Source organism: Cupressus sempervirens, chromosome 9 (genome assembly GCF_028749045.1).
Source record: "Cupressus sempervirens isolate cs-2001-9-10 chromosome 9, ASM2874904v1, whole genome shotgun sequence".
Lineage (NCBI taxonomy): Eukaryota > Viridiplantae > Streptophyta > Pinopsida > Cupressales > Cupressaceae > Cupressus > Cupressus sempervirens.
In genome coordinates this window covers 759,749,480-759,888,333 of record NC_143126.1, presented here as the reverse complement: position 1 = coordinate 759,888,333, position 138,854 = coordinate 759,749,480, and the positions used below count along the sequence as shown (strand labels likewise).

General features: G+C 35.0%; 1 protein-coding gene across 2 annotated transcripts; it reads left to right on the top strand.

The window, feature by feature from the left end:
• The first annotated feature begins 17,774 nt into the window (after window positions 1-17,774).
• LOC149540899 (E3 ubiquitin-protein ligase) lies at window positions 17,775-107,983 on the top strand. Of its 2 annotated transcripts, XM_089801962.1 has the most exons (5): window positions 17,783-18,291; window positions 50,095-50,249; window positions 50,469-50,515; window positions 106,794-106,855; window positions 107,473-107,983. In XM_089801962.1, the coding sequence occupies exons 1-5, from the start codon at window positions 18,170-18,172 to the stop codon at window positions 107,576-107,578; spliced, it is 492 nt and encodes a 163-aa protein (XP_089658088.1). In that variant the 5' UTR covers window positions 17,783-18,169; the 3' UTR covers window positions 107,579-107,983. The 2 variants fall into 2 exon arrangements, with proteins under 2 accessions (XP_089658089.1, XP_089658088.1); XM_089801963.1 differs by lacking the exon at window positions 50,469-50,515 and having other exon boundaries at window positions 17,775-18,291.
• The last annotated feature ends 30,871 nt before the right edge of the window (window positions 107,984-138,854 follow it).

The window sequence follows — 138,854 nt, the reverse complement described above, 5'->3', positions numbered from 1 at the left end:
TGCTACATCATTTTGTTGAGGATTATATGGTATAATATACTCCCTCTTAATCCCAACAAATATACAGAATTCTTTAAATTTTTTGAAGATGTATTCTGCTCCATTATCAGATCTTAAAATTTTGATCTTCTTCCTAGTTTGATTTTCAACTAAGGCTTTGAATTTGGATAGAACCTCAATTGAATCTTTTAATTTAAGAAAAATTATCTAGGTTTTTCTAGAATAATCATCCACAAAGATGATGTAGTAAGAGTATCCTCCTAATGAAGGTATTAACATGGGTCTACTCTTTGCTCTTGGAGAAAATATACTATGCTAGTTTATTCTAAGGGTTTCCATTGGTTTCACAATATTGGAAAGTGAATATAATTTTTCTACTTATGTCCATTTATAAACATATGTTGGTAAATATAGAGTCTCCTGAAAATTCGCCTAGCAATTTCATTTTTAGAATAGGTATATTCCTCTAGTAAACTAGTTGCCTCAAACATATCAAGCCAAATTTGTAGTGTTACATGGGGATGCGTCCTAGTCCCCAACCCCCACATGAGATAGGGATGTCCTTGGGATGGGGATCATACATATCCATTACCAAGGTATCAATGCCTCCATGGAAGATTCCTCACTAAAACTCTCACTAGGAGATCAAGGAAGAGAAATAGCTTAATGTCCACAAGCCTCCAATTTTTTTATAGGGTATACATTTAGATTAATTAGGTAATCTATTCAAAATTGGAAAATATGAACAATTTTTTAATCACCATAATCGATGGCCAAAGTTAAAATTACCTTGAATCATTACCCTGATATTAAACAAGTTGCAAACAAAAATTACCTTGAACCCTTACAACAAAAATGAAAAATACCTTCAACCCTTAACAAGCAAACAGAAGAGGACAAGACCTTACCTTGAAAGTAAGTTCCAAATAGAAGATGATGTGGATAATGCAAATTAATCCATCAACCTTACCTTGATGGAGTTGAAAATCTCTTAATTGGTCATGCTCGAAGCCTCTCGCCTGCACTTTGTCGTGTGATATGAAATCAAGTTTCACCTTTTTAAAAATTTATATCCCCAACAATGTCGAAAGTTCAACACCAATCTTAACTGTCATCAAAATTTTGACATTATCAGGATCAAATTGTTTAAAGAATGAATTTTACAAGCCAAATTGGCCTATCGTTGAAAACTAATGTCAAAAATTAGCCCCAAATGTACTAGTACAAATTAGACCGAGCCATTGAATTTACTAACCCCTAGCCTCTTACTATTTTTGTAATTCAAACATGCATGTTGAACTCTTGAATCTAATTGATCCATCTACATCTTCTACCAGAGACTTCCTACTGGGAAAAAATGTCTTTCACAACAGCATTAGGAACAAATGCTGCAACCTTTGCACCAACCAGATAACATCTAAAAGCTTTGTCTGCTTTTACAAGAGCATACGCTTGCTTCTCATTTATGTCATATTTTAGCTCTGCTCATTTGATTTTACAAGAGCATATGCATGATTCTCATTTATGTCATATTTTAGTTCTACATCTTTTAGAGATTTTCTTTAAAATGTAATTGGTTTGTTCAAAACCTTCCTCATTCTTTTGCAGCAAAACTGTTGCAACAATATGGAAAGAAGAAAAGGAGAAAATATGCATTAGTTTTGTGTAATCACATGTCCTAAGCACTAGGGTATTGTTTATCACATCTTTTATTTATTGAAAAGAAATTGATGGGTCACCTTTCCATTTGATTGCTGCCCCATTTTAAGAATCTTGGATATGGGTCTGCTAATCTAAACAAATTTGATTATAAATATTCTTGAGAAATTTCCAAAGAAAGATTGGATACCTTTGACATTCTTTGGTTTGGGAACTTTATCTATGGTTGCAACCCTTTTTGGATCGATTTTGACTCCATCGTTAGATACTATATGGCCTAGTAGCTTTCCCTTTGTGACTCCAAATGCACATTTCCTTGGATTCAAGGAAACTCCATGTTCTAAAGATTTTAAAAAGATTTTCTCCAAATGTCTGCAATGGTCTTCTTCTTTCTTGGAATAAGCTGTTAGATCAGCTTGGTAAACCAACATGAATTTGTCTGTATATTTAGCAAATGCAACATCCATAACTATTTGGAAAGTGGTCCTTGTGTTGATTAGGCCAAAAGGTACTCTAACATACACATAGGCTCCCCATGGTGTGGTAAAAGTCATCTTGAATTGTTCATCTTCACTAACCAATACATGGTTGTAACTAGAAAATCCATCTATCACAGACATTAACTCAGAGCCAATAAACTACTGCAACATAGCTTCCATGTTGGGCAAACCATAATGATCTTTAAGGGAAGCAATATTGAGATTTCTAAAATCCACACATAGTCCAATTGGATACCCAAGAAGAATGTCTTATGGGCTTAATAATTCCCCTATCCCTAAGCTTCATCAACTCTTCTTGCATCTTTGGAGCTAGTATGGGATTAACGGGCCTCAGTTTCTATTTGAATAGTTTTACATTCTCTTTTAATGGAATAATATGCTTGAATAAGTCTTTCCTATAAGCCTTTAGATCATAATAAAACCATGCAAATACATGTTTATACTTCCTCAATAGATCAACTAAGGATTTTCTTATAGAAGGAGATAGAGTTTTACCTGCATACACCTTTTTGGGAGACTCACTTGTTCCAAGGTTAATTTTGTTAGGATAAAACCACAGATAGAAATAAAAACTACATGCAAATATAACCAATAACAGAAAATAATAGATCACACAGAAATGAATACAAGGCACCGAGATTTAACGTGGTTCACCTAATTCCTGGGCTATGTCCACCAAACTGCAAGTCCAATATTATTACAATCTAGTGATTACAATCCGTAATCCTTTACAGCTCAATACTGCCGCAAGAAGCAATTTCGCATCACAACATAATGAAAATATCTAACCCTAAACCCTTTTATACAAGTATTTTATGCCATTTTAGGGTTACAACATGTCGGCCATATGTCAGCTACAACGTCGGCCATGACCCCAAACCTTAAAGAGTTTATGAAGTATGTACAATACTTTCCTGATCAATCACCACAATCTAACAAATTTATTCTAGATCTTCTAGTTTCTTGTCTTTGACTTCTAAATGGACCCTATCTTGATTGTCAAAAAATCTTTCTAATATTATTATGCCTTTAGGTACTTTATTTGTATTCAACTACAATATTTCTTGACCAAAAATGGTGTCCTTTCCATTTATGTTCTCAACCAAGGCACTACAATCTAATTCCTAACCATGGTTTTTGTCTTCATTCAGAATATCTCTGTCATCTTCAAATACCTGCCAATTCTCTATATTATCAAGAATTGAAGGCCTGTTCTGCACTTCAATCTTTCATACCCCAGTAAAAGATATGTCATCAGGTTTGATGATTACATTAGCTAGAAAATCAGTCATTTTATTGTTAGTCCTATCCATCCAAGTGATTCCAAAAGCATCAAACGCTCAAATCTTATCCCATACAACATTCCTATATTGTTTTAATCTCTTGTTCTTGGATGCACATGTCTGCCTAATCTAAGATACCACTAATTCAAAATCACCAATAACATGCAATTTTTTTAATGCCATGGTTAGCAACCACTTTCAATCCCAATAAAAGTGCATCATATTTTGCTATGTTGTTGGTAAGGGTGAAGTTCAAAGTAAAAGAGTACTTGAATGTGTTATTTTCTAGTGAGATAAAACTACTCTATCCCTTGACCCTTCTTTGGAACTAGCCCCATCAAAATACATTGTCCAAATATTTTGTAAATCTATACACTTTATTGCTTCTTGTGAAATCAGTGGGACTATCTTTTCAATTTCTAGAATGGTAATTTCAACTCTACAAGATTTTACTTATGTATCTAAAAAACATGTAGAATCAATATCAATGTTATATTCAATCATATGAATCACTCTTGGTTCCCTATTAACTTTGATAGCTTTATCATTTATATTAAATGTAGCAAAGGACAAGTCACATTGTAGGCTCCCTCCCATTGCAACACTCCACTTTCTTGAGATAACATTTTGTATTGAGGAGGAATATCAACCATTAAGATATGCATGGTTAAGTCAACATCTAGATAAGCAACTAGCCTATATGTCAATGTGTTGATGGTACCTGTAATAAGGACTTCCCTTGCATCTATGGCTCAACATCTACCCTCTTTAGTATCTAATTTTAGATTGAGGGACTCCATGATTTTAAAAGGCATGAAAATATTAGAAGCTCTTGAATCAATCATGCAACTCTTCAAGGTTTTTTCTATTTATAATCAGGCTAAGGAAGAAAGGGTAAATATTCTCTATATATGCTACCAATGAATTATCCAAATACATCTGGGGTATTTGGGATATGACTCCTTTATTCTCATTTTCTTTTACTACAACTTGTACCTCCTATCCTAATGATGAGTCTTCCTTAATGACTTTATCATTCTCAATCCCTTCTAAACAAGAGAGGGCTTTTCTTCTATGTTCTTCTATCCTAAACATTTCAGATAAAGGAACTTTGATAGTAATTTGTGATAACATAGATATCATATCAACAGGGTCATAAACAAGGGTTTACATGAATTACCTTTAATTACTTGTGTTTGAACAAAAGGATCCTCAATTTTTCTGACAACATTAAGACTTAACCTTTTGTCTTCTATCTTTGTCTTGATTGTATCTACATCTTGAGTTTGCAGCTTCTTCTTGGGTTCTCACTTCTTAGCTTTACTATCCTTAATCTTAACAACTATTTTATCCTCTTCCTTGTTGCTATTGTTTAGTTTGTGGGTTATATCCTCAATGAAGATACTTGATGCCTTCCCAAAAGTATTATTTATTGTTCTACTCATATTATAAGTGCTATGAACTTGGGAAACCATCTCAGCAGTTATTCTGTCAACTTCTTCCTTGGAAGGTTTTCAACCTTTGAAATCATGTTGCATGTCTTGTCATCAAGTTCATCTTCATCATCTGAGAAAATCCGCTGATGGCATAGTTGATACATGTGTCTTTGATTGCTCACATCCTTTTTAGAATCTTCTTAATTAGATTCTTCACAATTGTCACATGAATTAATCATGTTATGAACCACATCATCGTGATTCTTTTCTTCCTCCCCTTTTTTGAGTTGTGTCTGTTGAGATATAGAAAATGATTGGGCAATTGCACAGTAGTTAGGAGAAAAAGGAGATTGAAAAATAATACACCAAGGCATTTCTTCCACCATGTTCATAGAACTCTTCTATTGTGGATCTGGTGTACTTTTGTCATTTGTGCCTTGTATAGGGTTATTAATAGGCTTGTCATCTTTCCACTATGTGTTATATGGATAGTTCTACAATCTGGTTTCCTTATCATAGTTATTATTACACTATGGCTTTTCACCAGTATTAAGCTTATTTGTATTGTTTATTGGAGGTTTCAAATTCTCAAGAAAGTTCAAGACTTGATCCATTTTGTCTTCCTCAGGCTTTTTGGTTATGATGAGTTTATCTCCCTCCTTGTTGTTTTTCATATGATTAAACAACTTGGAATCATCTCTCCTTCCAAATTTTCCATATGCTCTTCTATTATTTTCAATGTTGATAGCTACCTTGAAAGCATCCCTTAATGTCCTGGGATCTTTGTCTCTCAAAATATAAGCCATCTTACTCTCGAAAGCATTGAAATAGGTAGTGAGACGTACATTCTCTCCTAATCTCATGACTTGGAATAACTTATACATTCCCTTTTGGAACCTCACATTAAAATCAAAAGTAGATTCATTCTAATTTTTCTTAATATTGTTAAACTCATTGAGCATAAAATTTGTATTAGTATTATCCCCATACTGCTCCTTGAAAAACTTCTCCAGATCATCCCACAAACCAATGCTATCGTCCAGAAGTCTCCTAAACCAATCTCTGGCATCTTATGTGAGTGAATGTATAAATAACTTCATGACAACATATTCATGCTCAACTTCATAATCATTCAACATATCAGTAGATTTTCTAAGATGTTCCTCACCACTAATGACATTATTTCCAAAGAACTTTGTGACTTTGCCTCTTAACTCATTGGGGATAGGATGAGGGAAATTGAGGATACCTATAAAGGACATCTATTTGTATCTTTCCATATAGATGGGCCTTTTCTAAAATCCTAAGACATTTGAAGAACTAGGTCCAACCCCTTGGGTTTGTATGGGAATTTTGCCTTGTTGGGTTGTAGCTAACTGACCAATAATAGTAGAAGATGAAGTTGGTATTGATTGGGAAAAACCTTGACTATTAATGACAAGTCCACAAGTTGGGATAGAAGGTATAGCCTATGAGTTTTGGTTTTACCAAGTTGTTAAGCTAGAAGTGGATTTAAGGAAATGAATTTTCCTCCTTGTCTTTATTACATTAGCCTCATTTTCAACTTTTTCCCATTCCTTTTCAAGATCTTCCCTCTCCTTTTTTTCTCTTTCCACTCCAAGTCAATCTTAGAAATAATAATGTTCTTAGGGGCAACCCAAGGCTCGTTGATTTGCACACCTACAACCTTCTACTTTCCTTTATCAATATTCTTAGTGGTCAGATCTATCACGTTTTCCTCAATGGTTTTATAAGGTTGGACTTGAGAAATGGCAGGTCCTTCTTTCTCTTATAGAGCACATTCTTGATCTTGGATTTTGGACCTCATTTCTCCCATATCTCCAAATATGTCTGAATATAGAGCAGAAGATTTCTCTTCCAACTTCCTATTTTTCTCTTTAAGTGCTTCCCTTTATATAAGGGTATTCATAGTAATTACCTCTTTTTCTTTCTCCTAACGTATACAATTGGCATCTTCCTCTGTAACTTTCTTCTTAAGTATTTCAATCTCGGATAACAGATCATCAAGATTTGTAGAGGTGGTTTATGAATCTACTGGATCATCTAGATCTATGAGATTTCTTTTGACATATGGAACTTGCCCAAGGTTTGGCCTAATATTTAGGGAGTTCTTATATCCCCATCATTAGTTTAACTCCTTAGACATATTGGGTCTAAAAGTAGTCCTCTACAACCCTCTTTTGTCCCCTCTTCTCCTTTGGGACTATATCAGCTAACTGTAATAAAGCATTAAGACTCTCTTCATTGTCTACAACTATGAGCTTTGTATTCTTGCTCTTCCCTAATTTTTCATTCATTGTGCCATATATCTCTATGAAATTGTTGAAAATTATCGTCAATCTCTACTCGAAACTCTTACAATTTGAGAGAGGGTCATAGCTAGGGTATTCTTCATGGGTTTCACTTAGCATATCTTTATAAATATGTCATTCAATCTTCTTCCTTTTGTATTATTCCAAATCTTCTTTATTTCTAATAATTTCTTTGGGAAGATCAAATTCATGGGCACCCCTGGGGTTCAAGTTCATCTTTCTTATCAATCTAGCATAAAAGCCATCAATACCATTCAACCTTTTTGAACTGACATCCATATTGTATGGCCTTAACATATGAACCAGTTTATCTCTACCTTCCTTCATTATTGCAAATTGATGGAATAAGGTGAGGTCAATGAAGAAAGTTCCTTTTCTTGCATTTTTTGGTAGGAATTTAGTATCTTGCAACATTGCGATCTCCTGATGATTTCCAAGAATCCTATCCTCAAAGGGACATACTTGGGCAACACACTTGATCTTCCTGGGAAACCATACATTCTAATAATTGTTGTGTGCTTGTAGAAGTAAATATCTCCCCACTGATGACACATCTTTGGTTTGACACCACAATCAATTGGTCTCAAATTTGTTTTTAAAGCTTGAGGGAAATTGCTTATATTCTGCAAGATTTCCTTCCTCGATACTAATCCAAACTCATTTTAAAAAAAGAATTACATTTGAACCTTCCCAATCAGAAGACTAGGTGGTAGTCCATAATTAAGCTGGAAATGGTTCACCATCCGTTTCAAAATCTAAATCCATTAATACCGAAAACCATATGAAATTTGAAGATTTCCCTATCTTCAAAACTACCAATGCTTCATTGATATTGTTCTCTAAATACCTTGGAAAATAAAAAATTACCACTTCTCCATTCTTATGGAGTCCAAAACACATCCATAATGTGGCCTTACTGAATTTCCTTTTGTGTGGCAATCTTATAACCTTATATAATGCAGTGTGTGTATTCACAAAGGCATCATTGTAACACTCACAATTTCCTATAGTGCGTGAAATAGCTAAATGTGACAATTTTACACCATCTACCTCCTTGAAAAAGGACATAACTAATTTCTACTATCTATCAGCCCGTACATGATCAAAAGCTTTATCAAGCATTTTCAAGTCAACTTTGTGAGTTACTTCATCAGTTGAATGCAAATTGAAAGCTTTTCTGATGGACTCTACATCAATTTTTAGGAGAACACTCCCATCTAAATCCCTGATCTCATGGGTTATGGGGTCATACCTTTCCACTAGCTCAAGAAGTAGGTCAATGTCTAAGAACATAGTAGGGACTACCAATTTCCCTAAGTCGTGTTGTCATACATTATTGAGTGGACTCCTCGTATTTTCCTAGCCATACCACCATTTGAATATTTGCAAACCCTTGGTGGACATGTGAGTATCGACAATGCTTCCAAACCTATCCTTCAAACTAGGACGAGTTTCATTTCCTAGGGTTTTCCAAAAATTAGTTACCTCTTTACCCTCCTTAGAATATGGCAATTACTCAAGGAAGCCATCTTGCAATCTCTTGTCCTCATACTCAAACTCATTGGAGTACTTTTTAAGAGGCATCTTCTCTATAATTTTTTTGATCACATGACCCAGAGCTTTTCTTTCCTTTTAAATATTTCTTAAACTAGGGCTTTGAATTTTGCAATTGATTATCTATGACTCACCTAGTTCTATTTTACAAAGGAAGGAAAACAAGACAGTCAATTTTTACTTGTGATTTCTTTAAATGTATTTTCTTCAATTTTTTTGCCAACTAATATCTTCAGCAACTTGATCACTCTTCAAATTGAAATCTTTGCATTTGATGTCTGAAATTGAAGAGGCTATCAATTTATGAGGAAGGGCCTTATTTATTACAATATTTATGTCATTAATTTGTGCGGATGCAACATCTACAAAATTTGAATTTGCAAGCTTTTTCGTCATTTTTCTCTAATTTTGAATTTCAACCGTGGATGAAGTCCTACTAGCATATTAGACGATCTTGATCTTTCTTTGACTTTTATTGAAATTCCACATCTCCCCTTGGGCCCAACTTCAAGCCAATGGGAATGAAAACATCATCCACACTAGCAAATGTTGAAAATTCTTCGAAGCAGAGATGAGAAGGACACGAGCCATCATCTCTCTCAATCACCATACAACTGCCCTTTTCTTGATATGATATGTGAACCGTTGATCTTCTAATATTTTGTTGAGTTGATGGATGACCATGACTTGTTCAAGATTAAATCATGGTCACAAAAAATTCCTCATGTGTAAAACATTGTTTAAAAGCTTCCAACGTTGAGTGGGACACGCGGTGCCATCGCATTTTAACTCAAAGCAAAGCCTACAGGCTTGTGAGATAATGTGGCTCATAGATCTATCACACACTAGATTCCTTACTTTCTTTCTTTTTATGGGCCCCTCTAACACTTTGCAAACATGGACCAATTAGTGCTAAAGTCCCATTGATTCATCAGGTCCCACTGCTAGTGTTTGTTAAAGTAGAGCATTAATTTCATTTCATTTATTAAATGTGCTTTACTCCCTTCTTAATATTTCACTTTATGTACCTTTTGCATTCTCATTTAATAATTAATTAGTAATTATTAAATTGGATTTACCTTTCAGGTTACCCTTTTTGGGTTTGGTCTCCTTCTATAAGGATAGATCGTTTGTAATCATCTTTTTCATTTTTGAGAATACAATTTGCATATTTTCAGAGCAAAACCCTTGCCTACTCTTATCTTTTTCTTCTTTAGTGTTTTGCATTGTGGGGGGTGTTTTGCTATATTGTTTTTGTTATTTACTTATGTAAACTAGAACTACATTAAAAAACAATTCAACACCTTCTAAAACAATGGCTGACTAGAATTTCCGACCTCTCATAATTATCACACATGGAAGACCTTGATGACACAACTTCTTCAATCAAAAGGTTTGTGGTCTTGTTTAGATGTAGTGCAACCAATTTTACAAAGGCCTTTTGAGGTCATGCAACACAAGAACAAGATGGACGAGGCAATAGGATTAATTGCTTTATAGGTCTTCGACAATCCATAGTTTCATCTTGATGGATGCAATACCCTTCTAGCTATATGGACCAAGCTTGAAGGCTTGTTTGGTACAGTGAATGAGTTCAGGGCACTTCAGATTGAGGCAGAGCTTACCTCTCTTATACTGAATTCTTTTCCATCCATTGAGGACTTCCTGATGAAATTCAAAGAATTGAGATCTTTATTGCAGGGTTAGGGAAAACAAAGAGGAACACTAAGTGTATCAACCTGATTCTTTCTAAGCTCCATGGAAACTTTTAGATTTTTTCTTCTACCTTCTATTCCACCAAAGATTCTTTAGGTAATAGATTTTCCATGCCATCCTTTGAGGTTTTTTGTGATCATTTGACTCAAGAGCAAGCTAAGCTCTCTCAGTTGGATTCTCTCACAAGCTCTTAGACTCATGCATTGGTAGCTTGACCATCTTCAGGGACAGAGGAGAACACTCAAAAATCTCATTCTACAGAGTCTCATATTGATTCCAACACTCATTGCTCATCAAAGCCACCTCCTTCTAAGGGGGGGTAAATCAAAGGTAGAAAGACCAAAGTGTGCTCATTGTAATAAACCTAATCATGATGAGTCACATTGCTATGAGAAAAAGTTAGATGGCTATGCCAAATAGGTTTCAGATTTGACTCCTCTCCTTAAGAAGAGCAACATCGATATTGCTTCTACTTCCCACAAATCATCTTCATCATCATCATTTTAGTTAGATGGTAAAGATACAAAAAAGGGTCATGCACTATGTGCAACTACTATTCCTCATTCTTCTAGATGGTTATTGTATTCAGGTGCTTCACAACATATGGCATCTTCTTAGGATTTGTTCTCTACTTTTGAGGCTTCTCCTACTCCACACATTTTGATGGGGAACAACACTATTATGATTGTATGTGGGAAATGTTATATTAACATTGATGATGGTACATTGTTGGCATAAAGTTATTTGCCATTAGTGACAACACTTTTCTCACAGTATTAACCGAGTAAAGAAGAACTCAGTGTTAACCGAGTTCGGTCGGTTAACATAAAACTTAGTATTAATCGAGTTCAGTCGGTTAACTAAGAACTCAACATTAACTGAGTTCGGTCGGTTAATTAAGAACTCAATATTAACCGAGTAAAGACGGATGCAGTGTTAACCGAGTTCGGTCGGTTAACATAGGACTCAGTGTTAACCGAGCTCAGTCGGTAAACAAAGAAGTTTGTTCTACCGAGTTTGTTTTGCTATTTGGCCGACTCAGTTAAATTTTGTCTACTTTTATTCAGCTGACCATTGCATGTAATTTTAACTTGGATGGTATATATATGTAATGTATTGTATCATTCTAAATGTAATGTGAAGAATGTGTGCGAAAGCATGTAAGCTGAATTTTGAAGGTTTTCAGCAAAGTCAGCATTGGAGCAGAAATGTTTTATCTGTCATATCAAGGACAATCAGAGCATAGCGGATCTTATCAGCAATCAGTTGTATTCAGATCCACTATTTCATTCTAACAGGTGAATTAGTTTTTATAAATCCTTTAACAGGGTAGACTTAACAGTCTTTGTACTAAATCTCCTAACAGAGTGCATACTTATGAAGTATGTTTCAAATCCTTTAACAAGATGGATATAACAATCCTTTATGCTCCTAACAGGGTAGATCACCAGAAGTGATCATTGTATGCCTTAACCGGCTAACTTCCTACTGCAGTAAAGAAGATTTGTGGGTTTCATCCCCACCCCAGTTTTACTTTCTATTTTGGAAGGTTTCTGGGTCACCAAAATCTCTGTGCTTATGTGTTATGAATGTCTACATACTGCAGATTAGGTGATTAAATATTTTACTGGTTAATATGAATTGATTTAAGATTTTATGTTTACTGATTCACCCCTCCCCTCTCAGTAAACTGTTATATCTTGAATATTTCCAACATACATTTCATGATGTACTTTGTGTTCCATCTTTGTCCTCTAACCTTCTCTCTATTTATCAGAGTGCACACAGTGGGACAAGGAAGACGATTGAGTTTGCATAGGATTAAATGCACATCAGAGATAGTGAGACAGGAAATATTATTGTTATAGGGACTATTGATCATGCTTCCCGCCTATATTCCTTCTCACATTTTGGTCCACTATCGTAATCTCACTCTTCTTTTTTTCTTTCACAAGAGTCTATTGAAGTGAAGTCAGGTTGCTTGAAATTATGTGTTGTTCCTGAGACCAGTGTTGTGACTTCTACACCCCCATCTCCTATTCATATTCCATGTCTTGCACATGATTATTGGTGTAGGAGCACCACCTCAACCTTTGAATTTAATACTTTAAGTCATTTTAGAAATTCATTAAATCATTGTTTAATGATGAAATTATATTATAATAGGTTTATTTGATATTTGTAATAACATGAGTGAATGAGAATACAAGGGACATGGGAAAGTGAATGCTTTGAGCAATTATAAAAGGAGCCAATATAATGCTAAGAGGGATATAGTTTAGAGTTAAAGTTTAGAGGGAAGTAGAGGGAAGTGAATTGGCTCTCTAGTGATGGCAGCTAGAGATCCCACAATGTGATTATATTCTGAATGGAAGAAGTATGTCAGTTTTGTTATGTACTTAATGAAATGAAATGGGTATTTATGTAGATCACAATATTTTAGTTGTTGGGCATCTCATATTGCCATTCTTTATTTGTATAAAGTCATCAATTGGTTTGATTCAAATTCATTATGTTGATGTTCAATAGTTCTTTAATGTCTGATATCAATTTCTTGATATTTGCACAAGATGAAATATCAATTCAGATAGAATCATTGCTATCGATATTGCAAAATCAGATTATTATTTCATTCAAGGATGAGCTAGAAACTAATTTGAGTGTTCTTACTCAATGTAATATTAATTTTTTCTTTCAAAGAAAAGTACTTGGGAGCAAATATAAAATAGATTTATGTCTTAAAGAAATTGGTTCTTGGAACACGTATCTCTCAAATGAACTGTTGGATTCTCCTCAAAACTGGATATGTTTTTCCAATGCTAATTACACCCATCTTCACTGGAGTGATTGAGAAGTTTTAATTTGGTTCACAATTTATGCATCTTTGAGTAAGGGTCTATCCAAAATAGAAGAATGTTAAATTGAATTATGTTTTGAAGGAACTAGTATGGTGTGTCTACAGAAAGATAATTAGAAATGTATTGTTATTATTGGAGTATAGGAAGATTGAGAGCCTCTAATATATGTTCATAAGGAATGATAGATGAATATGCAAAATTGCAATTTGGATCGAGCTTCCTTGCATCATAAATGGTATCAAAGCTCAGAAGATTCTAAGCGTGTAGATGGGATCTACACCAAGCAGTATTGTGGTTTTTGTTTTGGTTCTTGTTATGTAGTTTGTGATTGTAGATTTGGTGTGGTTCACTCTATTGTGAATGGGTGGACTTGAAGGTCTACCAAAGGCCATGAGATGGTCATGTGTGTCGCCAAGCTTCTTGGGGAAAGAGGCTAGAGAAGACTCCCAAGTGAGGGACAAAATTTAGTTTGGAAACAGCAATGGAAGAGTGAACTTTGAATGGGAAAAACACCATTGAAGGCAACAACATAACTCTATGGATGAGAATTAGTTGACAGTGAAGAAGACAAAGTAACAGAGGCATCAATCTAGTAGAGGCAAAGATTTGTTTGTAGATTCTCACCAGCATGTTTCGATGGGACATGGAAACATTTCAAGTTCGATAGTATGGTACAGGAGCACCACCTCCACCTTCAAATTTAATACTTCAAGTCATTTTAAAATTTCATTAGATCATGGTTTAATGATGAAAATGTATAATAATAGGTTTATTTGATATTTGTAATAAAATGACTAAATGAGAATACAAAGGGACATGGGAAAGTGAATGGATTGAGCAATTATAAAAGGGGCCAATGTAATGGCAAGAGGGATATAGATTAGAGTTATATAGCTTAGAGGGAAGTAGAGGGAAGTCGAATTGGCTTTCTAGTGATTGATAACTAGAGAGTCTGCAATGTGATTATATTCTGAAATGGAAGAAGTATGATAACTCTGTTATGTACTTGATGAAATGAAATGGGTATTTATGTAGATCAAAATCTTTTAGTTGTTGGGCATCTCATATTGCCATTCTTTATTTGTATGAAGTCATCGATTGGTTTGATTCAAATTCCTTATGTTGATGTTCAATAGTTCTTTAATGTCTAATATCAATTTCTTGATATTTGCACAAGATGAAATATTAATTCAGATAAAATCATTGCTATCAATGTTACAAAATTAGATTTTTTTTAATTCAAGGATGAGCTGGAAACTAATTTGAGTGCTCTTATTCAAAGTAATGTTAATTTGTGCTTTCAAAGAAAAGTACTTGGGAGTAAATCTAAAATAGATTTATGTCTTAAAGAAATAGGTTCCTCGAAAGTGTTGTTATTATTTTTGGTCGTGTGTATGACAGAAAATGGTCTTGATACGAGACACTATGTCTCAAATGAACTATTGGATTTCCCTCAAAATTGGATACATATTTCCAATGCTAATTACACCCATCTTTACCAGAGCAATTGAGAATTTCTAATCTAGTTCAAGATTTCTCGATCTCTGAGTAAGGGTCTATCCAGAATAGAAGAATGTTAAATTGAATTATGTTTTGAAGGAACTGGTATGGTGTGTCTAGAGAAAGACAATTAGAAATGTATTATTATTGGAGTATAGGAAGATTTAGAGCCTCTATTCTATGTTCATAAAGAATGATAGAAGAATATGCAAAATTGTAGTTTGGATCGAACTTCCTTGCATCAATTACTCTTCAACATTTCCTACTATTGAAACTCTAGTCATCGAGCTACCTACTGCAGTTGTTGAGGATATATTAGAGGACACACATCTCCTCTCAAATGACAGATTCAACACACCTATTATTCCACCTCCATTAGAGATTCCATTTTAGGATTCTCATGCTTTCTCCTTTAAGCATTAGCTAGGAATTCTAGCTGCACCTTACATACATGGGTTTTATCATCCTTCTTCACTGCCTTTGTTTCCTTCAGATTAGAGCCACATTAGTATGTTAATCAACACAAGAGTTTTGCCCTTTTTCTAATTTTGGGGCGGTTGGCGGGGGGGTGGGGGGGCTATGGACTCTCGAGCTTCTATCATGGAGGCTTTCATTATACTTATGGTCTTGAGAGATTCTCTTGAGATGTTTTATTTGTGCATCCTTTTCCTATCTCTTTTTGGAGTAGAGTTTTTCTCACTGGATTTTCTCTATTTCTCTGTTTCATAGAGATTTGATTGTGATTGGGTTTCTCATTAGGCCTTGTTGTCAGGACCCAAGTTTTCTTTCAACATTGTATTGTAGTTTCCTTTCTCTTTTTGCATTGTTGCTCATCTTTTGGGGGGGGGGGGGGGGGGGGGTGTTAGAGTAAAGTGTTACTTTCATTCATTTATTAAATGTGCTTTACTCCCTTCTTAAGATTTTACTTTATGCCCTTGCTACATTCTCATTTAAAAATTAATTAGTAATTATTAAATAACATTTGCCTTTTAGGTTACCCTTTTCGGGTTTCGATCTCCTTCTATAAGGATAGATTGTTTGTAATCATCTATTTCATTAATGAGAATACAATTTGCATATTTTCAGAGCAAAACCCTTGCCTTCTCTTGTCTTTTTCTTCTCTATGACAGGTTTCTACATGCAGGTATTCTTTGGGCTTTGTGGATTTGTATTGCTCAAATCTTTTAGTGTTTCCTTCAGAGTATGCCACACGTCATCTCATATAATCTCAAACTTCCTATGTTAGTCAAGCGAAGCAACACATGCCGTAGATTTTACTTCAAAAGAAAACATCAACCAACAGTTTGGATGAACCACGAGATTAAATGATATTTGTTGATTTAACACATATGCTTAGTCCCCTACTTAAACAGAGTGAGAGATCTTTGCCAGAGATGAGACACGTGGTGCAATCTTGTTTAATCGCTATGATCTCAAGATCCTCTATGAGAGCACGCGAGCCGTCTAATCACCTTTAGCGCTTTGCCATGTAATCAAGAACACATCACTAAAAACTATTAGCAACTACGTGGACCAATCGTAAATCAGGTTCTTGCTAACAACGCCTAGGTCCCACTGAAGATTGGATTTTGTTAGACTCCACGCGTCGTCATCATGCACAATTCCCATAAGAAATGTCAGGACTATGACTGAACGCATGTCGTTGATCTCCTTTGTTATTATTTGAAAACATGGGACCCTTTGTGGCACGTGCCACACTATTGCTTCTTCGCTGTGATCTTGGGTCAAATTAGTGAATGCACGCAGATTGTTGATTTTGCTTTCTTCACTTTATGCTTTGGTCCCACCTTCCTCCACATGCTCACATCCCGTGTGTTCGCTATAGCGAGTAAGAAAGCTGAGATGCAATGACGACTGTCAGATCTTCAATCTTTAAAAGCATAAAAGTGGGCCCAACAAAAAATACTTAGACTGAAGAAAATGTGAGAACAAACAACAAATAAAATAAATGAAAATGTGAGGTCATGACTTAAAGTGATTTATCCTAACTGAAGGGGCGTCACTTAAAAGGAAAAAAGGGGACCCATACAACTAGGAAAAAGGTAACAAAAAAAAGAGAGACCTCTCCCTCCCTCGTTCCATCCCTCTCTCTTTCTCTCTTTCTTGGAAGCTAGAAATGTGTTTGGAGTGAGTCTTGACCATGATTTGGATCATGTGTTTATTCTTGTTCTCTCTCACCTATTGTTTACTAACCTTTAGTGGCCTCTTGCTACTCATTTTGTACGGGTGCACTTACTCCTATATCACCTCACCCTTATCCAAAACACAATATGCTTTTGGACATTATCCTATGTGACGTGGGGGACAATGGTGAACAAACAAAGTGGAGGAACATTGGATTGTTTGGAAGCAAGCCCTTGTGAGGGGATTAGGGCTCAAGGAGGCCAGAGCAAGATGTTGACTCTGAGATTGATAATTGCCTATCTATTATATGGGGATACCTAGTACACTAGGAAGAAAGAAGAATTGTTTATTCAAATCTCTCTCTCTCTCTCACGCGCGCGCGCACACACACACACACACACACAAGCCTATTACTAGTGGATACATGGGTGATTTGAAACTATTACTTTCCATTGAGACCTTTCTTGCAAAAACAACATGATTCCCTATCAACTATACAAATGAATACAAAAAAATAGAGAACTTTTTTATGTAATTAGCTTTCCATCGCTCTTTTATGTATTTATTGCACACAAATGCAAGATTGCTTATTATAATATGATCACCGGTGTACCTAATGCTCTCTATCATTAAGTCACCAATATACCTATTTCTCTCTATCATCTTAATAACAGATCATTGAATGTGATCTAAAACATTGATAAAAAAACTCCTAAAAGCACTCTCTAATTAATAATTATAATATGATAAAATAAAAGACTCGAACCGGAAAAAAAAAAAAAAAAAAAACCAAAAAAACAACATCGATACGACTGAGACGAAGTTCGATGGACAAGTTACCACGTACAACCATGAGCAACCATGGCAGACGAGCCTAAGAAGAGTAGTTATTCACGGAAAATGATAACTTTGATTCGAATCTGGATGATAAGCACTGTGGCCCTTAAAGGTCTGATGACTCCCCGAATCATGTATATATTCATGTCCCCATTGTAACCTGCATCTACGAAAGTTACCCAATCAATATATTAAAAAATTCCCATTAAGTAGTGTCGAAAGAGAGGGTCAATAAATAGCAGGTGGACAAAATGTTTGGAAGGCATTAGGAAGTGTGCATGAAGAGCAGCAGTTGGGATATATGCAGAAGTGGCCAAACAGAAGATTTGCAGTAATCCTGTATTAGGAATGAAGAATAAAACAGAGATTTCCGTTCAGCTGGACACACTTACAGAGGAAGAGCGCAGAGCATTACGCCGCAGCCGCTTTTCATCACTTCCACCAACTCCATCACCCAAAACCCAACCCAGGTAAACACAATTTCCTATTCTTTTAAACTGACAATGAGTTTTGTTTAACTAGTTTAATAAATTATGTTTCCTATTATGTTTGGAGTCTGTCTGGTTTGGACGTTTTGACCAACTGATGTAAGATTTGTGTTCAAAGAGTTTATTTTTGGGCTCCCAATTTTATCTACATTTCCTGTAATCTGTTAAAGAGTTGAATAAGTTGCGTCCCCTGTACAATGTGAATTTTTGGTCTTGACAGTGTTTGTGAGAACAATTGATATCAGTTTTTTCTTCACAGAGTTGATTGTTCTTAGCGAGTTAAGTAAACTGTCTCCTCTCTTAAACATAAACGCCATTGGATTTTAATAATGTGTACAACTAATACGAGTCTTGGTCTTTTTTTTGACTAAGTCGATTTCAGGAAACCAATTTATGTTTTTTTGAATCCGTGGTGGTTTTTTGGGCCAGTTTTGATTCGTTTTCTACGAACTCGGTAAATTGGGTCTTCTGTCAAATTTGGAGCGAGTCATAGTTCTCTTTCAATACGGTTGATTTTAGATGCGTTACGGTGTTCTGATTTAGATAACATTTAACAAATCGATGTACATTTGGTTTGGTGTGGACAAAACCTTCTATGGTCTCCTGGGTGTCTGTGCCCCTTTCCTTTACACTGCGAGCTAAATGAAAATATTAAATCCGGGGACCCAAGTTATTGTGCGTTTTCAGGAAAACATAAATAATAGGAACATTGTGTGCCCTGTGCAAAGATTCTCTATGTTTTACCTAACTATTCTTTTAAGATTCAGAAAATTGAAAACGGGATCACATAGAACAAGGGAAATTCGTACGCGGGGGAGTTTTTTTCCCATTTTATTTTCACTTTACGGAGGAGCATTTGGATTTTCTGGTGTAGTGAGGTAAAGCAAGATGTTAGCGTATTGCATGTTGCTCGATCTGTTACTTAATGCGTTAACCCATATTGTCAACAAATGAAAATTCATCAGTAAACCATATGGTTAATGAAGATGTTTCAAACCCTCAACTGAGAAATGTTGGTTGAGGGCATGAATGTGAATATGAATTGGTCAAATATGCCAAGTGTGTAAATGCACCTTTATAACTAAATTAAATGCTTCTACTACTTCAGGTTCAGTAGCTCACAAAAGGTCTAACAATTTTTTTAAAGTTTTGTACAACTTAGATTTTTAATTTGCTAACAAGTTTAGTAAGAAAGTCTTTATTATCAATCTAGAAATATTCTTTATTTTGTAAATTTTCTTGTGGGTTATTAATCTTTGGTTAGATGCCACAGCCGTGGGGCTCATCTTTCCAAGTTTACTAGGTACTTGTTTCTGTTTCGATCTGTCAACACATGACACACCTTAGCAAGTTGGATTTAGAATGCCACTTTGTTACATCCCCTGGGATTTGAAGCTGGGGCTTGATTATTAAAGTTCTTACACCCTTACCAAACCATCTGCATCATATATACAGTGTTTAAATTTTAATCTGATTTCTCTTTATAGATTCTGTCTAAATTATTTTTTCTCCTAGAGAGACATTAGTTATGCGGAATAAAGTCTTCTCACAGGAAGTCCTCTCACAGGAATATATGTCACTGCATCACAAGTGCTAGTGATTTTAGAATTGGAGAGAGGGTAGATGCTAGGAAACCAACCTAATACTTGTATCCCAAAGTTTGCCTCTGAATTGGAGAAAGCTTTTGGTGTGGGGAGCTGGTCATAAATAACCTTGGTTAGACAATTTTTAACCATGGGGATTATTCACATCAAACAGTGTGAGCTATAGATTATTAGCATGGAACAAAGTCTTACCATAAGTGTTGGGACTTGGGGTGATATTCACCTGCAAAGAGGTCCTTGTAGGAATATCTTGTCTGTTGAGTATATCGCAGTGTAATGTGCCGAGCTTCAAGTTTTACGGTGCAACATGTATGTTGACTTACATGTGATGATGCAGCCGCAGTAGGCTGTGGTGCAACATACATGGTTTGTTTATTGTGGTGGTGCTGTGACAGCAACTGCGAATCATCTAGAAGAACTCACAACTCCATATGAAGATAGAGTTTGCTGGAGGCATGAATAGTCATGTAGGAGCACTTGTGGCAGAGCTGGAATTCATGTGGCGTAATCTGAGAGTAGAATAATGTTTTGGAAGATGGCACATGTAACTGCAAGCAGGCAGAAGTGAAGTTATGTTTGTGTTTGCTATCTCAAGCAAGCAGCTGGTAGTGGTAGTTGTACTGGAAACATGGATGTATGCTGGCAATGTAAAGGATATAACCATTGATTCAGTGCATGACAACAGCTTTATATATGTGGTGATTATCCACGTGGAGACATCATGCTGGGTGATATGCGTGTCATGTTGACGTTATGTTATGGTCAATTATAGTTCCATGTCTCATGGTATTCCATGTGTCTTTTGGATGGTTAGATGGTTGCTAATCTCATGCAAATGCATATATGGATCATTTCCTATGAAGGTGCCAAGGTTAGAAGTATACACAGCAGTATAAGCTGAAAGTTTAGCATTGGATCGAACATCGTCTGCTGTGAAACATTAGAGAAATTGCCAAAGAAGTGTGCAACAGATGGATTGGAACTTTGTGAAAGACTTTGGTATATTGACTTTATGTATATTTTGAATATTATAGGTGTGAATGTCTCTTTGTGGTTGGTTTTCTACCCCAAATATTATCCACATAAATCTTGTCTTGTGTAATCTTGTGGATGCACACTTGTTCTATTTACTTACATATGTTGTTTGATAGATTTTGCATGTGCTGCTGTTATCTGAACACACAATCTCAAATTTTCCCAATCCATCAGTCATCTGCAAAGTTACAAATCCCGAACAATAAGGACATGTATGCATTTGTAACCTTTAAATCAACAGATACCGGAGAGGGAGATTTCAAATCAACATATTCACTCACTACAGTATGAGACATTTAAATCAGTTCAACCATCCCGTGGAAATCTGGATATATGTGTGCTTTTCAAGTGATTCAATCTTGAGTTTCTGGTTGCAGAAATTAAAATGTAATGTTCCCAACTAGGACTTTACTTGATTTACCCTAAAGTTCCAAATTGGGGTTTGGATTTCACTTAGAAATGTCAATTTACTCTCTGTAGTGCCCCCTATTAGGACGCTGCCAATTTCCAATGATTAACATACACAGCCTCCAATGATTAACATACATCACTATGCACCTAAAATTAATTGAATTAAGAACCAATAAATGATTCATAATACATTCGACAGCTAACATGCATACTTTCCTTTTAAATATGTCAACCCTAAGGAGGACAGAGAATACTTGTCATAGGGCACTTCGAAACCACTCTACAAGTAGTTGTCAATCTCTAAGCCTATGTTGTCTATTAGTGTCCAAACACTTAGTCATTCACTAGGCAAGGATGAACGATCATCACCACTACTGAGTCATCTAGTGAAGGCCGAGCATATACAAGGACTTGTTTATGTTGCATTACATGCTGAACAAGTTAGTGATTGCCGAGCACCCCAGTTGAGGCCGAGTGCATATGTACGCCGAGCTATTATAGTAGAGACCAAGTAAATTGAAGAAAGAGTTTTTGTTGAGTAAACAAAGAAGAACATGCATATAGAAGCCGAGTGTCAGTATGAATGTTAGCGATGACCGAGTATTAGCATATTCAGATACCATGCAATTCAGTTTTGTCATATGAGTCTGTGATTGCACAAATAATTATGTAAATCATTTTGGCCTTCTTCCATATGATATTTAATGTTTGTAGAGACAGTTAAGATGGAGATTACGCGTCATTACAGAAGGTAATGATCCCGAGGAATAGAGATCAACCAATCGGAAAATTAGAAATAAACGACAAAAGGAGATGAATTGTACACCATTGATTGAGATCTAGAACTTTCAAAGAACATCTATTTAAGGAGGATTCTAACCCTAGAATCAGTGTGTGAGTGTATATGTGTGAAGAGAAGTCAAGAATGCGCAAGTGAAGACGCAGACATAGAAATAACGGATCAAGAAAGGCTAAGTCTGGAATCAGTACAGACAGAGCAATCAAAGCAGTGAAGGATTGAAAGGAGATATCAGATTGAAAGATCAAATCAGACATTGTACAGAGGAGATCCAAAATCAGCTTGCAGAGCAAACCGAGGGTCAGGTACTGAATCAATTTTGAATTAGGGCAAATCTCTTAACCGAGTGATCCTAACAGGTCTATGTAAATCTCCTAACAAAGTCCTTATTTAATTGTATCCCCCCCCCCAGTATCTTGTTTCCCAATAATCCTTCCAACAGTAGGCTCCCTCAAGGGTTTGGAACACATATTCATACCTCTCTTGTGACTACTCCTTCAAGACTTGAGAATTAGATGGCCTTACCCTATCTTGGGATTCACTCACCTTGTGAAGTATTACTCCAGCCGTTTCCTTGAACCAACCTATCCTTGAAAGGGGCTATACTGAGAGATTAAGGAATAGGCTACGAATATACAAACTTCAATGGATTATGAATAATTAAGTAATCAACTATATAAACTACAATCTTCAAGTTTATCATACCGATCTGATGTTCAACAGTTGCTCCAGTAATATGCCAGCGTAAGAAGTTCAACTCCCAATTTAGATGTTGGGACTTGTGATTCCTTCTTCTTTTGTGATATCTTCCTTATGGTGAATGTCAGATATTGTTTATAATCTGATTCTTCCATGCTTGATTGTAAGAGGTCGATTCTCTTCTTATACCTTGCATATCAATGCAATGCCATCAAGGGACATGTCCTTGTCTATTCATAACAATCCGTTTGAGCCTCTTCATAACATATCTCATAGGTAGTGCTCAAGACAATATTAATTAAGTATTAACACAATGGATAATTAACACAATCACTGCCTACTAGTTCTTAATCGCTGCTTTATCATTAGTCGATTTTAACCAAATTACATATAATTAATCCTTAATTTGTCCTCCTCAAGGTATATCAAATGATTATTGATGTTTGGCATTAGTTACAATGCTTACAATCTTTATCAACGCTGATCGGTTTCATTGTTGATGCCTTAGTGGATTGCTGACTTGTCCATGCTGTTTATATATTGCTTCATACAATTTTGCCATTGTGGGTATCAATGCAGCTTAGTAATCTCTTCCACCATCAATCTCGGAAATAGAACTGCCAGCTGTATGCATATTGAACACTTATCTATTGACTTGGTCAAGTCACATTGTAGTCCCCGATATCAAGGTGCCACAACATTCATTTGATAGCTATTTTGACTACAGGAAGGTAATTCACAGTTTGATTATATGAAGCAGTCTTCACTTCATTCATTTCATTATCCAAATAAGTATATCCACTTCTGCTTACTTCATCACACACTAATCCAGATCTGTTGTAGTTTTAGCAGAATTAGCTAGTCTTTGATGTGCCTTTATTATGCTCTCCTTTAATGGATTTGATGAGTTTGGTTACTCAGCTTCCATCGGTTCACTCAAGGATATTTTCTAGTGAAGTACAAAGGCATTCCATGTACAACATCTAGTGGTAATGATAGAGCATGTGTTTCATGGTCACGATATGAAGAATGTTCTGATACTGTATCCATTGTGCAATAAATGCTTGATGCATGATGGCTTACTCTTCTTCAATGTTATTTACATTACCCATATCAAATACCCGTCACATGCTTATTTCTTTGTGCTATTCTTGGACGCTTTCTATAATTGTTTGCTTGTTTGGATTGGGACATCAAAGTCTTCTGTACTTCTTTTCCATCAGGGTGGGTGCATGACAAAAAAACTATCTTGCATGTAAAAATGGATTAGCGTTGTGATTTGGAATGTTCAAAAGAGAGTTAAAACTGAAAAGTACTGCCTATTTCTCAATGCAGTGCACATCAGTCAAAAGATAAGGCACAGTTTCTAATGTGCAGCACAAGCAATTAAACGCTTAGATTTGGAGACATTTCTCTCTGCTATTTACTGTTCATGACAGTATTTCTGTATACCTTTAACTTGCAAATAAAAGCTTTATTTTACATGGTATGGAAGCAATGTGATTTATTAGTGTCATTATTTCTATCAGAAGCAATTAGTACGGTCTTTTCATATATGTATATAGGATTACATCATGATGATTAGACAAAGTATTGAAGGGAAGCATTCAAGAAATGTTTTTTCTGGCTAATCATACTGGTATATGAGAATGAGAGAGTGGATCCCCTTTACAGTGATCTCATCAACAGAGTTGCTGAAATGTTGTTGGTGATTGAGTAGATTGAAAGATCAGACTACATGTTGAGAATTTTGTATTTGGAAATCACATTGAAAAGCATGCAAGTGTATCCACAGTCTGGAATAATTATGTTTTGTTGAATCCAGATGCTGACAGAATTGCAACACCATGCATGTAAGAAAGAAGGTATAGGAAATACAAAGAAAAATGGTTCCATATATATATAAATGAAGATTTAACTTTTAGAGAAAAAATTGGTGGGTGCCAATTGGATGGGAAAGATGATTACTGTAAACAAATTGATACACATTTAGAGATTGCGGATCAGGTACAGGCAAATTATGTACAGGGCGACATGATGACAAACACTGGAGTTAATTCAAATTTATAGTGTATAATTGAGAAGGAAAATGACAAAATGAGTACAGGGTGATGTGATCACAAACACTAGGGTAAATTCAACTTTGTTTCATATATTCATTTGCTTTTTCTTGCTTGCAGAGGAGGATTTCACTAGAAAAAAAATTGGTTGCTGCTTACTTGGAAGAAAAATGATGATCACTTGAAATAAAATGTTTCATATTCCAAAGTGATTAGTACAGGTAAAGCTCCATCATGACAGGAAGCATGCAATTAGGATGTTCCTTGATACTGTGGATCCAAAGAGAAAGGACATGAGGCTTATTGTTATAACCCAAGTATTAGCTCACAATAGCTTATTAAGGAATTTTTTCAAACGCATAAGGGTTGGTCTATTTATTGCTTGTGTAAGATATGTTTTAGATACTGATAAATTAATATTTGATTCTGTGTAGTCTGATTAATCCTCAGGATCTATAATTAAATGGTGGCATCTAAATTTATAAGAAAGGCTACACTATTTAGAAAGAGGCCCCTCATGTGGTGATAGATGTCATTTTGTAATCAAGTGAAAGAAGACAGCATATTCATTGGGACTCCAACACAAGAGTTCCTTCCCCCTTACAGTTTTATTCTTTGTTTAATCATAATATCTCCTTTTGGGATTTTCTTTAAAACAATAATATTCACTAAGATTATGATATTAATTTTATCCAAGGTTAAAAATTTATGATATATATTCAGGTCAATAGATCCTAGCACAATACCTAATGTTGATCAAGTTGTGAATTCTCCGGAAATACTTAACAAATCTGCTGATTTAGGGGATGACATCACTAACTAAATAGTGACAAAACCAGGGACCCTGTCCCTAGCTTGTCAAGGGCATGAAAGGAACCCATCCTTCCCATCCATAGCCCACCCCATGAGCCTGGAAGGGATTGCCCTTCCGATTTGCAAATACTACCTAGAGTTCAAAACCAGCAATTTAATATATTTGCTAGACTATTGTTGGTCAATATATCTTGATGGATTGACATCGTGATGGATTGACAATGTCAATCTTGATTAATATCATAATACTTGAATGTTTAGTAAATGTTGCTGCTTGGATTGATTTTCTGAATTATATGTATTGCTGAGTGTTTTTCTGAGTTTCTGCTCTGAATTTATTTCTGAGTTCTTTGTGAATTGATCTTCTAAATTGATGTCTTCTACATATGAAATGTCTCCTTTTTATATCTTCCAGTTGGAGGGACTCTCTTGAAACCCATTGCCTTTGCAAGAGTTGCACCTCTTCGAAGCTGAGTGCTGCCATGTAAATATATACTGTTTGGTAATCGCCAACCATAACTTTTCTTAATTAATCCTAGTTCTCTTTTGAAAAATTGCCACCTCAGATGTTTCTTAGTATTCGCTGATAATAATATTCCATTTAATCTTAATTCCCCCCTTCATTTGATTTCTGTTCTCATTAAATATCATCGGATGGTTGTGTTTATATAATTGGCTGCAATCTGATTGGTAAGGGTTTTGATTTCTTGATGGTGGCATGACATTAACTAAAAGCAATGATGTCTAATGAATTCACCAGGCAAGGCCTAGTAACTATATTAATCTAGTGTATGAATAATTCTATGTATAATGATGAGATAAACACGTTCATATGCTAGCTCCCAACATCATTGTTGTTATTAAGAGACACTTGTGATGGTAATATTGATCAGACATTTCTTATTGGAGGATGTGATTAAAAGGTCAGAAATATGGTATAAACATTGCAACGCTATGATTGTTGTTAGCTTTTGCATTTGTGGCATCAACACTTAGAGGAAATATGAATGAAGTGCTTAATGAAAATAGCAAATTCTGGAACAGATGTAGAAATATCACCTTGAAGAAAGTGGATTCCCTCTATGTTTGAGAGAGCAAGCTCCATTTTACGATGAAATTACGTTGAGTGAAAATATTAGTAGAATCTTCTCCTCTTTGATAATGCAACTTGTTTGTAATTTTCCATTGATGTCAATGGAATACAATATTTAGCATGGCGGAATACAATGTTAGTCATGAATTTAGCTTGTCGAATGGAATTTTTTCATACACAGTAAGGCATATTTAGTTACATGATCTTTTTTTATCTCTTTCACATTTTGTGATGCTAGATTTGGACAGTGGATCTGTGTCATCCACATTTCAACTGATCTGGGGAAAACTATGTTTCTGTCAGATATCAGCAGACATATAATTCAAATCATCAACCTATTTTCCCCTTTTTGTGTTATCCTTACACAATGACCACCCTTGGAAAGAGTACAATCCTTCATAAATTCTGCCCTTGAAAGAATCACTTATTTTCTTGATTATTCCAATTCCTTTCTTCTTTTATAAATCCTTCCTTGATTCATTTGCTCCATTCTTTCTTCCTTCCTCTATATCCCCTATCAAATGAACTCTTCTCCCTTTTATATCTCATGTTTGAAGTAGTCACATCTTTTCATTTCATGCTTTTTGATCACACACACAGACACACACCCACCTACCCACCCACCCACACACGCACCCAGATGCCCACACACACACACACACATTCCTTTCATTTTCCCTTTTCTTTTTTGCTTTGGATTTAAAACACTCAAGAATTAAAAAATCCTTTATATAAGGAAGTTGCATCTCTCACATGTGGAGCAAAATAATTCTGTTCAAAGTGTTTCCCACGTCTATTATGGAATTTATTGCTGTTAATTAAGTGTGTCACTTATATTTTTGCAACAAAATGAGCAAACAATTTCAAATATTAAGAAATGTGAATGTCTATTTAGAGATGACATGTTTCTTTGCATGACTGCCCATTGTTTAATGTGTGATAGTACAAGATCGTCTTAGTGCATAAACAAAATCACAAAATTATTAGTTTTTTAGATCCTCTGAGAAAGAAAGTTTGGGCATGTTTTATTGAAGTAGAGATTGGATTAGTGGAGTTGGGTAAATAGGAAAGAAAAGGAAAATGCAAGTACACAATTATATTCTTGGGCTACGTGAATGTGATGAGAGCCAACTGGTTGTGTATGTGGTAGAGATTATATGAAATTCTCTTGTGTGTTCTTTGTTTGTGAAAGCTATGCTCCGGTCTACCCTTGCCCCTTGTTTACTCTGTTCTCTTTCTCACGTTCTTGTAGTAGTTTGTAATGTCCCCACTCCTTGGGACAAATTTACCTATAGGATTTATTAGCAACATAGACTATTAAAATAAAATTCTAATGATTGATAATCAAGAAATGCCATTATTTCTATACATCCTTAAGGAATACTCATTAGGCTTCATAACCCTCTGGGAGGATCCTTTGGGTTCCTAAGGAATGACCCTCGATTATTTGGCCTTCCTTCTTGAAACTACCTTTCAAGTTGGGCTTCATAATAATCTGTGAAGACCCTCTATGTTCCTTGGAACAATCCTCGGTTAGTTAGCCATCATCCTCAAGGTTATTCCTAAAAGGTCTACAAGATTTGCTTAACAAATCCACTACATTCCCTTTATGAAGGTTCATATTATATTGATATTATTCACTAAATTTGAAATGGTCTACATTTGTTACTATAACTATCTATTTCTACTATAAATCCTACTTGTGGTCCTTACAAATTCTTAAATCATAAAATTATAAAACTAAGTAATAATAACATTACTCCATAGAAAAGATACTACCAATACCAAATATTCCTTACAATTAAGTATTCTCAAGTATAACTAACTATAACCTCATAGTCCTATTAATATCATTCCTATGACATGCGTTCTTGCTGGCTGTTGGCGACGTGGGACCTGATCTTTATTTACCTTTTGTACGTTGTTATCGTACTTGTGACATGGGAAGAGTATTTTGCATGAGTTGGATGAGCGGATCAAGAGTCACGCATGATCAAACTAAGGGTTCGTTGTTTTCTCCAGTGACGTGTTTGCCCCACGATGTGTACAATACTTTCATAGTCTTAATGTCTTTCGATGTATGTGATTTTTCCTCAGTCCTTCGCGATGGGCGATCACTGTCCAATTTCCAAGACCTTGCACGTTTTACCAGTCCACTTGTCCTTCCATCTCCCCTTTGCTATTTAGGAATGATTATTTTTAATGGTTGATGTCCCAATCCTTGTCATGAATTTGTATGTATATTCTAATTGATCATAGGTTGCATCACTTGGCATATGTGATTAGGTTTAGTTATTATTATAGTTAGGATATAATAATTTAGACATGTATTAATTTAGATTAATTTATTATTCAACATCTAATGATGATATTATTGATTTAATTATTTAATTACCATTTAAGTGAGATATATAAATCATAGTAATCAATTAGTCATTCTATTCTTTAATCAATTATTTCAAATTTATTGTTTAGTGTCGACTTTCATGGTAGAGGGGATATTACATAGTTAGATGGACAAATGCATTGTTCAAAATATCCTTATCGGCTATCGTGAAGGAAAAAAATAATAATGAGAGATAAATCGACAACTTATCAAGAAAATATGAGGAACTTAAAAAATTGCTTAAATTTAATTAGAAATGCATCTTTTTTGCGAAATTCAATGAGGAGATACATCTAATGAGTTAGTAAATGAGCAAACAAACCAAACAGGTTGAGTCTAGATATATACAAATGCGAATAGGGTAAAAAATTACATCCTAATGTGGAATGCTGATGGCTAGTAGCCATAGTCTGAGAGTTTGAACTCTGAAGCAAACTAAAAATAGCAAATTGTCTTTGTAAAACTATAAGTAAATACAAGTACAACATCAAAATAGTCTACATCTTTCTCTTCCCTATCCTAGTAGCTTTAGTAAAAACTATTGGAGTGGTAGGGGTCTAGTCCTAGAAGTTTGTTGTGGTTGTGCCTCCTCCCTTTGCATACCTGACTATGACTCGACCTCCATCTTGGATATAGATGGTGCTGACATTGGCAATGACACCTCATCATCCTCCTGAATGTCATCCAATCCCATTGCAAATCGACCCTCCTCCATAGGCTGCCTCTCCAAACCATAAATCTCATCCTCCATAAACAGTGGGGGCTGCTCCTGTGATGTCCAATCACAATAAGGATCTATGTAATCTAAATCCAGTAGACCAACTGGTGTTTCCTCTGCCTTTCTTACACCCATTCGAAGGTTATATTGCACAAAGACAAGGTCATTGGGCCACTTTTGTGCTAACTTGTTTCTCTTCTTCATGTGGATGGCCTTGGACAAGCTCTGATTCCACTCACAATTGGATGAACTACAAGGCTGACATAAGATTCAGAGGGCATGTCTTTGCAGATTTGGGGCATTTCCGCCCCAATTTCACCAACAAGCATTTGCAAAATAAAATATTAAAAAGTTAGAAAACAAGTTGAAACATATTTTAGTAACTTAGTTTTCATCTACTTATTATGCATGTGAAAGACTACAAAAATCCAAATATTGTACTTGGGTTTTGAGTGTTTCTTCCTCTCTTTACCAAGTTTGAAGAGAATAGCTTGCCTCTTGCATTCTAATACACTTCCAATTTGGACACAATGAGGTATCTCACCTCAACCTCAAGTACCATCCTTTGTCTGCATTTAGTGAGGCCTTCCATGACCTCTTCATTGGGATGCATGTAGGATGGAGAGAAGTGAAAATGACAATTGAGGAAGTACCCTGCTGCATGAATGGGTTGGTGGAGCTGATTGTTCCACGACCACCTTATCAATAATTGCCTATATGGGGTCGAATTTGAAACTGCCTTGTAGTCATTTTTTTATAGTCTATTTGGCCATCCATGACCTCATAGAAATGTCCCATTGCGGTTTGACTCCCATCTACCAAGCAGAGAACTCTAACCAAGGGCTTTGACATTTACATTGAAAAGTAGCAAATGATTATTATTAATCATTAGAGACTAGAGTTACAAATTAATAATGAAAGACTTGATTCTTGAATACAAAAAAATTAAATATTCAACTTTTGAAGTGTTCAAGTTAGCTTCACAATTTCTGTAGCACTTTGTGCAAATTGTTTGTCGAAGACAATGTATGAAACACTTTCTCCATCAGGATCCTACCCGTTGCGACATATGTGGCTGTATTGTCTGTTATGATTTGCTCCACATTATAAATCGCCACCTACAATTGAAAAGTATCAAATGATCTACCAATCGGAGAATTCTAACCAAGGGCTTTGAAATCTACAATTGAAAAATAGCAAATGATTGTAATTAATCATTAGAGACTAGAGTTACAAATCAATAATGAAAGACTTGATTCTTGAATACAAAAAAAATTAAATATTCACCTTTTGAAGTGTTCAAGTTACCCCACAATTTCTTTAGCACTTTGTGCAAATTGGTTGTGAAAGACAATTTATGAAACACTTTCTCCACTAGGATCCTACCTGCTGTGACATATGTGGCTGCATTGTCTGTTATGATTTGCTCCATAATATCAATCTCCACCTAAGTCATAGCATTCAGCACATACCAATCGTGAAGTTTGGATTGTGCCAAATTTCAATTAAAAAAAAAAAAAATCGACGAAATTTGCCAAAAGTTCTTATGGAAAAAGTGACAAATTTTCCATTAAATTAAACATTATAGAGACTATGATTTTTAGGATTTCCGGACCATTTTTTATTTATAGAATGCGTTTTGAGACCCCCTAGTTTTACATAAGGAGAAATATGAAGGCCAATGTGGCCATTACATGACTCTTTCAAATCTGAATGTTGTGTTAGAGTGAGAGAAATATGCGTCTAGGCAGTTGACATGAAAGCAACCTCTGCGTTTTGCAAGGTGGATTGAAGACAATTCATCTCCAAGTGCGTCACTGACTAGTTATCTGCAATGGTTTTTGATTTGTTAATGTTTTGGTTTTGTATTTTTTTTAATTTGATATGTTTTATAAGTATATCGTTTATTAATATTTATCATAGAAATTATAAACAATATATCAAATTATATTAAAATTGATCTATAAAATTTAATAATATCAGTTCAAAAATGTTATACTTGATTAGTGTGGATGGTTAGATGAAAAAATGGCATACTAATTTAATTATATTATACAATTTTATTAAATTAAATTTTAAAAACAATGAGTATTTATAATACATGTTTAATAAAAGATGTTTATAAAAATATTATTTACAAATAGCATTTTAATCTTTAGTTTTTAGTAATAATGTCTATATAATTTTATGATGGTTTCAAATCAATTTTATCAATGTTAATTATTTTGATAACTTATTGGATATATTACTTATATTTAAAAATAAATAAAATTATATAAAGCGAACTTGGTTCGAATTTTTACCCTTGCTGAATTTCATCTGAATTTTATAGTTGCCAAACTCGAACTCGAATTCGAACCTTGTGACTTAGATTCCCACCTCCATTACAACTTGCTCTGGCATTAGAGCCAAAGTTTCAGCTATCTTTACCTTGTTGGAGGCATTGGAGGATTTCAAAACACAATTTCATCCTTGCAAGAAACCAAAAAATTGATGATAGTGCAGTTTTTTTCATCCGTCCATCTGTGTGGTCAAATTGTTTTCAAAGTAATTTTTTCTTGTCTACACATCTTTGTCTATAGAAATTGCATTTGTGGGCAATCTACAAGTAGCCAGTAAAATTAAAATAAGTACACAATTTTGATTTAAAAAATAACTTACATTCAACAAAAATAAGTAAAATTGTAAAACATTTATAAATTAAAACAATTGAACTAACCTCCCACTCAAGTTTGTAGGAGAAGGGCTTTATAGCCCTTTCCCACAATAGCAATTCTGGTAACAAAATTCAGCCAATATGGACTTGCTACAACATTGAAGGGGATCTTGTTGAAGCACCAGAAATCAACACATTGAATGCCTACTTCATAATACATATCATTGTTCCCCCCAATACCCTCCAATGATGACTGTGCTCCAAGTGTGTTTTTGTGCACAAAATTTCTATCTACAGAATATGATTGTGGCACTGATGGTGGTCATCTGCTAGAAGCAACGAAAGTGGTGGCTGAGGGGACGATGGATTTGCAAATACATGGACCACAAAGAGAGCCCACTATGCCCTCAAGGTGGTGCTTCTTCTTCAAGGTTGACTTGATACCTAGTCACAATCCACATTATTTTAATACGATACTTTATGTTTTGAGTTGAATCTAAATTGTTCTAACAAAATCCTAACTAATAATGGTGGTAGAAAATAATTAACGATTCTTAAAAAGGAGACAGTGTGGGATACTTGGTCACAACCCACATTATTTCATTATGATCCTTTATGTTTTGAGTTGAATCTAAATTGTTTTAGCAAACACAAAACTAATAATGGTGATTAGAAAATAATAAATGAATTATTAAAAAGGAGATGTAATGGGATATCTTGAAATTCAGAAATGACTGTCTTCATGACTATTTTTTCCTTTTCCCTTTGCATTTTTTTCTGTTCTTGGGCAGTGAGCAGGGCATTCATTTCTCTTTTTATTTCTTCTGTGGTGTTATCTCACAAACTTTTATGTCATGCTTTGTGATCCCTCCAAGGTGTTTTTTCAAATGGGATATGCTTACACTAATTACTTTTTCACATTTTATGCAAATCACAATATAATTTCGGGTCCGTCAAAGCAATACTTCCAAGCCTTATCTCTAGCCCCTTCAGTATGTGTACCTATATAACCAGATGGACATGCATCTACCGAGGCATTGACAAACCATACAGCTGACCCAGTTGTGGATATATCTCTATTTGCCATTTTAATCAAATTTCAACCTACACAAGTAAATTGAAACCACAAATCAATATAGTATATTTTAATAAAGAAATTTAGCAAACAAACTAAATTAGTTTTAAAGTTTAAATAGTTCTGAACATAGTTGAAACTTGAAAAAAATAAACGAAAAAGTGTCAGGGTTTGAAATTTTTAAGAAGATAAGAAATTCTTGAGGAAACTATGTTGTTTTTATAAAATTACTAAAAATTGGTGTCAAATCTTGTTGTTTATGCTCTAAAACAGTTTAGAGTACATTGGAAATGCTATTATAGAGTTTGTATAAATTTAGATGCAACAAAGACAGAAATTTGAGAATCTGATTTTGCTTCAAAAACTCTTCAATCCACTTTAGAACGACAAGAAATTACTCTAAAATGCTGCAAATCATGTTTTTCCTCCCCCAAACCCTTTTTCCCACTCTCAAACACCACTTGACAACTCCAAAAAAGTGTAATGCCTTTCATTTAGGTCGCCTGTCCCTTTTAGCAGACCGTGGCCTATATTTTACAACTTATCGCCAATTAACAGCGATAAAATCACAGCTTATCGGCAATAAAGTCGTGAAGTTTATCACCCAGCATTACTTATCGCAATAAGTCAGTTTATTACCCATATTTTAGTGATATTTTAATCTATGGACAGATGGTTTGCATTAAATCCCATAGATGTATGTGCTTGCTATCTCTTGCTGCATTTCAGTAATGAGTTTTCCAAGCTTGAGCAGTCATTTAATTTTTTTAAACATTTGATTTTTACATCATCTGTCATCTAGCAGATCTTTGTTCTGACAGTTTTCTTCCTTGGCTTATGTATGTTGGTAATGTTCATGTCAAAACATTGTTTGCAATCATTGGCAACAACTTCTTCAGACATACAATTGAATTATTTACTTGTAACTAGAGATGAATAGCTTTTCTAAATTCTGAAAGCAAATGTAATATCTCCTTTTTAATTTCTTTTGTTTGAAGCCCTAGCACATAGGGTGCAAACTTGCACAATTGATTATTGGTAATAATTCATGATTTTAAACCCGTTGATTTAATCAAATTGCTTTGGATACTCATAAATCTGCCCAAATTTATATCAGGCATTAATTTTTCTGGAATTAACATTTTTATTCAAGTCTACAGCAGTTTAATTCCTCTGGTAAATATTATTTTAATATGCCCAGGCCAGGGGTTTTCATCCACAAATTCAGCAAGGATTATAAAAAGGTTTTCACCCTCAGGTTAAATGAACCACTATTCGATACTTTAAAAGAGTTATAAACTTATAATCAGATAATAAGAGTCATGTCATGCCTACTTCTTGTTTGATGTCTCTTATACATCTGTTTCCTTCTTGACCTTTGATAAATTAACTTTAAATTTTATGTTATATAATAACAATATTCTATATATATTTTTTGATATTTTAATGTAGTATTATTATTATTTATTATTACCACTTTTTCCATTTCAGAAGGGGCCATTCCACATTACAGTATAATTTCCTATCATCCTTTTACCTGTATATGGCTACTTTTGAGCACACTGATTCTTCTTTACATGTGAGAAGAGATCTTCTTTACATGTGAGAAGAGATCCATTCTGGGAAACTCTTTTACATATCAAAGGTTAGCAATAATGTGAGGTGGGTCACTTGTTAAAATGGGAATTAACTCAAAATTATTTAGCAAGGACAAAGAATAATTGATAATAAATATAATTATACATGGGAAATGTTATTACATTTTACCTCTGTTTACTCCTAAACTTGAAAGGCTGTAAGCCCTTTGCCCTTCATGATTCTAATGCAGACATTCACAAATTGAGTCTAATGAAAGCTTATTATTTACATGAAGAGTTTCAGTGTTAATTGGGTCACAGGACAGGCTGATTCATGTTTTTATGAATGACGCACTCCTAGATTTTAAGGAGAATTGGACAGTACATAATTTAGAGAGACGTTTGTTAGATGTGTGAAGCAAATAAAATCTCAATTTGGATATTCCGTCGGTTAATGTCATGATAAGACTGTTGTAAATGTTGTGTTAACTACATGTGTAAGTGTACCCGTGAGTAGTTGAAGCATTAATTACAAAGCTTGAATTCTTGAAGCTTCTAGATGATGGCGCCCAGATTTGTATTTCAAATTATACTTTGGCACCCTGTTAATTGTTCTTGTAATATATACATCCAATGTATCTCAAGGGAGAATGTAATGTTGTATGAAGAACTTGAATGTAGAAAGTATTCTATGATCGACTTTGCTTGTCTCTGTTTGCTCTATTTTTACTCTTGCTGTGTTTATTGCTTTGTCATTCACACACTTTTGCTGCTATTTTTCCTAACATTTAGTATCAGAGCCGGAGGTTGACGATCTGGGAAAGCCAAGGGTTTGTATCTATATAAATTTGTTGCAGGCAAAGTGAGGAGAGAAGAAGGTTGGATATGACTGAAGGAGATTGAAAGTTTTAGGTGAACAAGTCACGTTCCTATCCTGCAGAGATGCAAGGAGAACCAGTTGTGTTCGTGTTCATGTCCTGCAGAGACATAAGGTTAACCTGTCGGACTTAACATGCAGAGGCAGAGAAAGCAAGAGTGAAGTGTTGCTAGAGAGCAGTTCAAGTAATAGAACAAGGTTGCAATAGCTATTTTAAAATTTTGAATAATTTCCAAAAGAATGGATGTTTCAGATTTTCTTGATTGGGCTCAATCTCTCATGTCTTTGTCCCATGGCTATGGGGAAAATGACGATGAAGTGAGAGCTGTATATTCACCTAAAGAGTTGCCTTAATGTGACTTCTGCACTGATTGAGAGGAATTATTAAATGAATTAGATTCTGTTATAGAGGAGTTCATTAACATGTTGGAATCTGATAGTGATTGCAGAAGAAGAATTGATAGGGCTCCTTATGATGAGTACTTGTTTGAGGATATAGCACCTCAGAAAGTAGAAGACGAAGGGGTAGAAGATACTACCTTATGATGAATACTTGTTTGAAGATATAGCACCTTAGAAAATAGAAGACGAAGGGGTAGAAGATACTATGGTTAGCATGCTGGAAGACACGGCTGATTCAAAAGATGATGTCATTGTTGCAAATGAGGATGGCTAACTAGAAAAGCAAGTAAAGGAGAACAAGGCTGAAGAATCTGCCACTATTGTAAAAACATAGGTGAAGGAAGAGCCAAGATGAAAGTCTAAGGAGAACATGGAGATGGCCACGGAAACTGTTGCCAAGCCTGCAAAAGGTGACAAAGAAAAATCTGATGGTGACAAAGAAGAGATAGCAAACATGGATGCTAATGTGGTTGTGAAGCCTAATGTAAAAACTCTTATGACTGTTCCTGCAACACGTGCTGAATTGACAGATCTGGAACAGGGTAAGGGAGTCCATGATAAAATAGTGACATGTGAGTTTCAATTTGATGAATTTGTAGAAAGTTCTATTTTCACTATATATGCAAAATATGGGAATACAGAGATGGTATGCAAACTGTTTGACAAAATGTCTAGAAGGAATGTAGTGCTAAGGACTGATTATAGTAGGATATGCAATGCATGGCCAGGGGAAAAGAGTCTGTGAGGATGATTGAGAGAATGCAAAGGTTTGGTATGATTCCAGCCAATATTACTTTTGTTGGTCTTTTGCAAGATGAGGTAGATCCTCTGGTGACTGGTAAACACGACAGGTTTCTAGATGCATTGTTCATGGTCATAGAGTAGTGGAGTACAGTAGCAGGTGAACTGTTCGATAATTTTAAGGGTTTCCCTAATGGAGGTGTGTATTATGTACCTGCAGAAAGTAATGTTTCTCTTTTTATATTAATGAGTGAATTAGTTCCAGTAAAAGTTGTCAGGGAAGATGTTTCCCTATTAGATTTTATTCAGTCTGATAGAACTTGGAGAAGACTCATTTGAAGTGTGCTGGAACAGAGCCTAGCACTGTTGATATCTTCTCAATAACCTACTTGTTCTATGTGATCGATGAATTTGGCTCCTGGGATATCTTTGTGAGTTTTTGTTCTTTATCTTTTGGTGATTAGTCTTAAGTAGGAGCTTCTTCATTTGCTTCAAGTGGGAGAATGTTAGATGTGTGAAGCAGACGAAGTTGCAATTCATACATTTCGTCGGTTAACTTCATGTTAAGACTGTCGTAAACGTTGTGTTAACGATGCGCGTAAGAGTTGCCCATGAGTAGTTGAAGCATTAATTACAAAGTTTGGATTCTTGAAGCTTCGAGATGATGGCGCCCAGATTTGTATTCAAATTTGTCTTTGGCACCAAGTTTATTGTTCTTATAATATATACATCCAATGTGTTTGTGTGTTTTTCTGAGTAACAGTCCTTGTTCCATTATTGGGTTCTTATTTTCTTGATCTTGTGCCAAATTGGATTTCCTGTGTTTCAAAAACCCTAGTTGCAAGGGTTTTGAGGTTAAAACCCTAGACCAAGTTTGAAAATCCCCTTTCCTTTGTTACTTTTTGATTCACTTAAAAAGGGGGTTGTCCACCATCATGTTGTGTTTGAGCCTAGTCGTTATTAACTCTAAGTTGTGACCCCATGCTTTTCATTTAAAAAATGTTCAGTCTTAAAAGACAAGGGTTACTCTGTCGTAGTTAGGACCCCTTTGTGAATATCCTAGGTGTTGACTTTTATTTCGCTTGTGGTTGACATTTTAGCTGATAGCTAAACCTTGGTCTTAAACATCCTAGAAATCAAGGTTGCATGGGTACTTGTACCCACACCCCTGGTACTTGTACCCATGTACCCAAGTACCGGGTACTCGGTGGACAGCATCATAGCTAAGGGCTTTGATTAAGATTTTTTCAGCTTTTTGTTTATCACGCTTAATTCCATACCTAATCAGTTTGAATCTTTGATAGAATATTGATTAACAATAAACTTTATCTTTGTTCAAGTTAGAAGTTCATCATTTGAAATATGTCATTGTCATATGATTTATGATCTTCTTGTTCATGTTTAAAGTCTGCCTTCTCTATCATGCACGTAAATATTTATCATATATTATTATTATTACAAACATATAGCAAATATGAAACTGAAAATAATACATTATATTTGCAAACTTTATCACTGTTATTCTTATGCATCTAAACATTTATCATACATTATTATTATAAACATATAGCAAATCTGTAACTGAAAACAATACATTACATTTGCACACTTTTATCACTGTTCTTTTTATGAAAAACCATTATCATGACTCATAATCTCAGATTTTCTATAAATATAAAAGTATAATTAAAAATAAAGTTGGGCATACCCAAGTACCCCCATCCCCTATTGAAAAATAGCTGTACCGGTGCCCTAAGTATCCCAAGTACCCCGTCCTTGTGCAACCTTGCTAAAAATTAATTAGTTTAAATGCACAAAATAGTGGGACCTAAAAATTAATGGATCGTGCTTTTTCATAGGCTTTGCAATCCCTTCAACGATAATGTGTGATGGGAACAGATGTATTGTGATGGAGTTGGCGTGTTCTCTCCTTTGTATAGCAGTTAAAGAAGATCGACAACCACCATTTCTTCGCAAGATTGTCCTTTTCCTAGTGCGACGTTGCGAGATGTGGATGTGTGTCTAAAAGCGGGCCCATGACTTCCAAAATCCGAAAGCAAGATCAACGGTTTGCACAACATCACAATTACCTCTTATGTTGGATGCAAAGATGCAAGATTGTGCCGTGTGGCAAAGACTTGAGCTTGAAGTCATCCAGTGGGAATGAATTTTGATGGAGGTTTCATGCTAAATTTTCATTGGTCCAAGTGTGTTTGGCTTTGAAAAGTGTTAGTGGGTCCTCACATACAGTTAGACAAAGGGAGCATCATATTTAAGCCATGTAGTCAGTTTGATGAGTCATAGACAGTGGAACCTCCTTTGTAGATCAACAACTCGCACACTTTCAGATTATTGACATAGGGTGATTGTGGGAATGAGGGATTATGACACATAGCATACGCTATAGGAGTAAGCTTTTAGTGGGACTTGAGGAATCAACAAGGACCTGAAGCGTGATTGGACCACGTGTATTATGTCGGAGGGGCCCAGACGCGAATCAAAAGAGTTTATAACAGGAAGCAAGTCAATGGTTGGCTTGTTTTCGCATGGGAGACGTTTGTGATAAAGCACGATCATGCCACGCGTCTCATCACACTAAAGGCGACTCCAAGTGTTTTAAAGCAAATTTTCCACACGAGGGTAAAATCAACGGTCAGGACTTAATCCCTTAATAAAGAATAGCTGTCCATTTGTTCGCATACCATTGGAAAGATTGATTGGTAGTGTGTTATTTCATCAATATAGTACCTGTCTTGCGAGAATGCGAGATGTTGACACATAGCTTGCCTTTTCCCATCGACGAAGACTTTTCAAGGAAGCTTATGTGACCGAAATGCTTGTTTCTCATTGGGTAAAAGGTGGGTCCAAAATAGTGAATAGGACAGTCATTGATCGTCAAACCAAGATTACAGCCATTCGATGAAAGGAAGAGCATAAATGATGGTTGACATTCAAACTTGGTAATAACACGAGAAGGGTTTTATCTGTTTGAAAAGGCAAGAGTTATGTTACTCGAATTCATGAAGTTAATGTAGTTGTAAGGATCATTACCTTTCATTAATCTAAATTTCTCTTGTGCAAATCTATTCATTGCAAAAATTGAGCTCGAGAGCGTGAACCGGCTAGAAAAGATATTGTTGAAGCTGCAGAAAATCAAGTAATTGAACTCTTTGCTACACGATAATTTGCATAAGAATTGTGGGTCTGCCTGGTATTTGTTATTATTGATAAAAGCCCTAGTTTAAGGTCACAAACCCTAGAAAAACCCTCGGCCCATCCATAATCGAAAATATGCTTCCAAAGAAATATTCAAAAAAATTCAATTACGAAGATAGGCGATTATAGGATGATTTCATCGAGCAATTACCTTTATGTAAGGAGGGTAGGTAATCAATAGAGGTTTGGAAAACTTTGAAGAACGAAGTGCGTCCGAGATTGAGGGACAAATATTACAAATATGCCAATTAAGGGTATAGAAGTATTTGGGAGGTAGTATGGCCAAGCCAATGCAGGGAGTCCTCTCCATAATGTCTGCTACTGTGTTTCTAGATATTGATTTGTTAATGGAGTTTGTCGATAGGTATGGCCCAATCACTTATATTATCAGGGCTTTGCATGGGGAAGTTTTAGTTAGAATTGATGTTGAATCTAGCAGGAAAGTTTTTGATCTTCATCTTGCCCTAGACAGGATTGATGAAATAGATTTCAAGCTGTTTGAAGAAGCTTTTGACAAGGTTGGGTCTGCTATGCAACATAAGCTTATATCTTCTTTTTTGAAGGTAGATGGAATAAAATTAACACCTTTGGCCATATCTAACTCTATAGGAAATTGTGAACACTATAATGATACAATAGTGTATACACATACTGCCTTGTACCAGGTGTTGGGGTTGACAAACAAGAGGAAATTCAGTAAATACATTTAATCGATGTGCCTATGAATCCAAAAGTATGGGGATGCAGTGATCTATGATTTCCCCAAATATCTGGAAACTATGAATGAATGCTTAACTATTTTGAAGAAAGGAGATTCAACAAATTTTAGATGGTATTCATCAGTGTAACACGGGGATGTGTCCCCCCCCCCAAAATCTGGGCCGTCTTGGAGACGGGGATGTCCTCGGGATGGGGGGACGGCGTCTCGGCGTTTCGGGCGGCGCCACTCAAAGTGCCATCCCCGCTGGAGACGGCGAGATGTCTCCGAGACGGGTGCTTGGGGGACGGCAAGGAGTCTCCTTTGTTGTGGGGGGACGCCTGGACGTCTCCTGCGGGAAGCAAAAAAGACACATAAAAAAACAAAAAGTTGAACACATTTTTAAAATGTTTTAATGTTTTTTATTTATTGTATTGGATTGTGGGGCCCATCCATTCCTCCTCCTTTGTTTAAAACCCTTCTATTCTTCATTTTGATTCACATTAACAGCAAGAAGAAGAAGAGTGAAGAGTTGAGATAAGGGTTTGTGCAAGAGTGAAGAGAGTGTTTGCAAGTGAAAAAGGAGAGCTTAGGAGCAAGAAGAAGAAGAGGAGGGTGGTTCTAGGTTCCGGTTCACCGAATCTTGTTGAAGTTTTTAAAGCAAAAGGTAGGGTTTCTAACTTTCTAACGAATTTGTATGATTTTGAAATGCATGTTTATGAATGTTTTTTTTTGTTTAGACGACCTCTGTTATCATTGGACTCTTTGAAATATCTATTTCCGATTGTTTATCTGTTATTTATCTGTTACACCACTTCACGATGATGAGGTGATTTATATTATTATTATTATATAACACTTTAAGACTTAGATTCTTATCATTTTATAAATTAAAATCATTTACATTACTAGTATCTTGATTCTTCTATTTCATTTGCTAATAATTTGTACTTTTTAAATTTTTTGAGGTGAAGGAAGGGTTCTTCAAGTGCATAGACAGGATGTATGACCCTGAGACAGCAGCTAAGGTTCGCATTGAGTGGACCAAATTTGTTACTGTTAGGGGTTACAGACAAGCGGCAAAGGCGGATATCAAGACTATGGCACAAGAGGATCCCATTTTGTGGTGGTCAACTTATGGACCGAAATCTACAACCACCACACTAGCTATTCGTTTGCTGTCCCAAGTACTTAGTTCCTCAACTTTTAACTTTTCATTGTTTATTGTTCAATGATCATTGTTCAACTTCTAATTCCCGAGTCTTACATTAGCCAATTATTTTTCATCTCAAGTTTCTAGTTCCTCAGCTTCTGAGAGGAATTGGTCTACATATAGCTTCATCCACTCTCTTAAGAGGAATAGACTTACCTCTCAAAGAGCAGAGAAGCTAGTGGCTGTACACAGTGTGTTGCGTATCAATGACCGCACCACAAGTGTGTACAAGGAAAGCCCAGCATCATGATGGGATGTAGAGCCCGAGGAGCCATCGCAGATTGATGAGGAGGATGCTTTAGATCCAACCACAGGGCTAGTTGGTGTTCCCTTTTCAGCTCTTGATCTTGGAGAGACTGATAGTTCCAGTGGTGATGAGTTTCAACCTCCAAGGGATGATTATTGATTTGGCATTTTGATTTGGACTCTTGGAGACTTGTAGTTTTTGTTTGCATTATATACTTATTTTGATATCATGGTTCATGGTACATGATACTTAATTGTAATCATCTTTATGTCATGAGTCATGACTCATATGATCATTGATTACTATTAGATAGTAGAAATCTAGATACTCATACTATTGATCTGAAGACTGATATATAGACTAATATTTATTATTTCGAATATTTTCTGTTGTTCAATGTTCAATGTTCATTGTTTGTTTGTTATAACTTATTTGATCATGAATCATGACGTTCTAGTTGAAAACTTCAGTGCAATGTTCAATGTTTTTTACATCTATGTATCTTATATTGTATAATTGTAGTAAATCTTTTCATAACTAGCATTTTAAGTATCATATGTATAGTACATACACCCCTGCTCCCTTCGCCACCCCCCCGTCCCCCACCGCCGTCCCATCGCCGTCCCCTCGCCGTCCCCAAATCAAGTTTCCTCTGTCCCCCCGTCTCGGAAACTTGTCCCCCCGTCCCCCCGTCCCCCCGTCTCCTAGGGCGGTGTAACTATGGTATTCATTACTCATTCACATGATTCTCTTTTATAGTAAGAATTATTTTGCTAAACACATGGACATGGAATTTAAAAGGGATGATGAAGAGTTACTAGTCTAGTTGTGGTCCACCATCTTGTTAGTGGATTGGGAGGGTTCTAGTTTTGTGTTAGTTGAAAATGACTTTGGGTTTGTTCTCTGAAAAAGGATTCTGCTAGTTGTTAGGGATTTTCTTTGCTCTTTGAGAATTTTCTTGAGGCCAATTGATTTTAATACAAAACCAAAAATGTGCCACCAATGGGGAGACATTTATTTCTACCCTTGTACCATAGTTATCAGAGTGTATGGGTTTCCAAGAAGGCCTTCTGTGTTGCCCAAATATGTTCCATTGAGGATTGGTTTTCTTGAAGTCATGAGACAGATTGCCATGCTTTAAGATACTTATTTCCCACCAACAAAGGCTTGAAAAGGAACTTTCTTCTTGATCTTGCTGTTTTTCACCACTTTGCAATAATCAAAGATGGAAGAAATGATCTGGTACAGTTGATTAGACCATACAATATGGAGGTTAGTTCAAAAAGGTTGAATGATATTGAAGTTTTCTATGAAAGATTAATGCGCAAGATGAATATGACACCCAGGGGTAAAAATGAATTTGATTATTCAGAGGACATTATCAGAAATGATGAAGATTTGAAATCTTAGAGAAGAAAGAAAGCATATTGGCATACATACTAGGAGATGTTGGGGGAAATTCATGAGGAGGATCCAGGTTATGATCCACTCCCAAGCAATAAGGGCCTGGATTAGAAGTTGAGAATAATTTTTGACAATTTCTTAAGTATATATGATACCATGAATAAAAAGTTAGTTATCACAAAGAAGGCAAAAGTTACTTTGTAGATGATGCCGAGAGCTTGAATATGTTGCTACAATTTGCTAACATAATCCCGAAAGAAGGAAGAGGACAAAAAAGGATGAGAGAAGAGTCACAAACTCATGGTGAAGAGTCAGAGAAAAAGACTAAAATTCCAAAGGGTTTAAGAGTGTATCAGAGGAGGAAACTGGAAGAGAGACCAACTAACTCAAGGTCAGTTGAGATAATAAGTCTAGAAGCACTAGAGGTAGAAGAGCCAATAAGGAGATCTCCTTCTCTAGATTCTCCAAGACCACTTGTTATATCCTAACCACTTGAATGACATCATGATGATATACCTAGTGAAACAGAGGCCCCCAGCAATACAAAAACCATTCAGGGTGTGGAGCAGTTTGGGGAATTAAATCTTCCTTATGAAGATGATGATGAAGAGGAAGATTATATTTTTGTGCCTGGAAATTTGTTAGTAGGAAGTTCTCTCCAAGTACCTAGGGCACCAATATCTGATATTACCATACAAGAAATAAAATGACTTTTCCCAAGAAAATTGTGAATAGAGTCTTGTAAGGTAGATGTGACTGATGATGAATTTGTCAAATCAATCCCCTTCAAGCAATTGCTATGGCAATATTATAGGGAGGATTGTCTCCAAAAGGCCGAAGAGAAAAGAATACAAAAGCCAGACGCTGATGCTGATGACCTCGCTCAAGAAGTGGAGCACGAAATGATGATTAAGTTTGATGCTACTACCCCAGATGAGGGAAGGAGAGTTGTTAAAGAATCATGTATCCAATTACTGTCAAATCTCAAAATTGTTGATGCAATAGCATTTGATTCAATCATGAAAGACATTAGATTAAAGAAGCCTAAGAAGGAAATTGAAAGGTCCACATCTGGAATGTATTACAGTGAAAACTTGGCTGTTTTAGCTGCTTGGTCTTTCTCACCTTCTTCTTCTGGTCAAAATGTTGATGATGACAGTGGAATTAGAGGGAATGTGGTATTACAAAGAGTAGAGGATGCAAAATTGACCAAGTCCATTGGAGACATGCAAGAGTATGTTGCTTTTATTCATAGTGTTGCATTAGGGAAAGAAAAGGGGCATGAACAGTTGTAGGAAAGATATAATCATGTATTTTCAGCATATGAGCAAAAGACAAAAGAGAGCGCTAACTTGCGGAATCAAGTGATTATGTTGGAGAAAAGGATAGCTGAGCTTGAAACAACTAATAGTTCTGGTATGGATCAATCGTCGAGCAAAGGACAAACCACCTCATCAGGACAGTTGAGCATAGTACCTTTTTACCTCAACAGTTACACCGGTACAACCCAAGGAAACTCCTTCAAGGAAAAGCAAAAGTGATGATGCTCTGATAAAGGAGGTTGTGGATTGACAAATGCAGTTGGAGAATAATCAGAATGATTTTGATTATAACAAAGAGGTTATTGTTAGGACTGCATTAATGCTCTTATATGAGAAGATAACTTCGAGATTATTTAGGATCGATAAGGTATGTAAATTACTTTATCCGGCTATTAGTAAGATGGAGGATGAAAGGAAATTGTTTTAACCAACATATCAAAAATGGGTAGGTAGGATTGAGAAAATGAGAAAAATTGAGCTGTGTGTAAGAATAGACCTTAATCCTCCCCCAAATGCTATAACTACAGTAAAGGTTGTCAAGTCACTTAGGAATTTCTTTGTGTTGCTTGATGTCATTGAGAATAAAATGGTGGAATTAAAGGACTTAATAGAAGGTTTCCGAGATACTTTGGTGCCACCTATTTTTGTTGAGGACAAAAATATCAGAGAGTTTGCTACTTGGAGAACTGAGGCCATCACCAAGGTAAGTGACATGGTAAAAAGGATAGCAGAGAATATGAGAAAGAAGCTACGTAGGCCATGATTAAGTATAACCCATACAATCAAGTAGCAGATCAAATTCTAAACCATACTTGGCCAACGGATGATGAATTTGAAGAGTGGGTGAAAAGGTATATTCCAGCTGAAGATTCAAATCATGAGGATTCACCACCATAAATGTCAAGATAAAGGTATATTTTCAACAAGATAAAGTGCAAAAGGCAAAAGGAGGCAGTCAGTCACGTAAGCACAAGTTGTCACATCAAGTTGTTAACGGATTAACTTTTGTTTTACATAGCTAGTCAATTAATTGTTTGTAACAAGATGGAATGTCAAATCAAAGATGACATGTGTCTTTTATCCAAGCCTAAAGCTTGTTGCAACTCATCTATATAAGTGAGTTCCTAGAGCTAGAGAAGGGTCCGAGAATTTTGAAGAGAATAGATTTTTCTATGTTTTCTTAGAGTCGGTCCATATATTGTGTGTTATTTTCTGATTTATAATGGTGAAGTAAAAAATTGCCTATCTATTTTGAGTTGATATTCACAGAATTTTAAATATAAGGATTGTATTATTTTCAAGCAAAATGAATACAAAGAAAGAAGTATTTTGAGTGCCCAGTTTTGATCTTGTCTCTTCTTCTGTTATTTTCAAAATTTCTGAGGTTTAAGGACAAGTATCCTGAGCTCCAGTTATGGTTCATTTAGTATTATACCTTAGCTCATGTTTTGGTGTAAATCAAAATGATTATGTAAATGCTTGATGTGATTTAAGGGAATTCGAAATATCAGAGGGAGATCTGATAAGTATAGGATTTGGAATTGAGTATTGATGTTCTTCTCACAAAGTGAGAGAATAGATCCATTGGAGTATGTTCAAGTTCTGTGAGTAAATTACCCAAATGGATAAAGAACCGATCATAAGTTGGTAATAAATAGATCTTGTAAGCTTGTACAATATTAAAATTCATAAATCAAAGTCAAATGTCTTATGTTTTGTTTGTAGATCCTGAAGGATAGCCTATGCTTGATTTAGAGAAAAGATCTAGGGTATGTGGTGCAGGGCACCTGTCTCCTTATTTGAGGAGTTGTCTTTTCTTTAATTTTTGATGTAATAAGGATGTGTTGACACCATCCATTGTGTGTGGATTTTATCCTTTTGTGTGGGCAAGGATCTTTATGGTCATCTTATAAACCAAAAGAATCCTTAGTCCACCAGGATGTGTTTTGTTGTTTTGTGTGTTTTGGAGTCTAATAATTGCAAGTAAGTCATTTTTGCCTTAGATATGTATTTTCCACCATTCCTAAGGTTTTGGAACCTTTTGGCATCTATTAGAAGTTTTAATGCAAAAGTTGTCATGTTATGCAAGAAATTGCAAAAATTGTTCATGCAACTTTTGAAAAGTTGTCATGAAAAGGTATTTCAACTTCCCAACATTTGATAACCACCAAAAGTTGGTTTGAATTGGTTGGTTGAAGATACTTAAGGCACAGGACATCTTGCCTTTGACTGTAGTAGCATTTTATGAAAGGGAAACCTGTTTTCTGGAAGAAACTTGTTCTGTACGGCCTTGTACGGATTGGAAGAAGCAAATAAAAGTTTATGTAAAGTTGGAGTTTTGAACTAGCTTTCATTTGCACCTGGTTTAGGTCGATTTGGTTTTCTGTAGAGGGAGTTACAGCATTTTCCTTGTGCGTAGGTCTGAAACCCTCAAATTCAGGGTTTGAAACAAAGATGTGGCCCTAACTTCACCATTGGAATCCAATGCCACTTGGTGGAATGCAAGTTAAGACACTGTACTTTATGATTTCAGAAGACCAGGACAGGGAAAGCTTATTTGCTGTTGGTATTTTGATGCCTTAGGCTAAATAAGCCCATGTATTTAGCCTAAAATGGACTGTTTGAGCGTAGTATCAGCATAGGAGGATTGTGGGTTCCAATATTCAGTTGGATTAGACTAAACTAAGTCTGTAGACAGTTACCAAACCACTGGATTGATTTCATGCACCCAATGTGAAGCATTTCTATCGAGCCCTAGCTTAACTTGATCAATTAGGCCAAAGTTTTGTTTGGAGTGTTTGTGTTGCAGGAGTGAGATTGGTCCTTGGTAGTTGGGGGAGTGAAAGCATGGCATTTGAGTAAGTTAAACCCATCACAAAGGTTCACGAGTCCACAACCTTACCCTTGTTTTAGAGGAAAAGTTGCTAGCAGAGACCTAGTTGGAAAGAAGGCTAAAAGCCTCAAAATTGCAGTTTGTGTGTCCAGATTTTACAAGGTGTTTTGATTGTTGGTGTTTGGGATAAATCCGTCATTTGAACAAGTTTGGAGTGCCTTAGGATTTGAGTCATCACCTTGAGAGTTGTTGTGTCTTCCAGGAAGGTAGACCCTAGGTGTAAAGAGGAAACCTAGGAAGGAAAAGGTGAAAGTTGAATCAATACAGAAGCTGCATAATTAGGGATCCTTGTTCCACTCAATGATACATTTGTGCATGTTGAAGGTTTGACCAAGGTCCTTTAGAGTTTCTGTTGTGTGCACTCTGCATCAGTATGGAATAGTAGCTGAATTACATCCCTTGTGTAGTCTCTGAGTTAGAAGAATTGAAGGCAAATGTCTGCTATAAAGATGGAATTTACTAGTGTTGTTGTTATCAAGAAAGAAGTATAATAAATTCCAAGGTATACATGCCTGAATCTTGTAGAATTCGAAGGGGAGAAGACTGCCAAGTCTTGTTAGTTGGTCCTATTGATTTGTGTGGGGATATCTATTATGGTTTGTAGCTGATACCTAGGTCTCCCCTGCCACTTCGAAAGGTAATTGAAATCTTGTCAAATCAGGAGCCAACACAATGTATCTCCAGATAGAATGTAATGTTATATGAAGAACTTGAATGTAGAAAGTATTCTTTGATTGACTTTGCTTGTCTCTGTTTGCGCTATTTTTGCTCTTGCTGTGTTTATTGCTTTGCCATTTAGACACTTCTGCTGCTATTTTCCCTAACAAAGTTTTTCTTTCCACTGTGGAAAAGATCTCTGTTAGTGAGATTTACTAGGCTTGCAAAGTAATAATTTGGGAAGATTTGCTTCTGGAAAAGAGTCACGTGAGTTGCTTGAATGGTTGATGTTTTGGAATACACTATATTTTCGAATACAGTATGGTTGGTGTATCAGATTTGCATATAAGAGCTTATTAAATAACTCTTTGTTTTACATTGGAGCCAAGTAGGTCCAACTAGTTGAGAGCAATAACTAAGCTCATTAATTGTTAGTAATGTTATCAAATAATCACACAACCACAATATAATACTAAGAAATTAATTAATTAACTGAATGATGGGTCTCAATGATTGGCTTAAGTATAAGCCCTCAACCTATTCAGGGTGTTGGGTTCTTTTTAATTCAGTTGCTTCTTTTAATCTACATCTATAAAATTATCAGCCCTTGCAGCAACATAAGCCTTTTCAGTGCTATTATCATGCCTAATTCTCGACATTGGTAGCATATGTCAAGATTACAGTCCTCCAGGGTCCAGTGTGCAAGCAATATTATGTCAAATGATCTGAACTTGATTACAGTTTTAGGGTCTCTTGGTCACAAAAAGCTTCTGACTTATTCATGCTTCAAAAAAATGCACGTGATCATGATATGTTGCAACATGCTCAAATGAAGGGGATAGGGTCGGAGGTTTATGTTTAGACAGTTTGGTACTTATTGTTTGTTATGTCAGATAATTTATAAGTGGGTACAACTACATCTACAAACAATATACAAATATAGCTTATAAAGTTATAAAAATTGCTCAATCATTTAATGATTCTTTCTCTTTTCCACCAACACTCTGCAAATCAAGCAAATACCTCATCCTGGTATTCTTTTCTTATCTTTTTATTTTGGTTGTTGGTTTTGACATTCAATATAAATAAATGAATTATAAAAAATTAATTGATCATATAACACCGAGAGGTGCTAGGAAGACTATGCTTTCTGTTCATTAAGCATGATGTAAGTGCTTTTGTTTGTCAAGGCTTGCTCATCCAGGTGGACCAGTGGCTACAAATAAGGCTGTTGCATTGGCAAAATTTTTACAAAGAAAGCTTCAAGAGCCTGGTGGATCTGCTTCTTTGAACCCTGATTTGGTTGAAAGAGCTGTGCAGGATGCTAAGAGTGCCTTGCGTGCAGGTAAATACCAAGTGTAATATGCTAGTGCTATTAATTGTTTCGAGTTATAAATGAATTGAAAATTATGTATTTTATCAAGTGTCACAATAAGATTCAAACTGTAATAGCTTTTCAGTGTTCAATTCATTGTCTAACTGTTTTTCTTATCAAAAGAGTTAAAGCCAAAATTTGACTGATATAAATTGTGCCTGCTGTGGTTGAAACTGAATAATTTTGCAGGCTTCATTGGAAATGAATTAGAATCTTCAAAGAGAGGGAACATAGACGTAAAAGTTTATCAACACAAGCTTTGAATTGTTAACTTTCTACTCATATAAGAGCAATGAAGAATCAGCAATCAATAGTACAATGCCTTCTGAATCGGATATATCAGTCTTTATTACCCACAAATGTCGAATGCTTATTATGAGTTTCACTTGCTTATTCCAATTTAAGAGGTCAATGGACCAGACCTATTTTTTTTTTTCACACATCTGGCCATATAACTCTTATTATTTTATTATTTCTCTAAATTTGCAAAGAACAAATATAAGATGCACATTGTGCTTTTGCATTTTTGTACATTACATTAGCCGACCCTTTTCATAAGAACTGCACATTGCCAGACTCATTTTTGACACTTTGGCATAATTTTCTATAGGATGAGAGGTTTTATTCATACGGTATATGGGAATTTAGGATCATATGTAAAATATTTTATTGTTTCATTTTTTGTAATGAACTTTTCTAAATGTATGTAGAAAAAAATGTTTTTTCCTTTTGTCTTTGCTTGACCTTATCTAACCTGATCCTGCACTCATCTTTTGCACCTATTTAACCCATATTAATGAAGAGTGTAAAGCAATCAATTATTGTGGTTATTCTTTTTTATTCTATGCTGTATGTTTTCTTCTTACTTAGATTTCAATTATCCATAGTTAGGCTGAGGACATATTACTTGAGGAATTTTTATTGTCTCTGTTCACTTTGTTGAAGTGAAGGAAAGCCCTTAAGAACATTCATTGACAAAGTAAAATCTTTCGGTACTATTTCTATCAACTCTCTACAGTGCCTATGGCTTCCATTAAAGAATATAAACAAGTTAGCAATTGATATGTTATTTGTAGGTGTTGAGTTTTAGGATCTCTGCAAATGTATTAGCATTGCTTGTATGGTATGTGTTTTTTCTTATTTATATTGTGGATGAGACGTGTCCCTTCATGGGACATGTCTATTCATTAACATATACTTTATTAATTAATATAATAACATATATATATATATATATATATATATATATATATATATATATATATAATATTTCTTTAATCTTATTATATTAATTTCTCTAACATAATACTACTAGGATATATATAAATTATATCTCATATATATGTATATATATGTACAATAGTATTATCTGACTAAAGCTACCAAACATCAACGCTCCCTCTTAGCTTGGGAGCATAAACACACTACATTTTATTACCTCAATGTAAAATCAGGAATGATAAGTTTTAAGGATATCTTTGATCAAAAGATACCCACCATTTAGATATCATCTCAGGATATCAAGAGTAATGGCCTCAAAATATCAAGTCACATGATATTAACCAAGTACTAAAAAATGTCCATAGCTAATGTATCTTAAATAATACTTACCATAGCAACATTCATGGTTTGTTTAAGGAACTTAATCCACCATGCAAGATATAATATATCTTGATCTATCTCAGACATCATAAGATGTCCATCACAATAGAAGGCAATGGTTTGTTTTAGGAACTCAATCCACCATGCAAGATATAGTCTATTGTGATCTGTCGTAGACATCATAAGATGTCTATCACAATAGAAGGCCATGGTTTGTATAAGGAACTTAATACACTATGCAAGTTATCATCTATCATGATCTGCTTAAACATCATAAGACGACCATCACAATAGAAGGACATGGTCTGTTTTAGGAACTTAATCCACCATGCAAGTTATCATCTATCATGATCTGCTTAGACATCATAATAGAAGATTAAGTTATTGAAAGATTGTCACTTTTCAATAACATCTATAGATACAAGTGATAATCATTTGGAAGTCGTCACTTCTTCATGAACATAGGAGGTAGGCCCATTTAAATCATATAGTCACACGCATGGATTTTTGGACTCCCTCTGAATATCAAATCTTCTGAGCTCCTCATGTCAATGTTGCTTTTGATAAAGTGTCCCTCTGAATATCAATCTTCCTTTTCCTGCAAGAGCATCCTTAGAAAAGATCAAGGCAAATAGCTCTTATAGTACATATAGAAATACAAATAAGAATGTTTAATTAATTAGGATGTTAGTGATTTAATTCATGCCAATTACTAACAACATAAATGATTATAACATAACTCTTTATTATATATTTTCAATAATAGAAATAAGATAGCATAATACTTAATTTTTATATAAATAATGGATCGATGTTAAAATATAACTTTACCTTATCTTTACCTTTTATACTCCCATAATTTATCTCTTTCTATCAAATCTACTCGAGTTGATTCCTGCAGTTAATGGTGGGTCCCTTTGTACCCACATGGTGTGCATAGCTGCCAGGGAGGGGTATTTATTTGCATCCTTAAATCTCCTTAGATGACAATGTTGGATTCTAAAGGCATGGTCTTACGAATCTTCCCCATGCGTGGGGTCTGATGACCACTTGTTCCACATCACTCCTATTGGTCTTGTCTCGTTCCGCATTCAAAAATGAGATGTTTACTCCGACTTTGGTAGGCGACTTCTACAGAATTTGGACTTCGTGTTCTTAGTATTTTGGGCTTCTCCCAGTGTTCGTACTGCTACGTCATCGTATCTTTCCTTTTTTTTTCATGCCTTATGATGGGTCGTCTCCTTTATATATGCCTGAATTTGAGTCTCTGATCTACGACACAAAAATAGCTCATGAGTCTTCCAACTACTTATTTGACAGTGTGGAATTTTTAAAACTTTGATACGAAACCTTGTCTTTATGTTCGTCTACCCATATATTGTCTTTGTATTGATTCATCTGCATGGTCGATCTGTTCAAAACTGTGCGAAATTAACAAATCTAAGGACTGAACTCAGGTTTGAGCAGAGGGCCGCGACTATAAGGTGATTGCAGTCTTATCTAAATTTCTCTCTATGCTCAGGATTATTCGTTGGCATGCCTATGGTATTTACAAGGTAAAACTGTTATATTGATCTGAAAATTCACTGGCGACAACCTGTGATTGCTCTTGCTATCCATTAATGCTCTCTCTTCTAAAGTTTAATGGTCGCCCAGATTCCAAATCTTAGAATCTCATCTTCCCTCAATCGAAGGCCACCAATAATTCCTTCAATCTGCCTTTAGATCTCCAACCCTCCAAAAATATGTTTCTATAAGTTGCTGAGAGAAATCGATCCAAAGAATTATTATTATCGTGTTTGTACAATGACATCGAATTGGAAAGTATTATCATTCTCGTTGTTATTACACACTTGCAGAAATTATTGATCTTCAAATATTCTATCTACCTTAAACATAAGATTTATCAATGTGCAGATATGGAGGATGCTATTAGCTGAACAATATTTTATCAATACAACTTTCATTCCAAACTTCTTTGCAGTGTTAAAGTCGCAGCGTCAGTTGGATTGAAGCACATGATAATTCAGAATAGTATATACATATATACTTGCACGCACACACACACACACACACACACACACATATATATATATATAATATCAATATGTGAAATATGAATTACTTCATATTGATTGAATCAATATTACCTCCCCTAACATTATCGGGGTCCACTTATATAATATTTTAGATGGCATTAAATTCACTAATAACTGTTTGGACTCATATTAAGCACTGTATCATTATATTATCGGGCAAGGTTCAAGTAATATGTTATAATGTTAATATTCATGTCCATGAAGGGACATGACCCTACGTGGTACAAGTACCACGTAGGGTCATGTCCTTACATGGGCATGACTCCATGTTCCATATAAATAATGAGTGGGTTTGCTGTGAGAGAACATCATTAATCCACAACATGATAAGTATCTACAGCAACGAATCAAAATTAATATCTGCAGTCATTCATTAATATATATTGTCTCTGCTATATATATCACAAGTTTTTCAGAAGATTATCATACCAGTTCCAATACCAAGTCTTATGTGTTTGCATAGTTCTAAACAGTCAGAATATAGCAGATTCTCAGTAAAACAACATTGTATTTCCAATTTGTAACTCTATCAGAGATCTTAAATTCCTTTACATGGTATGATAGCCTAACTGAGAGTAAACAATATGCAATTATCACTCAGGTTTCAAATCTACTTAAATAATCTTGAAATTGCAACCATGGTGAACCATGTAAGGCTGGAGGGACTTGAAGCTGCCTCAAACTTTGCATAATGGAAGATTTGAATAATGATCATCCTACGAGAACTTGAATTAGAAGGATACGTGGAAGAAAATAAAACAATGCCTGAAAATGATCCAGATAAAACAATCTGGAAAAGACATACTAATAAAGCTATGAAGATTTTTATAGATTCTGTGAAAGTTCACGTACTTCCGTCCATATCAAATCTCAAAACTGCCTATGAGTTCTTCATGACTGATAAGACACATTTGAAATCAATAATGATTGCTCTTTTTGAAACAACTACTATTATGATATTGCTATTAGGATTTAACTGTGTGATTTTGAGTCAAACTCATTGACCTATGTTTCATGAGTAGTGATTCAACATGAATCCATATCTCATGAGAATACATGGAACACTTGGCACTGATTGGATCTAGATGATACTCATAGGGGTGAAGCACCGGGACTTCCTGGGAGGTCACCCATCCCAGTACTACTTAACTACAAAGTTTCCTCCATGGTTAAACCCAAAGCTTGCAGCCCCATTTGCAAAACCTTCACCAAGTGTTGTGCCTTATGAACCATTCATTAGAAAGCCCCTTGAGCTCATCAATTGGTAAGTAGGAGATAATTTCCACAACAAGTCAAATTATGATATTGCTGTCAAGATTTAATTGTCTGATTTTGAGTCAAACTCATTGACCCATGTTTCATGAGTAGTGATTCAACATGAATCCATCTCTCATGAGAATAAATGGAACACTTAGCACTCATTGGAACTAGGTGATGCTCACAGGGGTGAAGCACCGGGACTTCCCGGGAGGTTACCCATCCCAGTACTACTCCAGCCTGAGCGCGCTTAACTACAAAGTTATCTCCATGGTTAAACCCAAAGCTTGCAACCCCATTTGCAAAACCTTCACCAAGTGTTGTGCCTTATGACCATTCATTAGAAAGCCCCTTAACCATTGTGACTTGTGCAAATGGGGTTGCAAGCTTTGGGTTTAACAATGGAGGAAATTCTGTAGTTAAGTGCGCTCAGGTTGGAGTAGTACTGGGATGGGTGACCTCTCGGGAAGTCCCGATGCTCTACCCCTATGAGCATCACCTAGATCCAATGAGTGCTAAGTGTTTTATTTATTCTCATGAGAGATGGATTCATGTTGAATCACTACTCATGAAACATGGGTCAATGAGTTTGACTCAAAATCACATAGTTAAATCCTAATAGCAATATCCTAATTTGACTTGTTGTGGAAATTATCTCCTACTTATCAACAACTACTATACATTCAAATGAACAAAGGAGAGACCATTACATCTTATTTCTTGAGAACTGCAGAATTAAAAGACCAACTTGCAACTGTTGCTGATAAGGTAGATGGCAAAGCATTATCTCTAATAGCCCTTAAAGGGTTACCTATGTCTTGGGAATCCTTTATTCGAGGAATTAGCTCTAGACTTGAACTGCCAAATTTTGACCAACTTTAGAATGATTGCACACAAGAGGAATCAAGTCCGATCACAAGAGGAATTAGTCCAAATCAAGGAGAAATTCAAGACCTTCGAATAAACACAAATAATAAAGGAAAGAAAGGTCAATTCAAATAGAACAAAGGAAAAAGTAATCAAACATACAAGAAAAGAGACGTGTCTAAAGTACAATACTACAAATATGACAAATTCGGTCACATTCACAAATATTGCCCAGAAAGGAAGAAGATTCAAGCTGCCCTAGCTGAAGTGAAGGAAGAAAACTCACTATTCTTTTTGGCACTATCAAGTGAGCTAAACACTAACAAGAATACGTGGATAATAGACAAGTGAGCATCTTGACACATAATAGGATTCAAAGACAAATTCGAAACTTTTGAAGGTCACTCTATTGAAGAAGTAACAATAGGGGATAACTCCACTTGTGAAAGGAATCGGGACCTATTCAAGTCAACTAAAAAATGGAGTTACTCTACACAACTAAAGGATGTGTTATTTGTACCTAGCATCAAAAGGAATTTGGTTTCAATTTCAGGCCTAGCAGATCAAGGGTATTGTATCACATTTCAAGAAGATAAAGTTCTATCCTGGCCTAAGAACTCCAATATTAAGAATGCAATCACCATCGGTTTCAGAGGTGGAAGTTTGTATAAGCTTTGTAACCCTCAAACCTAGCATTAAACCATGAAGTTTCAAACTCTAATGGAATTTGGCATAGAAGACTAGACCACCTTCATTTGTTGTGCTCTACCATTTGTAGAAAAGATTGTAATAGGTCTACCTAGTAAAAAATCTGATCATATTGGAACATGCAAGGGATGTGGCTTAGGAAAATATACCAAAGGATCTTTTCCAAAAAGTGAATAGAAATCTAAAGTCGTAGTTGAACTTATTCACATTGAGTTGTGTGGTTCTATGTTAGTACCTTCACTGGGAGGTTTCTTGTATTATGCAATTTTTATAGATGAATTCTCTAGGAAAACCTGAATTTACTTCGTAAAACTTAAAGAATGAAATGAAGTATTATCAAAGTTCAAAGATTTATTAGTCAAAAACCAAACTGCGAAGAGAATCAAGACACTAAGATCTGACAATTGGGGTGAACATATTTTTAAGAGCTTTAAAGAATTCTGCACTTCTATTGGGATTAAGAGGGAGTCTACAGTACCTTATAATCCTCAACAGAATGGAGTGGTAGAAATGAAAACCAAAACTATCATTGAATCCACTAAAGCCATGATGGATGATCAAAATCTCCACATCTCATTTTGGGCTGAAGCCTCTAATACCGTAGTGTACATTCAAATAGATGTACTGATTCAATCTTAGAGAACATAACCCCTGAAGAATCCTTTACAAGAAACAAACCAGAATTAAGTCACCTAAGAATCTTTGGATGTCCTGTATATATTCATATTCCAAAAGAAAAGAGAACTAAACTAGAACCCTCTAGGAAGAAAGGTATATTTGTAAGGTATAGTGAATCCTCCAAAGGTTATAGGGTTTTTATTCCAGGACAGAGTACTATTGAAATCAACAGAGATGTAAAATTTGAAGAAGATACTGCTTATAACCTCTCAAAAAATATTGAAGAATCAAATGAGGAATCAACTACAGAATTAGATGAGAACCCCTTAATTGAGAATCAGAGGGAGAGTGGTTTAGAAGATCATGAATTCCCATCTCCAAATACGGAAAATGTTGAAAACCCTAACAATAAGAAAAGGCCACTGGGCAAGAAAAATGATAGAAGAAAACAATGTAGAACTTGATGAGATATTTAGAGAAAGCAAGAAAACTAGAAGTCATTCATGCTATGTTACTCTAGTATCTGAACTCATTAAATTTGAACCTTCAAGTGTTGATGAGGCATTATCGTGTCAACTTTGGAAAGATGCAATGATTGAAGAATATCAATCTATATTAAAAGATGATGTCTGGGATGTCGTACCTAGACCTAAGGGCAAATTAATTGTCTCCTCAAAATGGTTATTCAAAATCAAACATGCACCAGATGGTAGTATTGAAAAATACAAAGCCAAATTTGTTGCCTGAGGATTTTCTTAGAAGGCTGGAATTGATTATGAAGAGACATTTTGTCTAGTTGCTTGATACATCTCTGTCAGAACCATTATTACTGTTGCATCATCTAAAGGATGGAAGATACATCAAATAGATGTTAAGACTGCCTTTCTAAATGGTGTTATCAATGAAGAAGTATATGTAGAACAACCAGAAGGATTTGTTACTCATGACAAAAAATCCTATGTGTGCAAATTGAAGAAGGCACTCTACGACCTTAAACAAGCCCCCAGGGCATGATACGAAAGGATATATAGTTATCTCACTAAATTTGGGTACTCTAAAAATGACGCTGATCCTAATATATATTTCAAAATATCAAATGGTGATATGATTATTCTTGTTTTATATGTTGATAAGTTACTAATAATAGGGGAAGATCATCTTATAGTAAAATGCAAATAGGATCTTGCGGCCGAGTTTGACATGAAAGATCTTGGACCTCTACCCTATTTTTTGGGTCTATAAGTATGGCAAAAGGAGAACTACATTTTCTTAAACAAAGGAAAATACACTATTGACATCTTGACCAAAATTGGAATGATGGACTTCAAGCCATTATCCACACCGACAGAAACAAATCTTCACAAACTAAAAAATGACGAAATTGAATCTGAACCTACAGATCCTACATACTACAGACAAATAATTGGATCATTAATGTACTTGGTGAATACTCGACTTGATACTTGTTACGCAACTAATACATTTAGTCAATTCATGTGCGAACCTAAGAAGATTCATCTCATGGCAGCCAAGCATATCTTACGATACTTGCATGGTACTATTGGATTTGGTCTAAAATATGATCGTGTTGAGATTCAACTTCAAGGGTACTCAAATTCTGACTGGGTCAGCAACTCCATCGACCATAAAAGTACTACAGGATGTTTATTTAGTCTTGGTTCAGCTATGATATCTTGGTTTAGCAGGAAGCAATCAACAATTGTCCTAAGTTCCACTGAAGTAGAATATATTGCTGCATCTATGGGAGCCAAAGAAGTAGTATGGTTAAAAAAGTTGCTAGTTGGATTATTTGGGAAGCCTCTGAACCCTACAGTTATGCATTGTGACAGCCAGAGCTGCATAAAGTTATCGATAAATCTAGTTTTCCACAACCGATCAAAGCATATTGGAATTTGTTATCACTATGTCAGAGATATGGTGGACATAGATGCTTTCAAGCTAGAATACATCAGCATTGATGAGAAAACTGCCGATATATTCACTAAACCTCTATCTAAACCTAAAATGGAGCATTTTAAAGGTAAACTTGGGATGATTCAAATTTGATTGTAACTCTTGAGATTGAATCTTGGTTATAATGGAAGATGTATATATAATTATATTCACTTAATTTATCCTTGATGTTAAAGAGTTACTATCTCTTGGGTGGATTATATCATGAAAGGTGACGATCTTTCATTGATATGTATATTTGGAAGGTTGCTATTTTAAGGTGATGATTCTATCAATAGTTTGACCTGTCATCATGATGAACTACATTAAGTTGCTGTCCCGGAGTGCCAGTAGTCATGATAACGAATGTATCATGATTAGACTACATTAAGTTGTTGTCTCAGAGTGCCAGAGATCATGAGACTTGTCATTGTAGAGTTCATGACATTTTTTGATTACTTGTTATCTGATCGACTTCATTAAGTTGTTCCGGAGTGCTGGAAATCAGATAGCTTATTCTCTTCATAGACATCACACATTTGATGTCAGTGCACATATCAAGTGAATATCACTATGGTGAGACAACATTGATTCAATCCTCCCTCGCTAAGAGGGAGTGTTAAAGTCGTAGCTTCAATCGGATTGAAGCACATGATAACTCAGAATAGTATATATATATATATATATATATATATATAAAATATGTGAAACACGAATTACTTAATAACGATTGAATCAGTATTACCAACCCTAACATTATCGGGGTCCACTTAAATAATATTTAATGTGTCATCTAATTCACCGATAACTGTTTTGGACTCATATTAACCACCGTATCATTATATTATCAGGCAAGGTTTAAGTAGTATGTTATAATGTTAATATTCATGTCCACGTAGGGACATGACCTTACGTGGTACAAGTACCATGTAGAGTCATGTCCCTACGTAGGCATGACTCCATGTTCCATATAAATAATGAGTGAGTTCGCTGTGAGAGAACATCACTAATCCACGACATGATAAGTATCTACAGCAGCGAATCAAAATTAATATCTGCAGTCATTCATTAATAAATATTCTCTCTGCTATATATATCACAGTTTTTTCAGAAGATTATCATACCAGTTTATCAAGTTTGCATAGTTGTAAACAGTCAGAGTACAGCATATTTTCAGTAAAACAACATTGCATTTCCAATCTGTAATTCTATCAGAGATCTTAAATTCCTTTACATGCAGTCTGCAGGCATGGTAGGGAACCTGGCTTTGATACCAATTTGAGTTTTAGGATTGCTGCAAATGTATTAGCATTGCTTGTATGGTATGTGTTTTTCAAAGGCAGCAATCTTTCTCTTATTTATATTGTGGATGAGACATGTCCTTTCATTAACATATACTTCATTAATTAATATAATGACATATACATACATTACATACATAGCACATACATATAGAAAGATGCATAGTTTGCAAAGTCTTTGACCTTGAGTTGCCGAGTACTCTCCATTTTGTTTGTTGGGCGAGTACTCTCAAGTTTAACTCTTTCATTTTTATAGAGACACAAATCTATGGGCAAAAATGTCGATGTAGGGAAAATGTTGGTTAGAATGTGTTTTTCACATGTTGCTACAAAACCATGCATTTTCCCCTTCAAGGTGTCAATTTTTAATTTAATACAATTTGTAGTTGATACAAATAAAATATGTTTCTTTAAGAGAATTTAACATTTAGTTCTTTCTAAGTTGAGTTTTTACCGAGTTTTTGTTGAGTTTTCATCGGGTTCTTCCGGAGTTAAAAAATTTGGGATTGCCGAGTACTCTCCGAGTCCGAGTTTGCAAACTATGTATATATATATATATATATATATATATATATATATATATATATATATATAAGTATTACTATGTTAGAGAAATTAATATAATAAGACAAAAAATATATTTCTCTAACATAGTAATACTTAGATATATATAAATTATATCTCATATACAATAAATATCTATCTATCTATATGTCTATATGTATGTATGTATGTACATCTACAATAGTATTACCTCAGGTTTATCCGACTGGAGCTACCAAACATCAATAGTAGGGATTGATTCTTGTAATTTAATGCTTTTTTGTCATCTGCTTGTTCCATATCGATAAAATCTCAAGTAACTCGAATTTTTATTTTTGAAGAAACACATGTTGGGGTAGAGGTGATTAAGGCTGCCCGTGTCACTTGATTCATCTATTTAGGTTCTTTCACCTAATCATTGCAAGTCTACAAAAAGAACAAAACTTTAATAATGTCCACAAATGACTAAAATAGGTCCATGAGATTATAAAGCACAACCACCTGAGATGTTATTTATATGTATTCATTTTAGCCTTCTTGTGACTTAATCAACATCAGAAAGGGTTATCATTGTTAAATTAAGAGAGTTCTCAAAATCATGGTTTAACAATTTCATTTTTCCTTCAATTCGAGTCCAAAATGGATAACAAAATATTACTACCATTTCACATGAACAGGAATATAATTGCATAAATTATAATGCTAGAAACATGCAACTAAAAAGAAATATCTAGCCATCATCAGGGTTTAGATAACACCGCATCAGGGTTATAGTAACTAGTTTGTACTATGCAAGCCTTGACATTTGGATCTAGCTTAATCTTCATTCTCTACTGAGAATGGCCCGCCCTCCTATAATAAGGCACATGTACCATTTTGGCCTTGCCATCGGAGCATCCTGATGTTAGAGTGTCCACCCAGCAATAGACAAGGTTGAGGATACACTTCCACCAACCTTCTTCTTGTCAGCTGGGCTACCGACCTCTTAGTGATCCATTTAGGCAAGCATGCCTTCAATCTACCTTGGCCAAGGATTTAAATGGGCAAATGAATAGCTTGATCACCACCGCTCGACTTGCCAATCATGTCATTTTCTTAGTTTTGATTTATCTTTATGATTTTGCAATTTATCCATCTGTCCACTTCGTATGGATCACACCATCATCTCAACCCTTCCCGATTATACTAGATAGTTTCCCAGTGTGATTTTTCCAACTTGATTATAAATTACTCAGTTACGAAAAATAAATCTTTTTCCACATTACATTATCAGTTTTTCTAGAATAGTGTTGGGTCCAAGGTTCACTGGCGAACCCAACGCTTTGATACCATATGTAACAACCGCTTTTTCCAGGTCTTAACTAATAATTAACATATCAAAGAAAATATAGTTATTACTTCATTTTCATAGGAAGACGGTTATTTTAGTTACATTCATGTGAATGATTAACAGTTACAATTAGTTAAATGAAATTTTATAACTAACAATTGAAAACACCAATGAATTTACCAAGGAATTTAAAATCTACATATCATAAAATTCAAAACCGAAAAAACTTAGGGATGCTTCTGCAAAACCTAGGTTAATCCATAAAATACCTCTTAAGGAACAAATAGCTATACTACTTTATTTGATGCAGGAGCATCCAGAGGTATAAGGGCAATCCTGTGTCACCCAAAAAAAATGTACTTAGACTTAGTTTCTGTTCATGTGCTTTCATTTTTGGACACCCATTTGGGTCAAATAAAGGTTCCAACTCTCACAGTTCCACTATCAGTGTGCTAGAAAATCCCGAAAAAATAGGAGCATGTAATTGGGCCATCATTTTGGTAAACTAGAAGGTGTGAATTGGCTAGATGAATGTAATTGTGATTTAGAACATTCCAGAAAAAGAATTAGGTCAAAAGGCCCCACGGTTTGAAAGTTATTGCAGTTTTTCGGGTTTTGGAGACCTCCTAAGAGTGCTTCAAGGTCAAGTTAGGGGCATTAAATGACCTCGAAAAGGGCCGAAAAATGGGGGACGAGCGAAGCTGGTCCATAGGGCTATAGAGCGCTTCAAGAGCTTTCCGAAAATGTAAACAGTTCGTCAATCGGAGCTATGGTTTAAAAGTTATGCCTCCCGGAAGTTTGGTTACCGTTTCTGGATTCTTCTAGATTTGCGCCGACTTCTAATGCAGCTTCTGGAACCTTCTATTTGGTCGGTGGATGCCTACTAGCACTTTCTAGAATGTACTCCTAGTCCGTCACCCTCCGGGGTCTATATTAAGAGATTTCTGGCATTGTAAAAGGCAGTTCGGAGTGGAGTTTGAGAGAAGGTATTGGAAGGAGAAATTATCTCCACATTTATGCTATTGTAAGCCCTTAGGGCATGTTTGAAGTTTATTTTCTCTGTACTGAATGTACTAGCTTATTTTCCAGTTAATACAATTTTCCTTTTCTGTTGTGTCCATTCTATTCTTGGGTTGTGTCCCCATCATTATCGTAATGACAAATACTAATGTTTCTTTTAGGGCATCAAATACCACTATATCAATTAGGGCATCATTTACCATTGGATCGTTTAGGGCATCAGATACCAATGTATCATTTAGGGCATCAATTACCACTATTTTATTTCTTTTGTTTCTATTGCTAACTATGGCAATAACATAAGATTAGAAGATTTGCTTATAATCATTATTCTTATAAATGAAAGACTGAAATAACAATCCTATAGATATATTTCATATTCAGTTGGAAGATCAACCGATCGAACTGGTCACCAATTACATTGACGAGAAAGGTTGCTTTCATCAAAGGGAATAACTGAATTCAATGATATAAATTAATCCATCATATCTTCTACTTGTATAAATATCATAAAAGTACCTGTTACCAATAAATTTTTGAATGCTCATCTTATCTTTATCTGATACACATCTTGACATCTTATGGAGAGGGCAAACATTGTCAGGGGCTTAACCTCCCAACCATGGATCTTAAACTTATCCCCACACTTTCTCTAACTAGAAAAGCCCTCCCTACTCGGAATGGAATGGAACACCTTGTCAACCATTGAGCATTCTGGTACTTAATCACACCACTCGACTTGACAATAGAGAATGAATTGAACATGGATGAGCTATTAAACGATTTTCCTTTTAAAAATATGTAATTGTTATGTCATTTCTGATTTTGTTTCCATGTTATTGCAAATTTCTTTATCACCTCTTCACCTCTTCCTTGGCCATACAGTGGGGTGAGTCCTAGGTGTTTTAAATTTCAGAGTAAACCAACTCATTCTTTTGATCCTCAGCTAGTGTATGAATATTATATGTTTCAATACATCACAGCTTTTATGGCGTGAGAAAATAATCTTAAGACTTGCAAGGTACAATTCGATTTTGACTTTCAGCAGTACAATAAAGATGTTTGGACTTGTCATGACAATTGGTCTTGACTCAATATGGAAAGATTAGTCTCTTTGATAATACAATACATATTTCTCATGGACGTACTTCCTTCTGCTATAAATTGTAGGAACAAGGGAAAGAAGATGTATCACTTGAAAAGGAAATGACCACCTATCTTGGTCCGACTTAATAGAAAACGTGAGCCTTGGCTTGATGTTTAACGGCCGGTTCCCTCAAGAAGCAATCCATATGCAATATTCAGAACATATCTGATTTCCGACCTTCAGTACGGGTAGAACAAGAAGTAACAGTGTGGGTAAAAAAATATGTAGAGCTAAATCGTATGAAGACAATATATTCTTATCCAACTTCTCTCGGCTTCCAAATATATGTAAAGGCATTCGATAATCTCCCAAGTTTCCAAGAAGCCGTAAGTTTTAAAGAAATGATTTGTCTTCTTGAACGTTGATATAATATGCCAAGTGTACATTTCAATTTCTAAAAAGAATTGAATAAATATGGAAAAGAACTTGAAGTTTATAAAACTAGGATAATAATAAATGTATTTATCTACTTGTACACAGATGTATTTTATAAGATGACATCATATTATATCTTTTATCCAAGGTCATATCTTTTTGAATATGTATATCTAAATACATGCTTCATTTGGAAGATTATTTTATCTTCTTGTACACGTATTTAAATGTACGTATTAATTAGATAAAATTTTGTATAAAATTAATACTATGGTGTCACCTTTATTTCTATATCTGTGTGTATGTACATAGATATATATTGTAATGAAGTGATGGAAATGTTAACCTTAAGTGATTAAAGGTATGTACTTAAATTAAATTCATTAATGTTTTTAATGTTTATCTAATAGCGCATGCGTGCCCATTAATTGTACTTTGTTATGCAGTTGCTAGGTCTTCAACCATGGTGATTCATGATTCATACCCATTTGCCCAGTAATGGTGATGCTCATGTGCCCAATTCTTTTCTGACAATGCTTCCACTCCTTTGATGTGCTCCCTACAAAGAAATTCTCTGCAATTAAATCATATTAACATAACAAGTTATTAATCATAAATAATCATAATGGCTAACCGCATTTTCAATTCCATAAATTCATGATAAATAATCAACTAGCATGTTATCTTCATATGAAATTATAATGACTAACCATCTTACCATTTCGCAGGATTATAACAAATTTAACTGTCAACTTACTTCATGTGAACCTCAACGGCTATATGAACATTTAAAATTGCATCGAAAATTGGGATGTAACAGTAGGAGTGGGAAGAGGTTGAAGAGAGCTACCACTCTCGGACGAAGGCATCTCCTTAGTTAAGGAAGCGATTGACGAAGATAGTTGGGAGGATTACTGTGTACCCACCAAATCATTCGTGCACTTCGAGGATGACAACGAGGAAATGAACCTTGAAGGGGAGGTAGAAGACATGTTTGAAAGTACTCTACAAAGCATTGGAAATCTAGTTATATCTGGGGGACTAGAGCCAAAAATTCAGGGGAGAAGGGAGTGCTGGTAATACTATAGGGGAGTTAACCAAAGCATCAATGACAAACGTGGAAGGGTAGAGCACTCATGTGGCTAAAGATGGAAGTGAAGCACATGGATGCGGACGAAGAACTGACCCACCTAAGTTGAGTAACACACATGGTGTTGACTGTATGAGAAAAATGGTGAACATCCTAGAGAAGCAAAAACTTCCAAAATTTAATGGGGTTGGAACAGCAGACTGAACCCGCCACTGTGAAACTTGCGTAACTATATGGGAGGCTAATGGCCAAGGCCCAAGATGACTAGGACTACTAGTTGAAGACCTTTCCGGCTACCTTACGAGGAGTTGCAATGGATTGGTACACAGGCCTGCCAAGACTTTGCAAGACAACATGGGATGATTTGAAAAAGGCATTTTAGGAAGACTTTAGATTACTTCATGATGATGTTGAAGTAGTAGCAAAAATTTACAATACAAGGGAAGAATGAGACGAGAAGGGCCAACCATCATAAGTTGAAGGAACTCATTGGTACAATAGAAAAACAACCGACTGATGGCTTGAAGAAAATGTGGTTTCATCGAAGGACATGCAAAGTGAAAATAAGCAACGATGATAGTAAAGATGGGTACATTGAGGGGGAGTCCTCAACCATATAGGCACTCCAGAAAGATATGTTGCAGATGATAATAGAGATGAGAGGGAAGAAGAAAGCAACAAGAGATGACAAAGAACTATGGTTCATGTAATGTAAAAGTGAAGGGCATACCAAGGCCAATTGTCTAATAAATCGTTTTGTGACATCTACCAAGTATTGGGACACTCCATTAAGGAGTGTCGCACAATCTAAAGGCTAGGAGCACTCAAGTGCTCTTTACCTAAGGGGAATCAGAGAACTATGGTGTACGTAATGTAAAAGTGAAGGGCATACCAAGGCCAATTGTCTAATAAATCATTCTATGACATCTACCAAGTATTGGAACACTCCATTAAGGAGTGTCGCACAATCTAAAGGTAAGGAGCACTAAAGTGCTCTTTACCTAAGTAGAATAGGCAATTCCTACTACACCAACCCACGCTACGAACTTAGTTGCCTCACCAAGTGGGTACTACAATAATCAACGAGGCAACAACAATAGTAGTGTCAACACATCAAGAAGTTGTAATCAATACAATGCGAAGAGGCGATCCATGATACAATGGTGCAGATGCAACTAGTGGGGCTACTTCGGGTAGGGCTGCTAGAATGGGCAAGGAGGTAGAAGCATGTTGTGTAAGTGGTGTGATCCAGGCAACCACAAGGACACTAACTATCCCAAACAAAAGGGGGTAAATATGATATGATATCAAAGGCCCCGAGGAGGGGGTACTGGCAATCACAAGGTTGTTGGCAAAGAGAGTCACGCATGTTGATCCTCATATAGAGAAGGGAAGGTTGAAGGAAGCTAAAATTGATATTGAATGTGTTATAGAGGAGGAACAAAAACTATCACATGACATTCCCATCACTCCTACTCCTCTATGGTCAATGTTCGAAGCCAACATCATACAATAGACAATGCAAGCTATCGTGTTGGTACAAGCATTAGACCTTTTGAAGACCCTGCCACAATTAAAGCTGAAAATCACTAGTGTAGCCAGTGACAACAATGACAATCAAAATAATGGGAGACCGATTGACAATGGCCGAATGAACAAGGCATAAAAGGACACTCCCACCAATACAACTACAGATGCAATGCAATTGACAATTAGCGTTAGAAGAACCTTGATGGTGGTTGAAATGAAAATTATGTGGTGCAAATTGATGAACACCATTGTGGATGAAGATTTGGTGTAAATGTACTACTAGGGGAAACATGGAAAGCCCTTGACAAGCCAACACTCTAGTTGCTAACTTTCCACTTGGCAAGTGTTGATCGATACAACATCAAACCAATTGGAACACTTATGGCCTAGAAAGTCATCATTGGGACCCAATAGTTCTTCTTGGACTTTGTAGTTATCTTATTGGAAAAGAAGGGGTATAATGCTCTCCTCGAAAGATGCAAGCTCATCAGAGCAAAAGCTAACCACAATTGGAAGAACACCATATCCATTGAGAGCGAGGACAAAAAATATATCATTGATCGGCAGAATCAAAAAAGTCGTCAGGAGTTTGCATCAGACTTTGAGTCTAAAGGAGGAGAGTTCACATGGAGGAGGAATGGAACCCGATGATGAACGGGTACTAAAATTGGAGAACTATTTGGAGGACAAAACTAGTTTGTTCATTGCACTGTTCCACTAGCAAATGGAGGATTGAAGTTTTCTACTCGAACTGTAACATGATCGAGGTTGAAGAGGACACTTACCCTCCAGAGTATGATGAATACAAAGAAGGCGTGGTGAGGGTGGATTATACACTGACCCATCGATTTGAGAGGGATAAAGCAGTAAAATATGAGGAACTAAGAATAGAGAAGTTGATCCAGGAGAAGGAAGATGACCCTAAGGTAATCCTTGTTGAGGATAACAAGGATGTTTCTCTTGGACATATAAGGACTTGAAGTGTTACATCCCAAAATTTTGCTGTGAATTTTAAATTCATCATAGCCGTTGGTTTAACGAATTATTTTCATGTGAAGTGAGTTAGTTAATTATAGACATAAATTTATTTCTTTCCTGATCGTGTGAAGTGAGTTAGTTAATTATAGACGTATCAATTTACTTCTTTCTTGGTCATGTGAAGTGAGTGAGTTAATTATAGACGTTGTATCAATTTATTTCTTTCCTAATCATGTGAAATGAGTTAATTGAATTATATACGTTGTATCAACTAATAATGAGTTATTTTCATGATCATGTGAAATAAGTCAATTATTGTGAAATCTCTAACGGTCACTAGATGATCAGCGATGGTTTTGAATTAACAATTAATAAATTTTGAATTAATGTCTTGGCGAGAATGTTTATTTGAGTGATTGTAGGAAGAAGATTGAAGAGAGGGGAAGCATTGCTAAACGAGATCGTTGGAAGGGGATGGTCGAATGATCCAGTCATCAAAATTGACAGGTTTGACCTAAGACTACCCTGGCAAGGATACTAGGATTTGACAATATATTGCATTGTGGAACCGCATGAGCTATTAAAAGAACAATATAATAAATAATATAAATTAAACATAATTCATACCTTTAATGAAATTATTATTTAATCATTATTATACACTCTCAAATACAAACATATGTATATAAAAATAAGGTGACACCAATAAATTATAAGTTATAATCTAATGATGCCACTTTATCAATACATGCACATAAATGTACATAAGAATGCATAATAATAATAAAATAATAATAAAAACTCTTTAACTTATTATTTTTCTTTCCCTCCCTCTTCTTCCCTTTATTTGATTTGAATGGTATCCGAATAGCTTCTTGTAACTGATGGTAGCCGTAGAGCCAAAGCTATTTCCTTTTAAGGAGTCTCATGATCGTATCTTGATATAGTCTATTTTCTTCTCTGTATTCATGGCTTCTTTCTCTCTGCATACTATTACACAAAGGAAGAGATTCTATGTGGCACCAACCTCATTCATTTGTTTCTATTTTCCAACTCACCTCCACAACCATCCCTACCTACGGATTCAGAGCATGTAAGTGAGGAGATCATATTCCAGCCGTGGCAAGCAAAGAGCCGACTATGGGTCACATAAGATCCAAACCTTGTTTGTCTTGTCCATACTTCCTTTCATAAATGCCATTCGGAAGTTCTTATTTTCTTATTCCAATCGAAAGTCATGAAAACTATCTGCTGATACCACTGAACATGTTGTAATTCCATATTGCTATGTCAGTCAAGTATCATGATTTGCATAAAAGCCAAATACGGATGCAGTCTATTACAGACTGAATCGGGTAGACTTACAATAGATTTCTAATTCATAGAGTCTTGCTTTATATATCACTGATGTTCTTTAATCATAATCGTGTATCACTCATGTATATGAATTTCAAGGAAAACCATGAATAATTAATTCTGCTCCGAATTTAATTCATTTAATATACCCATACAGAGATGAAATTAATATCAAACACCGAGGAATTCACCAGGCAATGATGCCATTATAGGTGGAGAGGTGTAAAGCAAATATAGTGGATATAAACTTGCGAGCACCTAGGAATCACCGGCATGGTAGCTTGAAAAGGTGAGGAGGTGTAGAGAGTCTGCACAAGCAAGAATGGAATCAGAATAAATAAATAGTAAACAAAAATTATAATAGCTCCTGCATGTTCCAATTATGAAATATGTTGTCAAGTCGAGTGGTGGAGATCGTGTTTACGAACCTAACTTGAAATCCTTGGCCAGGGTAGAAATTGGCAGATGTGCCGAACATGTGATCTTTGTTGTTTGTCCAGACGCTTCAGTTAATTTGGAGAATAATTGTTGGGACACTTAAACCACCTGATTACTTAGATGGCTGGACTTATGAACATCCCAGGCCCGCTCCCAAGGTAGGGAGGGCCTTTCTATTAATTTAGGATGAGTGGGGATAAGTAATGGTCCGTGTTTGGGAGGTTGAGCTTATGTCAATGCTTCTCTCACCAATGCCGAGGCTTGGACAACGAGTTAAAGAGATTTTTTTGTTAATATTCTATGTTTCTTTCACTTTTAACCCTTGAAAAAAGAAATAGATATTCTAATTTCTAGATGGAGAAAAACATTTACTTTAATGTTGAATAAGCATATTAGTTGATATAATTAGTCGTTACTTTATTTTCAGATGAATATGTTATCAGTTAGAAATAGTTAAATTGTTAGCAATACATAATTATTTCTTTTTGTTACTCATGAAATCAGCTGAACATGAAAGACAGTTAGATTGGAAAGAGTTTCTTTCAGTTATAATCAGTTGGTAGGAATCATTGTCATGTGAAATGGAATCAGTTACTTATAAAGTTAGATTATTAAGAGATTAAAAATTGGTTATGAAAATTCATATGTTACATATGCTATCAGAGCATTGGGTTTGACGCTGAACCTAGGGCACCCTACCTTCTTGAAACTTGAAAGATTTTGAAATGACTACAGGATGCAAGTATGTAAAACGCCCCGCAAGAAAACTTGGCGCCCCATCTTTCCCTATCTCATTTGAAACATGACTAAATATGACTACACCTGTTGTTCTGTACCTCGAGATAATGAAACCTTGAATCAGGCAATTTAGCGGATGAAAAAAGAAAGAGTTAGGTTGACTCCTGCTAACAAAGCAACATACAAAAACAAGCTGATTCAAAGCTAGAATGCTCAGCAGAGCAACCCTCTTTTACAGTTTCATAGATTCTGGATGGTGCGAGATATGTACCAGTCTGAACCAAAATTTAGTGCTGCAAAGCAAGATTAAATGTTATGCTGATGTAAACCTCCTCAATAGAGGAATTTTTGTGAATAAGGTTGCTTAGTGAAGCAATGAAATAAATTAAGTTATTTGAGAATCATGTGTTTGTAAGACTACTTCTTTGTTGTAAAAGATCTCTTCTTTCCACATAATTGACACAATTACAAACTAATAGGTGGAAACCCTAAACAAAAAGAATGAACAGTAGCGAGAACACTGAAAATCAAGATATAATACGCGAGAACCCTCAATTTTCTAATGAATTGGTACTCCAAATCTTGCAAGAAACACAATTAAAGTTAGAAACCATGGAAAAAAGGATGAGTGAAATGGCAGCCCAGACAGGGCAAAACTGTGAGGAAGTCCAAATTGCCTCACCAGCTCCTAGAGCAGAGACAAAAGTCTTTGAACGTAACAAAACTCCCTCTCCCAAGCAATTGGAGAAGCAAAAGAAGAAAGAGATAGTGGCTGATTTATCAGCAGACATAAAGAAAATAAAACCACCTAAGTTTTCCAGTACTAAATCCAGGAAGGAAGCAAAAGCATGGTTAACTGAGACGGAATAATATTTTGAGATTAGGAATTTCTCTGAGACCTCAAAGGCAGTTTGGGGAATATATCATTTCATCGGAGAAGCTGCAACCTAGTGGGGAAATACAAAGGTTGAACAAAACATTAGGACTACTGAAATCACTTGGGAGAAATTTGTGAACATATTTTGAAAATGTTGGCTGCCTCAAACCTTCTATGACCAGAAGCTTCTAAACTTCCAAAACTTAAGGCAAGGAGATATGTCAATACATAAGTACTGGGAGAGGTTCACCCGATTGCTCAAATACGTACCACCTTATTAGCAAGACACTAATTTGAAGGTGAGGAAATTCATCATGGCATTGAACAGTAGGATAGGAGGAGCTGTTGATGTTCTTGCTCCTCAAACTATGGAAGAGCTCCTAGAAAAGGCTATTTGACAAGAACACAAGATCAGAAAGGACGACTCTATCTGAGACAACAAAAGAAAGACAACCTGGAATTCAGACGGTACTGACTTCGGGCCTCAAAAAAAGTAATTTAAGGACTACAAAAGCAACAAACCTGAGTTAAAGAGCAATGGAGCAAGAGATGCCAAAAGCAATTATTATACGAATAAGAACAACAAGAATAATGAGAAGGGACCACCAGGAGGATGTTTTAGCTGTGGAGGCGATCATTTTACGAAACAGTGCCCCATTAAACCCAACATTAGCTAACCACAGTGACCACCTTTGCTGTAGTAGCAACAAGCCTTTTAGTAAAGGATTCATACAGCCTTGGATAATAGACAAGTAAAGCAGCAGATAGGTCCCATTGAAACTCTGGGTAAGATTTACGGGAACCCTGTGTCCATATTAATTGATACTGGAGCATCTGAATGTTTTATATCACCTAGGTTATTAGGTAGATTCCCGAAAAGATCTAGTTTTATGGCAAAACTGTGGACAATTGAGTATGCAAACTAGTCAAGGGCTAAAGTAGAGCAATGCCTATTTGAAGCTCGGTTGACTTCCTGAATATCTCAACGGAATTGAACTTATATGTAGCACCCCTGGGGTTATACAAAATTATCATAGGGATTAATTAGCTCAGTGAACATAAGGCCAAAGTAGATTGTCTTGCCAAAACAATAAACTGCGTGGATGATCAAGGTAGACCAACAAGCATTTCATGGATTAAACATGAAATTAGATCAAAACAGATTTTGCAATGCAACTTAAGAGATATGGGAGGAAAGGCTGTGAGATTTTCGCAGTTAGGATTGAGGATACAAGGGAACCTAAAACAACAAAATATGGGGATGACTATAATTATGAAGATGGGGAAATCAGACAAAAGTTAAGAGTCATTCGAAGAAAAATACCCTTATTTGAAGAATTATCAAGATGTGTTTCCTGAGGAACTCCCTGGACTACCCCCTTCCCAAGCATTTGATTTTACCATAGACTTGATACCAGGAGCGAAACCCGTATCCCGAGCCCCATATAGAATGACAACTACAAAGTTAATAGAGTTACATATTCACAATTATGAGATATGCTAGATAAGAAGATGATCCGGCCTAGCGTCCCACCATGGGGAACCCCGGTGCTATTTTTAAGGAAGAAGGATGGAACCATGAGATTATGTATAGATTACAGGATGCTTAATAAAGTCACCATCAAAAACCAGTACCCATTGCCAAGGATAGATGATCTTTTTGATCAAATGAAGGGTGCGACAGTATTTTCAAAAATTGATTTAAGGTCAGGATACCATCAGCTTTGAATAAAAGATGAGGATATACATAAAATTGCATTCAGAACAAGTTATGGACAATAAGTTTACAGTATTGCCTTTCAGGTTAACCAATGCCCTAGCAGCTTTCATGAATTTAATGAACAGTATAATTTAGGATTGTGTGGACAAGTTTGTATTGGCCTTTATAGATGACATTTTAATATACTCTAAAAACGAAGAAGAACATCAAAGGCACTTAGAAATAGTTTTGCAAAGACTAAGAGAACACAAGTTATATGGAAAATTATCTAAGTGTACATTTTACCAAAAGGAAATTTAGTATCTAGGGCACATTATATCATATCAGGTTATAGTGGTGGATCCATCTAAGATAAAAATGATTAAGGAATGGGCCATGCCTAGAAATGTATCCAAAGTTAGGAGATTTATGGGGTTAGTTGGGTTCTATAGAAAGTTTGTCAGAAAATTTTCAAGGATAGCCTATCCGATCACTTCACTTCAAAGAAAGGGAAAGAAATTTATTTGGACAGAGAAGTGTCAATCAATCGTTGAATTTCTGAGAGAAAAATTGACTACTGCACCTATTTTGAGGGTACCTGATCCACAAAAATAGTTCGTAGTTATAACAGATGCATCTGGAGAAGGATTAGGGGGTGTGTTAATGCAAGATGAACAAGTCATTGCCTATGACTCTAGAAAACTGAAAAATTATGAATAGAATTACGCACCCCATGATCTTGAATTAGCAGCAATAGTGCATGCCTTGCAAATGTGGAGACATTACTTAATTGGAAAACCTTTTGAGCTTAGATCTGATCACCATAGTTTGAAGTATATTTTCACCCGACCCAATCTTAATGCTAGACAAAGGAGGTGGCTAGAATTCTTAGCAAACTATGAGTTCGATATAAGTTATATAAAAGGTAAGGAAAACAAGGTGGCAAATGCCCTGAGCTGGAGAAGACACATCTCGGCGATAACTACTGTAAACTTCAGGTTGAGGGACCAAATTTTATGACACCTGGAGCATGATGAGTTTTATATAGAAATCAGCTTGGCTCTTATCAGAGACCCACAAGAACCTAAGTATTCAGAATTTAGCTTGGAGGAGGATGGATTATTAAGATACCACCACAGAATCTATGTGCCCAACGACCCTGAACTCCGAAGACAGATTTTAGGTGAATTTCACTCAATCCCATATTCAGGACATCTGGGAGTAACAAAAATGTTATCTAATATAGAACCTTTATATTTTTGGAAAGGGATGAAAAGGGAGATAATTGAGTTTGTAGCAGGGTGTTTGGAATGCCAGAGAGTAAAGGCAGAACATCGGTACCTAGCAGGTCTGTTGCACCCAAATGAAGTACTTGAGTGGAAGTGGCAGGTAATATCCATGGATTTTGTACAAGGGTTACCTATGACCCAGAATCGACACAACACTATTTTGGTCGTGGTTGATAGATTGACTAAAGTTTCTCATTTCATACTAGGGAATTTATCTGATGGAGCACCCAAAATTGCCCATAAGTTCATAAAAGAGATTTTTAGGTTGTACGAAATTCCAGAGAAAATTATTTCAGATAGAGATCCTAGGATAACTTCCAGATTCTAGCAAACATTATTTACGGCCCTGGGCACCAAATTGAATATTAATTCAGCCTATCATCCTGAGATAGATGGTCAGATAGAACAGGTAAATTAAGTATTAGAAGATCTCCTAAGAGTATACTGTATTACATCCCAAAATTTTGCCGTAAATTTTAAATTCATCATAGCCGTTGGTTTAACGAATTATTTTCATGTGAAGTGAGTTAGTTAATTATAGACGTATAAATTTATTTCTTTCCTGATCATGTGAAGTGAGTTAGTTAATTATAGACGTATCAATTTACTTCTTTCCTGGTCATGTGAAGTGAGTTAATTATAGACATTGTATCAATTTATTTCTTTCCTAATCATGTGAAATGAGTTAGTTGAATTATATACGTTGTATCAATTGATAATGAGTTATTTTCATGATCATGTGAAATGGGTTAGTTATTATAGATGTTGATGAAATCTCTAACGGTCACTAGATGATTGGCAATGGTTTTGAATTAACAATTAATATATTTTGAATTAATGTCTTGGCGAGAATGTTTGTTTGAGTGATTGTAGGAAGAAGACTGAAGAGAGGGGAAGCATTGCTAAACGGGATCATTGGAAGGTGATGGTTGAATGATCCAGTCATCAGAATCGACAGGTTTGACCTAAGACTACCTTGGCAAGGATACTAGGATTTGATAATATATTGCATTGTGGAACCGCATGAGCTATTAAAAGAACAATATAATAAATAATATAAATTAAACATAATTCATACCTTTAATGAAATTATTATTTAATCATTATTATACACTCTCAAATACAAACATATGTATATAAAAATAAGGTGACACCAATAAATTATAAGTTATAATCTAATGATGCCACTTTATCAATACATGCACATGAATGTACATAAGGATGCATAATAATAATAAAAACTCTTTAACTTATTTTTCTTTCCCTCCCTCTTCTTCTCTTTATTCGATTTGAATGGTATCCGAATAGCTTCTTGTAGCCGTAGAGCCAAAGCTATTTCCTTTTAAGGAGTCTCACAATCGTATCTTGATATATTCTATTTCTTCTCTGCATTCGTGGCTTCTTTCTCTTTGCATACATTTACACGAAGGAAGAGATTCTGTGTGGCACCAACCTCATTCATTTGTTTCTATTTTCCAACTCACCTCCACGGCCATCCTTTCTTGCAGGTTCGGAGCACGTAAGGGAGGAGATCATATTCTAGCCGCGGCAAGCAAAGAGCCGACTATGGGTCACGTAAGATCCAAACCTTGTTTGTCTTGTCCATACTTCCTTTCATAAATACCATTCGGAAGTTCTTATTTTCTTATTCCAGTCGAAAGTCATGAAAACTATCTGTTGATACCATCAAACATGTTGTAATTCCATATTGCTCTATCAATCAAGTATCATGATTTGCATAAAAGCCAAATACGGATGCCAGTCTATTACAGATCAAATCGGGTAGACTTAAAATAGATTTCTAATTCATAGAGTCTCTCTTTATATATCACTGATGTTCTTTAATCATAATCGTGTATCACCCATGTATATGAATTTCAAGGAAAACCATGAATAATTAATTCTGCTCTAAGTTTAATTCATTCAATATACCCATACAAAGATGAAATTAATATCAAACACCAAGGAATTCACCAGGAAATGATACCATTATAGGTGGATAGGTGTAAAGCAAATATAGTGGATATACACTCGCGAGCACCTAGGAATCACCGGCATGGTAGCTTGAAAAGGTGAGGAGGTGTAGAGAGTCTACACAAGCAAGAACGGAATCATAATAAATAAATAATAAACAAAAACTATAATAGCTCATGCATGTTCCAGTTATGAAATATGTTGAGTTGAGTAGTGGAGATTGGGTTTATGAACCCAACTTGAAATCCTTGGCCAAGGTAGAAATCGGTAGATGTGCCGAACATGTGATCTTTATTGTTTGTCCAAATGCTTCAGTTAATTTGGAGAATAACTATTGTGACACTCAAACCACTTGATTAGTCAGATGACTGGACTTATGAACATCCTAGGCCCGATCCCGAGGTAGGAAGGGCTGTTCTATTAATTTAGGATGAGTGGGGATTAGTAATGGTCCACGGTTGGGAGGTTAAGCCTATGTCAATGCTTCTCTCACCAATGCTGAGGCTTGGACAACAAGTTAAAGAGATTCTTTTGTTAATACTGTATATTTCTTTCACTTTTAACCCTTGGAAGAAGAAATAGATATTCTAATTTCTGGATGGAGAAAAACATTTACTTTTATGTTGAATAAGCATATCAGTTGATATAATTAGTCGTTACTTTATATTTGGATGGATACGTTATCAATTAGAAATAGTTAAATTGTTAGCAATACATAAATATTTCTTTTTGTTACTCATGAAATCAGTTGAACATGGAAGACGGTTAGATTGGAAAGAGTTTCTTTTAGTTATAATCAGTTGGTAGGAATCATTGTCATGTGAAATGGAATCAGTTACTTATAAAGTTAGATTATTAAGAGATTAAAAATTGGTTATGAAAATTCGTATGGTACATGAAGAGCATATTGCCGAAATCATGCATCCACTGAATTTCCCTAGTGCTGAGTGCACACCTTGTACAAAAGAGACTGAATTGCATGAACAAAAATTATGGGGCAAAAGCACAAGAACAAATTGAGAAGATGCCAGATGCCAGAATCATTTTTAAGGTACAAACAAGCGAATGGATGTCACCTGTTGTCATCGCTCTAAAGGAAGATGCGAACCAGATCCAAATTTGTGTAGATTTTCGACATCGTAATGTTGTCACGATCAAGGATCCCATCCCTATTTTGTTCATTGATAGCGCATTGGAAGAGGTGGATAGGCACAAGATGTACTCGTTCAAGGATGGGTTCTTAGGCTACAACCAGATTATTATTGCTGAAGAAGATAAATTGAAGACCACATTTGTTGTGGAGGACAAGGTCTATGCCTACAATAGGATGCCCTTTGGACTTAGCAACACCCCTGTCACCATCCAATGAAAATTATACTCCATATTTTTGATAAGATTTCATTCAACAATTTTAATTATTTCCTTGATGATTGGTCTATATATAGAGGTGAGGAAACCCATCTCACAACGCTGCAAGAGTGCATGGAACGATGTTGCCAGGCATGAATGACACGTTACCCAAAGAAGTGCCAATTCATGGTACCCTAGGGTAAGCTTCTTCGCCATATAGTCTAAAAGGAAGGATTGAAGACAAACCTCAAAAAGATAAGGGTTATCATTTAGATGGAAAGCTTCGAGGATGTGACAAGAGTGAAATCCTTTTCAGTGCATTTTGGCTACTATTAGTATATCATCAAAGGATTTGCACATATCTTCTTTTTACTTGGTATGTTCACTAGGAAGGGTCAACCATTTGTATGGGGAACCAAACAAGAAGCATTCAAAGAACTCAAGTCTATAGTCTAAAAGGAAGGATTGAAGACAAACCTCAAAAAGATAAGGGTTATCATTTAGATGGAAAGCTTGGAGGATGTGACAAGAGTGAAATCTTTTTCAGTGCATTTTGGCTACTATCGGTATATCATCAAAGGATTTGCACATATCTTCTTTTTACTTGGCATGTTCACTAGGAAGGGTCAACCATTTGTATGGGGAACCAAACAAGAAGCATTCAAAGAACTCAAGTCTAGGCTGATAAGTACACCTATTCTGACATACCCAGACTGAGACAAGGAATACCATGTACATGTGGATGCCTCAAATTATGCCATCGGTGCCATGCTTGCACAAGTTGGATATAGGAGGATTAGACCATCTAATATTTTTGCAATTTGTTTGCTGTTAAGGGCTGAAAGAAATTATAGTATGACAAAAAGGGATGTATTGGTTATGGTGTAGGCTGTACAAATTTTTTGACAACACCTTGCTACTCCCTTCACATTCTACATGGATCACCAACCTTTGATGTTTTTGGTAAACAAGCCGATCATACAAGGAAGTGTAAGTAGCTACTTTGACTTCAAGAATTCGCATTCAAAATTATAGTATTGCTCAGGAAAAGCCATGTTATTGTAGACAATTTGTCAAGAATAAAATTAGGAGAGACTGTGAAAGGAGTGAATAAAAACTTTCCAAACATTTTTTTGTTCCAGATAGTAGTCCTACCTTGCTGGTTTGAGAACATTGGTCAGTATCTATCCACTTTCATGTTCCCCTAGTAGATGCCACCAAGTGAAAGAAGGAAGTTGGTATTGAAAGTAAAACATTACAACTTATCAGTAACGTGTACAAGATGGGACTTGACCAGGTGTCATACGAAGGGCACATTAAGGAGTCATGCGAAGGGCTTGTAGAAGGGCGCATGAGGCCTAATGCCACTGCATGAAAGGTGTTGTTGGCAAGGCTATGGTGGTCAAACCTGCACACTGATGCTTGAGAATGGGTGCTTGGATGTGACACCTGCTAGAGGGTTGGCAAGTCCTTGAAGAGAGACTTCACATCGTTTCCCTCACAACCACAAGAGCTGTTCGAAAGATGAGGTCTTGCCTTTGTTGGACCTTTGAAGGTGAGTGTTGCATAGAGATGCGGGTATATTATGGTATGACAAACACCTTTGACGAATGAACTTTCATCCAAAATATTTTATTTTGAAATATAAACATGGTAACATGGGTATGCATCGCCGCTCTTTTGCCCTGACGCACTCGAAACAGGGACACATCTGGGACAAGGGGATGACGTTCCCGCGTCCCTAGCGATGCTACCATTGGGCTATTGTCTCGCTGGGGATGGGGGGATGGGAACAAAACTCCTTTGACCCCTCTAGGGGATGTCTGAGTGTACCCTATTTAACCAACAAAAATTGAAGTTTGTTTAGAAAAATTAAACATGTTTAATATTCTATTGGGTGTATTGAATATCATATCATGTTGCTCAATATAATTATCTCTATGATGAGATACTCATACTTTTGATATCTATGATTATTATTCTTTAGTATTTATATAATAGAAGTTAGAACTCTTTCATTTGCTCATTTGAGTTTTCAAAATTTTACTATTTATTGTATAATGTTTCAATGCAATGTTCAAGACTCAAGTAGTTAAATTTTAGTAAATTAGTGTTTACTATGTTACATCTTTATGTCTTGTATTGTTATACATATTTTCATTACTAGCATTTCAAGTACCACATGTATAGTATATAGTATATACAACCCCCCACCTCTCCTATCTCTCGCCGCCGTCCCCCCATCGTCCATTTGAGTTTTCAAAATTTTACTATTTATTGTATAATGTTTCAATGCAATGTTCAAGACTCAAGTAGTTAAATTTTAGTAAATTAGTGTTTACTATGTTACATCTTTATGTCTTGTATTGTTATACATATTTTCATTACTAGCATTTCAAGTACCACATGTATAGTATATAGTATATACAACCCCCCACCTCTCCTATCTCTCGCCGCCGTCCCCCCATCGTCCATTGTCATCGTCCCCCCATTGTCCCCCTGCCGTCCCCACATTGAGGGCCCTTTGTCTCCCCTTCCTAGAAACCTGTTTTGCTGTCCCCACGTCCCCCCCAGACTGGTGTAACTATGAATATAATGATTGTAATGAAATTAAGCTCGACAAGTTCAAAGGCGGTTAGCTTGGACCTTTTAAAGTAAGAGAGGTGGGAAATAATGGAGCCGTAAAACGTACCACCCTAAATGACAAACCTATTGAGGAACCAGTAAACAGGTCTAAGTTAAAGTCTATTAGGAGAGGAAACCACACATTGTAGCAATCAACATGTTGGATTACACTACTAAAAGAGCCTGGACGATTGGTCGTGATAAGGAGATTGAGGAAGACCTAATAATTATGGGAGAACCATAAATGCTAGTCTGCCAGACCTAGATTGGGCCAAATCTATGATAACCCCTAAAGAATAACATGCTAGGAAGCATGTGGAGGGAATTGTTGTACCTCAAGTACATAATCACCTCATGAATGCAATACATAAGCACCTCACAAATGCGTTGTTCAAACACTAGCTTTATGGGTGAGGATAAACAGTTACTAGAGATGGAAGGCACCTTACTAAGGTAGACGAGAAGGTTTTGTGGCCTACAAAATTGATGAGAAGGCCAATGAACAACTCAAGAAGCAGGAAGTAGTGAGGGGAAAATTCCGCCAGGAGGAGGAAATTGACTTAAAGTATGGTGCCACGTTGAGCTATGTTTAAAGATGGTAATAAAGACACGACCTATTCATTTTTTAATGAGATGTGTACGTGAATCAACTCATCTAGAAATGTGCTGGGGAAGGGCAAGAAGCCCCATATGAGTAATGCCAAACCCAGCTCAGCCTCCAACAGTGGAAGGGGATAAAGTAGTATGGTATTAGAAGTACGAAGGCCGCTATGTGGGTGAGAGCTATAAAGGGGTGGGACCAACACCCCTAGTGGACAAAATATTTGACCTAGAATACCTGGGTACTTGTGGTGAGAATGAATATTACAAGATGCTACCAAGGACATGCATGTGGTAATATGCATTGAAAGTCAAGATTAGACCAAGTATGGAATAAAAGGGCACCAAACAAAAGAATCACGAATGAGAAGACGAAAGAAGGGGCTAAAAGGCCACAAAGGACCAAAAAAGCACTCAAAAGATGAATATACAAACCAAAAAGTTGAAGATGAATCTGTTTTTTTAAAAAGCATAAAGGTCCAAGGAAATATATTTAAAAAATCAAAATTAGAGAAAATAAAGGGAAAAAAAGTATCTTTTGAGAAAAAGGGAGTTAAAAAACAGAAATAAAAGAAGAAAAATAACGCTTAAAACTTTAGATAAAGTGGAATTAAAAAAAACAAGTGCAGAAAAAACTAGCTTCCGCATGCCACAAAGTATCCTTCTACCATTGTACGACATCCATTCTATTGGTCTCCAACGTACATTATTTATAAGACATAACACTTTCGGGAAACGTTATCGTATGGGCAGCAACCCACCACCATACGTCTGTTATTGCAGTCCACTACCGTACAACATTTGTTGTTGCAACTTATCACTGTATGACCTCCCAGGCTCATCACAACACGAGACATTACCAAAAAATAGTCTGCTTGTCGTGTGGATTTGGAGTAGAAATGTTAGAACTTTTACCACAATGCAAATTGATAGGGAAGTTGTTTTTGCCACTATATGATCTATATGACACTAGGGAGTTGCACACTTCAGAACTACTGTTATCATTTTACAAGGAAGTGTGCTTGCTGTCATGAGGAGTTGGTTGGTCACCACTATACGAAGGGAAAGAGATAGTGTGACGTACAAATATCCTTGTTCACTACCATATCAAGCTTTGAACACATGCGTTGCCTCAATAACCACCGTATGGTCACTAGTACTGGCTACCAATCAACTCATTCACCAAAGTAAAGGACTTGGGACATATGACAGGGAGATTGTCTTGTCGCTACCATATGACCTCATTCACTCCCTATTGCAGAACTTCTTGGTCTCTTGTTGTTGTATGGTACATATTCCACTCATAGTGCTTCCTTTTGACATTGTACAAAACCTTGTTGTTGTGGCCATTTTAATTTAAATTTCAAATTCAGTTAGAAGAGGATAAGCAAACACTGATAATGGTGATTATCAACTTTGAAGATCCAAGAAACACAGGGAATCATTTTACCTCCAAATATGAAAAAAAGTAGAGGATGGCGATAGTAATTCTAAAGTGAAAATATCAAGGCCAAGAAATCAGAATAAAAGAATTATATTGGATTACTGGACATGGGAAGGATTGAGTGAGATAGGATGTCGCAACTGGTGGTAGGAAACAAATGCAAATGATGAAATGAAACTGGTATTGAGGCATACAAAGGTAGACAAAGCTATACAAATGCCATCATTTAATATTAGGGAATTCAAGCAGATATTGAGAGCAATGATATCTTGTTATGATCATCATTCTTACAAGACTACCATCCCTAATCATGGTCAATAATCAATTACCATTTCGTTCCAGGCAACTGAGTTTAGCAAAGTATTTGGGATACCAAATGAGGGCGTTGTAGTACCAAAGAAACTACTAAAGAAGATTTCGATGGAGCAAAAGAAACATCTATTGGATTTGGTATGCAAAGATAGGTTATTAGAACAAGATTGGAACAACTTTTGGAATAGCAGTAGTTTTGGGTGAAGAAGACCTTCTTTGCCATAACCACTTGGGAGTGCATTCTTGATGTTATTAAAAATCGCCTCATGGGTGCTAGCCGAGCGTCAGATATAGCCGTATGGCAGATTAATCTCATGGTAGGAGTAAGTGGAGGAAAAGTGTACAATTGGGCAACACTACTGTCTAATAGGATAAGGGAGTTTTTGATTTTAGAGTACAAGGCTTTCTATATGTTAGATCATGCTATTGTCCTCTATCTCGACGCAGTATAGATGCAGGTGCTAGAAATGGAATGGGGAAACCATATGCCACTTAGTCGTGTGGAGCTCCTCTTGCCATCGATTTTCTACTCGATACATATCGACATACTCATAAGAGGTAACATGCTGACTAGGAAATGGTCATGTCAGGAGATAGTGGGCCAAGAGGAGGGATTCTCTGACAATGATAGTCAGCAAGAGGCAGAGGCGGATGTCATCAAGGCGGTGTCCTTAGCAAATGACAATGCCATAACAAAAGTCACTTTGACAACTATAGGTGGCGGTGGAGATAACTTGGAGGTTAGTCACACCATCTCTACCACATTAGTCATTGTGTTTCAACCAATGACGTATCGGGATAGGCATTGACACCAATCTTACAACTAGTTCGAACCATCAGGGGTGTACCTACTTAGTCGATGGTCTAGGTTGACACTAGTGAGAGAGGGGGACTATGCCCTTTGCTACTAGCTGTTTGTTATGGTAGATTGATGTTGTAATTAAACAAACGAGATGAAAGCTCCTTAAATAGATTTACAAACATGATATTTCTGAAAGAAACAATTGTTAACTAAAGTCGAAAATGGAAGCTACCAAATAAACTAATGGCTAACTAAGATGACCATTAGAGAAACATTATAAAATTCTAATACACTCCCTTAATGGTCATTGTTTAATTGTAGTCTTTAGGTCAAATTTTCTGCAAAACATTTTGCTGTTGCTGAGACCCTCCGTGGACCTGGAAAATGTAAATGACCAAAAAGCCAAAATCTTTCTAGAAAAGAATAGAGAAGGGTGCCCCCTTCTTTAGAAAGCTTTGCAAAATAAAACAAGAGAATCCACTGACTCTGCAACTATAACCCTCCCAGAACCATCAAACCTTTTGGCCAAAATTCATCACAAAACATCCAACCTGATGTTGGATAATGAAGCTATTGTTCCTTGGAGATAGAGACAAACATTGAGAACAACTAGCACAATTTTGAGGAAAAAATGACAAACCCTCCAAACTTTGCAGATGAGCACGATGCCCCGAAACAAACTGCAAAAATCCACAAATTTTTAGGATAAAAATTAGGCACAATTTTTGAGGTGGAAAATTGATCAAAACCAAACAATAGAATCTGAGAATACAAAGCTTCAATTTTTGAGAAAAATGGTAAAATCCAAGCATAAAATTTTTGAGGAAAAAATCATAAAGTGACCATATAAATTTTGAGGAAAAAAATATAAACCCACAAAGGATTCTCACACAACTTTGCAAATAACAAAATCAACATTTTTATAGTGAAAAAATTATGAAAACTCATTAGAGAAACCTTAATGCGACAATACATGAGACTTTGTGTGGTAACCATAAAACAACACAAAGCGCATGCAAGTACATGCAAGTAACAAAATGCACATTCAAGCAATATGCAAGAACATGCAAATATATGCAACCTTCAAAAACCAGAGATTTTTGTCAAAACTGAGACTTTGCGCAATCAAAACGCTCAACCAGGCTTTCAATTTTCAGCAAAAATCTTCGAAGACAAAGCACAAATTTCATAAAATACTTGATGCTTTTTATTTAAAAAAATCAAAAAACAAATTTTTGGAAAAAATTCCAGATCAAATGAGGCATGCATTTTTCTTAAAAAGCTTGCCAATTTTTATGAAATCCCATCGACCCACGTTGATACCGTGTTATGGTAAATCAATGTTGTTATTAAATAGAGGAAATGAAAGCTCCTCAAATAGATTTACAAAGATGATGTTTCTGAAAGAAATAATCATGAAGTGAAGACGGAAATAGACACTACCTAATAAACTAATGACTAAGATGACCATTAATTTTTTTTTATAAAATTCTAATATTGACGATGTAGTAGTCAGGGATCAGGGACAACTAGTGAGCGAGGAAGGAGATATACAAACTTCTATAGGTAACTGGTTGCAATTACTTGGACTACTAGTGGAGGCACTTATAGAGTCCTCGAAATGTGTGCAAGGGGTTGCAGGGATGGTGCCAGAGACCACCAAGGGGGGACCAAAGGAGGCAGATGAGTACTAGGTTGATGTAATGGAAACATTGACAACATCGACAGTGAGGCAAGAAGTGGAAAGGTAAGACATTGTGCTACGGCTAGACAACGCAGACCTCTAGGATCCCATGAGTACCCTTCAAAAATATGGTCACCAGATGGAGGAAATGCCTTGCTTTATAGCTCAGATGGGAGCAATTACTAGGGAAATAAACATTGGCCAAGATATGGTGGTAGTGCACGCAACAAGGAGCTTTTTGAGATTTATTTATGAAGGAGGAATGTCACGAGGAATTCACCAGATGCTTCAGCACAAGGGGATGGCTGCAGGTCAATGTTATCCCAAGTTTCCGGTACGAGTATGTTAGGGAGCGGGGGGACAAATTTCTGGGATGACATTTTTTTGCCAATTTTCAAGAAGACAAAGGGGACAACTATATAACAATAAGGAAAATTAAACGATTTAGAGAAATTTAAAGTATTTATATGAAAACATGGATAAAGCATGTACCTATACATAATAAAACCTTAAGATATATGACTTGGTAGAATTCATATGCCAAGTTTGTGTTACATTGAGAGTCAAAGTCAAATTTCCTCAAGAAATCAAAGTCAAAGTCCCTTAGGTGTCCCTTGTTCCAGGGATGTTTCTGGGATGGGGATGGCTAGAAAAAATGTTAGGTACGCGCCCTCGGATAACACTGCTGCAGGTAGAAACCAGGATGATGATGGCTGGCTGGTGACTTCCATAGCCATAGACAGGTAGTTGCCACAATGGAGCTCTCCGAGCACTCCATAGCATAGAGAGCTACTTTTGAGAGTTACTACTCTGCCATAATCAAGTTACAATAGCATTGGAGGAGGCAAACATGGCTAAAGGGAAGGCTACACAGTAGATTGAACAACAATGGAAGGCCTATTCAGAATTGGCAGAGAACAGCCATGCACAACTGGCACAAGAACACTCCAAGGTAACTGCCTTAGAGGAAGTGGAAGCCCAACTCCACAAGCAACTAGGTCAGAAGTATTCCCAGTTAGCGGGAAAAGCAACAAAGATGGAAACCGGTAAGAAAGGAATGGTGGAAAAAGACACAGAGCTGGAAAAGGTTAGAAAGCATCTGACGGATGCTGCTAACATGGTCCATGCAGCTAGGCAGTTTGAATTGACAACCAATCAACGCATTCACCGACCACAACAAGAGTCAACCCCAACTGCTTCTCCAGTTCCACGGATGTCTCCTCATCCCTCTCAGTAATTTCTTTTGTAGTTAATGCTCTTTTTGGTTTGTGACATCTGGAAGACAGCATATTGTGGGGGGCGGATGATGTAGATGACATGTATGCCATCAGTAATTAAATAATACTTTTGTTTGTTAAACTTGGAAAAATAATAAAACATTTGTTCTGAAGGGGTATTAGTTGCTGATGGTTGACAGACTTAACGAACCACCGAGCACTATTTGTATTCGGGTCGTATCAAGTCATGTTGTTGATTGTACAGACATACAATGCTATGAAAAGATCTATCTTTCTGCCAAATTTAATTGAACTGTGTTATTTCTGAGTTATTCATTTTCTGTGAGTTATAATTTATTAATGTTCATTTGAATGTTCCTGTTTACCCTGCACAAAAAATACACTCGTAGGCAGAAAAATGTTCATGCTAGAATATTTCTTGAATTTCATCTTGAATTTCTTAGATTTTTTGTCAGCTTTTTGCAAGATGCTCATTCTTAAAAAGGTTTTGCACCAGAATGGAAAATTAAATATTCTGCTGGCTAAATTCTATTATCAGAAGATACATAGATAACGAAGGGCTTAATGAAGATTAAGTCTCGTCTCAAGCAAGTTTTATTGTAGTTGCCAGTTTGATGCACTGCCAATTTCAATAATGTAGGGAAACATGCCAAATTGGAACAGAATAGTTTCTTCATATGGATTGATGTCCATGGTCTGAAGAAATTTCTTAAAAGGCTTCACATGCATCTGCAATTACCAGCTCTGGTAATATTAATGCTGAAAGATACTTGCATCATAGCAGCAAAAATAATTGCAGCGCCTTAGTTGAAAGCCCTAGTGAAGAAGTTGTTACAGTATTAAATAACTTTTAATATAGGTGTTGATAATATTGTTTTTGAGATACAGTTATTGGTTGTTTTCAAGGCCAGGCTTTGATTGAATGCATAGCAACAAATATTTCTTCATTTTTATGGAATCCTTGTACTCAGATTGTATGTTGACTTTGTAGTTTGTACAAAGTAGATTGTGATTGAAGTTTTGAAAACTATTAGCATCTAGTTTTTATGCACTATGAAGTATGCATTTTGCAGTTTATTTATTTAGCGATATGAACAGAACTGTTAAGATCTATATTCCTATTCCACAATTCATGGGCTAAACTCTCAAATCCATGTCATATATGCCATACCTGTATGCAAATCGATACAACCTGCCAGAACAGTTCTAGATTCCTACCTGTGTCCTTCAGGTTGATAGTCAACAAGAAGGTTCATGATTTCAACGATCCTTGCCATTTAACTAGTGGCAACACTAACTTGGTAACTACACCATGATCAAACTCCTCAAGCATGCAATTCAATGATCCTTGCCAATTTAACTAGTGGCAACAATAACTTGGGCGGCAATATTATGATCAAACTCATTGCGCACACAATTGTATTACTTTTTCTGGTTAAGACACCTTAGGGAATGCAATTTGAAGACCTTTGCCACTTACTAGTCCTTGGGCATGTACTTCTTTTCACCCTGCCATTTATCAATATTGGTGTGCCTACGAGCTTATTATGTTATGTGTATCATATGTTTGGTATGCCTATAGTGCATATTCGATCTTTTTCTGGTTTGGACAAGGCACATGCCTTGCCTGATTTTGCCACTTAAAATTTTTGTAGGCATGTGCTTGCATCACTCTCCTCACTTGAGATACCTTTTAGGTATCTGATTCTTTCTCATTTGCTAATCGAGGCAACCTGCCTGGCACAAAGAAGCATGTTTCTTGTATGGATTTGTCCGTTGAGTTGCAAAATTTGCTTCCAGGTTTGCTTCTATGTTAACAATGCCAATTGAAGAACATTTTTGAACTCATATTTATTTTTGTCTTCCCTGCCTCTTGAAGGCTGAAAAATGATTGCTCGGGAGTACCTTTTGATGCTGCTTCTGAAGTTCTATGACAGACCTCTCTTTATTTATTTTTTTGACCAGTTCCTGATGTGCATCAACAGAAATGTTTCTACATATACAAACTAGAAAGACATTTGCAGTTCTCACTTGACATGATTCCAGATGACTTATGACAAAATGATGCTCAGTAAGTGATTTTTGTATAGATGTAACATGCTTAGGATGCTTATAGTGGGCTGAAAGAAGGATGCAGTCAGCCTAATATCTTCAGGTGTCCTTGTAATAATCTTTGTTTGACAATAAGGAACTTTTGAAGTAAAAGGGTCAGACAAACATGAGTTATCTTCCCTCAATCTTTTATTGAATAGGATACCTAGAAGTTCAGTTCTCCTGATTTTCATTCTCCTCAAAGAGGTGGATATTGGTAGATCCTTAACTGTGTTAGATATACAGCCCACTTTTAAAGTATAATTAGCGGGAGCTCTCAGCTAGCTAAGGGGATTTTTCAAGCCATCCACAATCTGTAAGAAATATTTATCAAAGAAAACAAATCCAGGGTTAAGTAACTCTGCAAGAGAAGCACAATAATTGTTATCTGTTATTGGTAAATAATAAATATCATGTTTGGCAACTCTATTGATGCAGGAGCATCCGAGGTTCTTGGTAATCTTGCATCATTTTGTTTTCTGTTTGTTCTTTCTGTTCCTGTTTTCTTCTCTAGATGATTGTGTGTATGGTTCTTTGATTGTGCGTCCTAGCTCGTGCAATCCTGGTGGCTTATTGAAGACCTAATCTGGATCATTCTCCTATGATCACGCATCATTTAGATTCCTATTAGATGAGCTCTCATTGTTTTGCTCTCGGTAGTGTGTTCTTTGTTGGCACCTTGCCTGATTGATGGATTTTCGTTGGGTGGTGTATGATTTGTATGTGCGGTCGTTCGAGACTCTTCATGATGATTCCTGGATCACAGGTGGACCTATTGGATTGTACATTCTTATATGCTTATTTACTCGACTCCTGATCCTGTTTTTGGCGGTTGTCCTATTCGTTGTAACAAGTTTCCCTAATTATTGGCAAGTGTGAATCTTCTGGGCCGACCTGTGTGTCATGGTGATTATAAATTGTAATATCCATGACGTATCAAGCATAGAAAACATAGTAGGAAGATCTAGAGGTTAAGCTCTTGTGCACATTGTGATCGCACGTTGGATTTGTATCTGTTGTAAGGCTGCAACCAGGTAGGCCTGTTGCCTGACATGTCATAAGCAAACTGTCATTGGATCTGCATATATTTGATTGAATTCTGTTATTTCATTCCTCCTTTCTGTTGTTGCTTCCCTGTGTGACTCTTGCTGCTTGGTTTTTAGATCTCCTTTTGGGGATTCTCCATCCTTGAGCTGCGTCATCTATTGATGACATCTTACAAGGGAAGATGGTAAGGAAGGGCATTCAAGGAATTCTTGGGCGAAGGAAGCTGATTGCTAGAGACGTGAATAGGCTGAAAGAGAAAACTAGTGAGAACACTTGAAATGTCAAGACTTATGCCTAAAGAAGTAGTCATCTTTGAAGAACAATGTGCCAAGTAGGGTTATTCATCGCAGCCTGAGTCTAGAACACCCAAAGAAAATGAGTTTGAGGATGTAGAAATTGAGCTTGAATATACATTCAAGACAAAGTGTCGGTTGAAAGGCTGCTTGGATGATGCATTATGAGCATTTTGTTTGCAATGAATAATATATTGATATAAGAGAGTCTAGACAAGACTACAAGATGTGTGAGGAGACCCGATCGAGGGCCTGAAACTTGAGACCCATATTGTAGTCTTGATAATTGCATAGGAGAGGTGCATCTTAGAGGAGCATTTGAAAAGATTTGGGCTGTAGGATTGAAAAGGAGGCACACCCCTTGTGAAGAACTTAGAGACAGAAAGCCGGTCGTGTAAATTATACTTCCAACTAAGTTTAGATTCCAAGTCATTTCTATAGGTTCACCATCTGAGAAAAAATGAAAATTTAGACAGTTCTTTTAAATTGACAAGGAGGAGATAATTTCCACAGCAAGTCAAATTGTAATATAGTCAATGGGCACTTGGTCTACTAGTGAAGCCACTAGGGATCAAGTCCTGCTGAGTGCAAAGATCGAAGACATCATAAGGGATGAGGCCGGGATTGTGCCCTAGGCGAATTTGGCAGTGTGGATGCTCCTTAGTCCTTGGCTCTTAGCCGAAGAGGTTTCAAGCACGCGTGGGCCCGTATTGGTACCTAAAACTTGTTTGTGGATGACCTCTATCAAAAAAAATTGTGATATCACTATCTGGATTTCACACAGTTAAATCCTGATAGCAATATCACAGTTTTATTAAAGTTCACCCTAAGTTGGCAAAGCTGGTAAAAATTAGTCAACAGAATTGTGCTGTGTGTAGATAATCGGTAGAGTTTGAAAGGACAACATTAGCAAAGAGTTTATATGGTGTACAGATTATCATGATATAAGGCGCTTCCTTGGCTCCTTGGTTTTGTGCTTGTAATACATCTTCAGGTTAAAAATGTCTGGGTGATTTTCAAAATTTACGGGAGTGAAATACACATCATGTTCTATGAATTAGGTTGATAGTATGGAAGCAAAGAAGGTATATCACACATTTGAAAGTAAAGTTCCAGAAATGTTTTACAATTTTTTCGAGTTACCTATTTAAGTACAAGGGTTTGATATGCAGATTTGGCAAGATATATTTTGGCGGTTGGGTCTGTCTTCGAGAAACATAACTCATAATTATACACATTTACAGCTGAAACATAGGAATTGAGTTAGCACATAGGGTCATATAATAATAAAAAAAACCACCATTAAAATAAAAAAATATACAGTGTCAATTTGTCAAACTCGAATGTCATGACAAATATTCATTGTTTAATATAAACTTACATTTTTTAAAGTAAATGATTTCCCAGCTTTATTCTGCTCTAATCCTTATTAATGCAGCGTTAAGTTCCATCAGTATTATATTTGGACATATTTTTCCCTTACTTGAATTCAAATCTGGATGTTTCTCACTAGAGGAAGTTGACATGTGAAATGAAGAAAAATGAACTTTTTTCACCTGCTTTTGGTTGTGTGTACTCATAAGTATTTGCTACATTCTCTATTATTTATTTGTAACCTCAATGGACAGCTTAATATTAAAATAATGTGAAGTTTTTTCTATCATCTAGGTGACCTCTATTCTGTTTTGACAATAGTTAATCACATAGATTGTAATTATCTTGTTTATAGACTCCATAATATCTAATAGAGGAAGAGATGGAGAATGATCAGAATGACTGTTGTGATAAGTAAGGAGAAGAGAAGTTTGTTGACATTTTTCTTTGGGGTTGTCACAACATTGAAGGTGCATGCTCACTGGGGGCTAATTGTTGCTTGGCAAATTTGTATGGTGGTTCCTCTGTCAGAAACCTCAATGGAGATGGTTTCTATTGTGGTTTTTGTCTACAGCTCTCTAAAGGATAACATCTTTAATTAGGTACTGAAGTGTGGCTGCACAAAGAAGTGGTTGCTATTCCTCCACTTGATGTTGGGATGTCTTATTTTCATATTTTGAATGACTTCTTTCCCTCGGTTCCCCTTGGTTGCCTCGTCCATTGAGTGTTTGTTGATTTGGGCCCTTAGGTGGACTCATTGAAGTTTTTGGCCAATCTTTCTTAAGCTTTTCCTTATAGAGGAACTGATCTTGTTGTTAAAGCAGTTGTTTATAGGGGTTGGTGGGCTGGTGAAATCGTGGGCAAATGATGTCAAAGACATAGCCGCCTCCCCTTCTACATTGTCTTTGGCTTTTGATTGTAGATTGTAAGATTTGTTCTCCACATCCCTAACTTTTTTGTTGACAAGGCAGTGTGTAGGTTTGAGCATTCATTTGTTGACAAATTTCTAGGAGCTATAACTAAAATTGATAATTTTATTTCGAAGTGGATTGAATCCTAGAGGCTGTTTGGATCTCAACAACAACGAAGGTTTTTTAATTTAATCTTTTTTGAAACATGATGATTGCAAAGAGATCCTTTCAAATGCCCATGTTTTTTTGGCAAGGCAATTTGACTCTATAAGAAATGGTCTTTGGGCTTTGACTCCAAGAAAGAAAGTGTCAATGAGATTCTTGTTTGGGCTAGGCTTTTTGGGTTATTAATATTTCGGGAGGATGAGGTCTTGTTGAGTATTGCTAATTCTTTTGGCTAAACTACCAATTCGCGTGCGAATGCAAATGTAAGAAGCAGGTGCAGGGATTCACGATTTTTTGGGGGATGCGGATATATATATATGTGTGTGTGTGTGTGTGTGTGTGTGTGTGCAAAGAAATGGAAGAAATAGATAAAATTAAAACATTTGATAGTATGATACTTGTAACTTAACCAATACATATTCAAATTGAAATTCAAATATTCAATAAGATTATAGACCATATTATATACATCTATGTTCAGGATTCCAATGCAAATCAGAAATAAATCACAATTACAAAATCAAAATATAGTTCATGATTCAATTTTCATCAATCCAAATCATAATCATATGGATTCACAAAAAAATCCATATCATCTCCAACTCCTCCAATTGCTGCAAGTTTAAGATCATTTGAACCAAAAACAATTCCATTTGTGCTAGATGCACCATGTGTCATGATGTTATCAGCATCATCATCCATTATTGTAGTAAGATCTTGAATTGTCACATCCAAGTTTGCAGACTCAGATTCCACATCCCAAAGCATGGCTGCCCCTTGTAGTGATCTTCCTTACGTGACGAAAGATGCAAGCTGTTATGAATGTAAACCAAGTCTTCAGCTCTCTTTAAAGCCCAACCAGTTATGCTTCATTGAGTGGATAAAGTAGTATGTACTCCAATTCCATTCAGCAGCAAAAGAACTTGCAACCTGAACAATGTTCACAATAATAAAATTGAAAATTAAAGTACAAAATAAAAATGAAAAGGAATTTAAAGAATTGTAGCATACAAGTGGTAAACAAAAACAAATAAAACTTACTTCTGAGAGGATCTTGATTGCAAGAGGTTTTAGTTATTTAAATAGTTGACCATAGAGGTACCACCATATGATAGCTCCCATGTCATATTGGCCCTTTATTTCAAGTGGACTAAGTTTTGCTTCTGAAGCAAATAAGCGAAATTCTGTCCTAACTTTTTGTGAATGTCATCATCTATGAAGAGTCTTGCAAAAGCTTTGTAGCACCCACTAGCAACTTCTTCATCCGCATAATGAGTTACTAGATTCTCTCCTAGACATGGGAATTCTTAGTTCAATTCTATTAAAAGTTTGGTTCTTGTCAGATTTTATCAAAAGTCGACCATAGAGACTGAATTTTGCTGGGAATTCTCTTAGAGGAACCCTGGCAGAATTCAAATGACTTTTGGGCAACTTTGGACTGCAACATAGGAACCCGGACAAAATAAATCAGACTCAAAGAAACATCCCTTTGTTTACTTTTTCAAAAGGTTTTTAATGCCAAAATAAACTCAAGCACATGATTATACTCAAATTACAAATCATATTTTATTTGAATTAATGCTACTCGAGAAGAATCATGATGCATAAAAGTGCCACACATTTATTATGGAATGTATGTAATACACCATAATTTGGGCATATAGGCTAACATGTATATAAAACTATGGATTGAACAAAATCTAAAGAGATCTTTACTGTGGTAGAAATTGGATCCAAAGCCCGCTTTCTTGGCTTCATCCAGTTTGATCCAAAGCTGCTTTCTTTGAATCATCCACTATGATAATTAATGCGTGAAGCTTACAATATGGCAACAATCACAACCTTGGCCTTTAAATGGTCTATACCATTACTTTTTGTGCTTCTAATTTTCAACAGCAAAATCATGATGATTTGCTTGATAGTTTTTGATGATATTTGATCGTGATGGCTGATTATTAATGTTAACATTGTTTTTGAACTTAAACATTGATACGGCGGTGTATTTTGCTATAGTGCTTTAGTATTAGCATAGTAGTGTATGGACTTATTTTATATATATATATATTCTTGTACAGAGGAACCCAAAACGAATCCAAAGCCAACCCCAAATTTTTTTGAACAAGTTTCGAACCTGAATTCGTACTCGAATTCAAACCGGCAACTTAGTCTGCATATGGTGCTACTCTATTTGGCATAGCAAGTACTTCCTTGCTATGGTACCTTGGAGATAAGGCATATGCAAGGAGGTGCAAAGGGGTAGTCATCTTCTTCCAACGATGATGAATGATTGTTTCGAGTTGATTGCATAAGGTTTCACATTTTGTGGGATCATTGTCACATATTTGTATAGAAAGATTTACCTTCTCTACTATTGTATCCATGCCATCATAGACATCCCCCAAACAAGGCTAATTTGTATCAACAAAGTGGAGCATAGTCATGATAGGGCTTGTGAAATCTAATGCAAATTGTACACGAGCTCACCAATTGTCATTTAAGATCAATGCTTTGACCTTTGACCCTTCTTTGAATTCAAAGCCTTCCATATACCCTACTGGCCAGAAATAACCATTTGACTTAAATACCCCTTGCACCTTGACAAGTTGTCATAAAAATAGTATGAGATGCAAATCGGGTTTCATCCACCTAAGTAAGTTAATTATAATCTCCTCTAGCAGCTCTTGACGATGATCTATGACTCTGAATCGTCCACAGTTATATCCTTCTGTGATTGATTTCTTTGTACCAAGGAAGGATCCTTAGTCCTTACCTTGGTTTTCTTGGTTCATGTCTTGTTTTGTTTCTTCTTAGTCATCGTTTGGTGCTCCTCCTTTGGCCAGCTCTTTTGTTTGTATGTTCAGTCCCATAAACTCTTTGTGGTTTTTTGTTGGACATTAATATTATTATCTTATCTTATTTTATGTCAGTAATTACTAAGCCAAGTTATATATAGTTTGATAATACATGACAAAATTTATTCAAATTAAATAAATAAGTAAAATTTAGTGATTACATTTTACCTTCAAAAACTCCAATTTGGACAATGATCTAAATATCGATTGTGACATGTGACGGTTCATCACAAACATTTGTATCTCCTTCCCCTCTTGGTAAATTTGCTTCACCTAATCTATTTGAGTGCCAATCTGTTGCATGGTGTTAAAAAAATATGGTCATATTGACCCTCAACCAAAGCACCTGTACCCCTACAATTTTTGGCATTATTTACACTCACTTGGACCATATTCTCACTACTCACTATCTCTATGGCCTTAATGAGAATTTTGGAAATGAACTGTGAATCTTCCAATTCCCCTTCATAGTCAACTGCCTTCAAAAACATTGCCCCATTGTGTGACCTTGCAGATACATTACCTAATGGCCATTTTTTTGTTTTTTCCCATCCATCCGAAACATAGAAACACTTGAACCTTTCCATAAATTTCTAATTGGTTGAATAACTTTCTCTACACAAGCCTTCTCTTTCTGTAATAGAGCTCTACACACCTTTTCATAACTTTGTTTTGATCTTTTAACCAATTTATCATCAGCTTCTTGTTCTTTTACGAATGAAGCTATTTGTGCATTAGACATCCCCCTTCCCATTTGTGCCTTTGTACATTGCAAATCCTTTACTAGTAGGGCCCATAAAGGGTTACCTTGTGTACTTTGACAATAATTATACTTTCAATGATATGAGCTGTGAAAATTATAAGATCGATTTGGTGGAGATAGAAACTAGCTATTGTTGATTGAAATATTGTTTTGAATTAAATGTTCCATAACTTTGTTCTTGAGCTTTGATAAATATTAAACTTCTTTCAAATCAGATCAACTTCAGATATATATATATAACAGTTTTAACTCCTTTCTATGTATTATAGAATAGTACTGAATGAATATGAATAATATATATAATAGTTTAACTCCTTTCTATGTATTACAGAATAGTACTGAATGAATATGAATAATGCATATATATATATATATATATATATATATAAGCACAACATTACTGATTTATGAGGAGCGAATAACAGACTGCAGATATGTCGAAGACTGTGTTGCATGCCTTAGATTGATGATTTCCATCAGTTCATTCGATCGGTATAAATTATGGCGTGAAGCAAGCTCACGTAGGGGCATGACTCTACGTGGCTTATGCCACGTAGGGTCATGATCCTACGTTAGCATTGTCAACAAGGGATTCTTTAGCAACGGATTTGATTATAAATCCAAGTTATGATTAATGTGTAATATAACATATGTTGATTATAATTTATATGTATATATCAAGCTTTCACATATTTGGAATTCTATATATATCTATACACATATCAAGCTTGATTTTATCAACATATATTACTGTCCCTCTTTAGCAGGGAGGGAATTTAAGAATGCCACCTTAGGTGTGGTCTATTAAGTTATGGTGTCGGGTAAAATCTAGCCCGAAGAACCATAACAATTGATTTTCATGGTGTTTGGCGAAATCTGGCCCGAAGAACCATGATAACACTTGCTCCAAACATTTTTGTGTTTAGGAGATAGATCAACTATTGATAAGGTTGTCACCCTACAATAATGACCATACACATATGCAAGATTGTCACCTTTCATAATACAAGTTTGCAAACAATCTAATTTTCAATTATTCATGAATATATATAACTTACAAATGTATTTACAAATTTGTAATACCAAGTTTACCTCTGGAGTACTCTATTTTCAACCTTGCAAGAGGCTTGGCGAAAATGTCAGCATTTTGCTTATTAGTGCTGATATAAATCAGCTTGATAACATTTCTGTCAACCATGTCTCTTATGTAATGGTAAGGAGTCTCGATGTGCTTTGATCGATTCTGGAAGATAGGATTAGCATAAAGTTTGATGCAGGTTTGGTTATCACAATGAATCATTGTGGAACTCAGTTGCTTTCCAAAAAGTCCAAATAACAGCTTTCTCAACCATACTACTTCATGAGTCCCATGGAGGCTGCCATATATTCAGCTTCGGTGGAACTCAAGGCAATTGTTGGTTGTTTTCTATTGAACCAAGATATCATTGCTGATCCAGGACTGAAGCAACACCTAGTAGTACTCTTACGGTTTATGGAACAACCAATCCGATTAGGATTAGTATATCCTTCAACTTTAATCTCAATATTTTTGCACTTCAAATCAAGACCAATATTGTCACGTAGATATCGTAATATATGTTTAACAGCCATCAAATGAATCTTTTTTGATTCACACATGAAATGACTTAAAATATTGGTGGCATAGCAGATATTAGGCCTAATATTTACTAGATACATAAGTATTCTGACGTCTTTCTGTAGATAGTGGGGTCAATAGACCTTGAATTTGCAATTTCTTCTTTTAGCTTTTGTACATTTGTTTCCATCGGAGTTGCTAGACGTTTGCTGTCCATCATCCCAAGTCTAGCCAAGATGTCATGGGTGTACTTCCCTTGATTTAGAAAAATATGATTTTTTTTTGTCATACTTTTAGACCCAAAAAATAGTGTAGTAGGCCTAGATCCTTCATTTCAAATTCAGCTATAAGATCTTGTTTGCATCTTTCAATTAAGTGATCTTCACCTGTTATCAACAGGTCATCAACATATAAAACAAGTATTAGCATGCCACTATTAGATATTTTGAGATATATGTTAGGATCAGCTTCATTTTTGGAATAGATCTGCCCTTTCTTGCCAAGCTTGTGGTGCTTGTTTGAGGCCATAAAAAGATTTCATTAGTTTACATACATATAGATTCTTATCTTTTATAGCAAAACCTTCAGGTTGTTTGATTTACACTTCATAAATGACACGATTTAGAAATGCGGTCTTGACATCCATTTGATGTATCTTCCATCCTTTGGATGTTGCAATTGCGATAATTGTTCTTACCGAAGTGTATCGAGCAACTAGAGCAAAGGTTTCCTCATAATCAATACCTGCCCTATGGGAAAAGCCTTGAGCAACAAATCTTGCGTTATGTTTTTCAATATTTCCATCTGAAGCATATTTGATTTTTTATAACCACTATGATGAAACAACTGATTTTTCTTTTGGCCTAGGTACAATATCCCAAACACCATTTTGTAATATGGATTGGTATTCTTCGACCATAGCATCTTTCCATCCTTGACAAGATAGGGCTTCTTCAACAGTTGATGGTTCATATTTTGTAAGCTTAGTTACTAGTGCAGTGTAACAAGATTTATTTTTGTTTTTCTTGCTCTCTTTGGAGATTTCATCTCGTTCAACATTTTTTTCTTCAATCATTTTTCTTGCCCAAAAAGGCCTTTTCTTGATAATAGAGATGTCTCTATTTTCAGTGTTCGGTTGTAGTTCATTCTCTTCTGATATGTTCTCCCCCTGATTTTCAGTTTGCAGATTTTCATCTAATTCTGTGATGGGCTCATCTTCTGTACTAGTGGATAGTTTTAAAGTAGTGTCATTTTCAAATCTGACATCTCTGCTGATTTCAGCCGATCTCTGCCCAAGTATATAGACTCTATACCCTTTGGTTTTTTCATTGTACCCAACAAATATTCCTTTCTTCCTGAATGGTTCTAACTTGGTTCTCTTTCCTTTAGGTAGGTAGATGTAAATAAGGCAGCCAAATATTCTGAGATGACTCAGGTTAGGTTTAATTCCTGTAAAGACTTCTTCAGGAATTATGTTTTCTAGGATAGTACGGGCATTTGTTTTGAATATACACAACAGTATTAATGGCCTTTGCCCAGAATGAGAAGTGTAAATTTTGATCATGCAACATGGCTTTTGCTGCTTCAACAATGGCTCTATTTTTTCTTTTTGCCACCCAATTTTGTTGAAGATTATAAGGTACAATATAGTCCCTATTAATCTCAACAGAGATTCAAAAGTCTTTGAAATTTTCAGAGATATATTCACCCCCATTGTCTGACCTTAAGGTTTTTATTCTATTTGACATTTGATTTTCCACAATTGCTTTGAACTCTTTAAATTTATTAGAACCTCATTTGACTCTTTGACCTTTAGAAAACAATTCTAGGTTTTCCTAGAAAAATCATCAATAAATATTATGTAGTATGAGAATCCTCTTAGGGAAAGTGTTGGCATAGGTCTACATAAATCGGTGTGGATTAGTTCCAAAACTGATTTAGACTTGTGTTTGCTAGTAGGAAAAGGTCTTGTTACATTCTTTCCTAAAGCATATCCTTTACAAATGCCTATATGGTTTGAATTTAGGTTAGGTGTTCCAATTGTGATTTTTTCTACATTTGGTAGTGTACTGAATCCAATATGTCCGAGCATTTTATGCCATATTTCATTAGGATTTGTCACTTCCTGACTTGGGGCTTGCTTTTGAATGTTACACAATTCACATAGGGTTCCTTCTTTAGTCCCTATGGTGATAGCATTCATAAGGTTAGTATTTTTAGGCTAGTAGAAAACTTTGTCTTCATTAAAGGTGACTTGATACGCTTCATCAGCAAGTCCAGTAATGGATACTAGATTCCTTTTATGCCAAGTACAAAAAGAACATCTTTCAAGTTTAGAGTAACCCTATTTTTTAGTTGTATAGAACAAGTCCCATTTCCTTTTACTGGATAGCTGGAGTTATCTCCAATAGTGACTCCTTCAGTGGTATAACTTCCAAAAGTTTCAAACTTATCTCTGAATCCTGTTATGTGATGGGATGCACCATTGTCTATTATCCACACATTTTTGTTGGATTTCATCTCACTTGATAGAGCTGAGTAGAATAACAAATCTTCTTCCTTTTTTGTTTCCGTCGAGGAAGTTAGAATTTTTTTGCTTTCTGGACAATTTTTGAAGGTATGTTCGAATTCCTCACACTTATAATGTTGAACTTTGGAGAAATCATTTCTTTTGTAATTATTGTTTCCTTTTTGTTTATCTTTTTTCTTTCCTTTGAAATTTCTCTTCTTCCCTTTGTTCTTAGAGACTAGGAAGAGAGCTTGATTTTCTCCCTCTTGATTTGAAATGATCCCTCTAGAAATTAGTCTTGATTCTTCTAAGGTGCAATCATTTTAAGTTGATCAAAAGCTGGTATTGATGGTCTGCTGATGACTTGGATGAATGCTTCACAAGATATAGGTAATCCTCTAATCTTTGCCTTGGCCTCTCTCTGCTCCTCTCTCTTCTTCTTCTTGGTTATTGTTGTTCACTTTTCTTAAACACCATTTGGTGCTCCTTCTGTTGTTAGCTGTCTTGTTAATCTCTCAGTCCCATAGACTTTTTGTGGTCTTTTGTTGGACATTAATATTATTATCTTGTCTTATTATCTTATCTTATCTAAGTGCTATTATTGATAATTTCTTGATCTTCTACATTGTTTCCAATAGAAGATAGTTGATTCTTTATTTCGGAAATTCTTCCAAAGTAGGATGAGATTGATTTTCATTTATTCATTTTTATATTCATAAGTTGATTTTTAAATGTAAGTGATCTACTTGAGTTGTTGATCTCAAATGTCTCCTTAATTGTTTTGAATACCTCAAATGCTTTCTTGAGATTTGATATGGAGGGAAGAATATGATCTTCTACTAAATCAATAATGATTTTCCTGGCTTTATTATTTCGCCTTTTCCAAGTGGCTTTTTTCTGGCTCATCTTTAGGTATTGAAATATCTAATTCAATGAATGATTCCAATTCCAATTCTTCGAGGATTGTTGCAATTTGAATTTTCCATGAGAAAAAATTTGTTGCTCCTTCAAGCCTATCCTTGACTCTAACATTGTTTGCCATGATGTTTTAAAAATTTAGTTTTGCAATCTCTCTACCAAGTTGGCTTTGATACCATATAAAGATTATAAGATCAATTTGGTGGAGATAGAAACTAACTATTGTTGATTGAAATTGTTCTGAATTAAATGTTCCTTAACTTTGTTTGTGAGCTTTGATAAATATTAAACTTCTCTCGAATCAGATCAACTATATATATATAAAACAATTTTAGTTCTTTAATGTATTACAGAATAGTATTGAATGAACATGAATAATGCATATATATATATACAAACACAACCTTACTGATTTATGAGGAGCGAATAGCAGATTGCAGATATATCGAAGACTGTGTTAATGCATGCCCTAGATTGATGATTTCTATCAGTATAAATTATGGTGTGAAGCAAGCCCATGTAGGGTCATGACCCTACGTTGGCATTGTCAACAAGGAGATGGCCGATTACTAAAATTAATTTGATTCTTTAGCAACCGATTTGATTATTAATCCAATTTATGATTAATGTGTAATTTAACACATGTTGATTATAATTTATATGTATATATCAAGCTTTCACATATTTGGAATTCTATCAATACACACACACACACACACATATCAAGCTTGATTTTATCAATATATATTACACATTGTTTTGCTTCAATTCACTATGAAGCTAATATTCTCAACATGATCCACCTTTGGAAACCTGTGAGATTCTCGTGGCATGTCTCCATAAAGGAGATCCTACATCAATTTTGAAACTATTGGCTCCTTGCCCTCCTACTAAACATTTACTACCGGTGGCGGCCATTCTTACACAATACAATCTAATTTCTTGCTATGCCTATAATAAGAGATTAAATAAATTTTAATTAGAAAAAAACAAAGAACATCAAGCATGCAAGTGCAAAAAATGATCAGAACTGCTAAAATAGATAGTTAAACTTGTTTCTTTATTCATAAAAAAAAAATTGTCCAAAAAACTTGAAAACTTTCTTCACAAAGTTGAAAAAATCCATCAAAATCTCAAAAAACTTCATTAAAGGACTCAAGAATGGGATCAAATGGTTACCTTAGATGCTTAAAAATCCTCTGTGAAATGATCTCTTGCCCTACGAATGATCCTCTTTGAAAATAATCACCTTGCCTTCAAAATGACAAAATGGAGACCAAATGAGAAGAGAGTCTAGCTGCAAACAAAATGAGATGAAGAATGGTTGAATGGCCTCTTTGAGAACTGTTTTAGGGTTTAGAAGCAAAAAAAAGATAAAAAGCACGTGTTATTGTTCTTCAAGTGATTTGCACTTGCAAAAAAAGCACATTTTTTGATGTTGGACATTTGGATGCACCCGAATGCATCTAGAGCCCTTATGGTTGCTTCTATGAAGCACAACCTGGGTTCCGGATGCTTGTGGATGCGCTTGGTGTGCAGCTCCAAGCATCTGGAAGCCCATGATGCACTTCTTGGAGGCATCCACAAGGCTTTCATTCTTGGATCTGTCTTTGCCAATACCTGCGTCCACCTCCGCCTCCACCAGTACCTACCGCAGCCTCTACTAGTACCCGCCATTGCCTCTGCCTTTGCCACTACCCTGCCTCTGCCTCCAACATCAACCAAGACGTTTCGATACCCTAGTCGTTTAGCCAACTTTTGGTGTTGTATGTGGTCACCAAATCTAGGAAACATTTGCTGTTCGGTAGACTCCTTGTTATTGTGGAGGTGGAAAAGGTACTGTGCTATGCGATCCCCTAATCCTCTAGACTGGATGATTGGGTGCGACAAATTTTTATCAAGGATTCCCATTCATTTGTGACAGTTTCATCAAAGCCAATCATGCTGCGGCAAATTGCTTGAGCAATTGGAGTGCGCATAATATTTGGGAAAAAAAGATCAAGCGTTAACTTCACAACTTCTTGTTAAATACGGTAGCAAGACCCTCTCATAAAGGTCAATCAAAGAGGGGATTGTAGGGAGAGGGAATTAGAACCATTTGGGGTTTTGTGGAGACTCAAGTTGTACCTAACCTTTCAATTGTTATACAGGGTTGGCCCAAATCAAGTAAAGAAAAAAGGGTATTGGAATCAGGAGAGCAGCTTTGGCCTTTGCTCCTTTCCATCTCAAGAGGGGCTATTAAATCAGGGAAACCACCTAAGAAGGAAATTTGTTTTAAGGATCCACTCAAAGGGGCCGTTTAGTGCTGCCTAGAACATTTTTGTTTCAAGTCATCTTGGCTTTTCTAGTCTATTTTGGACCTTGGGCTGAATGCCCTTTTCTTATTAGGTAGTGGTGCTGATCATTTGCTGTCCATAAATGTTCGTTTCTTCTTGTTGCTCCTTGATGTTGGTTGGGCTGACCTATATCTCTCACTTTTTAAGCTGGGTTAGGGACCTTTAAAAGACCTTGCCTTTACCTTTATAATTAAAAACAATTTTATAATACTGATGCTTTTTTCTTTAATATTTTATTTCTTTACAAATGATTGCATCAATTCACAGGCCTTAACAAAGACATGGGAGGAGATTGAATAGGTGGATTTCTTCAAGCACAGGGTGTGCTTTCTTTGGGCCAAAAATATGAAAATTTCCTTGGGGCCACTGACAAGCATCCTGATGAGATGCTGTGTACAATGAAAAACGTCAAGGAGGAGGATGGACAAGTATTGATAGGCTCAAAATTTTGTGTTTTCCAGCAAGGTGGACTGATCCAGAATCTAGACTGGGTTCAAAAGTGACTTAAATCCGGGTCCGCAGGCCAACAAATTGTTAGCATAATTCTTTTTGGATTTTACTCTGTGGAGACACATTTAAAAATAGAAGCTCTAGAATTGTTGTAAATTTGATTATAAATTTATAAGACATAATGGCTGTCTGTTTATGAGAATCATTTAAAGTAGAGGTCTAGACAACTTGAGCTTGGGTTCTGAGATTAGGGTAGAAGAGTCATAGTACACAACTCTCATATCTTTGCATCGCAACTTGTGCAATTGGGACACAGCTGCTCTGGAATTAGCATAGTGCCTGCCATGGGCTATCTATAAATTCTATGGTAATGTGAAAAAACATTTTTAAATTATGGAAGATGAAAATGTAAATGTTAAAATGGTTCTTGAGAAATTGAAAGTGGACTCAATATGAATTATGATGTATTCTAAAACCAGTCTCTACTTATTGCAACGAAAGAATTTATCATGTTTAGTGTCAAGTACATGACATAGCGTGTATACAAAGCCTGATGCAACATTCAGATGCTGAACTAGAACTTGCGTTAATGTTTAGCTATGTTTTATGTTACTACTTATAATGAGTTCCATGGCATACAATTTGATTAAGTTGAAGTCTTAAATTCATATTTCTCTGTCCAGATCCAAGTCTGATTCACTTCTGACACCTATTATATGTGGAATGTGAATGCCTCATATTTGTTGCCTCAAAGGTTAATCTTAGCGTTTTTAAGACCAGAGAAACTGTTGGCAAAAAATTGTTTATGTTAGAAATATATGATAGGCTAGCATTTTGGAAAATATATTGTTTCACTAGTAGTACTTGTATTTTTGGCAAATTTCATTAATCTATTTACAAGCTATGTAAAATATTGGGTAAAGTTTTTTCTTTTTCTTTTTCTTTTCTTTTTCCAATTGGCAATCCTAAACTGTTGAAAAGCAACGTAATAACAATAGCAAATTGGCAAAATAACCCAAAATTTCCCTGCGTCATCAAAATTCGACAATGGATTGTTTTTATCATCCAGTGGAACATTTCCACTAGCATTCTTATTGACTAGGAGCTATGTTGTGCTAAGACTATATGATATTCAACATATAACATAAATCATATTATAGACGCTTTCAGGGTTTTTTGGTTAGATATCTTTCCCTATTGATGGCAAACCACTTGTCAGGTGCTTCAATGAAGTAGAATCTACATAGTACCATAAATATCACCTTAGTGGCTCCATATAGTTTGGTTATTCTCATACATGTTTCATTCAAAACCACTGCGATGCTTGTGATGAAATTAATTGAATTGAATCTTAGGAGATTGTGGTATTTTTGGTATGTATTTAGCTTGAGGGTGGATTTGACTTGGTAGGATGGGTGGAGGTAAAAATATAGATTAGTTGCAGCATATAGTTTTAAGATAACCTTTCTTCAGTATGTGGTTTGATGGTCTAGATTGTAGAAATAGAAATATCAGTGTCACGATCCATTTAATTGCAGCATACAGTTTTAAGATAACCTTTCTTCAGTAAATGGTTTGATGGTCTAGATTGTAGAAATAGAAATATCGATGTCACGATCCATTTACAGATGATAGTTTAAGCTGGAGTGATTATGGAAAAGATGAAAACAGAACTCCAAGAGAGTAATTTTGTGAGGATGGATTGAAGATTTATGTTGGCATGTTAACAAAAGACTAACTAGAAAGTTCAATATAAAATGCTTATGCAATTTCTAATTAACTGACTTGATGAGGAAAATATGGATCCATATTGTCCTTTCATAAACTTGTTTGAGGGAATGCTTTGATTGACAAGGGGTTAGTAAAATAAGAAAACAGTTCAAACTTAGGGAACTTAAGTTTTACAAAGATGAAGGCTAGATTTTTGAACTTCCAAAATAATTATCTCGTAAATCAGAATATCCATTTGTCCCACCTCACTGATCATGAACTCATTCAGAACCTCTTTGATTTCTCATCTCATCTTTCTCCACGTGGTTGACTGATCTAACTTTTTTTCTGTGTAGATCTTCATTCTAAATCATAACTTTTATGTTTATTCATAGCTTTTCGAAAACAATGCACTTTGAGCACAAGCTTTTTCTGTGAAGAACTTTAATGTTCAATTTTAATGTGTAGTTGTTTTCATGTGCAATAAAGACATAGCTAGATATTGACATCTATAACTGAGGGAAAGGCCATAGTGTTCCTAACATCATGTGCGTATACTGGGGAAATAGACAATCTATTTCTGATTATTTTACCTTTTTCATTCATCATAGCTAAGTTATATCGACTGAACTTTCTATTCCTGGTGGCAAACAGATGCTGATTCGGAATCCACGAAACGGGTTCGGCATGTTGCCTCATTTCCAGATGACACAGAGGTTTGCATCTTTGCTCATCTGTTTTCTCAGTTTTATGGTTCATCTGCATGCTATATGGAATTTCTGCATTATTTGGGAGAATTTTAAAAATTCGTTTATCATATATGTTGAAAAGCCTCATGAGACATTTATACCTTGCAAAACAAGCACTGTCTTCAAAAGATTTGTTCAATCTATTGCCAAATAAGTTTGTGCATGGAACAATAAAAACTTGGAGTATTGAATATGTAATACTTCCTCTTATATTATATTGAGCAATTTTTTTTATTGCAATTAGTGAGAATATGTTTTCTGCTTTTATGATGTGGTAGGAAACATAAGGCACATAAGGTTTCTACGTGGCTTATTAGCTTTAATTTTTATAAATTACCTTCATTCTGAGTGTCTAAGCAGGGTTTTGAACCTAGTAAATGTTTGCAATTGGATGTTGATCGTGTTGGGCGTATATAAATTAGTTGACAATTATGTATCCTTGTTTGCCAAAACATCTTACATGTGAAGGCTATTTGAAGAGAATCGATGTGGAATGCATACAATTTCTTCAATATTGATTCAAGTTGTTGCAAGAAGTATTTGTCTTCACAAGGTGTTGGTTTGACAATTTAAATATTGTGCAGGAAATGGATTCCCAGGAACTTGACAAAACAGACGTGGAACCCGATAAGCCAGTTAAAGCTAAGAAGAAAAAACAGAAAAAGAAGAAAAAACAAAAGTGGGTATTAATGTCTTCAAGTTCGTAAGTGCCCACCTTGCAAACGAGTTCAAATGTACATTCCACTGGGATTGGGAATGAGCATATCTACTAGCATTGATTTGGAGGTACTTGTTTGTATCTAAAAGTTGATAATACAGTCTCCACTGTTCAAATTCATCTCATCATTCAAAAATGCATACGGTTGTTTCTGAAATGATGAAAGTAATGCATTTTTGCAAGAAAGTTGAATATATGAGGATGAGTGCCTTTCTAGAAAGCTAATATTTCCTCTTGCCATTTCATTAAAGGGTAACAAGAAGTAAAGTCAGTTTCCTAGTATATGGTGCTAATGGATTGTTCAATCTTGTAAAAATGCACTAATTCTAATGTTTGCCATGATGAGCTCTAAATAAAGAAATCCTACAAATTGCATATCCCTTTGTTCATCAACATAATTAGTGGATTCAGCAAAGTTTGAGCTTTCCAAAATGTAGTTCCATTTATTAGGGAAATTGTTCATTTGATAATATTCCATGATTAACATGTCGAAAAATCTAGAGAATCGACTTTGATGTGCAATTGAACCTCAATGAGATCCCTTGAAGATGAATATTTTTGAAGTTTATCCCATGTAGGAAAACTCTTTACAACAACTATGCAAAACAAGCATAGAGTTGTGTTTTGAGTAGTAAAACAAAATACTGAAAATATATACAATATGTAGGAATATAGGTCACATAGAGACCATTAATTTAGGGAGATAGAAAGTTATTTATTATATAGCATCTTTACATTATTCAAAATAATTGATGATGTTTGCATTCGTTGTAACGCCCTTCATTTATTTCTTCTCATTTGTAAAACTAGTTTGTAGAATCATCTAATTAGCATAATCAGAACCTACACTAACTTTTTTTTCAAGTTTGGCTATGTTTTCTCTTGTACTTTGCTGTAATTTATTTTAGAGCTTATAATGGTAAATAGATTTGTCACTACTCAATCTTATGGGGTTAACCACCTTCCCTTGTATTTGAGAGAGGAAACTTCCTTGTATGACAACATTTATAAATTTTTTAGATGCTTCTAATGAGTAGGAAGGTGCACTATTTAAACTAAATAATTGAGAGAACATTTAGGTTCTTGATGGAGGCAAGTTTGGTACAAGTTCTTACGGCCCTGCAATTTTTTCATAACGATGTCTTATTTGGGATAAGTGATGTATGTGTGGTTTTCAAGGCCCCTTCGATGTGTGTTTTGTGTTGTAATAGTGAAGAAAGTGTCTCTCATCTCTTTTTACAATTCTACTCTAGACATATTTGAAGTTTTTGGGGGGGATCTAAGATATCAAGCCTATTGGCACGTCTCCTCTTTGATTGGGTGTTTTGGTCGATGGGGTAAGGCTCTTGTTAAAACTTCTTTTCTTCATGTTGCTAGGACTCTTGGCCTTTCTTTTATTTTTTGGCATATCTGGTTAGAGATAAATTGTTTGTTGTGTTTTATGGGTAGATTGCATTAATTTTTTTGCATCAATGTTTCAAATCACACTTTGTGATCCATCACGAGGATGAGAGAGCTATAGGAAACATATGTTAAATTTTTCAGGATGTGATGTTGGGGACCCATCACTTATGGTGGAAAATTCTCCATTCATTAGGAGAACTATTTCATAACGTGACTTTATGAAGGCTTTGGATTTTGTTGGTATTTTTTTGGCATATTTGGTTAGAGAGGAATTGTTAAATCTTTGAGGATGTGATGTTGGGGTCCCATCACTTATGGTGGAGAATTCTTCGTTCATTGGGAGAAACTATTTCAACTAAAAAAAAAAAAGGTTATGAAGGTTGTGGATCTATTGGTGTTCTTTGCTATAAGTGTCTCCATCTTCTTTGTCCTCAAGGCCAATGTATGAGAAATAGATGTAGAGATCCTTTTCGAAAGATAAATAGGGTGGGGAGGTGGAGTCGTCCAACATTCTAGAAATCAACACAGATGATGTTCTCATGGAAACCCAGATCTTGCTAGTATTGGTGGACTTGGTAGAGATAGCTTGGGGAATTTGTGGTTTACTTTTTCTATTTATAAAGATCATCATACCAACAATCTGATGGAGGCTATTGCCATTTTATATGTTGTATAGTGTGCTTGTGCTCTTGGATGGAACCAACTCCTTTGTGAATCAAAGTCACATGTAGTGGTTCATCTACTAACTTGGCAACATTTTGAGGATGTTTGGTGGTTGGTTTTGGTTGTTAATTATATTCTTGATTTGTGTACTTCTTTGGATTCTGTAACTAGAGAGGAATAGAGTAGCAGATTGTCTAGCCAAGTGGGTTCTTGATCATATGCAAAATTGAAATATTATGGATAAGGGTCAATTACCCTTGGATTTGTTTCAATAGTTGGTCCATTTAGTGGATTTTGATAGGGTTGTTTGAGGCCAATGCTATGTATTTCTTCTTGATTGAATAGATTTTAACCCTCTCTTTTATTTCAAATAAATGCGAGAATGAAAGGTCAACTAGATGTATAGATTTTAGAATAAAATCCATCTAAATTGAGAGATTGAAAGCAAGATTTAGAAAGATTGTTGTATTGCACACAATATTCATAAAAGGAAATCATCTTGTACTGCTGCAAATTTAACATAAGAAAAAAATGAAAAATATATTATATAAAGTAAGATTTAGAAAGGTTGTTCTATTACACATAGTATTCATAGAAGGAAGTATCTTGTACTATATTTAAGATTTAAAAATGTTATGTTTTATTAAAACAAAAAAAATATGTATTTCTTTTTGATTGAATACATTTTAACCCCCTCTTTTATTTCAATATTGAAATATATGAGAGAATGAATGGTCAACTAAATGTGTAGATTTTAGAATAAAATCCATCTAATGAGAGATTGAAAGCAATAACTAGAAAGATTGTTCAATTCCACACAATATTCATAGAAGGAAAGTATCTTGTACCTGCAAATTTAACATAAGAAAAAAATGAAAAAAATATTATATAAAGAAGGTTATTCTATTCCACATAGTATTCAGAGAAGGAAATTGTCTTATACTATACTTAAGATTTAGAAAGGTTATTTTAAATTAAAACAAAAAACATATGTATTTCTTCTTGATTGAATAAATTTCAATCCCCTCTTTTATTTCAAATAATTGAAAGAATGAAAGGTCAACTAGATGTATAGATTTTATAGTAAAATCCATCTAATTGAGAGATTGAAAGCAAGAATTAGAAAGATTCTTCTATTCTATACAATATTCATAAAATGAAAGTATCTTGTATTGCTGCAAATTTAACATAAGGAAAAAATGAAAAATATATTATATAAAGTAAGATTTAGAAAGGTTGTTCCATTCCACCTAGTATTCATAGAAGGAAAGTATCTTGTACTATATTTAAGATTTATAAATGTTATTTTTTATTTAAAAAAAAAACATGTTTTGAAGGGACTTACAACCTTTACAAAAAAGTCACATAAGATTTCCCATGGAAATCCATGAGAAGGAACAAGGCAAGACCAAGAGGAGGCTTTTACCAACAAGCTCCACAACTTGAAGGAAGTGTTGCATGAAAAAATCAATACACAACAAAAAAATTAGAAAAAGGATTGGAGAAAACTTCAACATGAACTCCACAACCAAAAACCATTAGGATTTACCTTCAACATCACCCTTGTAGCAACAAAGGGTCATGTCAAAGGAGGGCATATATATGTCTTGGATTTCTTACCCATTATAGAATCCAAGTCTCTTCCACCTTAGCAACCATATCTCGCTATGCTAACGAATCCAAAGTTGGACTCTCGACACACTGAGAGGGAAGACCAATAGCACTCATAGATGAACCAGGGATAAGGCTAGCAACATCCCGAGAAATAGGGCCATCAACAACTAGAGAGACAACACCGACAACATTCCTCTCAAAAAGCAAAGCACAACCACCAGAAATGGGTACTATTGCAAGCAACAACAAGAGGAACCACTAGACTATCCTTAACTACTCCCTCAATAAAATCTAGAATACTATGGGAGGAGACCTAAAAGGATTTAGAAAGTCTATCCCCACCATATGAGGTAAACTCCTTTGAGTTTTAGATTCCTTCACCATCGTATTAAGTTTTCAAAACTTTTCTTCACCACTTTCCATCTCAAGTAAATTGACTTCATTGTCATTTAGAATTTCAACATCTATGAAAAGGTAATTCACTAGAATGTCCATTAACATTGAGTCAAAAGTTTTAATTAGCTTTTTGTACTCAATTAATGGTTTTTTGATAACCAATATTCTCCCTTGAACCACTTGATGCTTTCATTCTCTTAGGCCCTGTTTGTTTCGCGAAATTACCCTAGAATTGGAATACCCAAAATCTGGTTTTGACAAAATTGGTGTTTGGGGCGAAATTCTCAAAATAGAATTAGAATTCTATTATTCTAATTTTTGGCCAAAATGAGGTTTCCAGTGTTCCATCAAGATAGCAAGAATTGGGAATTGAATTCTAGGTTTGAGATTTTGAGGATTAGATGAAAATTAGAGTGGATTCTTTTTGAAGTCCAGTGAGTTACAAATCTAAAAAAGTTTAGCCATTCTGCCACATCTTTAGGTTTTCACCATTTGAAAGGGATTGTGTTTTGTCCGTGCAAACGCAACTTTGTGACACGAGTGACAATAGGTAATGTAGTTTCCATTTTTTCTAAGCAATGTTCTAATCCCTCAGTTCAACATGAGACGAATATTTAGCTCGCTTAGTGAGGGGACAAATTGACAAGGTGGAAAAAGTACTAGAAAATAATAGAGTAAAACTAAAAAAATGGATCCATTAGATGCCTTGATAGCTCAAGTTCAAGAATTTTCAGATAACAATGCAGATGTTACACATCTCCACGGGATGCTCAAAGAGTTTGACGCACAATCTCCTCTCCATGACCTGCCCTTTGCTCGCTTGTCTTATCTTCTTTCATAGTTGGACCCTGTCAAGCACTCTCTCCGCTATCTCTATGCCCTATTAGCATTCTTATTTATCTTTAGGATTTCAGATTGCCAGTAGGGTTTTGTATAAAGATTGACTTTAAAAATAAAATAAAAAAATATTGATATAAAATGAATATTTTTTTTCTTTATAATTAATTTTTATAGGATAAAATGACAATAAATAAAATTTAGCTTATTTATAATTTTATATACATACAATATGTCAAATTATAGTAACATCATGACTATATTGTTATTTTAAACTAGTTTTTGGAACTTGGGAGAAGTAACCTTATTCAGAAATAAATTAAAAAATTAATATTCAATAACTTTAAAAAAATGTCTATATATATATATATATATATAAACAATTACAAAATCATATAAAATTAATATAAACTATATTGTTATTTTAAACTAGTTTTTGGAACTTGGGAGAAGTAACCTTATTCAGAAATAAATTAAAAAATTAATATTCAATAACTTTAAAAAAAAGTCTATATATATATATATATAAACAATTACAAAATCATATAAAATTAATGAATAGAAAAATAAACTAATAAATTTAAAATCTTAAATTTTAAAAAAGTAAATTTGAAAAAAGGCTAATTCCAATTCCAATTTTATGAACCAAATGCAAAAGTTTTATCTTCCCACTCATCTTCCAAGTTAACAAAATGGGACAAATTATTTTCTCAAAACCAAATTTAGAAATACAAAACCTGATTTTGACAAAACTGGGTTTTAAATCAAAACCCAGTTATGCTAATTCCACGAACTAGACAGACCCGTAGGGTTTGTTGATTATTTTATCACAATCATGACACACATCAAATTTAATAGTATATTGTAGATCTTTGATAGTAATTATTTGCACTTAATCCTATTTCTTGGTAACTTGAATGTTAACATTGTTTCATTTTTTCCTTAATAGAATATTTCTGCAAGCTATGTCAATATAGTTAGTATGCTTCTAGAATTAGATTATGCGTAATTTTTATCATTAATGTTTTACATCATAAATCACGATCCATTAGTAGGATGAGAAAATAGTGCAAGTGTAATGTCCTCTTCTTGAGCCAAACATGATTAGAGTAGTTGTTGGCTTGTTTTGTCATGGTCTTGAGGGCTAACTAGGACTTCAAAGGAATCCTAAGGTTATTTGGCCCAATCAAATTCAATTATCGACCAAACAATGTTTGTTTGATGGTTACTTAGGGAGACTTAATATTTTTAGGAAGATGTTGTAGGGATCTAGTGCCCTCAAAATTTCAAGGTGGGATGTGATGTGTTTCGTTAAGCTCTTTTCAATGAGCTATTATATGTTGGATCCCTAGTTCATTTGCTATATTATTGAAATACTTGAAGTTATAATTATAAGTGACTATTTAAATTTAATATTATATCCCTTATAAAGTCACTTTATAAAATGTAGCAAAAATCAAGTCGCCCCCTATAAGAGGGGTACATGGATGTTTCTAAAAGGAGAAAGTAATATTAAGATTATGTGTTCTATCATCGCACATTGGAAAAGAAAAAGGAGTTGATTTTGGAACATGAGTATATATATGCCCTTGGAAGACTTTGGAAGCATGCTAAAGACTATCAATTATTGGGGGCGATGTTGTATTTTCTTGTAAGTTCTAGGAGAGATTTCTTGGCCTTTGAGGATGCCCACCCTCACTTGGTGACAATCTTCATGTCTTTGGAAGATAAGATTTGAAGATTAATAAGATCACAGTTCTAAAATTGAGTTTCCAACAACAAGAAGAGTCACATTTTGCATATTTGAAGTGGTGGCTGCAAGGTCTATAGCATAGTCAACTCATAAGTCAATTTTGGAGGCAAAACATAAATTTAGGGGCTTGTTGTCATCATTGTTGTTGTTGTTATTTGTTATCAAGCTGTACTTGTTGGCCATGTTACTGTAGTAGCCACATTACTATAGCAACCCAAAGTACTGTAGCAATTCAAATACAATAGTTTCTTTCTAGGTTCTTGGGGTTTTGGGTATTGAATATTTAATAATTGGCCCCTAAAAAGCAACTAGGTTGCTTTTGTAATGTTAAAAAAAAGCTAATATTTTTAGAGTTTTACAATGTGGAACTTTTTGCAAGTATAGATTATTGAAACTCTTAGTTTGAACAAATATTGCAATATTATATTTCTATTTGATGCTCCATTTAATGGCATGCATAAATAAAAACAATGTTCTAAGTACATTAAACACACCAGGTTGAATTAAACAAACTCTCTAGACAAACTATATTAAAAGGGATTTTCTTATAGTAGAAATAAGTGTGAAAGAAAATTGTTTGTCAAAATTGCCATAAATTGAAACACTCAAGAAGAAATGAAATATTAGACCCATAAAGTACAAATCCATAGTGGTATCAGAGCCAAAAGTGTCAAGGTTGAGACTTGTGAAACATATTGGGTTGTAATGTCCCGCGCATAGGTAGTGTAATCTAGTGGCCATGTCTGTGAGGTTTGCATAATTGGTGGAGGGTGATCCTCATTGTTAGATGCTTTGGTGGGAGGGGGACGTGTCTTGTAATGCCACCTTAACACCCCCTATAACCGGCCTTACCACTAGGCCAATCTTTTGGTGTAGTGGTTGGGTCTAGTGGTATTAGAGCAATGTATCCTAACATTCTCGTGGGTACAATACAATATGAACCAAAAATGTCACCATTGATTGGAGTGTACAACTATTGGTACATCATTAATACATGTGAAAAATTGGGCCTCACTAAATAAAGAACATGAACCACAAAAAAATCCTGAGGTTCATATTGGTATAGGTAAACAGGTTATTGATAATATGAGAAACATGAATGCTGAGGACTTGAGTGAGGAGATATTTTTATATTTATTAGATATATAGAGAAAAAGTGGTAACACTATGACATGATCACTATAGGCCATGACTAGATTACTTCTCATGTGAAGTTCATAGAGAGTTTGATTGAGGGCTTCTACCAGGACCCAAAATTGCACTTTAAAGAATTAGCTCAACTTAAGTAGTGGGGTTCGGCTGATAATTTCATATTAGAATTTCAAAGACTCATCTTTAGTCACAAATATCTCTCAAAGGAGGTTATTACTATTATTCATGGATGGGCTAGCAAAGCCTCTTCAGGGATGGATTAAGGGTCTCAATCTAGAGACTCTAGAGGAAGGATACAAGAAGACTTGATACATGGAGCCTTCATCTCCAAAAGAAAAATTTCATTCAGAGGGGATTATAAGTAAAAAGGACAAGGATAGAAAGTCTTTCCAAAAAGACTCCTAGCCTAAGAATAAAATGAAGAAGTTGGACAATGATCAACTGAATGAGTTAAGACGAAAAAACTATGTTTTTATTACATGAAGCCTTGGGATATTAGTCACAAATGCCAATAAAGGAAAATGTAGGATAAATAGAATATTTTTCAGCAGAGGAGTTACTATCCAAGGATGAGGAAAAATAGTCTAACCTAATGACAACAATGAGGTGAAACCCACAAGAGAAGAATCAGGTGATGGGAAAATGATTGTATGCTTGTCAGGTGATAATTGAGCAATGACCTTTAGAGCAAGGAGTGTAATACAAAAAAACCAAGTTATTACTTTGGTGAATACAGATGCCACCCACAATTTTATCTCAGAAAGACTAGTCAAGAAGATAGGGTTGCACATTGAGGAGCATGAGGGATTCAGAGGCATAGTGACTCATGGACTTTATAAGTTACCTATTGATATGAATCAAAATTCAAAATGGACGTATCTATATTAATTGAAATTACCAAGGAATGTAAAGGAAAGTTTAAGAAACAAATAAAGAGATCTCATTTTATTAATGATCTACATATGTGGATGGGTGATTACGACATGGTGGAAAAAATACTTGTAGTCAACATGGAGGATTACGATTCATTGTCACTTTCAATCTAAATAGAATGTAATTGAAGTTTGAGTATCAAAGAAAGAAAGTGGTATTTAGATCTTTTATCAGATGGAGGGCTTAGAGTGGTATCACTTAGGTGGATGGAGAGATTGATATATCGCAATCAAGTGCAGTGGGAAAAAAAGATTGTGGTGAAAGAAAATGTTACTAAGTAGCAGAAGCATGAATAACCTTCACAAGTATAGGAATTGTTGACCAAAAACAATAAAGTGTTTGGAGATATACTACTAGATATAAGGATTGAATATATGATAGAGCTTGAAGAGGGTGAGAAACTTGCGATCGTTACTCCTTACTAACATATAAAGAGGTGTAACTATGAGATTGAAAAAGCCTCGAAGGAACTCCAAGAAATGGGACACATTAGAACAAGTAAGATCTCATTTGGCTCAACAATAGTTTTTGTCTAAAATAAGGATGGGATTTTTTATATGTGCATAGACCACATGAAATTGAACAAGAAAACTATCAATAATAGATACTCGATTCCTTGCATAAATGAGCTCATTAATGATTTACATGGACCTTGCTACTTCTCTAAGATAGACTTGAGATCAGTTTACCATCAAACACGAGTCAAGGAGGATGATGTAGAGAAGACAATTTCTAGGTGCCACTATGGCCATTTCAAATTTCTAGTCATATTGCTTGGCTTAACTAATGCACCATCAACCTTCTAGTCATGCATGAACAAGGTATTCAACGAGCGGTTGAGGAGATTTGTCTTGATATTATCTAATGCAATACTTATTTACAAAAGGACATGGGAGGATCATTTGAAACATCTTGACACTCTAGAGGGGGATTCCTTGTATGCTAATATGTCAAAATGTGAATTTGGGATGAGTGAGTAGTTATACTTAAGGAACATTATCAATGCTAAGAGTGTTCATGTGGATCTAGATAAAATATAGGCTATTATGGATTGACCACCTCTTAGAAGTCTTTCACATCTCAGAGGCTTCATGTGTTTATGTGGCTTCTATTACTGTTTTACGAACGAGTATTCATAGTCAACAAACTCCTCTCACATTTTTGGCTCAGAAGGCTGCATTGGAGTGGACATATAGGAAACAATAATTTTTTGATAGATTCAAGGAATTGATGAGAGCTTGCCTAGTTTTAGCCATTCTAGCAAACAAATTGAGTTGCATTGTAATACTTTAGAAGAGGGAGTTGGGACAATTTTGATGCAAGATTAACACCCCATTGCAATTGAGAGTAGGAAGTTGAGAGGGGTTACATCATTTATTATAAGGAAATGTTATCCATTATGCAGGCATTGGCTAAACTTGTACAGTATTTGGTGGGGAGAAAATTCATAATCAAAATGGATCACAATAGTCTTATGAATTTGATGTTGTTTTCAGTAAAGAGAAGAAGTACATCGTTGCTAATGCCTTGTCCTAGAGACCTCACTTTTACACATTGGGAATATTATCTGATGATTAGAGGGAGCTAAATCCTGTAGAGTATGCAAAGGGCAAGTGGTATATGGAAATTATTAATGGAACTATGCAAGATTATAGGTATTTTATGGCAAATGATTTGATCATGTATAAGTACACAATTTTATTGGTGCTTGGTTCCATTGTTAAGAAGAAGATATTGAGATCTTTTCATGACTCACCTATGGAAGATCATCAAGGATACTTTAGAACTTGCAAATGGGTGAGAGAGTGCTTCATATAGAAGGGACTCAAGATAGATTTGCTACAACATGTGAGAGAGTGCCCACTATGCTAGTTGAATAAACATGAGAACTCTTTCCCAAGTGGTTATTACAGACCCTACCCATTTTGAAGAAGTGGGACAATGTATCATTGAATTTATCCAAGTGTACCTCGAGTCCAAGGCAAGGACTACATCTATGTGGTGTTGGACCATTTAATTGAATTCACACACTTCTTTACCCTTGCATCCACGCATACAACAATATAGGTAGAAGAGTTTTTCTTCAGGGAGATATTTAGGATGCATGGATTTCCACAGTCTATTGTTAGTTATTGAGACATCAAGTTCATGAGTCTTTTTTGGAAAAAATATTTTCAAGTAGTGCAGGATAGAGCTCATCATAGAGTACTAGCTACCACCCTTAAACCAATTGTTAGACTAAAATAGTTAATAAATAGGTTGAGGGATATTTGTTTAATTCCATAGCAGGGCACCATAAAACATGGGTGAAGTATTTTCACCTTGATGAGCACTTCGAAAACACTAGATGCCACATATATTCAGATGATACCATTCATAGCTCTCTATGAATATCATGCTATGAGTTTCTTAGATGTATTATTCAGTGATAACAAGGTACCTAGTCTTAGAGATCTATTGTAGGAAAATCAAGATATCATGATATCGACACATAGTAGAACAATTATTCAATGTGGGTGATTGGTTTACCTCATGGTACAACCCTACAAACAATCCTCTTAAGAGAAGTGGTGTAGAAAAGTTGAGGCCATGATCCCATGGGCCTTTTAGAGTTATCAAGAGTGTTGGGGATGTGGCCTATGAGTTAGAGTTTCTAATGTATTACAGGATACATAATGTATTTCATATTTTATGCCTCAAAAAGACACTAGGACACAATATTGTACCTTGAGTAGAGTTTCCTCCTCACAATGATGAGGGGAAGTGGGCATTGGTTCCTAAGGCTATTTTGGATACTAGAGAGCGTATACTTTAGAGGAGCAATATTAGAGAGTACCTAGTGCAGTGGAGAAATCTTCTGAGTGAGGATGCTACATGGGATAGTGAGGACATATTAAAACATCTAGGATTGAGATTACTTGACGTGATGTAGGAGCATCCTAGGTGTAAGGGAAATCTTGCATCATCCAAAAATATTTTTGTTTCTATCTTTTCAATAAGGGCATTTTAGTGCAAAGTTGTTATTTGTGGTTACTTACTATTTTTAGTAAGTTGGTCATACGAGCTCACAATGCTCTAGTTTCATAGGTGGAGTTTCATTTTAGACATATCAATCTTCCAGATGAGTTTCATTTCCATATCATATGTACTGGTTAAATTATTGAGGATTTCTTGGTATTAAAACTTTGAGCTCAAATTTGAAGACTTTAGAGGCCTTGAAAAGGGGTCAAACCTCACCTGACTGGAGCTTGCACAAGACAAACAATGTAGATCAAGAGCTGTCATTTCCTAAAGTGCTTATAATAACCAATTAGGTCTACATTTAAAAAAGTCTACGTTTAAAAAAGTTAATGTCTCTAGAAGTTGGGCTACCTGAAAATAAAATTTGCAATTATCTTGAGCCAATTCTATGTAAGAAAATGTGAAAAAAATATAATTTTAGGATTGGTTAGCCTCAAGGGTTAGGGCTAAATACCTAGAACCTTCTTGAGTAGTGGGAAATCGCCTATATAAGAAAGACTTATAGGGTTGTTTAGGGCAATTCTAGGTTGTTGTTTGTAGCTTCGTCTTATAGAACATTGTAAGGAAAATGCCTACTTGGCGTTGCATATTGTATTTTTGAAACCTATAATTCCATACTTTTGGAGATAATAAGAAAACCCATTTTCTATTCTTGCAAATTGTTGTTGTGTCTCTATTTATGTTATATGTAGTGGTATCAAAACAAGCAATTTTGAGTATGCAATTTTATTTTTAGTATGCAAATGCAACTGATCTCAGTAACTCAATACTTTCTCTGTCCTCTTACCGTGCCACTACCACACAAAAACACTTCTTAGATCTCAATACTAGATCTCCAAACTAGCATCACAATGATCCCTTCGATCACTTACTCACATTTACCAATTTTCACAAATCCAATACAATTCTCTGACAACCATTCATTACATACAATCCATACTTCATCATAAGGAAAATATCTTTCCTTTATACCAAGTCCTCAAAAAAATTCATTGAGTCAGCCTTGATGCTTTTCCAATTAATTATAATAGGACCTCATTAAGATAACACAATATTACATCTTTCTCATAATTACAAAACAGTGCCAACTCAAAATCTTCATAACTTCTCACATGTGCGACCTCAAACATCACACACTCCCTAATGTCATCATCACTTTGTCTTCTTCCTCTATCTAAATTCGCTTAATTAGATTCTATCCATGTTAGGTGATATAATCCAATTACCAAAAACCATTTCTCAGGTACTCTATTTGTAAACTATCTTCTGTAAATCTCGCATAACTCTCACTAGCCTTTGACTTTCTGCATGTGCACTTGACCATTGAACTGGGACACATTGTAGAACATGTCGCTAATTGTGCTTGATCTCATCTTCAATACTCGATCTGTACAACCTCAATCTCTATTTGCCACTCTACCACTCTTTACAGTATGTTGACATCAATGACAAACATAGTAATGAATGCAACACATAGTCATGCTAACTATCTCTCCAATGCTCCATCAATGTTAGAATACTCCCCCATAAGAATATCATTAGCATTCATGCTACCAATCTACCCTTTTGACATTGATGACAACATATATGAAAAACATCTAAGTTCCAAGAATACCAAACATATTGTTCAGCTGCTATTGTTGCTCTTATCTTTTCAAATCCTCTTCATCAATCAAATTTGAATTTTGCTAGGAACAACTGCTACTCCCCCATTGATAAAATTCACCCCCATTATGTATACTCATCTTTCTCATGCATTTTCCCTTATTGACATCAATATTTCCTTCATAACTCTGCCCCATTCACAGGAGATTCTCCCATATGCACTCACTTCTCCACCATTCATAAGAGATTTTTTTCATGTGCTCACTTCTCCCCCATTGACATCAATGAGAAAGACATCATTATGTCAATATTGTACTCAATATCTTCAACTTACTCAAATGTCAAATGACACTGTTCAATACTAGCTATCAAGAGTCCTTTATGATTTAGCTCAAATACAGATACTCCCCCATAGAGGAAGCATCAACATTTAGTCCAGATAAACAATAGTGCTTTGTACCACTAGACTAATGCGATCTCTACATCATTTACTCAAAAGTAGGCAGGGGCATAAACCCAAGCATATCTTTCAAATACTCAAATGTATCATTAGGAAAATGCTTTGTAAATATATTTTTGCAATATGCTCATTTGTATTAACATACTCTAGTCTGATTTCTTTCTCTGCGAATTCTCTCTCAAGACATGATACTTAATTGATATGTGCTCTATCTTAGATTATAACACAGGATTCTTAGACATACTTATTGTACTTGAGTTATCACAATGTATGATAATAGGTTTTGAAAACTCTATTATGATATCTTTCAACATCTGTTTCATCCACATGATCAGATTACAATTGTTTTTTGTTGCTAGATACTTTGCTTCTGTTGTACTTAGTGAAATACAATATTTCTTCTTGCTTAGCCAAGAAACTAATCTTCTGCCAAGGAAAAATGCTCCACCACTTGTACTCTTTCTGTCATTCATACTGCCTGCCTGATCCACATCAATATATGAATATAAAGAAAATTCATTTGATCTATCACACCACTACCCAAAATCAAGTGTACCCTTTAAATATATGAACATCCTTTTTGCTGCTACATAGGGTGATTCCTTAGGATTAGCTTGAAATCTTGCTACTATACCAACTACATTTTCTATATCTAGTCTTATGTGAGTCAAATATTGCAAATCTTCAATAATGGATATATATTTCTTTTACTCAACACTACAAAATTTGGTGTCATTTTGTGATGGCAAACCATTGCAATTATGATGTCCAACTGTCACCCTAGTGACAAACTTGCTTGTCAGCTCCTATTGGACTTTTGCTGTCACAAATTGTGACGATGAGGAAACTCGTTGTAATTGTAACAATAGACACTGTCGTAACTTGGATGAAGAGAGGGAAAAGAGTTCATCACGATGTCACAATTGTGATAGTACGCCATCGTAATTAAGATAGTTGAAACTTTGACTTCACCATCATAATTGTGACGGTTGCACTGTAGAAGTGACGGTTAGCCATTGAAGCATGTCATCGTAGTTATGATGCTTTTACGACAACTCTGTTGTGCAAAGGACAAATAGTTGTCGGAATTGACCGTTGCTTTCAAGGTGGGCTTGTCATAATTGTGCGAATAGTTGAATTATTAAAAAAATTATTGCTTTTGTCCACTAGCATAAATAGGTGTCAAAGCACACATGAGAGATGGTCCTTGGAGATTACATAAAATTTTCAAATTTGTGCATCTAGACACAAATTGACTAACAAGTATTGTGGAATGCTAAAAACTATAATCTTCTGGCATGTTTTATTAATAAACCTTTGTTTTCTCTCATCATAACAACTCATTTAGTAAAGGGTTTAAAAATAATATTATCTATCAAATCTACTAACTCTTTTATGATTAATTAATCTAATCAATGTTGACCTACATACTTAACCTTATTCTTAATTTCTTTAGACCGATTGTTTTATTTTAAGATTTTAATGTTATCTACTCATTCTTCTATTATTAATCAAATTTAATAAAATAAAATAATAATGACTAGGATTTGACACAAGTTGAATTAAATAAAAACTCCAAACCTAGTAAAGAAACTATTGATCCTTTGGATTTAGGGAAAAGATACCCACCTCTGTTTATTTTGTTTAGGAAAGAAAGCCTTGTTTATTCCCATTACGAAATAATAACATTGAACACATGAGAAAGAGGTAATGAATTTTATGCTATAGAAAACAAATTTGATAATTGAATTTGAACTATGACACCTGCTTACCACTAGAAAATCAAATAAATGACAACATATGCACATATTAATGACTATGGGAACTCTAACTTGTCCAAAAAGAAATGGCCTAATTTTCCAAGTCCTTGTGGTCTAACCAAAGTGAACCAAAGAAGAAATGCTTAAGGTGGTTTATAATAATGCAGAGATTACCTTGCAACATGAATAATTTCAGATTAGGTCTCTACAATAATTTATCAAATAAAAAAATCTAATAAAGTTTAGCATCAATGCAAATATCTTGTTCGTAATAAGTCATAAGAAAGATCTCTAACATGAAAATAAAATCTATCAATAAATCTTAACACCAATCCAAAAGACCATGCCTCATTTGTATTCTTTTGTAGAAGTATTGAAACAAATCTGAAATATAATAGAAAATTTTATCAATAAAACGTTACATTACATTAACCCAAATCATGCCTCATTTGTATCCTTTTGTATAAGTTTTGAGACAAATCTTGTATCATTTTGTATAAGTACTGAGACAACTAGACAAACTAGGAAAATCACATCAGTTTTGAACAAAGAAGACACTTGTGTCTATTACATAATCAATGCATTGACTTTGCACTTTTATGGAGCTAGCAACAGTTTGTCTGAACAAGAAATAAAACAAGAGTTAGATCAAACACAAATAAGAAGCATAAGTACATGAGAAGAAAGGAGGGACACTTGCACATACAACTAGTAGACATGATGAGAATACCTTCATGCCTCATTGATAAACTTGGATGACTACATTTTTAATTGTCTTTCAAATGTCTCAATGCCAGTAAAAGATAAAATAAATTAAAAATGTAATCTTTCCTTATGTATAATAAAAAAACATGTAACCTTTAATATATATACGATAAACACATCAAGGTAACTTAAGATATGCTTCTTAGAAATTTACCATAAATTGAGTGGTTTTATCGAGCATTGCTAGATCGGTCTTTTGGTGCAACGACAACCCCATTCTAACAAGTAGTATTAGAGCCTTGTCACAGGTTTGAATCCCCAGACCCTCGGGTAACGTTGAGGGGGAGATTGTTATAAATTTGTTTAGCGCTCCCCTCGAGATTCATGATAAGGGTTTGACTAGCTCTTGTGTACTATAAATTGAGTGGTTGTATCAGGCATTGATAGATCAGTCTTTTGGTGCAATGACAACCCCATTCTAACAATGGTAGCCTCAATATTACAAGCAATGAAGTATTTCCCCATACACTCATCAAATTTCATCAATAAGACCTATTTAAGGGTTTACTTAAGATAACGCTTAAACACCACCCCAAGGAATAGGCCATTGCACGAGACATTGTGTCTAAAAATACAATGTGACATTTGATGATTGTCCTATTCTTTCACATCATTCCTAGTTTAATTCTGATCATGCCGATGAGGGTTGGGGAAGTCAACTTCTATGGAAGATGCAGGTTTAGAGATAAGTTATGGCTATAAGTAATCCTTGAGCTTAAGGACTTATGAAGTATTTTGTGCCTTATATTCTTTCACAACTACAAGATTTCACTCAAACCTTACAAGAGTGAAGGGCATAACACATGACAAATATTCACTGTGATGCAATCAAGTCACATCCTCTACTTTGCTAGAATCTTATTTATAGGTGGCCATTAATAATCATAATTAAATGGTAGTGGAAAATCAAGAATTAAACTCAGATCCATATTACTTCAAGCTATGATTTGGGTTCTAGAGGATAATTGGAAGATGCTAGTTGCTGCAATGTACATTTTTTTAATTCTAGAATGAACCTTAGGATTTGGATACAATTCCTTTGTATTAGTTACAACAATAATTAATTGCCCATTTAGCTAGTGTGATTTCATAATGACAATCATGAAATTCCATTTTACAGGTTTAAGATATTCCTTGCATCGTTTCTTTAGGATGAACCACAACAAAGTGAACAAACATAAAAAATATTGTTCAAGTGCCTAATGCTACAACCAATAGAGTGTAGGTTTTCTTTTGGATTGTACAGGTTGTATATGTGGTTAACTCTGAGACATTGTAGACTGATAACTTCATGTAAAGATTGATTTACTATTTTTTAAGGGAGACTTTGCATAGCTTGCAAGGATTATGTGGTCCTTAAGAGGAACCCCCCTCATCATAATCTCTTGTTCAATTCATATCTAATATTTTATACCATCCACATTATTAGTAGTAACTAGATGAAGGCAATAGAAACATATGTTAAAACGTTTACAGTTATATGCCTTAGATCAAAAACTATTAATTAAGGGGACATTACATGCTCTCGACCTGAGATAATAGTTCAAGGGCTCAAATCACATCTTTTAGATAGGAAACCTAAATATTTAGCATCATAAGCACTTCCACTAAAATAGATCTAACTAGATAAAAAAGACAATTTTGGAATTGTTGCTTCTCTTGAAGATAAAGTGCTACCATCAAATAGAGTTAATCAACTATTTTGAAATAAACAAAGATAATAAGGAAGGTCCAAATTCATATCAATGTCATCATTGGTTTGTCCCAATACAATATGTTGAAGAGCATCCAGTCATTGTCTTCTACTATTTTATTTGATTAAAACACTAATTTTATTCATACCTAATGCTTGTAGATGATATAAAATACACATATAGCTTGATAAAATTAGTAGAGTGAAAACCCAATGGATATGGATTAGTTACAACTAAGCTTTCTAGTATAAATTCTAAACATATGGTCAACTCCTAGATATGTAATAAAAATATGATGCAAGTAGTACTCTGATTTGTGAGACAATATTGCTAAGAGTTATATGCCACAATGATGTAGTAGTGCAAGATATAAATAGTCCAAGAAAAGATAAGAAAGTTCCAACATATATATCTTGATGGTATTAGTAGACTAAAAAATCCAATGGAAATGGATTAGTTACAACATATCTCTATAGTATGAATTTTGAAGATGTAGCCAACTATTGGATATGTCAAAAAGATATGGTGTAAGTTCTCTGAGTAGTGGGGCAATATTCCATTTTCACTATGCCAAAATGTTTTAATGGTACACGATACAACTAGTCCAAGTCAAGATGAGAGAGTTCAACCATTAGTTTTGAAATTAAAACTCAAATAGTCTACCAATATTGACCACGTTGAACATCATCCTCTTATTACATTTTATTGAAAGGAAAATCACATTAATCTTAATCTATATAATCAAACACCGTTATATGCAAACAGTAAGTTATATTCAAACAATAGGGACTAATGTTGTAGATTGGGTATATTATCTTGTTGATGTACTCGGAAGGACATCTGGTGTACCATTAATAGAGGATGTTTGATCATACATCCATTAAAAAAATGAAGAGCTAGGAGTGGGAGACATCAATTTTTGTGCTCTTTGCTTATGTGTGACAAGACATTTTTTGATTTAGTATGTCATATTGGTTTGTTTTGTTTGTTGTCTTCTTATACATAGTTGTGACCATGAACACTAATTGGATTTCCATTGATTATAATTGGAAAATTTATAATGGTATTCTTGTTCCTATTGTTGGAAATACATGTTTGGCTATAATTCTCTAGCTATCATTAATGCCAAACAATATGGTCCATAGGTGTTTGTGTTTACTCAAACACTATGGTTTGAAAGTATTTTTTGGTCACATGATCATGTATATTAATTTTTTTGAAGGAAGGAAGTTGTTCTAGAAGAAGAAAGGTTGTGTGTTGAACATGTTAGTAATACAGAAAAATAGAAGACATGCATGTATTTAAGGCTCTAGAATAGTGAAAGATATGTATGTATTCCTAAGATTATGTGAGCATGATGAAATTATTTTTCCAATGCTCCAATGATATATTCTTAGGTCCTAAGATTAGTGGTTCAATATCAGTGACATACATATGAAGGCTCAAAATCAAAGATATATAGTTGACAATAACAATTATTCAGTTGTATTTTTTATAAGGTTTCCACTCCATAAATAAAGGTTTGAGATGTGAAAATGTGATTTGAATCATCCAAATATGATATTAAAAGACTTTAAAAAATTTGATATTGTTCCCTAATCACACTAAGCTCACACCATACAAGGCTAAGTATTTTTGTTCCTATCATCGTAGTAATAGTTGCATTACATTTCAAGCATCTATTTTTAAGATCTTATAAACAAAGGAAAGATAGAAATTAAACACACCCCTGGATCCACTTCTCCACTTAATTATTTTAAAATTATGAAACTAAATGATGTGTATCTAGAGATTGTTTGTCTTTCCCATATCACATCAAATGATAAAATTATACATGAAACAATACACCAAATAGTATTGATAAGTTGGTTCTTCTAAAGCATACGTCTCTAAGAATTCCTGCATCGTCCATGAAGAAATAATACTCTAGAACATGTAACTTGTAACACATGTCCTTTGGTGAAGTGGGCTATCTCAACTATCTAGGGACTACAAGATTATCACCGAAAACAATACACCTATTTCAACTTGAAACATGAAGAAAAAAGTGTTCTTAAATGGCGTGTGACAAAATATTCATATTTACGTGGATACATGTGATAAAATATAACAAAAAAAGGTTCCATACCTGCAAAAGTGATATCATTTTTCCATCTTTTGGTGCATGTCATTTTTCCCCTCGCATCCAAAATAAGATTGTCACTCTGAATCGAGAATGCTCATGAAACTGCATTCTATATGCATGGATAATAGGTGGAGCTAAAAAAAGCACCATTTTTACATTTATTTAATAGGTCTATTAAGTTTTTTAAAATTGTAGACCATCATGAATCTTAGAACTCTAGCTGCTATGGCCAAGAGAATGTCCCCAACAAGCCAACACACATAAAGTCTTGATTTACTTGCATGCTGAGGACATTACCCTCACCTATAAGAGTTAAACTTACAATGTTTGTAATGGTATATAACTTAAAATACCTAATTAAAGACCTCTAAGAAAAATGCAAACCTATTGCATTTTTTAGCTCCACCTAATGTCCTATGCATATGAATTGAGATTGCATATTGAACTATGACCTCCTTCTGCATTGCCTGAAACCAAGAGATTGACACAATTAGTTGTCATGAAATCATATGTTAATTTTGAGCTTACTTGGTTTTGGAAATAGTTTAATATTCTCTACTAGTCAGGGCTAACCAAAGGTGGAAGTTCATTTATCGTTAACATTTAAGTATTATCTAGACATCTAAATTTTTCGTTAACATCTAAAATTCATTCATCTATTAATAAAATGTAGCATTCATGAATTATCTCATGATAACATTCATTAACACATAAGATTCATTAGAACATTCACATTAACATTAAAACATAAGATTCTTTAGAACATTCACATTCACATTCAATAACACATAATTAAACATCTAGACATAAACATTAGTCATTATCAAATAAGTTACATAAATGATAATCATTTTTTTTTTGTCTTGTTTTTTGGTCCTTCCCTATATTGTTGGAGAGGCATATCAGGGTTGTCATCAACATTTCTTCTCACCTATGGACATGATCTCGTTGTCCTTTGCAAAGGTGGGTCCTCTGCAATAACAAATAAAGGGGTTAAAATTTTAGAAAAAAGAGACTTTAAAGAACATAAGTGTAGCACTCTTTACCTTGTCCAACCACATCATCCTTCCTGACGACTTGAACCTCAACACACTTATCAAGAACAAGCTCTACATCCCCTGCAACTACAATACAAGACATTTTCTTAATCCCAATACATATTATAGTTAAATATGCATTACTACACCAAATTCAATTTAAAATGTTTACTTGTGTTGATAATTCAAAAATCAAAATTTGAATAAAAAATATATACCTTTAGTACTACAATGCACATTCGAATTAATGCCTCCATGGTGCTCAGATGGTGTATCAAGATTCGAAAACTATGATCCAATGTAAATAATTAATGCATTTATCAACAATATATACATATAAATACAAGACAAATACTAAGAAATGTTAATTGCTTATTTTAATACATATAAATATATTCACTTTAAAGTTTTAAACAAATATATAATCATTGTTTCCTTACTTAAAACAAATATAACAACTTATATTTTTGGAACTTAATATCAATTACCTATTGATAGATCCAATAGAAGAACCTTGTGCACTAATTGGTCAGAGTTGTTCAACCATGACTGTATAGCCTTGTTTGTAGGCTATTTTCTTGTCCTCTTCAACAATTGTTTTTTTAAACTCCAAGGCCTACATTTCTTCTTGGTATCATGATTTTTTTTATAGTGGGTTTCATCAAGACCAAATTGTTCACAATTTATAAATATTTGCATATGATTTTTCATTTACTTATGCTTACAATTCATCCAACAGGTTTTGAATATCCACTTGAGTTGAGCTTGTGTTATCTGCACTTCTGCTTTCTTGCTTTAGTTGCCTTTGATGTGTCAGGCGACCTATTTGAAGTTTGAAATATCTTAGATCACATAAGCATTAAGAGTAATTAGTACATAATTTCATTCTTAATATTATAACATACTTTCTTTCCTTGGGTGGTACTATTTCTCCACCATGTCTTGCGCTTTTCTTAGTGACATCCTTTTTAAGATTCTCCTACTCAATAATAGGCATATGGGGGGCACTCAGAATAAGGGGTCTATTCCATTTCAGTCATGTAGTTGTACCTAATATATTTCAAAGCTTGTCCTGCTTTCTCAAGGAGCCTAAGTTTTTGAAAGACGGGTCCAAAAAGTGTTGTCATAGCATCAATTAGTTTATCCTTTAACTCTTTATGGATTTCTTTAGATGACAACCACCTACAAGGGATTCAAGATACAAAAATATATAAATACGAGACTTTACAATATATTTCTTGTTTGATATAATGAATAAATATCACTTCTTACCTAATGTACTTTCCAAGATCATATATCACTTGTTTGATATTATTGTCAAAGTTGTCTGGGAGCGATAGGGGTAGCACATATTGCAACAATTGTCAATTGATCATTTCATTTTTTTCTAACATAATACAATGAAAATTGAAAATAGTTTCACATATACTGTAAATACAAAAGAAGGTGATTTACCTTCATGAAGGTATGTCAATCATGTGTTTTCATCCCTAACCCAAATTCACTATTCCTTGATATGAGATTGCTTATATTCGCACCAAATCCTATAGGACATCAATTTTTTTGTATGACTTATTTTATGGCATTACTTTGCCTCTTTGTTTATAACCAAGGAAGGGTACTTGCATTAACCGGTCTCCATTTCTATTTGATTCAATGATATTTTTCATTGCATGATTGGAATCATGAATGTCATTACAAATTTGGGCAAGTTTTTCTTTATCACGCGTTCCATCCAATATTTCCATAGTGTCTCTATTAATTCTTTCCAATATGCATAGTATCAAACAAATGCACAATTTGTAGTTGCTTGTAGTAGGGAAGCCTATTAAATTCTCTGGGATAATATTTTAGTCTGATTGGAAGGTGGCTAGTGATTACTTGACGACCTTCACGATCATAACTTACATAATTAGCCAACAAAACACAATCAAAATATATAATTTGTAAACATATACCATTAGGTGGAGCGATACTACCTCAAATTCTATTATATTCAAACTACCATAGGTGAGGTGTCATTCTTTATGGCTTTGATGTAGTCTCTTCTTTCCCATTGAAAAAATATTTTTTGGTACTTTGATACATATGATTTCTATGGAGGAAGTGCTTATACTCATCAAACACCTTCTTTCTTAAACTTTTGGAATGATGAGATTTCATCTTTGGACCACACATTTGACATGCAAATTTTCCCATTGTTTGAAGACCTACAAGATAACGATACGATATGATCAAATATGTTAATTTTTAGAATTAATATTATTGTGTTGAACTAAATTTCAAAATAACATACCACTGAAATGTGTTAACCTTGGGGCATCATGAATTGTCCACACAAGCATTACATAGAATTGAAATTGTTTTTGTCCAATTGGTCTAGAGATATCATACATAGTGAAACAATTCAGTAACACCAACAACTCCTTGATAAGAGGTGCAATATATACATTTATATCTTTCACTATGTAGTTACCTAGTTTAATGAACAACATCAGATAATTATTGTGGTCATTTCATCCAAGACTTATAATTACATGTAGATAAATAATACATGTCATGCCCAAACTTACATGGCAAGAACATGACTACAATTTTTTTTTTGACAACATTTAAGTTATACAATAGAGATTTTCAATGACAATAAAAATCAGCTAAGAAGTTCATATTGGCATTAGGTTAAGGTTATCTTAAAGGTATGATCATTACGACTAAGTGTGCAAGTATCAAGCTTTTCGAAGACTCACTGGTCCTGATCGACCGTCTTCTAAGAACTACAATTATTCAGTATATAAATTGGGGTGGTAAGAACCTTTACTAATACATCACCAGAGAATCGAATGCTTCCCTTAAATGTGACTATGATGGTAGGGTAGATTTCATATGGTACTTTTTGAATCTATCCTAATGAGGATAAGTTCATTCATTTGTCACTAATATCACTACTTACCAATTTTACCATATCTATAACTTGGTAACAAATGATTGTTTTCTTTGTTCTCCATTGTTCATCAGATAGAGTTCATGTCCTTATTATATTATAATTATACATTATAGTCCTAAATTATGGAACAATGTAAATGACTCAGACCCAATGACTTAAGAAGAAGATTTACCTAGTTTACTCAAATTACAAGTAAACATATAATGTTCAAACACAATTTTAAGGCTCTATTAGAAACACACCTAGGACTCTACTCAAATATATCTATGTACAATCTGATTATGATGCAAGATTTACATATGTAAGTATCATCACGACCATCTGCTATTCCAACCTTTGGACCTTTGGACCATTCAATGAATCCTCTAATCCCATCATATCTCATTACTTAAACTACTATACTTGACATACTTCTTTTACTCCAATTGATTAACTAACTCATATCTTACTAAAGTATACTTAGTACCATTAGTTACATTATTTATTGTAATATACTACTCTTATTATTTTGTTGATAATTTCATTGACTCCTAACTAGCCACTTACTAACTATTACTATCTCTTACCCAAGCTATCCTTTCCGACTGTCTGCACCGTGCCCCACTCCTAAAAAATTATCTCTAAGAGCTTATTAACTTATAACATTCCTAGGGTAACTACTAAACATCTAATAAAATGAAACCCATTGGTTAATACTCAATTTCTAACTCAAATTTAGTTATCAGTTCCCTTGCTAACCCAATCCCTAATACACTCAAATCAACTACATTATCTAACTTATTATTACTTCTAATTTCTAACCACATTTTTCTAATCCTATCTCCTATATTCCAATTTTATCAACCAATCTCCCTTAATTCCAATTCTTAGACCTAAGTCACTACTAATCATCTCACCAACTAATATAACATACCTATACATAAATTCCAATATGAATTCCATAGTGTGCTATTTACCATACCTCTTATTTATTAAAACATCCCATACTTAATATATTATTAACATTCTAATTTATACTAACTTAGCTTTTAACAACTAACTTACCTTTCTATATCCTATTAACATCTATATTGCTAACATCAACTATCTAACATCTACTAACCTATGCCTAACTCCCTTAGCATACATTAAATAAAATACATGTCTTGCCCTTTATTTAAAATCCCCATACCAAACGCACAATCCTTGACATGACCTTTTTTTGAAAAAAAAAAATACTTTTCTTACCTTATGTACATGCCCCAAGACATGGGCCCCCCTTCTTTCCAACTGACCATGACTCCTTTCCTAAGGTGGGCAGTTTTTATAATGCAAAGAGAGGAGAGTATTGACCTATGTCAAGTTTTTGGGGCAACACTTAAAGCACTTAGGTGATTGGGAAGTCGTGGGAGGGGGAGATGGGAAGGTGGGACCCCTTCCTCCCTCTTCCCTAGAAATTTTTTTTTTAAATGTTTGCACAGTCATGGTCCCCTAGACTTGATAGGGTAGAAAAACTTTTGATTTAATTATTATTTTTTGTTTATTATTTTAATGTTTTATGTCTCTATCAACTACTTGGTTGACCCCTACATGGGGATTTTCTTTCTAGATTTGCTGACTACCTTATAATGAACTGTACTTTGCGTGATGTATCCTTAGGATATATATTATATTGAGAACATCCTTAATTATATAAAGATTTTTCTATGAATTTCACATTTAGAAGATTTCATGGCATACTCCCTTGAATATTTTATTAAATTGTATTAGCTGGGTATGATTTTCACTTTCCCCATACAAATTCCAGAGAGTTAATGAGCACCTACGACAAATTTATTTTCTATGCACATACATTCTATGTCATCTATTGAATTTCTACCTCTAAGGTCTACAATATCCTTCTTAGATTATTACAATGATAATTTGGAGTTACTCATTAGACTAAGTATAGTCTAGATTAATGATTCATTTAACATTTTAAACATTAACTTAATGGATTAGATATACATTTCATGACAAGGTTATATATGACTATCTGAATTATTTTTGATCTATGACTTATGAAGTTTAGAAACCATTGCTCAAGGACTAACATTGTATTCTCATGCAAGATTCAATTTGAATATATATACACAACCAATATGCAATAGAACTGAGATGATAATAACATTCAACAAAGATAATCTTCCTATCAATACAAACTCTTCTATGATATCAAATTTTGTTCGGCAACCTTTTGCATACCACTCAAGAACATCAAGTATTTTAAATCTCTGATTGGTATTCCTTCCCAAGACAATAAAACAACAATATTATTACAATGAATTTCTCTTTTGTGATACCCTTATGATACACAAAGGCTAGTGGAACCAACATATCAAATATACACAATGGAAATACTTTTTACTACATATGAATACTCCTATCCTTTCCATTTGATAGTTGAACTAAGACAATAACATCCTCTTACAATACATTTAGACTCACATAAAAAGATGGAGTTTTCTCTCTATCTCATCTCAATGCAATAATGTCTTCTCCTCCTATGCACATGGAAGACAACAAGAAATCCAAGATTCCAAGATCTTTCAATAAGAACCTGCAAATGAGGGATAAAAATGATGAACCATGGAGGCTCACCTCCCAACCTAGGCCTCAAGGAGACCACCCACCGAGCTAGGGGAAACAAGGTTCAAATGGGATACATTCAATCAAGCATCACAAACAAGAACCAACATGAACACAATATCTTCACAACCCCAACCAAGGTTTGCACAATGATTCACAGATGGAATCATAAACATTGGGTGAAGGTGGGCTCTCTAAGGAGGAGAATACGATATCCTTATGAATAACAAATCTAGCAATTGCAATGTTCCAATAAGGCCTCCAAGAAACATGCCACAACAAGGCTATCAAATCTTACTCCATTTCACATATTCTCACTTATACCTCCCATAGAACAATAGAAATACATATGGCTTCAATGGAGCCCATACTCCATTAAAATTGTCTCCTCTCCAAGAGGAGGATTTCTCAACTTCAATGTTGAGCCCAACTAATCCTTTCACCCCAAGGCTTCTCTTCCCTCCAAAGAGTGAGCGGAGCCTTCACACCCAACACAAAATTCAATCCACAACCATAATCCAAGAAAACAAAACCAAATGCAAATAGATTTAACATGCTCACTCACATACACAAACATTTACAACATGCACCATATGCAAACACGTAGATCCTACAAGAAACACTCTTGCAATTTCCATCTTCAAATTTCATGAGATGAAAGAAAACATGACATGAAGCACTGATCCCCTTCCAAGCTATGGTTATGAAATGATGACGAAGATCTTTCCTTCCTTGGCTTCCAAGCTTCCTCTTCCAAAACCCTATCTGTCTCTACAATTAGAGAATGAGTTAACAACTACTAAGTTTTGCACAAGCTCCCTAAAAGGACCTCCACTTCTATTTCCTACCTACCCCTCTTACACCCTTGTACCTTTCTACCAATAGGAACTTAACCATGTGGAGGGGTGAGGAAAGAAGTCATGTCATACTCTAGTTTTCGAATTAGCTTGAAAATGACTAGTTTAGAGGGTCTCCTAGGTCCCCTAGACCAACTTATGCTTATATTTAGACCCCCAACCTATACTATTACCATGTGGGTGACTTATTTTCACAAAAATAATAGTTGAGAATCACTTTTAGGCTCTCTAAATTTCCTACAATTTTTGAATTTGAATTCCAACAAGATGGTGACTCCTAACACTCTCCAAGGTGGGTTGACTTAATTTCATAATGGGATTAAGTTTAGGTTAAGTGACTTCATGCCCAAGACCCTATATGACATGTCATTTACACATGAACAACATAAGTGTCAAATGACACACACATTAAAATACTTTACACATCACGATGACTTGTCTCTAATTAATCATGATCTTTACATTTATTACACCCATGCACAAACACATTACAAAATAAACACAATACAATGAGGTTTTGAATCTTCCAAAGATTCACCTTGGATTTATCGTGTTCACATAGGTTTGAACCTTGTTTCCCTAAATAATTTCCATGGTTCAACTTTCATGCACGCTCAACTTAACCATCAATAACCCAATGAAATATTATAGAAATACATATAGATAAGTGCATAATGATCCAGTATCACATAATTCACATATACAATTAACTTTCAACTAATCATTTCTATAAAATATTCAAAATGTTTCAATATCAAAATATGTGTATCAACATTTATCTTTCTTAAAATAGCGAAATTATCGTTCTAACACTATTACATTACTTGTCTATCATAACCATGAAACACTGAGGTCATATATATTACATCATTAAAACAAATAAATTAATCCTAGTATATGTCTTAAGTGGAGATCACTAATATGGGAACATGTAACTAGTATCTTTTCAGTCAAGTTAAACATAACAACATTCCTAGAAATACCCCTTTATTACATTATGAGGTTGTATGTGTTCTAGGGTTAATCCCTTAAGCCAATAGAATGTTCCAAAATTATGTTGTCATGATTTAAAAACAATCAATGAATGTAACCATTTATGTTTTTTTGTTGTTATAATCTACATCCATTGTTATTTCTTAGGAGAGAAAATGTTAATTCATCTTTCCTAATTTGGCTAGCGAATCATTCTATAAATTCCTTGATCGTGTCCCTAGCTTGAATGTATAGAGTTTCATTTTCATGTGATCTTAGCTATTCCACCTAATGTTATTGAATGGGTATTACACTTATAATAACCAAAGTCTACTTTAGTCTTTAATAGGAACTCATAAATCATTATTAGTAACAAAAATGTCCATCATAACCTAAATAACTCCTAGTCAAATTCATTTCATCAGATCTATAATAAGGTACTACTATGGGCCTTACAATACAATACTTGGAACAATCATTTCCAACATAATGTGCTCCCTCTTTATTGATATCCATAGAGTAAGGTTATTGTTGATAACAAATTTGGGCCACATCAAGTAAACAAATCTCATCTCTCCAAATGGATTGACACTATCAGTTGCCAGATAAAGCCTAAGATTTTGAGTTTCTTCTTTAAAGTGTGGCCACTTTTCCTCTATGTCCATAAATGTTGAAGCATCCACAAGCTTTCAAATAGTGTCATCTCGACTTCTATTGCATGCAGGGTAATCTATAAATCATGCCAAGCTACTACACTTGAATAATCATTTGAGATGTAGAATAATGGGTATGTAACAAAGAACCTTGTGAGACACTTTTTTTTGGTCCCTTGATCATCTCGATATCTGCTAGGGAATTTCTTTTCATTATCATATTGTTTATGATAAATAACATGATCTACATGACAAACATCTATTGCTTGATACTTCATTCCAATATGTTTCATAGTGGCACATAATTATCAGTACAAGAAAGGGAGAACATTTGATGGTGGTAACAAAAAGTCACCTATCAATCTAGAACAAAAAAATAAGTCATTAGTATAAAAAATCTTAATGATAGATGTTTCAGCTTTTATAGACTTTAATGACGTATATGAAAAATCTTAGGATATGTGACATTGTTATGTTGGATAAACCATTCATAACCTTCAAATTCACCAACAACAATACAACAAAGAGAAGAGTTGATTGGGATCCTTTATAAAGGGTCATGTTCTGCTTCTCAAGTAGAGATATTGTAGGATTTGATGATGAACAAATCCACAGATCCTTGGATATCTTGCATGCAAATAACCTATTACAAGGAAAGAAGAAAGATAGAGAGAGAAGGGTTTTCTCAATAAACAAGAATATTGTATTTACTTGTGCAAAAAAAAAAGAATAAATTTACAATCGATCAATAATTATGAAGGAGATCGAAAACCTAAAAGGGAAACCCTAAGAGGTAAATGCCATTTACTAAATACTAATTAATTATTAAATGAAAATACAAGTGCATAAAGGGATATCTTAAGAAGGAAGTAAAGGTAATTTAATAAATGAAATGAAATTAAACTTTTACTCTAACATCCCCCTTAAGATGAGTAACAATGCATGTACAAACAATGTAGAAAAAAGAAAGGAAACTACAATGCAATACTGAAAGCAAACTTGGGTCCCAACAATAAGGCTTGATGAGGTACCCAATTACAACCAAATCTCTATGAAATAGAGAAATAGGGAAAACCACATGGAAAAAACCCTACTCAAAAAAGAGATAGAAAAGAAAAAAGCACAAATGATATGTCCTAAGAGACTCTCTCAAGACCATAAGTACAATGAAACCCCCCGTGATAGAGGCTTGAGAATCCATAACCCCTCGAGAATGGTAGAAATCCTATGTTGATGAACATATCAATGTGGTTCTAATTTGAAAGAAAGAAAGGCAATAGACAAGGAGGGTGAAACCCCTGAATGTAAGGTGAAGCTGGAAGTCCTAGATGATGCTCAAATGAGAATGCATGAGAATCTCCAATGGAGGTGAGCTAATAGGTGTGTTGAATCTGACATCTGAGAGGAAATGTGTGTCATCTGATATATCCTCAATAACTGCAATAGGTGGATCAATGAATAGAGCTAAAATGGTAGCCAATGTTGAAGATAAATCCTGTAAAATAGATGGAATCTGAACAAGAGGTGGGGGTGTGGAAGTCACAACACTATTCTCAGGAACAACACATAAGTTTAAGTGACTTGAATTCACCTTAGTAGTCTCTCATAAAGGAGAGTGTGTCTCTGATAATGGAGATGGTGTACCAAAATGAGAGAAAGTGTATAGGTGGGAAGAGTGATCAATAGTCTTTGTAGCAACAATATTTCCTATTTCACTATCTTTATGTGCACTGAATCTTGTGCCAACTCAATTGTCTTCCCTGTCCCACTATATGTAATCTAATAGATAGAGAAAATGTTATAGGACAAAGATGAACACAAAGTACATCATGAAATGTACCATCATCAATGCCAATAGAACCTTTACCACAAATAGTCATAACATTTTTATTCCTCATAAAAATGTGCAGAGTAGGAGAAGCCTCAAAAGAAGAGAACAAATCCTAAGAAGATGTCATATGGTGTGAAGCACCTGAATCCAGTAACCATCTAGAAG

Bases quoted from the DNA above. Each gene is read 5' to 3' on its own strand.
- LOC149540899 (XM_089801962.1), top strand. From the start codon at position 18,170: ATGAAGAATAAAACAGAGATTTCCGTTCAGCTGGACACACTTACAGAG. The intron at 50,250-50,468 runs GTAAATACCAAG...ATAATTTTGCAG, and splicing joins TAAGAGTGCCTTGCGTGCAG to GCTTCATTGGAAATGAATTA. The intron at 106,856-107,472 runs GTTTGCATCTTT...AATATTGTGCAG, and splicing joins CATTTCCAGATGACACAGAG to GAAATGGATTCCCAGGAACT.